This window comes from Triturus cristatus, chromosome 6, assembly GCF_964204655.1.
Source record: "Triturus cristatus chromosome 6, aTriCri1.1, whole genome shotgun sequence".
In the NCBI taxonomy this organism is placed as follows: Eukaryota; Metazoa; Chordata; class Amphibia; order Caudata; family Salamandridae; genus Triturus; species Triturus cristatus.
The window spans coordinates 1,193,549-1,294,724 of NC_140589.1; the positions used below are offsets into that span (position 1 = coordinate 1,193,549).

Here is a 101,176-nt window from a genome sequence, read left to right on the forward strand (position 1 = left end):
TGCCCTGTGCCCCACTGGAAGTACTGGCAGCCTTTAGTGGGGAGTCACCGTGTGCCACCGCCTTGGCACTCATGATGGAAGTGTGGGGCTTGGTCTTTCCTACTGGGCTGGGGACCGTGGTCTAACAGAGTCCCTTTCTGCGGTAATGATGTCACCGCCATGCCATACAAGCCGGACCTGGGAACCAAGACCACTGCTTGGTATTTCTGGAGATAAACTTTATTATCAGAGGGCTAAATGCGAAATGAACACTCTTAAACCGGTTCCTAGAGGACAGTAATGGTGACACAGTGTCTATGCTGGGTGCCCTTTGTGCTTAGTTATGAGTCACATGTCAGCTGATATCTGTACATCCTCTGGCGACTGAGACACCAGCCTTCAACGGACGGCTCTTTCTTTGTCTGGACTTCTGTCCAGTCTGAAAGAAGCTGAGGGATCTGTTGTTGCTTGAGGACGCCTTGACGTCATTGAACCCTTGCACAGCACCTGTGAGGGGTTTGAATGTATGCAGGGGGCGCCTACACAGGTGTGATGCTTCACAGCAGTCTCTGAATGCACAGCCTTGACGCGCCTCCTTCATACACATCAAACATCATGAATTCCCCGTGAGGCTGTATAAAACGCTGGTGCGGTGCCAATGCAAACCAACACTCTGATAACATTCTTGGCATCTGTTCATAGAAATGCACCTGCTCCTATACATGATTCTAAATGCCAAATGCCATCTTCACTTCTCATAGGGTTTGTTTAACTTTCCATTGGCATAAACCTCGCGCACAGTCATGGTCACAGCAGAGCAGATCTTTCGATCACTTCATTTGCATCGGGCCTCCCGGCCTTATATAGGCGCAGCTCAGCTTCTGAGTGAAGCCCCCAGAGCCATGGCTGCCCTCACTCTGCTCTGCTCCCTGGCCCTGGTCAGCGCTGCCCTCGGTAAGTGAGGACAAGACTTCAACACTGCATGACTGTGGCGAGCTTTCCCAACTGCCTGAGATCAGACACAATGATGGGATCCTTTGTGGAGAGATGGGAGGCCCTTCATCCAAAGTCCAGGGCGAAGGGTCCCCGCGCCTTTCTATGATGACAAACTCTATCATCTTTCTCTCTGATCAGGAGACAAGGCATGAACGCTGCCACCTCCACCCCTGGCCCTTCAGGGAATTCGCATCCATGATCTCAACTTGAAGTATGTAGAGTGTTGTCTTAGGCAAATTTCGAATACAATGTACAACATCTGCCATCCACTTGGCAGCCAGAGAGCACCCCAAGGAAGGCGTTTCATTCTGTCTCAGTTTAAAAAAATACTAAATGCACACACTGAGAGGACGTGGACATGGAAGCGAGGCGAAGGGAATAGGATTTGTGTGTTAGCAAAACCCTTGAGAAGCACCCATGTTCCACATTGATGGCATTCACACCCTACACACACCTTGCACATACAAAGCATTCCTCAGTAGAGCCGATGAACATTCACAGACTGCAGAACATCATCAGGGAGGACCCCGTGTGATAGCAGAAGACCACGAGCGACCTATAGGACCGTGAATATCTAGAAGAGCTTCCGCCAGAGACATCTGTGAAGACTGAAGCAGGAAAGTAATTCAAGACTCTCTGGGGGCATAGGGAGGGAACTGGTGGCAGAACACAAAATGATACCCCCCTCCCATGCAGAATGTGATGAGGGGCTCCTAACTCGCCCATATCTCAGATATTTACTGACCCTGGGTGGAATGGGGTCCCCCTGAAGGGTTGGGATCCCACTTGCACCCCAGGGGTTCAGCAGTCTGGATTACCCTCCCATTGCTTACTTATGATACTGAGGAGATGGGTGTTTGTCTGCTTGATTAGTTTGTCTTTCTGTTTACTGCTGCAGTCTCTCTTTTGATATTTATTCATTATCAATACATTATTCTTAATCCAGCTTTGAGAGCTTTAAACCGCTCCTATCCGTCTACCAGCCCTGGACATTGTCTCTTTTACTTGTCGTTTTGTATCTAAAGAACAACAGACGTCTTTATCTGTCACAATAAAGAGCACCGATGACCTCCTCTCCTCCCACAGCTAGAAGACAGCTCAACTGAGAAAGATGAAATATTTCACCAGAACCCCCCTCCAAGACCCCCCTTCAAACTTTTGAGAGTTAAAATCTTTTCCATGTTTCTAATGAATGCACTACTTAAGAGTAACTCTCTGGTTTACTTTTATTGAGGGACCGCTCTTTTTCTTCCCCTTATCTACATAACAGGATGCTCCTCTCTAGCTCCTCTCTAGCTCCCCTCTAGCTCCTCTCTAGCTCCTCTCTAGCTCCTCCCTAGCTCCTCCCTAGCTCCTCTCTAGCTCCTCCCTAGCTCCTCTCTGGCTCCTCTCTAGCTCCCCTCTAGCTTCTCTCTGGCTCTTCTCTGGCTCCTCTCTAGCTCCTCCCTAGCTCCTCTCTGGCTCCACTCTGGCCCCTCTCTGGCTCCTCTCTGGCTCCTCTCTAGCTCCTTTCTGGCTCCTCTCCGGCTCCTCTCTAGCTCCTCTCTAGCTCCCCTCTAGCTCCTCTCTAGCTCCTCTCTAGCTCCCCTCTAGCTCCCCTCTAGCTCCTCTCTAGCTCCCCTCTAGCTCCTCTCTAGTTCCCCTCTAGCCCTCTCTAGCTCCTCTCTAGCTCCCCTCTAGCTCCTCTCTCGCTCCCCTCTAGCTCCTCTCTAGCTCCCCTCTAGCTACTCTCTAGCTCCCCTCTCGCTCCTCTCTAGCTCCTCTCTGGCTCCTCTCTAGCACCTCTCTAGCTCCTCTCTAGCTCCTCTCTAGCTCCTCTCTCGCTCCTCTCTCGCTCCTCTCTAGCTCCTCTCTCGCTCCCCTCTAGCTCCTCTCTAGCTCCTCTCTAGCTCCCCTCTAGCCCCTCTCTAGCTCCTCTCTAGCTCCCCTCTAGCCCCTCACTGGCTCATCTCTCGCTCCTCTCTAGCTCCCCTCTAGCTCCTCTCTAGCTCCTCTCTAGCTCCTCTCTAGCTCCCCTGTAGCTCCTCTCTAGCTCCCCTCTAGCCCCTCTCTAGCTCCTCTCTAGCTCCTCTCTCGCTCCTCTCTAGCTCCCCTCTAGCTCCTCTCTAGCTCCTCTCTAGCCCCTCTCTGGCTCCCCTCTAGCTCCTCTCTAGCTCCCCTCTCTAGCCCCTCTGTGGCTCCTCTCTGGCTCCTCTCTGGCTCCTCTCTGGCTCCTCTCTAGCTCCTCTCTGGCTCCTCTCTGGCTCCTCTCTAGCTCCTCTCTGGCTCCTCTCTGGCTCCTCTCTGGCTCCTCTCTAGCTCCTCTCTAGCCCCTCTCTAACTCCTCTCTCGCTCCTCTCTGGCTCCTCTCTGGCTCCTCTCTAGCTCCCCTCTGGCTCCTCTCTGGCTCCTCTCTGGCTCCTATCTGGCTCCTCTCTAGCTCTTCTCTAGCTCCTCTCTAGCTCCTCTCTAGCTCCTCTCTGGCTCCTCTCTGGCTCCTCTCTAGCTCCTCTCTAGCTCCTCTCTGGCTCCTCTCTAGCTCCTCTCTGGCTCCCCTCTAGCTCCTCTCTGGCTCCTCTCCGGCTCCTCTCTAGCTCCTCTCCGGCTCCTCTCTAGCTCCTCTCTGGCTCCTCTCTCGCTCCTCTCTGGCTCCTCTCTAGCTCCTCTCTAGCTCCTCTCTGGCTCCTCTCTGGCTCCTCTCTGGCTCCTCTCTGGCTCCTCTCTAGTTCCTCTCTCGCTCCTCTCTAGCTCCTCTCTGGCTCCTCTCTGGCTCCCCTCTAGCTCCTCTCTGGCTCCTCTCTAGCTCCTCTCTAGCTCCTCTCCGGCTTCTCTCTAGCTCCTCTCTGGCTCCTCTCTCGCTCCTCTCTGGCTCCTCTCTGGCTCCTCTCTAGCTCCTCTCTGGCTCCCCTCTAGCTCCTCTCTGGCTCCTCTCCGGCTCCTCTCTAGCTCCTCTCCGGCTCCTCTCTAGCTCCTCTCTGGCTCCTCTCTCGCTCCTCTCTGGCTCCTCTCTAGCTCCTCTCTAGCTCCTCTCTAGCTCCTCTCTCGCTCCTCTCTGGCTCCTCTCTGGCTCCTCTCCGGCTCCTCTCTGGCTCCTCTCTAGTTCCTCTCTCGCTCATCTCTGGCTCCTCTCTCGCTCCTCTCTGGCTCCTCTCTAGCTCCTCTCCGGCTCCTCTCTAGCTCCTCTCTGGCTCCTCTCTCGCTCCTCTATGGCTCCTCTCTAGCTCCTCTCTCGCTCCTCTCTGGCTCCTCTCTAGCTCCTCTCTGGCTCCTCTCTAGCTCCCCTCTAGCTCCTCTCTAGCTCCTCTCTGGCTCCTCTCCGGCTCCTCTCCGGCTCCTCTCTCGCTCCTCTCTGGCTTCTCTCTAGCTCCTCTCTAGCTCCTCTCCGGCTCCTCTCTAGCTCCTCTCTGGCTCCTCTCTGGCTCCTCTCTGGCTCCTCTCTGGCTCCTCTCTAGTTCCTCTCTCGCTCCTCTCTGGCTCCTCTCTAGCTCCTCTCTAGCTCCTCTCTGGCTCCTCTCTGGCTCCCCTCTAGCTCCTCTCTGGCTCCTCTCTAGCTCCTCTCTAGCTCCTCTCCGGCTTCTCTCTAGCTCCTCTCTGGCTCCTCTCTCGCTCCTCTCTGGCTCCTCTCTGGCTCCTCTCTAGCTCCTCTCTAGCTCCTCTCCGGCTCCTCTCTAGCTCCTCTCTGGCTCCTCTCTGGCTCCTCTCTGGCTCCTCTCTAGCTCCTCTCTAGCTCCTCTCTGGCTCCTCTCTAGCTCCTCTCTAGCTCCTCTCTGGCTCCTCTCTAGCTCCTCTCTGGCTCCTCTCTGGCTCCTCTCTGGCTCCTCTCTGGCTCCTCTCTAGCTCCTCTCTAGCTCCTCTCTCGCTCCTCTCTGGCTCCTCTCTAGCTCCTCTCTGGCTCCTCTCTAGCTCCTCTCTGGCTCCACTCTCGCTCCTCTCTAGCTCCCCTCTAGCTCCTCTCTAGCTCCTCTCCGGCTCCTCTCTAGCTCCTCTCTGGCTCCTCTCTCGCTCCTCTCTGGCTCCTCTCTGGCTCCTCTCTAGTTCCTCTCTGGCTCCTCTCTGGCTCCTCTCTAGCTCCTCTCTAGCTCCCCTCTAGCTCCTCTCTAGTTCCTCTCTGGCTCCTCTCTGGCTCCTCTCTAGCTCCCCTCTAGTTCCTCTCTAGCTCCCCTCTAGCTCCTCTCTAGCTCCTCTGTTATATGCTGTAATTGTACTTATTATTTACACCTGTTTCTTTAAGGAATAGAATGTATTCGTGCTGTGTAATCTAGAGTTTAGAATGTAATTTGTAAAATGCATTCTTACTGGGATCTTGAGTTGGAGAAGTCGTGGGTTTCTTATCTCTGGATTAAATCATCTTACTTACAAAGAAGAAGAATTTGAATTGCAGTCTTATTTCTGTATTATCCTCGTTCTACATATATTGGCGACGTTTGGGATTATTTTAAAGAATTTTAAGGAACCCACCGACCGTGTTTGAAAAACCTTCAAAAGTTCATCTTCAACTTTTCAACTTTTTCGAGACAGATGGCACCTACATCAGTGTGTTCTCATGTAAAACGTACGAGCTCATCAGTATTTCGCTGCTTTTCCGCTTAAGTTTGAGCACTTCTTACCATTTGTGGAAACATATGGGACTGCGTCAGTGCGAAAACCTTGTGGATCGGAATTTTGTCAAAATTGCGCAGCCGGCGTTACACGGAGATACTCGTGAGTTTTAGATTTGCTGACTGAAAAAATTTTAGGAAGCACTCTACCTTGACGGCAGTTTCCGTTGCAGCTTGCTTATGTTTCAATTCTCGCCATCGTTCGACTGGAGTCGCGGGACCTGACGTGCGTCTCAGCAACTTCAGCACATCGTCTACATCACGTCTCAACGTCGACTTCACTTCACGCATGCTCGTCACTGCGAGATTCTCGCACAAGCCACCATTTTGGATTGGGGAATAGAACGTCATCAACATTACGGATTGGAAATATTCCGTTTTTTTTTTTTTTTTTTTTTGGCTTCTTGCATTCTCCATTTATTACAGACATCGAGCATATGGAACAATTGGCAGTATTGCTCGTTTATGGAGTATTACTTCGGTATTCTAGTGTCATGTACTCTTGTCTCAATCTATTTCGTTTAATTTAATGATATTTACGTTCAAGACTATTTGCAGGGGTGATATTATTAATTAACCTATATATTTTTATTTTTAGGTGTAATTAATAATTCTTTGTCGAAATTCATATTTTGTTTACTGAACATATAATTATATTTTTAGCATGTCATCTTCTTCGGCAAACAATGTGATGCAGCCACCGCCATTTTTAACAAATCCTGGTAAACCACTTATACCATGGCATAGATGGTTTAGCATTTTTGACAATTATTTGGAAGCTATTGATGCAACGAAATACTCTGCAGGAAGGAAAAAAGCTTTATTGTTTAACCATTTAGGTAATGCGGGTCAAGACGTTTTTGATAATTTACCTGTAGTAACAGCTCCCCCCAGGGATGAAGGGTGGAATGTTTACACAGAGGCCTTGGCTAGGTTAGGTAAACAATATGTAGATGAGCCTTCTGTTATGGTTGAACGTCACCTATTTTTTAAACGTAAACAAACACAAGAGGAATCCATTGAGGATTATTTAGCCGTGCTACGTGTTCTAGCTGCTAAGTGTCAATTTGCTTCCCAATTGAACACTTATTTGCGTGACCAGTTAGTGTTTAACTGTCATAATAAGAAAATACAAGAACGTATTTTAACATGTAAGAACCCTTCACTGGATGAGGTTATGGACATTGCAAGGAGTATTGAACGATCTGTGGTGTCGTCAAAAATTTTGACACAGAATTCATCCTGTAATGTAGATTCTAAAGTTTTACAAGTTGATGGGTGTGCTAACAGTAATGATACAAATATTAGTGCTGTGTCTACGAAAATGAAAGTTAGCAGTTCTTCCGTAAAAAAAGGTTCATGTTATAGATGTGGTTCTAAGTATCACATGGGGAATTCACCCAATTGCCCTGCACAAGGGAAAAGATGTAACACATGTAAGAAAATAGGTCACTTTTACACAGTATGCAGATTTTCTAAACATAAAAGTCAGATCAATAGTGTAGACATTGAACAGGAAGATCTTTGCAGTGCCATGAACAACATGTTATCTACAATTGAAGTAAATAGTTTACGGGGTGATGTAAGAAGGTGTAAAGGACCGTTATGTAGTGTATCTATTGGGGTTATTGATGTGAATGTCATGGCGGATTCAGGATCTCCTATAACTATTTTAGATGAGATAACATTTTGTAAGTTTTGGTCTAAGGTTCTTTTGAAACCTACTGATGTAAATCCTAAAGCATTTGGGGGGTTTGATATCACCATGAAAGGATATTTTTCTGATTCCATCAAGTTTATGGGTAGAGAGATTTACACAAAGATTTACGTTGCGGTGAATGGCAGAGACATTCTGGGTTGGCAAGATCAGGCAGATCTGGGAATTATTTTGCGACCTGGACATATAGAACCTGTTACTTTAGGTGATCTGCCTATATCAACAATTGTACATAAACATGATTTTGGAAAGCATGTAGAAGATGTTAACAATATTGTAGCAAAGTATCCTAGCGTGTTTTCAGATAAGATAGGATTGGCTAAAAATTTCCATCATGCTATCAAACTAAAAAAAAATGCGTGTCCTATTGTTCAAAAATGCAGACCTGTGCCTTTGTCTGCGAGGGAAGATTTACGGAAGACTTTGAATGATTTGTGTGCACAAGATATTATAATGCCTGTTGAGTCGTCGGAATGGGTTTCTACTGCTGTAGTAGCTCGCAAGAGCTCTGGCGAGATCCGCTTATGTGCAGATTTGAGAGTATTGAATAGAAATATTGTGGTGGATTGCCACCCACTTCCTAAAATCCAAGAAATGTTGGCAAATTTGGGTGGTAGCAAATTCTTTAGCACAATTGATTTAAAATCAGCTTACCATCAAATTCCATTATCTAAGGAATCTCAATCTTTAACCACTTTTGTTACGCCTTTTGGTGTCTTCATGTATAAACGTATGCCGTTCGGGTTAGCGTCGGCTGCTAGTGTATTCCAACGTCTCATGGACCAGTTGTTTACCGGAATGGAAGGCATACAGGCTTTTCAAGATTACATTTTAATTCATACTCCCACTCTTGAGTCACACTATTCACTACTTGATAAAGTCTTACATGTATTAGAAGAGGCTGGTATGACTGTCAACAAAGGCAAATGTAAATTTATTACTCAGGAGGTGGATTATTTGGGGCATAATATTTCTGTTGATGGTATCAAACCTAAGTTATCTCTTGTCAATGCCATTAAAGAAGCTCCGAGACCATTAGACAAGGATGCATTGAGAGCCTTTTTAGGTTTAAGTGAATATTATGATCGGTTTGTGCAAAGTTATGCTATCATTGTACAACCTCTGAGGGACCTGTTAAAAAAGAATGCAAAATTTATTTGGTCTGAGGAAACTCAAGCGTCTTTTGATAAGGTCAAAAAATTAATTTTGGAAGCACCTGCTATCAGAGCTTTTTCTCATGGCCATAGTTGTGTAGTTACTGTAGATGCTAGTTCAAAGGGTTTAGGCGCAGTTTTAAGTCAAATGGTGGAGGGAAAGGAATTCACTATTGCATTTGCGTCAAGGTCCTTGAGTAGTGCTGAATTAAATTACAGCACTATAGAACGGGAAGCTCTAGCATGCTGTTGGGCTGTAGAGAAGTTTAAAATGTATATCTGGGGTTCAAGATTTCAGTTGTTCACTGATCATAAACCATTGATATATATGTTAGGTGATAGTAATTCCAACAAAGCCTCCACTCGTTTGATCAGACTACTGGCCAGATTACAGGAATTTCATTTTGATATCAAGTACATTCCTGGTGGCAAAAATGTCAGGGCTGACTGCTTGTCTAGGATTCCCTTGGAGTGTGAAGTTTCGGATTGTGATAGCAATACTGATTCTGATGTGGTGTTTAGTATTAGTGATATCACATATATGACTAAGTTATCGGAAGAGGAATGGATGGAAGGTGCACAGAAAGATGCTTGCTTGGAAAGGGTGAAGAAGTTTTTGGTTCAGGGATGGCCGTGTGATAGGAGTTTATCTATGCAGGATAAATGTTTCTCGCAAGTGGCGCACGAGCTTTCAGTTGTCAATGATATTCTTCTTAGAGATGACAAAGTTGTACCACCTGAGTGTTTAAGGAGTAAAATTATAGTGCTTGCGCATGAGGGACATTTGGGAATTTCCAGTACGGTTAGGAAAATCAAAGATGTGTATTGGTGGCCAGGCATAGATAGTCAAGTTAAGTTATTTGTGGATAAATGTCCAGAATGTTTGTGTTCTGACAAACATTGGCGTAATTCTACGTCCCCTTTGTGTCCGGTGGAATGGCCCAGTGGACCATGGCAAAAGCTGGGGTTGGACTTTTCAGGTCCTTTTAACATACTTGGGAATGATAGCAGATTTTTGATTGTGGCTATTGATTATTTTTCTAAATGGTTGTATTTCTCTTTTGTGAGGAGCTCAGATTCCAAGGCAGCTATTTCTTTTTTGCAGCGTTTGTTTTTGATTGAAGGGCTGCCTTCCCAGATTGTTACCGACAATGGTACCCACTTTGTTTCTAATGACTTTGAAAAATTTTTGAAGGAAGTTTCTGTAAAACATATTTTAGTGCCATTGTATAGTCCTGCCTCAAACGGGTTGGTTGAAAGGGCCAACAGAATGTTGAAAGAAGGGGTACAAACTGCCTTGAACAATGGGTTGGATGTGCATAAGTATATCTGTGATAAGATTTGGAGTTATAATGTGACTCCCCATTCTACTACAAACTTGTCCCCATATATGTTATTGAGAGGTAGGAAACCGGTCACAATGTTTAGTCCATCATGGCTGAAGGGTAAAGTAGAACTAGGTAATCACCATGAGATTGACTGGCAAAAAGTTAGGACATTTGTTAGGGAGAAACAGCTTTCTTATAAAGCTAACTATGATGCTAGGAAACATGTTAAGGATATGGATTTGGTTCCTGGAGATTGGGTACTAATTAAAAAACCTATTAGAGTTGGGAAAGGTCAATCTAAATTTTCGGAACCAGCTAGGGTCATAAAGGTGGCTAGAATGTCAATTATGTTGCAAGATCGTGGATGGTGGAATCGGAATGCTTTGATTAAACTTAAAAAGGGTCAAGCAAAAATTATTTGCGATAAGTTGAGATCTCAAGGTAAATTGTTTGATCATTCGGATTGGTTCTATTTAGGTGATCTGAATGGCAAGAATGATAAAAATGAGTTGTCTTCACATTTTTCAAATTCTTTGTTGAGAGAGGGGGATGGTGACAATGGGTCTAGGAATGACAATGGTTCTAGGAATAATGATTTAGTGATCAGTAATGACAGTGGTGAAACTGGAAATGTTAGTGGTTCTGGTGACCACAGGTGTGTGAGGCAAAGTTCTCGAATTAGAATTCCATCTTCTCGAAATGAGGATTTTGTTTATTATTAATGTGATATGTTGAATGCAGTTTATTGTTTTCATTTTCTGTGTAAAAAGGGGGATGTGTTATATGCTGTAATTGTACTTATTATTTACACATGTTTCTTTAAGGAATAGAATGTATTCGTGCTGTGTAATCTAGAGTTTAGAATGTAATTTGTACAATGCATTCTTACTGGGATCTTGAGTTGGAGAAGTCGTGGGTTTCTTATCTCTGGATTAAATCATCTTACTTACAAAGAAGAAGAATTTGAATTGCAGTCTTATTTCTGTATTATCCTCGTTCTACATCCTCTCTAGCTCCTCTCTAGCTCATCTCTAGCTCCTCTCTCGCTACTCTCTAGCTCCCCTCTAGCTCCTCTCTGGCTCCTCTCTGGCTCCTCTCTAGCTCCTCTCTAACAGGCTGCTTTATTGCGTTCCAGGCTGTGGTGACCCAGACATCTATCCAGTCCTCAGCGACTTCGCAAGACTCACAAATGGAGAAGAAGCCGTCCCCGGGTCATGGCCGTGGCAGGTCTCCATACAGGTACCAGCTTCAGCTGACTGCAAACAGTGCCCTGGCCCCACTGGTGCAATGTGCAGACAAGCATCAGAAGGATGGCCTCTCGCGTGACTGTGGGCAGATGATGCTCATGCCGGATTCCCATCTGGAGCCTTTAGAAGGAAATGGAGCTCGCGCGGACGGTGGCTTTAAGGATTCAATAGAAAAACGCAATTGTCAAACTATCATTATTCAAGAGGGTGACGTCACCATCTTCCCTCCCCTGTGTTAACCTCATACATAGCGGTGAATGGATCATTTCAACCCTGTCTGTCTTCCAACCATTCATTAAATCGCGGGGCTTTTGAGAAGTCTGAGGACACGGCAAGGTCTACAAGGCTTAAAGGTCTCAGTTCACTCAATGCCAACATTGCGCAATCTCCTGGCGGATGGCCCACTCCCAGGCCTTGGATCACCGAGGCTCTGCTGGCATTATGGGATAGCGCTGCTCAATCCCATAGGAATCTCCCCCCCCCCCCATAGTATTAGTGACAGACCTTGAGAAAAATAATGGGCCCGATTCAGAGAACTAACTTAAGACAAAATCCTAAACTTACTACCACTTTGGTATTCACAGAAGACACTTACTCATTTTGGTATTCACAGAAGTTAGGAGTCCTAACTTTAGGACTCCTAAATGCATTCTCTGAAAACCGAAAGTCTTAAAATTAGGATTTTTCTCAATATAGGAGTCCTAAAGTTAGGACTCCTAACTTTACTACTACTAAACTGAGAAAAATCCTAATTTTAAGGCTTTCGGTATTCACAGAAGGCATTTAGGAGTCCTAAAGTTAGGAGTCCTAACTTTACTACTACTGAATTGAGAAAAATCCTAATTTAAGACTTTCGGTATTCACAGAAGGCATTTAGGAGTCCTAAAGTTAGGAGTCCTAACTATACTACTACTAAACTGAGAAAAATCCTAATTTTAAGACTTTCGGTATTCACAGAAGGCATTTAGGAGTCCTAAAGTTAAGACTCCTAACTTCTGTGAATACCGAAATGAGTAAGTGCCTTCTGTGAATACCAAAATGAGTAAGTGTCTTCTGTGAATACCAAAATGGTAGTAAGTTTAGGATTTTGTCTTAAGTTAGTTCTGTGAATCGGGCCCCTAGTGTACAATTATACAAATAGGGTTCATATAAGGAAACTCATCATGAAATAATGGGGTAACCCACACTAGTCCAAGGACCTGGGTAGTAACTGATATAGAAAAACGGCGGTCCCAGACTTCTTCTATTGTAAAGTATTCAATTAGATCAAGATATATAGGGTAATATATAGGGTACACATAGAGGTGAGTTTACATCATCAATGTACCTGGTTACTTTTCAATTTGATTAGGTACATCCTCCAATGACACACTCGCACCTTAAATAGCTTAGTGACTGTTTAATTACATAGTTATTATAACAGATCACTGTAAACACTGTTTGAAAACGAGGAAAGGGGTGGCTCCAGGGGGGTGTGATGAGAGGGCGCTCGTGAGAGTAGAACAGATATATAAGGAGGGAAAGCAAAGAATCATTTTGAAAACAGTTTCCTTTAGTCATGCCCTTAGTAGACTGGTTGTGATTTACAGAAGCACCGGTCTTACAACAGAGCCTGTCTCTCGTTGATTTCGTAAATTATTTGCTGTTTCTTGGTGGTGAACAAGGTGTATCCACTTATCAAAAGGCAGGGCGGGGGTGAGGTAGGGTACAGGCCCACTTGGGGAACATGTCGTCTACGTTTCGACCCTGACACATGGAGGGTAGTTTCTATCCTCTGCAGGCGGGTCTTCCTCAGGACGGGGTGAGGTAAGGGGTGGGAGACAACATAAGTTTGGGTGAAGTCAGGAATACAGACCCTCAGGTGGCGGTCCGCATTAATGCGGCGGTGAGTTGAATGAACGTGAAGGCTGCAGCGTAGAATCAATCAACCACTGGTTAAAGATTTGATTAAATGTGAAGGCTGCAGTGTAGAACCAATCAACCACTGGTTAAAGATTTGATTAAATGTGAAGGCTGCAGTGTAGAACCAATCAACCACTGGTAAAAGATTTGATTAAATGTGAAGGCTACAGTGTAGAATCAATCAACCACTGGTAAAAGTTTTGATTAAATGTGAAGGCTGCAGTGTAGAATCAATCAACCACTGGTAAAAGATTTGATTAAATGTGAAGGCTGCAGTTCTTTTTGCTGCGGTTTTCGCCAAAATTTAACGTCTGCTAAAATCCTGACTTAGCCATCCCTAACATAGGGGGTGGATTATGCTGATACGACCACAGGGTCGTATCAGCAAGGTTATCACCGTTTTGCAGGGAACATCTCTGGAAAACCAGCGATGTTCCCTGCAAAACAGTGATTTCCCCGCTATCGCAGGAATTTTTACTCGCCTTGGAGATACGCGTTGCTAATAACGTGATATCGCCGCGATAAAAACCTGCGATAGCCGGCGTTAAAAAAATGAGCGCTAAGCACGCTTTGCGATAGTTATCTCAAAGTGTCTCTGATATGCCCCGTAGTTCCTCGTGTTAAAATGCGGTTTCGCTTGCCTCACACCAGATTTTCCCATGGTGATAACACCATGCCAACTCACTCGCAGGCAACCTTTGCAACGCTTGTAGTGGGGAGTTATGGAACTTAGTGAATGTCTATTGGCGTCCCTAACAATTCCTGCTGAAAGCAGCAATGGCTGGCCTCAGGGGAGGCTCCCACCGTGCTCTGTTTGTCGCACTTTGTCTCCCTGGAAGCACCAGCGGGCCTTTACTGGTCATTCACGCCACAGTCTCTTGCCCTAAGTGCCGACACTGCTTCCCGTCAGCGTTGCTGTGGTATTGAGTCCACTGTTCCTCTAGTCTTAAAGGGTGGCCCCTTTGTTCATGCCCTCCAGGCCCCATCCATGGCCCTGGCCGCAGTAGCCCTATTTTTGGCCCACAGGCTCCAATCCAAATAGCTGGGTCCGGCATGGCTGCTGCATACGCGGGCCTCTTCCTGACACATTGACTGTGCAGCCTCACCTGCCTCCCCGGCTGTCCCACTGACATTGTAGACTTCTTGGCAGGCACACACCAAGCCCCGATTAGGTGGGTCTGGCTTTGGTCAGGTTGGGCCAACGCAGGCACAAGACTGGGATGACCTCCTCTGGTGGGTTTACAGGCACTGCAGCCTCTGGTCTTGTACCCATGAGGATCTGGGCAGGTTCCAGACACTTTCCCCATCCATGGGGTCACATATGTGGTTTTTAAAATGTTTGAAATGTTCCGGCTGCAGAGCGATCTCCTCTTGCTCTCTCCCTCTAGCAGCAGTAAGGCTACGTCACCACAGTAGGTACATGACTTGTGAAACTCTGCTGGGTGCAGCAGTAAGGCTACGTCACCACAGTAGGTACATGACTCGTGGAAACTCTGCTGCATGCAGCAGTAAGGCTACGTTACCACAGAAGGTACATGACTAGTGGAAACTCTGCTGCATGCAGCAGTAAGGCTACATTACCACAGTAGGTATATGACTCATGGAAACTCTGCTGCGTGCAGCAGTAAGGCTACGTCACCACAGTAGGTATATGACTCGTGGAAACTCTGCTGCATGCAGCAGTAAGGCTACGTCACCACAGTAGGTACATGACTCGTGGAAACTCTGCTGCATGCAGCAGTAAGGCTACATCACCACAGTAGGTACATGACTCGTGGAAACTATGCTGCATGCAGCAGTAAGGCTACATCACCACAGTAGGTACATGACTCGTGGAAACACTGCTGGGTGCAGCAGTAAGGCTACGTCACCACAGTAGGTACATGACTCGTGGAAACTCTGCTGCATGCAGCAGTAAGGCTACGTCACCACAGTAGTTACATGACTTGTGAAACTCTGCTGCATGCAGCAGTAAGGCTACGTCACCACAGTAGGTACATGACTTGTGGAAACACTGCTGCTTGCAGCAGTAAGGCTACATCACCACAGTAGGTACATGACTTGTGAAACTCTGCTGAGTGCAGCAGTAAGGCTACGTCACCACAGTAGGTACATGACTTGTGAAACTCTGCTGCAAGCAGCAGTAAGGCTACCTCACCACAGTAGGTACATGACTCGTGGAAACTCTGCTGCATGCAGCAGTAAGGCTACGTCACCACAGTAGGTACATGACTCGTGGAAACTCTGCTGCATGCAGCAGTAAGGCTGCGTCACCACAGTAGGTACATGACTTGTGAAACTCTGCTGCATGCAGCAGTAAGGCTACGTCACCACAGTAGGTACATGACTTGTGAAACTCTGCTGCATGCAGCAGTAAGGCTACGTCACCACAGTAGGTACATGACTTGTGGAAACTCTGCTGGGTGCCTCACAGACTTCATTAAGGAAAGGTTGATAAATCAATGGACAACGCTAACGCTTTTGGGTCTGTTATTATTATGATAACACCTATATTTCACAAAGACCAGTGAAATAGCTTCGATATCTTCGTTGTCAGGGCTACAGTGCAACAAAACAGGACCACATTGTACAGCAGGTTTATTTAGAATTTGTGGCAAGAAATGCAAATTATATGGCATATTGTGTGGCACTATTCTTTTCATCGATATGTGAGGGAAACAACATTTTTAGTGAAATGTACAAATTATGAGAATTGCTTGACAAATGATGTGGCAAATGTGGTAAATGCATAATTATACTGTAAATACTGCAGTCATAGATCCTCATAAATACTCCAGCTCTCATCATTGTGCGTTGTTTTATTAATAATTCATTTATGAAACATAAACAGAACCTTAAGCTTATCCTTCCAGTCAGTGCGCATTGATAGCTGCGCCTTGAAGAAACCATCTTATATATAGCTGCCTCGATGAAGGAATGTTGTTCCACCAAACCTGTCTTGTGACCAAGAGATCATGGAGGGGGCGATGAGCAGGTATTGTCTAGTTCACCCGGATTGCCTTTAGATGTGGTGTTGAAGCTCCCTGTATTCTGTTTGTATTTGCAGGAGATGGATGGATGGCATATCTGTGGTGGGACTCTCATCAGCGCCAAGTGGGTCATCACCTCTATTACGTGTTCAGTGACGTAAGTGGCCACCAACCGCAGTAATAAACATTATACCAAAACAAAAATGTTCTTGAAGTTGCTCATATTTTGTGTCTGCCCTATCTTTGTAGTCCATACATATGCTATACGCCAGCTTTGAGGTCCTTTCTTATCAGATTGAGATCAGTCACTATAGCTTTCACTTCTGGACTCCAGGAATGCTCTGCATTCTCAAAGGCTTCAAGAACGTGATCTAATGTGTCGGGGTCCGCCATTGTAGGGCCCTTGGGTCTGGTGTCTGACTTCTCCTGAGTACAGCGGAGCCGCCATTGTAGGGCCCTTGGGTGTGGTGTCTGACTTCTCCTGAGTGCCGCGGAGCCGCCATTGTAGGGCCCTTGGGTCTGGTGTCTGACTTCTCCTGAGTGCCGCGGAGCCGCCATTGTAGGGCCCTTGGGTCTGGTGTCTGACTTCTCCTGAGTGCCGCGGAGCCGCCATTGTAGGGTCCTTGGGTCTGGAGTCTGACTTCTCCTGAGTGCCGCAGAGCCGCCATTGTAGGGCCCTTGGGTCTGGTGTCTGACATCTCCTGAGTGCCGCAGAGCCGCCATTGTAGGGCCCTTGGGTCTGGTGTCTGACTTCTCCTGAGTGCCGCGGAGCCGCCATTGTAGGGCCCTTGGGTCTGGTGTCTGACTTCTCCGGAGGGCTGCGGAGCCGCCATTGTAGGGCCCATGGGTCTGGTGTCTGATTTCTCCTGAGTGCCGCGGAGCCGCCATTGTAGGGCCCTTGGGTCTGGTGTCTGACTTCTCCTGAGTGCTGCGGAGCCGCCATTGTAGGGACCTTGGGTCTGTGTCTGACTTCTATTGAGTGCCGCGGAGCCGCCATTGTAGGGCCCTTGGGTCTGGTGTCTGACTTCTCCTGAGTGCCGCGGAGCCGCCATTGTAAGGCCCTTGGGTCTGGTGTCTGACTTCTCCGGAGTGCTGCGGAGCCGCCATTGTAGGGCCCATGGGTCTGGTGTCTGACTTCTCCTGAGTGCCGCGGAGCCGCCATTCTAGGGCCCTTGGGTCTGGTGTCTGACTTCTATTGAGTGCCGCGGAGCCGCCATTGTAGGGCCATGGGTCTGGTGTCTGACTTCTCCTGAGTGCCACGGAGCCGCCATTGTAGGGCCCTTGGGTCTGGTGTCTGACTTCTATTGAGTGCCGCGGAGCTGCTATTGTAGGGCCCTTGGGTCTGGTGTCTGACTTCTCCTGAGTGCCGCGGAGCCGCCATTGTAGGGCCCTTGGGTCTGGTGTCTGACTTCTCCTGAGTGCCGCGGAGCCGCTTTTGTAGGGCCCTTGGGTCTGGTGTCTGACTTCTCCTGAGTGCCGCAAGCCACCATTGTAGGGACCTTGGGTCTGGTGTCTGACTTCTCCGGAGTGCCGCGGAGCCGCCATTGTAGGGTCCTTGGGTCTGGTGTCTGACTTCTCCTGAGTACAGTGGACCCGCCATTGTAGGGCCCTTGGGTCTGGTGTCTGACTTCTCCTGAGTGCCACGGAGCCGCCATTGTAGGGGCCTTGGGTCTGGTGTCTGACTTCTCCTGAGTGCAGCGGAGCAGCCATTGTAGGGCCCTTGGGTCTGGTGTCTGACTTCTATTGAGTGCCGTGGAGCCGCCATTGTAGGGCCCTTGGGTCTGGTGTCTGACTTCTCCGGAGTGCCGTGGAGCTGCCATTGTAGGGCCCTTGGGTTTGGTGTCTGACTTCTATTGAGTGCCGCGGAGCTGTCATTGTAGGGGCCTTGGGTCTGGTGTCTGAATTCTCCTGAGTGCCACGGAGCCGCCATTGTAGGGCCCTTGGGTCTGGTGTCTGACTTCTATTGAGTGCCATGGAGCCGCCATTGTAGGGCCCTTGGGTCTGGTGTCTGACTTCTATTGAGTGCCTCGGAGCCGTCATTGTAGGGGCCTTGGGTCTGGTGTCTGACTTCTCCTGAGTGCAGCGGAGCAGCCATTGTAGGGCCCTTGGGTCTGGTGTCTGACTTCTATTGAGTGCCGTGGAGCCGCCATTGTAGGGTCCTTGGGTCTGGTGTCTGACTTCTCGTGAGTGCCTGGGAGCCGCCATTGTAGGGCCCTTGGGTCTGGTTGTACCTGTCTTGTTCTCCCATTGGTGCTGTTTTCCGTCAGGTGCACGCGCCTTGATGAATTAGAAGGGATCAGAGATGCTCGACACGGCTTCAAGTTCAGTAAAGTGTGTGATGGTCCTCTTGGTCACAGTGCCCTTGTGTAATGATGACATGATAGGCCAAATATCTCTGAGGAGATGAGGCGGAGCAGTTCCCGCCCCTGTACTGGTGGTGCCTGGCCTGCACTGGGACTCCCCGGCCGCGGGCAGCGCAGGGTCGCACAAGCCATCCTAGGTCCGAATCGCTAGCTCTCAGTGAGGGTCTGTGTTGATGCAGCCAGGGACATTCATTTACGGCTACAGTAACAGTGTGGCATGTACCCGTTGATCGGGCTGAGCAGTCAAATAAAAATCAGGCTTACTACCCACCTGCAGACAAGTGGGGTATCCCCGGTGAACCAGAATGGACGACACAAGAGCTTGAGAGGGGACAATCAATCAATCAATCATAGGCATTTATAAAGCGCACTACTCACCCGGAGGGTCTCAAGGCGCTAGGGGGGGGGGGTTCGCTACTGCTCGAACAACCAGGTCTTGAGCTTCTTCCTGAAGGAGAGGTGGTCTTGGGTCAGACGTAGGTCGGGAGGGAGGGCGTTCCAAGTCTTGGCGGCCAGGTGGGAGAAGGATCTTCCTCCTGTTGTCGCTCTGTGGATGCGGGGGACGGCTGCGAGGGCGTGACTGGTCGAGCGGAGGTGGCGTTTGGGAGCGTAGAAGTTGAGGCGGCTGTTGAGGTAGGTCGGGCCTTGGTTGTGTAGGGCTTTGTGTGCGTGGGTGAGGAGCCGGAAGGTGATTCTTTTGTTGATCGGGAGCCAGTGCAGGTCTCTAAGGTGTCTGGAGATGTGAGTTCGTCTGGGGACGTCGAGGATGAGTCTCGCCGAGGCGTTCTGGATCCGCTGGAGTCTCTTCTGGAGCTTGGCGGTGGTACCAGCGTAGAGGGCGTTGCCGTAGTCCAATCGACTGGTGACGAGGGCCTGGGTGACCGTCTTCCTGGTCTCGGTGGGGATCCACTGGAAGATCTTACGTAGCATGCGCAGGATGTTGAAACAGGACGAGGAGACGGCGTTGACTTGTCTGGTCATGGAGAGGGAGGAGTCCAGGATGAAGCCCAGGTTGCGTGCGTGGTCTGTCGGTTTGGGTGCGTTGCCCAGGGCGGGGGGCCACCAGGAGTCATCCCAGGCGGAGGGTGAGGAGCCCAGGATGAGGACTTCGGTCTTGTCTGTGTTCAGTTTCAGGCGGCTGGTCGTCATCCACTCGGCCACGTTTTTCATCCCTTCGTGTAAGTTGGCTCTGGCGGTGGCGGGGTCGTTGGTCAGGGAGAGGATCAGCTGGGTGTCATCGGCGTAGGAGATGATGTTCAGGTTGTGTTGGCGTGCGATGGCCGCGAGGGGGCTCATGTAGACATTGAAGAGGGTGGGGCTGAGCGAGGAGCCCTGAGGGACGCCGCAGATGACTTCCGTGGCTTCTGATCTGAATGGGGGCAGGCGGACTCTCTGTGTCCTTCCGGTGAGGAAGGAGATGATCCAATCCAGTGCCTTCTCCTGGATTCCGACGTTGTTGAGGCGCTGCACTAGGGTGCGGTGGCAGACAGTGTCGAATGCCGCGGAGAGGTCTAGGAGGATGAGGGCCGCTGTTTCTCCGTTGTCCAGCAGGGTTCGGATGTCGTCGGTGGCAGCGATGAGGGCGGTCTCGGTGCTGTGGTTGGCCCGGAAGCCTGACTGGGAAGGGTCGAGGGAACCCGTCGTCTCGAGGAAGGCTGCCAGTTGCTTGTTGATGGTCTTCTCGATGACTTTGGCCGGAAACGGGAGGAGCGAGATGGGGCGGTAGTTCTTGAGTTCGGTGGGGTCCGCCGTTGGTTTCTTCAGTAGAGCGCTGAGTTCGGCGTGCTTCCAGCTCTCAGGGAAGGTGGCGGTGTCGAAGGAGGTGTTGATGATGTCACGCAGGTCGGCCTTGTTGAATACGTGGTGAGGTCAGGGGTCGGTCGGAGATCTCTAATGAGATGCAAAGTGGGCGTCACTGGGCAGTACTGCTTTTAAATTATCGCTGATATGCACATCCCGATATTTTCAAGGAGGCCCACGCATTTTAGCAGACGTTAGTTTTGGGCGAAAACCACGGTTTTCACCAAAAACTAACGTCTGCTAAAATGCTGACTTGCCTATACTTTGCATTGGGGTGGATTCTGCTGATACGACCTCAGGGTCGTATCAGCAAGGTTATCGCCATTTTCCATGGAACATCGCTGGAAAACCAACAATGTTCCATGGAAAACACAGCTGTCGCTGGAAATTATCGCCATTGCGCTATGCATTGTTAATACAGCGCTAGCATGGCGATAATTTCCGTCGATAACATATCTCACGCTAAGCGCGGCCAGTGATAAATATCACTGCCGCTTGATAATATGCCCCTACATTTCTAGGAGGAGGTCCTTTCTCTCAAAATCCAAGCAAAATGCGTAAACTGCAGAACAAACATAGATTCTATATGGAAAGAGACAGAACACATATTTCAAAAGTACGGCTTTAGACTGTTAGCAATGTCCAAAGCTGAATGTAATTCTAGATCAATTTCCGAGGTAAGGAAGCAGATATAAGAAACCATACCGACGTAATTGAGAGACCTAAAGACATGTATAGAATATAAGACAGAACAAAAGAAAAGGAGGAAAGGAGAAGAAATGGGGACGGGAATAGATCACCATAAATAAAGAAACATATAAAATTGGCTAACATAAGAGCATTTTAGTGATTTTTTTCAAGATTCAAACAGAAAAAACTTTCACACAATTCCTCGGAGACATTGCAGAGGACCTTGAATTTGCTTAAATATCCTGTACAGTGACATACACCTGACTAAGTTACTACTACCTAATTTATATGTTGGTGGAGAGGAAACTCCATAATAAACATTCCCTCCCACCCATATAATGATTCGCCCTCCAGGTTTAGGGTTGGGTGGACATCATTTGACAACGGTCAAACTCCATTAAGGGCCTGGCAGAGTAAGGGCTGTCTTGGTCAAACCCCTCTGACGGCCCGACAGAGTAAGGGCCATCAGTGGTTTGGCTATATGTCAGACCACTTGGTTTTGATGAACAGACATAGTCAATTTTCATTGAGCGTCACTAACAGGAGAAACCTGGCAGTGAGGGGTATTGAAAAGTTCTCAATGCCGCCCTCACCATGAAAGGAAACTTCCCATGGTGAAGGGGGGCATTGTTTATTTTTATTTCAATACTCAAATCCCGCTTTGAGATTTTTTTTTATAGCTTTATTTATTGACACATTAATACAATACCAAATATCAACGGCTGTAACAATCACAAAAACAACAGTTGATGGACAGAATGCAGAACAATGTCATACATTCACCCCAGTACAGAGATCTGGGCCTAAATCCATCGTTTTTTGCTCACCGTGCCGCTCCGGTTTGAACCCAGCCATATGCATATCAGTCTTGACCCTGTACCTCATGGGAACAGTCCAGCCCGAACTGCCAAGCCAAGTCCTCCCTGGACTGGAAACAAGCATCCTAGGACCGGTTTCGGGCTTTCAGCCCTCGTCAGCCAGGATAGCTTGATTCCAGTGGCATGGAGAGCACGGGACTCACGTCTGAGCATACCCTTCTCACTCAGGGTGACAAATGCAAAAACAACAATTGATGGACAGAATGCAGAACAATGTCATACATTCACCCCAGTACAGAGATCTGGGCCTAAATCCATCGTTTTTTTGCTCACCATGCCATTCCAGTTTGAACCCAGCCATATGCAAATCAGTCTTGACCCTGTGCCCCATGGGAACAGCCCAGCCCGAACTGCCAAGCCAGGTCCTCCCTGGACTGGAAACAAGCATCCTAGGACCGGTTTCGGGGTTTCACCCCTCTTCAGCCAGGATAGCTTGACTCCAGTGCCATGGAGAGCATGGGACTCACGTCTGAGCATACCCATCCCACTCGGGGTAACAAATGCAAACACAACAGTTGATGGACAGAATGCAGAACAATGTCATACGTTCACCCCAGTACAGAGATCTGGGCCTAATTCCATCGTTTTTTGCTCATCATGCCATTCCAGTTTGGACCCAGCCATATGCAAATCAGTCTTGACCCTGCATTCCGTCCATCATTTGTTTGCTGTAACAATCACAGCATGCAAGGAAATAGCCACAGTTATCTGTATGTACATCATTGGTTTCACCCTCCATCACCGACTAGCCAACTAGATTGTAAGTTTACCCCTCTTGTGAACTGACCCCAGCTCTCCTGTGGCATCCTAGGTCCCTCCTTCATCCTCATTGTCATTTCTCACCCTTCCAGCGAGATAGGTTTGCAGCTGGTCCCAAATGTTTTTAGGGCAGAACCCCGCAGGTGTACCGTATATATCTTTGTTTGTGCTCAGGTCGCTAGGTCTGTAGCCAATTGTCTAATGTGGCTCGTGCACCCCTTCCCCACATGACAGCCACTCAATGCTTACCCAAGATCAGGGCGAGTCCAACAAATTAACTACTGCATTTGAGTACACGTTTGACATAACCCAGTAATGCCCTCAGGGCCTCAGGCTGCAGTCTCAGGCCCACAATGTTGGTTATGGGGTGGAACAGCCCGCTCAAGTATTCAGCAATCGCCTTGCATTCCCATGACATATGTAAAAAACCATCCTCAAGAGGTGCATCTTTCACATGTACTGCTGTCCCTCCCCTCGTATCTATACAGTCTGGCTGGAGTTTAGTAGACCTGGTGGAGAAACTTTTAATGCATCAGTCTATGTCTTCAGTTCATGGAAACTTCTTTTGTATACCGACAGCAGCATTCCTGTTGCGTGTCTGTAAGGTGTGTACCCAGCACCATCATCCATCTAGCTCTGTAATGATGCCCCCCCTTGGGCATGTCTCCTAGGGTTGTAGTGTACTTTGTGGTGATTCTTTTTGTACTTAATGCACCAGTTGCACCAAGGCCCAACAACCTACGACCCACTGGCTCCAGAGGATGAGTAGGAAATGCCTTTCTTACCGCCACACAGAGCCTGGCATAGAGTTACATCACTAGTGGTGTGGAGCGGCCTTTTGATAGATATCCCTCAAGGGTCAGGAGTCTCCTCCCACATACAAATCTCCCAGTGTCCAGATTTGGCTGTCCTGTAGGTGCTGTCCCCTCAATGGCTCATTAGTAATTGTCAGTTTAGGGTTGTGGGACAGTGTAATACGCGGGAATCACAGCACAGAAATCATCCTCTGTGGTAATTGGGGAGCATAACAATTCCCACTCTGCCACCTCCACCCATGTCAGTGTGACCTGTTCTGAATGTTCTGTGAGCCCCTCATCATCTGCTCAGTGTGTAGTGGTTTATAAAGTATGGTAGTACGACATACATTCGGCAAGAATATCTAACAAATAGGCTTTCTTCTGGCCCTGTTAGTCATTATTAGGGCAATATAATTTGCAGCCCATTTGGGTTTCAGTAGTCTGGCTAATGTGTGCCCCAGTCACTCTCCTTCCCCGTATTTCCCTAAGTATTTTAATCCTCCTCGCCATGGAACTTGCGTATTGTCAGCTGGATCGGTCTGTACATCACAGGTTCATGATCTGAGCTGTATCAAGTATCAAGTAATTTTAATTTGTCTTCCAGTTGAGTAAGAGTGCCTCTAATCGGTTTGAGGTGCTGTTCCTCCACAATATGCATTCTCCTTGTATTACAGCTTTAAAGGTCTCCCTCACTTTTCCATGTCCCTGCACTGAGTCCTTATTCATATCAAAATATGTCACTACGGCCTGTCTCATTTCTTCCCTAAAAAAGAAGTGACGGTGCATGGTCGGTTGCAGGTGCCACATTCGATGCATCTCGCCCGCCTCCAGCAGGTGTAGTGTAATGGTTACCAGGGATTGGTCCAACACTATGTGGGGCATATGTGTGATGTCATTTGTCTGCTCCTGGACATCCCTGGCCCCTAGTCAAAAATCCAGCCCAGAAGCTGATCTGTGGACCACAGAGCAACACATGTATTCCCACTTGGTACCAGAGCGTGTTGTCCGGATGTTAATCTAAGTCTGCATTATATCTAGTAGCACAGTTCAAGCAGCACCATGTTGTTGTAATCTAATATTCGAGCTAGAAGAGCCAAGAGAGTGGGACTTGAATGTACCAAATGGAATTTGACGTCTCACACAGGGATCTAGGAGTCCCTCGCCCACTAGTGTATTCTGGTGGCATATTTCTTCACCACTGGTGTGCTCTAGTGCCATTTTTCACCATATGGTACAAACCCGAACACCTGGTGTTGGAATCGGTGATTAGGCCTTATAAGTATGGCAAGCTCCCTGGAGTAGTTTGAGTATGTAACTGTCATGCCCCCACAGACCGGACGAGGCAAAGGAGCTTGGTGTATAAACTTTATTGGCGTATACAGATGAGGGAGTGTGGAATTTGTCCGTGCTGAGGTCGGCTCTCCTCCGTGGTCCAAATCCCCTGGGCTCTGTCGGTTCCGTGCACTGATATTGGTCTCCGCTGCATTCCTGCTTCCGTGGGCTGTCCTGCCGGGCGTCCCCCTCGGTAAAGAAAAGAGGAGACGGTCAGGGTCAATTCTCTCCCTGTTAATATCCTTACGCGCGTAGTCTTTGCGCTGTTTATAGCCTTTCTCTCCCCAGTCACCCAGTGGAAACTGTGTTGCCTTTCGGGTTTAGCACCTCTCTCCTGTACCCGGACCCTTTCTTCAGGTGGAGTCCCGTTGGAGGTGAGTGTGGTTGTTTCCTGGCCCCGTTTGTGCCAGCCCTTGAAAAGTAAAGAAAGCCTCCCGTCCCTTACTCTATTCCCTGCTGTCCTCGCATCCTCCCTGCTCCCTTTACAATCCAAAGAAGCCGGACTGCGCTTGCCACCACCCTACCAGCGTGCGCCCTGTCTTTCCTATCACTTGCCTGAAACCGGGACCCGATGATAGGGTCCCGGCCGTCTCATCCGTGGCACCTTCCTCTGGGTACGTCCCGGTTTTCTTCTGGGTCCTCCCGTCGTCGCTTCGAGCCCCGTCAGACCGGAATCCTTCGTCTCCTCCTCCGGTATCCTCTCAGCTTCCTCCTCGCCTCGCGGGTCTCCGTGTGGCTCCTCGTTTTCTTGGCGTTCCACGTCGGCTGCTTCTTCTTTCAGGTTTATATGTTCCCTCAAGCTCTGCCCCCTGGCCGTCGCCAGAGTCAGCACCAGTCGTGTCGGCTCAGTGCCCCCAGGGTACTCCTGTCGGTCTTCGCAGCTCGTCCCGTCACAGGAACAAACATTGTATGTGAGCTCCATTGTTTAGCCACATGCTGGCTTCTGTTGGGCAAGAGATGGTTTCCCTACGATTGGAGAGCATCCATTCAATGTTGCAGGGCATAAGCTAATACCTGGTGTATTTTTTTAGGATTGTTTAGTCCTTGTGCATTCCACATCATGAATTTCACCAGAGGTGGCTTATAGTCAGTGTAGGAGAGTAGGATCTGCACTTATGTTGCCCCCACTTTTTTTCTGATGTTTACACTGGTTTCTGGCTATAGTCTGGCTGGGACCCTGCTAATCAGGGCCCCAGCCTCTCTGTTCTCTCTAAACAACTTGGAGTGCATATTAGATGCACTAGTGATTGGATACTGTGGTACCTTATGAGCCCCTATTATATGGTACCTTAGGTATCAAGGGCATAGGTACTTCACAGGCCTGCCAGGGGCTGAAGCATGTATTATGCTACTGCAGCCTGGGTGAGGTAGTGTTAGCACTCCTCACTGAGATATAGGTTCCCTATATCTCTACCTGCACACACATATAAACCTATCAGTCACCCCTAAGGCAGGCCCTATCAATTCTGAGGGCAGGATGCTTGGTTTCCATGTGAGGGGTTGCCTCTGCCTGAGCAGGGCCCCTCTGCAGCTGTCAGAGTCTATTCTCTGTGGCTGTTTGTGGATGCGGTTAAACCATATACTCTTAAGTGCATTATAACCTTGTGGTTAATGCTAACTCTGGGATGGCTGCATCAAAACATGTCGTGTTTGGTGTCAAACGCTTTGGAATAATACCCCCACACCAGTAACTGGTGTAGGAGTATGATCCTACCCTTCTAGAGGGATAGACATGTACCTACTGTGGAAACACGGTAGAATCCTGAAGAGCCCTGGCATCACAAAATGGAAGCCACCAGCACAGACACTGGGCTGCCCTCCTGCTGCTGAATGAAACTCGCAGTGGAGGAGGCCCAACAAAAGGTACCCTGTCACAGGGAGGTGTGACCATCTCCCAGACAGGATTTAGTGTATTGGGGCTGGGTGGGTGCACTCCTAGATGTGCTTTAAAGTCCTGCACTGGGGGAGCAGTAGGCTCCTCTGTGCATACACCAGTTCAAACCGGCTCAGGGGCTACCTGCCCCTGCTCTGGGACAAAGGGAAGTGGATGTAACCACCCACTCCCATGACCCTCCCATAGGAGGGGTTATAGAGCTAGTCCCTCTCTTTTTTTTAGTATAAGTTAGGGAACCCTTGCCATTGCAAACTAGATATCCCTGGATGACGCTCTGAAGAAGAGTGTGGCCCTTCGACGTTCCACTACCACTGGATGACTGAAGAATCTCCCTTGGAGTCAAGGAGAGACTTCCCTGCTTGGCAGGCACCAAAACTTTGCATCAACGCTCGCAAACTTTCCCGCTCCCGCCAGAGTCCGAAGTCCCTGCAGCCCTGGAAGTGGATTTCCTTACTTCTCCAAGGCCATTGTGAGTCCCCAGTGAAGCTGAGGCAAGTGCCCCACGAGTGACAAGGAACCACAATACCTGGGTACCGTGCACTATTTTCAAGTGCAACCCCTTCATGACGTTCTACGTACTTGTGCATTGGACCTCGTGTGGTCCAAGCCTCCAGCAGGATTTCCACTGAAGATCAGAGGCCTACCTTGTGCCGAGTGACCGTGGGCTCCTGTTGAGTGAATCCTCCCGAGGTGTCTTTGCCATCCCTTGCCGGTTGGCTTGTGGGTCACCTTAAGACTTTTCTACAGAACCAAAGGGCTCCCCATGTTGCTCCAGGCCTGCCCTGACTTACCCTTCCTGGGTAAGTCCCTCAGACCTTGCTGGTCTGCACCGCTGACTTTTTACATTTTCCACAAGACTTGCTGTTGCCAAGGCTTGTTAGCTCCAATCTGGTCGCCGACACTGCAGTAAGCTGCAGACTTGTGGGACACGCTGAATCCAGCTCCTGGTTGTCGACGCCTACTGGACCACGTGACTGAAGAGTTAAAACACCCGTGATCACCTGAAATCATCCGACGACTGTGGGCATCCAGCTTCCTTGCCCCGGGTCACTGCCAAGTGATTTTGAACACTGTCTCCTCTGCTTTCAGGTCTTCTTACTTCTGAATCCAGCATTGGATTCTACCGGACACTTCTCCTGTCTTCACAAGCAGCAAGTCTTCTTTGGCTCCCATTGAAAACGACGCTGCGACCCGACACCAAAAGACACCTATGCACCCGGCTTCCCTGGGTGAGGTAACTCCAGCACTACGGTGCTCCTGTGTGTGTTGGCTCTAGAACTACTTACCCTGTAAGAGACTTGCTTGTAGACTCTCCTGAAGTATCCAAAAACTTTAAAATTCCAACCGCGAGTTGCTCCATTGAAGTCTATTGGGATCCGCTGCTATGTTCTCACACTGCATGCGTCTCCGGTGGGTCCTTTACTTACCTGCCTTGGGTGGATTAGTGAGACCCCAGCGCTTCTGAAGGCCCTAGGCCTTGTCCCCACACAAGTCGATATTCCTAAGTCCCTTTTTTAGTATATGGTCTCGTACGCCCCAAGGGCCCCAGCCATATTTGTGCTTAACTTGTTGTGAAACATTGATTTGTGCATATGTTCCTGACTTTTAGTAGAGTGTGTCTAGTAATAAATACATACATATTTTATATATATACTTGTGTGGTGTCCTTTCATTTAGTAATTCAAGAGATTATAAGGTAAAACAAGCTGCTTTACATTCCTCTAAAGACTTAGCCTGAAGGCTGCTCTCCACAGCTACCACTAGGATAGCTTTCTTTAAAAGGTTGTCTTAAACCTATCTACCATAAGAGTCGAATTGTACTGGTGCAAGGTGGCCACTTTAACTAGTGACCAGCATATACCAGGCCAACTTCTCACAATGGAGGGCAGCGTGTGGGATTCCAGCTTGCCATTGTTTTACCAGAAAATCTCTATTTGAATTACTAACTGAAAACCACTATAGGTACTCAAGGTACATATAAAGTCAAGCTTAGTATCAATAAGTTCTACTGAACTTAGAGCTGTGTGTCAAGGGATAGCACACCCTTTCTACAGCTCAAGCTAGGATCAGTAGGCCACAAACTAGTGTAGGTAGTACAACACTGCACAACACTAGAATGCCCTTAAGGGTTGGAACCAGTGGGTCCACCCAGCCTCAGTATAAGGACATGACTTTCTTTGACTTGAAAGTCGTGTGTGCTGCAAGGCCCCTGAAACTAGGACAGAGTCCCTCCATACTACACCTGATAGACCTGCTGACAGCAGATAATCTTAGATTAGCTCTAGGAGCTAATAGGTCTGAATCAGGGGGTGGGTCAATTACAGTGTCTGGGTCAGATGATGAAAATCAAGATTAATGTTATATCCTACTTAATTGAATAACATTGTAGTCCAGCACTGCTGCCACTAGCTGCTCAGCCAGAGTGTGAGATGGTCATAGAATGTTGGTGTGCCTGTGATGCATGGAATGCCTGGGTGTCTGAGTGGATGAGTGTTGGCAGTTGAAGATGGGCTGAGCAGCTAGGGAGGCTGCTCCTGGTGGGGCTGGTACCACACTAGGCTGGCTGGAGTAGAGACAGATGTAACCTGAACTGGAGACTGAATAAAGATGGCTTAAGAATAACTACTGGCTCCAGGTGTCTTTCTACAGAGATCACAACATTTATTTTGGCGACAAGGTGGCCACTTTAACTAGTGACCAGCATATACCAGGCCAACTTCTCACAATGGAGGGCAGCGTGTGGGATTCCAGCTTGCCATTGTTTTACCAGAAAATCTCTATTTGAATTACTAACTGAAAACCACTATAGGTACTCAAGGTACATATAAAGTCAAGCTTAGTATCAATAAGTTCTACTGAACTTAGAGCTGTGTGTCAAGAGATCACAACAATGACCATGACTCTGTAGTTGAAGGGCCAGATCCACAAGGATCTGAAAAGGACAGAGGAATTCTGCCTAAGAGTAGTGGAAGAGAGGCCTAGGTCCCCTTCTAGGAATCTGACCACTCCTATCACTCTGGCAGAGAATCTGTCCAGCAGAGGAACTCATACTTTAATAGAAGAGAGACCTCCTCTGAAAGAATGTACAAACTGCTGCAGTATGAGGAAGCAAGATTTGCCCTCAAAGCCACACAGTTGGCATTAGACAAAGAAGCCTTTGAGCTCCAGAGAGCTTCTAAAAGAGAGGGTTTTGAACCCCCAGGTGGCAGCAACAGTGTCCCTAGAGTCAGAGATTACATTCCAGACCAAAGGAACCTGTCCAAGGTTGTTCCTCCCTACCAGAGTGGGGATGATATCCACAAATGGATAACTGCTATGGAGAGGGCCTGTAGAGTACAACAGGTCCCCCAAAAGCAGTGGGCAGCAATCTTGTGTCTCTCCTTTTCTGATAAAGGTAGAGACAAGCTCCTCACTGTTAGAGAAGAGGATGCTGATGATTATGAAGCCCTGAAGAGTGCTTTGATAGATGGGTTTGGGTTAACCACTGAACAGTACAAGTTCAGAGACACACAGCAAGCACAGAATCAGGACTGGACTGATTCTGATGGATGTCAGGCCTGTCAACATATGGTTTCAATCTGTTGACATGGAGCACCCTAAGGGGGCTCCTGGGAGTTCCAAGATTCACCAGGTAGGTGACTTCTCCCTTTTGGTCAATAATTGTATGGGGGCCACTCCATTTGTCTTGGAGGGCTGCTGGGGCCACAGGCTCCAACATTCACACTTTCTGTCCTGGCTGGTACACAGTCAGCACAGCCTTTTGGTCATGCCAAGTTTTTTGTAGTTCTTGGCTGGCCTCCAGGTTTTTGGTTGCCTTCTTCATGTATTCGGCCATCCTGGAGCGGAGACCAAGTACATAGTCCATCACATCCTGTTTGGGAGGTTTGAGAGGTAACTCCCAGCCCTCCTTCACCAAACATAATGGGCCTCTTACCGGGTGCCCAAACAGAAGTTCAAATGGGCTGTAACCAACCCCTTTCTGTGGAACCTATCTGTAAGCAAACAAAAGTCAGGGAAGAAGAAGGTCCCATTTTCGCCTAAGCTTTTCTGGGAGGCCTTTAATCATTCCCTTAAGGGTTTTGTTGAAACGTTCAACTAACCCATTGCATTGTGGGTGATAGGGAGTAGTGAATTTATAAGTTACACCACACTCCTTCCACATTGCTTTTAAATACCCTGACATGAAGTTGGTAACTCTGTCAGATATGACCTCCTTTGGGAAACCCACTCTGGAGAAAACTCCAATGAGGGCTCTTGCCACCACAGGAGCTGTGGTGGTCCTCAGGGGAATTGCTTCTGGGTACCTGGTGGCATGATCCACTACCACCAGGATAAACCTGTCTCAGATGCTGTCAGAGGGTCAAGGGGACCAACAATGTCAATCCCTACCCTTTCAAAGGGCACCCCCACTACAGGTAGTGGTATCAGGGGGGGCTTTGTTGTGCCACCTAAATTGCCACTGGCTTGGCAACTGACACAGGAGCGACAAAACTCCTTGGTGTCCTCTGACATATGTGGAACATGAAAATGTGGAACAAGCCTGTCCCATGTCTTGTTTTGGCCCAAGTGTCCTGCTAAAGGGATGTCATGTGCTAGGGTCAAGAGGAACCGCCTAAACCTCTGTGGTATTGCCAACATCCTGGTGGCTCCAGGGGTTGGATCTCTAGCCTCAGAATATAGGAGTCCTTCATCCCAATACACTTTATGGGACCCACTAGCACTCCCAGCAGCCTCAGCAGCAGCCTGCTGTCTAAGGGATTCAAGAGAGGGGCAGCACTGGTGTTCCTTACTCAGATATTCCCTAGAAGGTCCCCCTGCCCCCAATAACTCAACCTAATTCAGGCTCAAGTCCCTCTGGGGCAGTTCCTTCTTCAGGATCTGCTTCTCCTCCCTCAAGAGGTGAATCTGTGATCTGAGACAGAGGGGAAGGCACTGCCTTAACCCTACTGCTCCTCTTCTTGTGAAGCATCTGGTCCATAGATTCAGGATCCAGAGCTGGTTCAGTTTGATGCATTTTGGCCTGTGACCTGGTCACAGCAAATACCTCTGCAGGGATGCCCAACATCTCATCATGAGTCCATAACTCTACTTCAGACCAAGCTGAAGTCTCTAGATCATTGCCCAATAGACATTCGACAGGGAGGTCTGCACTGACTACTACTTTCTTGAGGCCAGTTACCCCTCCCCAGGAGAAATTCACAACTGCCAGACTTTGGTTGGTCCTGACATTGCTTGCATTGGTATCCTGGTACATTTCGCCCAGGATGATCTGCCCAGGGTCCACAAGATCCTCTGCCACCATGGTGACACTCGCACCTGTGTCCCAGAATGCCAAAGCCTGTTTGCCATTTATTACAGGCTGCTGTTTGTATTTGCCCAGATTACTGGGGCTCACTAGGAAGGACATATACTACACCCTTATTCTGAGTACCACCTCCACCAGTAGCTGAACTAGGGGGAACAGTTGCCTTAGGGGCAGGAGTGATGGTGGTTTGGTCTTTGGACTTGTTACAGTAAGCAGTCCAGTAACCTTTCTGTTTACAGAATTTGCACCAGGGCTTCTTTTGGCCTTTTCCCTTGTTAGATTGTGACTCCCCACCAGATGCAGATTTTTGGGGCCCTTGTGAAGACTTCTGGTCTTTTGACTTATCCCCACCTTTCTCAGAGCCCTTAGAATCCTGCTTCTTAGTGTCACCCCCTTGGTTATGGGTTTTCTGCCTCACCCTGGTTCTGACCCACCCATTTATCTGCCTTCTTTCCCAATTCATGGGGAGAGGTCAGATCAGAGTCCACCAGGTACTGATGCAACAACTGGTTCTGGCAATTATTAAGCATCTGTTCTCTCATCATAAGATTATACAATCCCTTAAAATCAGTAACTCTATAACCAACCAGCCAACCCTCCAGAGCCTTGGTTGCACAATCAACAAAGTCAGTCCAATCCTGAGTCTGTGCTTTCTGTGTGTCTCTGAACTTCAACATGTACTGCTCAGTGGTTAAGCCAAACCCATCTATCAAAGCACTCTTCAGGGCTTCATAATCATTAGCATCCTCTTCTCTAACAGTGAGGAGCTTGTCTCTACCTTTATCTGAAAAGGAGAGCCACAAGATTGCTGTCCACTGCTTTTGGGGAGCCTGCTATACTCTACAGGGCCTTTCCATAGCTGTTATCCATTTATGGATATCATCCCCACTCTGGTAGGGAGGAACAACCTTGGACAGGTTCCTATGGTCTGGAATATATTCTGTACCTCTAGGGACACTGTTGCTGCCACAAGGGGTTTCTAATCCCTCTCTTCTAGAAGCTCTCTGGAGCTCAAAGGCTTCTCTATCTAATGCCAACTGCTTGGTTTTTAGGGCAAATCTTGCTTCCTCATACTGCAGCAGTTTGTACATTCTTTCAGAGGAGGTCTCCCTTCTAGGAAGTTATGAGTTCCTCTGCTGGACATATTCTCTGCCAGAGTGATAGGAGTGGTCAGACTCCCTAGAAGGGGACTTATGCATCTCCTCCACTCTGTCAGCTCTCTTAGGGAGTATTCCTCTGTCCTTTTCAGACCCTTGTGGATTGGCCCTTCAACCACAGAGTCCTGGTCATCTTGATTTTCATCATCTGACCCAGACACTGAAATTGACCCACCCCCTGATTCAGACCTATTAGCTCCTAGAGCTAATCTAAGATTATCTGCTGTCAGCAGGTCTATCAGGTGTAGTATGGAGGGACTCTGTCCTAGTTTCAGGGGCCTTGCAGCACACACGACTTTCAAGTCAAAGAAAGTCATGTCCTTATACTGAGGCTGGGTGGACCCACTGGTTCCAACCCTTAAGGGCATTCTAGTGTTGTGCAGTGTTGTACTACCTACACTAGTTTGTGGCCTACTGATCCTAGCTTGAGCTGTAGAAAGGGTGTGCTATCCCTTGACACACAGCTCTAAGTTCAGTAGAACTTATTGATACTAAGCTTGACTTTATATGTACCTTGAGTACCTTTAGTGGTTTTCAGTTAGTAATTCAAATAGAGATTTTCTGGTAAAACAATGGCAAGCTGGAATCCCAGACGCTGCCCACCAATGTAAGAAGTTGGCCTGGTATATGCTGGTCACTAGTTAAAGTGGCCACCTTGCACCAGTACAATTCGATTCTTATGGTAGATAGGTTTAAGACAACCTTTTAAAGAAAGCTTTCCTAGTGGTTGCCGTGGAGAGCAGCCTTCATGCTAAGTCTTTAGAGGAATGTAAAGCAGCTTGTTTTACCTTATAATCTCTTGAATTACGAAATGAAAGGACACCACACAGGGATATATATAAAATATATATATATTTATTACTAACAACTCTCTGCTAATGTCGGTAAACAGATTGGAGCCAACAAGCCTTGGTAACAGCAAGTCTTGTGGAAAGTGTAAAAAGTCAGCGGTGCAGACCAGCAAGGTCTGAGGGGCTCACCCAGCAAGGGTAAGTCTGGGCACGCCTGGAGCAACCAGGGGAGCCCTTTGGAATTATAGAACAGTCTCCTGGGGACCCACAAGCCAGCCGGCAGGGGATCACAAAGACACCTCAGGAGGATTCACTCACCAGAAGCCCACGGTCACTCGGGAAGAGGTAGGCCTCTGATCTTTGGAGGAAATCCTGCTGGACGCTTGGACCACACATGGTCCAATGCACATGTTCGTAGAATGTCGTGAAGGGGTTGCACTTGAAAATAGTGCCCGGTACCCAGGTATTGCGGTTCCTCGTCACTCGGGGGTCCACTTGCTTCAGTGTCGCTGGAGACTCACAATGGGCTTGGAGAAGTCAGGAAATCTACCTCCACGGCTGCAGGGACTTCGGACTCCAGCGGGTGCGGGAAAGTTTGCGACCGTTGATTCAAAGTTTTGGTGCCTGCCAAGCAGGGGAGTCACTCCTTGACTCCAAGGGAGATTCTACAGTCTTCCAGAGGAAGTGGAACGTCGAAGGTCCAGGATTCTTCTTCAGAGTGTCGTCCAGGGATATCTAGTTTGCAATGGCAAGGGTTCCCTAACTTATACTACAAAGAAGGGAGGGACTATCTCTATGACCCCTCCTATTGGAGGGTCAGGGGAGTGGGTGGCTACGCCCTCTTCCCTTTGTCCAATTTCGGGCCAGAGCAGGGGCAGGTAGTTTCTGAACCGGTTTGAGCTGGGATATGCACAGAGGAGCCTACTGCTCCCCCAGTGCAGGATTTCAAAGCACTCTAGGAGTGCACCCACCCAGCCACAATACACTAAATCCTGTCTGGAAGGTGGTTACACCTCCCTGTGAAAGGATGCCTATTGCTGGGCCTCCTCCACTGCGAGTTCCTGTCAGCAGCAGGAGGGCAGCCCAGTGTCTGTGACTGGTGGCATCCATTTCGTGATGCCAGGGCTCTTCAGGATTCTATTGTGTTTCCACAGTAGGTACATGTCTATCCCTCTAGAAGGGTGGGATCATACTCCCACACCAGTTACTGGTGTGGGAGGTATGATTCCAAAGCGTTTGACACCAAACTCGACATGTTTTGATGCAGCCATTCCAAAGTTAGCATTAACAGCGATTTTATAATGCACTTAAGAGTATATGGTTTGACCGCATTCACAAACAGCCCCAGAGAATGGACTCTGAGAGCTGCAGAGGGGCCCTGCTCAGGCAGAGGCATCCCCTCACATGGAAACCAAGCACCCTGCCCTCAGGATTGATAGGGCCTGCCTTAGGGGTGACTGATTAGTTTATATGTGTATGCAGGTAGAGATATAGTGTACCTATATCTCAGTTAGGAGTGCTAACACTACCTCACCCAGGCTGCAGTAACAGACCTGTGGTGTCAGATTTAGTCTGCTTCCCAGGGGTTGCATAATACATGCTTCAGCCCCTGGTAGGCCTGTGAAATACCTATGCCCTTGGTACCTATGGTACCATATACTAGGGGCTCATAAGGTACCACAGTATCCAATCACTAGTGCACCTAATATGCACTCCAAGTTGTTTAGAGAGAACAGAGAGGCTGGGGCCCTGATTAGCAGGGTGCCAGCCAGACTATAGCCAGAAACCAGTGTAAACATCCGGAAAAAAAGTGGGGGCTACTCTCCTACACAGTCTCTCTGTCAGTCAGTCAGACCCTCTCTCTTTCAGTCTCTCTCTTAGTCAGTCAGTCTCTCTCTTAGTCTGTCAGTCTCTCTCTTAGTCAGACAGTCTCTCTTTTAATCAGTCAATCTCTCTCTCTTTGTCAGTCAATCTCTCTCTCTCTGTCTGTCAGTCAGTCAGTCTCTCTCTGTCAGTCAGTCGGTCACTCAGTCTCTCTATCTCTGGCAATCTCTCTCTCTGTCAGTCTCTCTGTCAGTCAGTCAGTCTCTCTCTCTGTCAGTCTCTCTCTTAGTCAGTCAGTCGCTCTCTTAGTCAGTCAGTCCTTCTCTCTTTGTCAGTCAGTCTCTCTCTGTCTGTCAGTCTCTCTCTGTCTGTCAGTCAGTCACTCTCTCTGTCAGTCTCTCTCTCTCTCTGTCAGTCAGTCACTCTCTCTCTTAGTCAGTCTCTGTCTGTCAGTCAGTCTCTCTGTCAGTTAGTCTCTCTCTGTGTCAGTCTCTCCCCCTCTCTCTCTGTCTCTCTCTCAGGCTCTCTCCCTTAGTCAGTCAGTCTCTCTCTCCCTTAGTCAGTCAGTCTCTCTCTCTTTCTCTCTCTCTCAGTCAGTTTCTCTCTCTCTCCCTTAGTCAGTCAGTCTCTCTCTCCCTTAGTCAGTCAGTCTCTCTCTCCCTTAGTCAGTCAGTCTCTCTCTCCCTCAGTCAGTAAGTCTCTCTCTCTCCCTCTCTCTCTCTCTTTCTCTCTCTCTGTCTCTCTCTCTCTCTCTCTGTCAGTCTCTCTCTCTGTCAGTCAGTCAGTCTCAGTCAGTCTCTATCTCTGTCAGTCAGTCTCTCTCTCTGTCAGTCTCTCTCTGTGAGTCAGTCTCTCTCTCTTTGTCAGTCAGTCAGTCAGTCTCTATCTCTGTCAGTCAGTCTCTCTATCTGTCAGTCTCTCTCTGTCTGTCAGTCTCTCTCTGTCAGACTCTCTCTGTCAGTATTTAGTACAGTCTCTTAGTCAGTCTCTCTCTCTCCACTCTCTCTCCACTGTCTCTCTCTCCATTGTCTCTCTCCACTGTCTCTCTCACTCCACTGTCTCTCTCTCTCCACTTTCTCTCTTTCCACCCTATCTCTCCACTCTCTCCCTCTCCACTCTCTCTTTCCACTGTCTCTCTCTCTCCACTCTCTTACTCTCCCTCCCTCTGTCTTTCTGGGGGGACATGGTTACATAACCTGCAAGGTCCGCCGGCAGACATGAAAGGCCTGCCGGGCCGCTGGCGGCCCGCGGGCCGTACTATGAGTGCCACGGTGTTAGGTCGAATTCAACGATGTCTGAAGTAGATAATACTGGAACCCTCAACCGCCTGGACACATTGAGTCATTGGTGGGTCATGTTGGTCTTTAGTTATTGGCTGTATGTGTAGTTTGTTTCTGTAGGTCAGGTTGCTGGCACTATATTCTGCCTGTCAAACCCAGTGAGACTGGCGAGCGTGAACTTGGTAGCCATGTCTTTATTGCTTCATTTTATCCAGCACTGCACGTCGACTTCAGAGCACAATGATTAGAAAAAGATAACAATAAAGAAAAAGGGTAAGTTAAATTCCAGTTGGTAAATGCGGGCCCCAGCCCAATATTCTCAGTCACAACCCTATATGGTATGAGATCCGTTCTGCTCATTTCGAGCCAGTTCATTTATGAAACAAGTTTGTTCCTTCCCAAGAGATTGGTTTAAGGGTTCCATGTTTCATCCGTCCGAAACGCCGTGATAGCCAAATGTGCAGTTGTAGAGCCGTGCAGGCCGGGTCGGGCCACAGCGAGGGGCTAGTTTCTGCAGATGACCCGGTCATTTCCTCCAAAGGGCCTTGGGGTGGTGAAACCAGCCTTGAATGTGGTGCTTTTGTCCACTGGGAGCCAATGGAGTGCTTTCAGGGCATGTTTTATCTGCCATCTTCCCCTATTCTACAGGAGCAAAAAGATGTGTCTCTTCAGTGCAATGAAATAAATCTATGCTTAATTAATATCATTTCTGAAAATTACGTTTTATTTTTTTGTAGTGCATTATTGAAGTGTTTTTAATACATTTTTAAACTAGGTTCACCCATTTGTAAGGCTGGCGATGTAAATATATTTTTCATATTAGAACGGCTTTGCCTAAATTGCTTGTGACCAGGTCACATCATCGTCCAAGCTTTGTGTGTACACAATGGGTGCTCACTCGGTGAAATTTCCTCTCACGCGAGGAACACGTAACCTGCCAAGAGCTCTGTAATAATATTCCCAACAATACTTTTTCTCCTCTCTCAGAACATCCCATGTTGTGGTTCTTGGAGAACATGACCTGGAAAATAGCAAAGAACTCACTAAAGCTGTATCTATCGCTGAGGTAAGAGCCATTACTATTCTTTCTTAACATTTGCTGTCCTACTGTTGTTTTTAGGTCTCGCCTACTCAGTGCGCATGCGTTGCGTAGGAGGAGACCTTTAGAAATCGATTCAGTTTTTCAGGCAAAAACGTGCGCGCATTGCAGCTTTGGATAGCAACGCGTGCACGTTTGGCGATTCCCTTGCAGGAACGAGCTTTGAAACCATCCGTTTGTAATTAACTTGCAAACAGATGGTTTCAGAGCTCACTCCCGCATGGGAGACGTGCCACTGAATCCCCTTTGAGCCTCTTGCATCCAATCTTTAACCTCGCACATGACAGTCGAGCCCCGCTCTTATCCTGCACAACGTAGCCTTTTTACTACCACATTGGAGTTTGCAGACCTGGTAATTCTGGGCGGTGTTCTACCCAGAGGTATTACTGAGGTTAAAATGCTTTTAGAGCCTAAGTATATAAAAGCAGATTGTGCATATATTTTCACGTTCGTCTGTACCCTTTTAAATCCTGAAGATTTTTTGATCAAAAGAAACAATCTAACAGTGGGGCTGCCCCCGAGAAATTGCACCTCGCATGACGAGGGCTCAGCTCCTTTTTGGTTGTGTACAGGAAAAGGCTTCTAGGAACATGCTGGCGTTGTCCCAATGTTGTATAAAAAGACACCTGCTAAGCTGTGCATTTATCATGGAGGACTAGATGTGATTATGCCGCGCTGTCAGCCTTTCACTCCAGCCGGCAAACTCTCTCCTTTGTTGACATCGGAAAAGGAAGAATGTGTTTTATTATAGCTTAATTTACTTTTAATGAGCTCTCTCTGATAAGCCACAGTGAGAGTCGCTTCCTCACATGCAGAGCACTGCAGGTCTGTTTTCCACATTCAGGCGGACTGTGTGGCTTTTGACCCAGAGGCCATAAAGACATATCCACCCCGTGCCCTGTATAAGTATGCCTTGATGACTGTAGGTCCACGCACACTGTGCAGGTATCTCCGGCAGTGGCTACGAGGCAATCCTTTCCAAACTCTGCCCAGCCTCCGCAGAGGAGCGGACATTCACATGATGACTGGCTCCAGCCACTGTTCCCTCAGATTCAGAAGGCAGTCAGTGAGATGTGTGGGAGGCCGACTGGCTGCATGTCTTCAGTCAGGGCCGGACTGGCCGCACCGGGTACCGGGCAATCCCCCGGTGCGCCGCACGAGTGGGGGCCGGTTTTGGTTCCCAGTCCGGCCCTGTCTTCAGTCGGCCAGAATGCATTGAAGGAGGTGAAATGAAATGTGGAATTTTGCAGTATTGCACTATTTTGTCTTGAAAATGTTTTTGTTTGGCCTTCTGCAGGTGTTCACACATCCCGACTGGGATCCGGCGACCAAAGAGTTTGACATGGCTCTTGTGAAGCTCGCCAGGCCTGCTGGCTTCTCTCAGACTGTCAAGCCTGCCTGCCTGCCCGCTGATGGCGAAGTGTACACAGGCCAGGAGCTGTGCGTCACCACCGGATGGGGCATGACGAGAGCCAACTGTAAGTTCTTTCTTTGATTGGGGGCAAATGACGTAGGATACAAGTGTAAGGCGTGCACACACACCACCGCCACGGCCTCCATGTCACGCAGAGAGGCGCTGCTCCGTTTCTAGTCCATGTGGGCAGTGCCAGGCGGCTTTGGAATAAGGCCCCCAGTGCTTCTAGTGTTGCCATCGACGCTGATTGTATCATAACTGTCTCCAGTCTCTGGAGATTTCAGAGGCCGCAGCTGCTCTTATGTCGATATAGTTTAGTGACATTACAAGGAAACGATTGTTGCTTTCATCAGTTTGAGTCGTTGGAGCAAAGATTGTTGAATGAAGACGTTAAATCGAAGTCATATTATAAGAGCTGTTGGTCTAAGCAGGCCTTACATAAAATGACATCATTTTAACCTATTTCCCACCTCAGGATGTCAACATCTTGAGACAAACTTGGAGGTCGGGCCATGGGGCATCATTGCAGCAGCTGTGTCGCTTCTTTCTTCGGCTCTAATTTTTTAGCTCAAATGACAAGCAGACAGAGCAGGCCTATGTGTTTGCACCCCTCAAAAGCTAGAACCTCTCTGCGTGTTTCACACACTCTGAGCCACTGCAGCTTTTTACAAATACCTGACTTGTATTGAACTGTTTCTGATATCTGTCAGCAACAAGTATCCGACAGGTTTTTGATCTGCTTACTCTTGCACGAGAGGTTTTATATTTATTCTTTATTTCTTCACACATGATTGCTCGTTCATACGCAAGAGCCACGCACCAAGGTTTGAAGTGTTTTGTGGGACAGGTGATGGTGTGGCATGTATTATATGGCACAGAGCACCTCACTTTGGTGTTCCATGACCTTATAAAAGAGCTTTGGTCTCGTTCCTCTGTGTGATTACAGAACTCCTCAGTGACTTGCGACATCCTTATAATGTGCGGCATGGGGTGCTTTATCACATCTTGTTTCCCCCATTCTCTCCTCATAAAAGCCCCATCGCACCCATTAGATGCATCAATGCCACGGTTGATAGTTCAGGAGCTTGTGTCGCTGAGGTTCACGAAATTTAAGGAATGAAGTTGGGATGAAAGTGAGAGTGGAGATCCTGGTGCACCAGCGAGCAGAGGGCGCTGAGAGCACGGGTTGAGGTGGTGAGAGACGTCAGACATTGGAGGGGTTTAGAAGAGCGTAGGAGCGCGGCGGGAGGATATCGGTCCCTGTACTACAGAGATTGCACTGTTGGCCCTTGAAGATTGCACCAGAATCTGCAGATTCCAAAGTTTTAGGGCCATATCTTTATTTCCTTCAAACTAGAGGGCAGAGGCTCGAGTGTGGAATGATCTGCCTGGAAGCACCACTATCTTGTCTGCTCTGTAGAGACAGGTTTAGGGGCTGAATCCTGGGATCTGCTGGTTCGTTTGGACAGCAGCCGTCGGATGAATCAGGAAAGGTCTTTGACCATGAAGGACCCCGGGCATAAGGCAGAGGGTCTTCACCTTCAGCATTGGTCGATAGACAGTGACGCGTCTTGTGGGTGGTGTTCCTCAGTCCAGCAATGAGGCGAGCAGTGCAAATGTGACTTTTGGGTGCTTCGCCGTGTTCTTGGCATAGAGGCCAATTTATAGTCCACTTTAGGAGTCAATTCTGCACATCCTGTCTGGCAGCACCAGGGCATAGATTGAGGCAGAGAATCAAGAAGGCCATGATAGACTGAAGAAGGCATCACTGGGAGAAAGCACATTTTGGGGCCTTGTTTCGCTCGGGTTCATTGACATGACTCATACAGTGTTGCCTTTAACACAATGTTGCCTTTCAGTTGTTGCAGATTAACATCTCGCATTTGTCCATCAGAGCAGATGCTGCTTCAGGGCTTGTTGGCAGCTGCACAAAGTCTCTGGGCCTCATTAAGAGATTAGTGGCCAGGGATCTCCGTCACAAATGTGGAGGATTCCCTACTCCATTTAGAGACTGGGGGAGAGCAAAGTCTCCGACGGTGGAAGCGACTCCGGCTCTGCCAGTGGAAAACTTTGACCGAATACCCCCCTGGTGATGCGACATCATTCGAGTCCCCTCACGCCGCCCGTCCTATTTAGGGTGGGTGTTCTGTCATACTTTTTTTTGTTCCATACCACCAGGTAAAGTTTGGTGGTCTTTGAACAGAAACCAAAGTTATGACCTCCATACACTGGGAGAAAATGGAAGGCCAGGGCAAGAAAAATCTGAAGAACAAATGTATCACTCATGGATGTTTAATGGATGTATTTATGTGACAAACCGTTCAAAATGTGTTCCAATTGTGGTTTGTTCTTTTTGATGACAGGACTTAAATGCATCTAAAATATTTTCTCTAAAAGTTAAAAAGATAAGTGTGATAAATCCCACGAGCCTGCGGATTAGCAACATTGGCTCGTCATTTGTTTAACTGTTGAATGGATGTATGCATCCAGACGTGTGTTTCCATAGTTATGCATGCCAACCCTAGTTGTCAGAAATGACCTGCAATAAAGTAAAGAGACGCCTGGAGTTTGTTTTAGTAATCCTGTTTCTGGAGGAGCCTCTGTCTCTTTAACGTCTTTTGTTCTTTTCTGCTTCTCTTCCACAGCATTGTCCTCACCCAACAAACTTCAGCAGGCAGTCGTGCCCCTGGTGCTGCATCTGGACTGTGAGATGCACTATGGCAGTGCCCTCACTGACACCATGGTTTGTGCTGGAGGCGCCGGCTCTTCTGCCTGCATGGTGCGTATCTCTACTCATGCATCCATTTATAAACAGATAGACATGCATCCATCCTGCGGTTCACAGTCTCTTTCTGACTCCTGGTGGTGGTGAGCAGTCCCATCAAAGTTATCTCTCATTAAACATAGTATGGACAACCTGACGCGAGGGAAACTGTGACGTCACCAACAGTCCTACTGATGTTGTGGTTTAAGATCGGTGGAGAGTCTCAGGTGTAACATAGTGGAGAGGACAGACTGGGAGGGAGCGTATGTTCCTGCTTTGGTCCTGAATCTTGGAGCTCTTCACCTTAAGGGCATTACCTTCAGCAGGGGGATGTGGCAAAGATGGCAGCTGTTACATTGAAGAAAGTACTCTGGCAGGTAATGTAATCCAGGAGCCATAGGTGTAGTTAAGTAGATTTATTCATAGAAAGTAGGATGGTAAAGAAGGCCCCACCGGGAGCAGCATCCAGCTGCTCAGCCCATCTCACTCAAACTGACCACACTTCAAACCATGCATCACGAACATTCTGATGACATCACACAGGCTGAGCAGCAGGGAGAAGGAGAAGACCAGAATACAACACATCTCCCTCGTTTAAACAATGAAGACAAAAGAATACAGGAGAGAATAACACAGTAAGCCCTGACGATGACATCAGTCAGGATTTCAAACAAGTTATAACTAGAATATCTGAATAATTATACCATCACCATCATCATCAGTTCAGCTTTATTTCGGCATATACTGCCATAAAAGCAATCATACATAAAACATTTCCAGTAACGTGTAAATATACACAGTCCAAATGTTCAAGATAATACATACGAAGGTCAAACCACAATTAATCAACCACATCACAGTTATGCTTTTTGATTTTAAAAACAGAAATATACATTATAAATTAATTTAAAAAGCCAGATTTTGTTTTAAAACTATTCCTAAATACATAATAAAAGGGGGGGAATCAGTACAATTCATAATAGCTAACCAGAACAGGAAATGATGCACCCAGCATATATACATTACAACTTGCAACCTGTCTGTTTCCTTATCAGATACACATTAAATAAAAATCTACTTATACTAAACACTACTGGTTGCAAGGTGTTTGACTTAAGTATGCGTTCTGCCTCTTTAAAGGACCCAGTCCCCATATTTTTGCATAAGGGTTTAAACCTGCGATCCCTTGGTTTTTTATAAACTGGACAGAAAAACAATAAATGGGCATCATCTTCTTTTGCTTTTTGGGAACAAAAGGTACACAAGCCACTGGTCTCCTTACCCCCCCAGCAACTGGTATTTACGGAAGTCTGTAAGACCCCATATCTAAATTGTAAGTATAATGTTTTTGCTAGGGGTGGTCTTATCTCGTCCATAAATTGTTCGAGTACAGGGGTATCCTTTATAATCATAAATCTCTGGGTCAGTGTACCTAATAGGGAGCTAGAAAGTAATTTGCCCTTAATATATGTCCAGAATGCGGACTTCACAAGTCTTTTGGAAGATGATGACATATTCTGGGGTTCTTCCCAATAGTGGGAGAACCCTAACCGGGTAAGCCACAGAGAGATATGTTTTAGCCATGCAATCTTTTTAAACCCATCGATTCGAATTATTTCTATCAGTCCGCTCTTATAGTCACTCAACTCAGGGGTTGTCCATAATCTAACCCAGTACAATAGTGGCCTTAATATGGCTTGATGGTCTGTCCTTTTGAGATCAATATCCATAAACACTGGGATTATCGGGGTTCTTGTGGGTATTTTGAGCAACCTGCGTATGAAGTGATTTTCTTCCTTCTTAAAGTTACATTTACAAGAATGACCCCATAGTTCAGCGCCATATAATGCCGCTGATTGAGCCTTTACTTTAAATAGTTCAAGTGCCGGCGTAATCGCTTTAGATTGGCCACTGCCATGCACCTTTAGGATAGGAATTGAATTTTGTTTTAGGATTAATTTGCTTTTTTCCAATTGCCCCTTCCAAAGAGGCGTACTATCCAGCGTAATTCCCAGATAATTAAAGCTCTCCACATACTCCAATTTCTGGTTATTTAAGGCCAGATTCTTTCTAAAGGACTTCTGGGGATTTATGGACATATATTTTGTTTTGGATGAGTTTATTTCTAACCCCTTCTCCACACAGTAGTTGTTAAAGGTATTTACTAGGTTTTGTAGGCCCCGTGGGGTTTGTGAGATGAGAATAGTATCATCGGCAAAAAGTAATGCCGTGATCACCTCATCTCCTAGTTTCGGGGAGTCATGTTTACAATCTCTTAAATAGGTAGGTATATCATTAACATATAATGAAAAGAGTGTAGGCGCCAGCACACAGCCTTGGCGTACACCCCGACCTACTGGAATAGCTTTTGAAATTTCTCCTCCCTTGCCCCATCTAACTTTAGCAAAATTCCCTGTGTGAAGTCTAATGAGTTCCTTGAGTAACTCACTAGGGACCGCCATATTCTGAAGAGTGGACCACAGCAGTTTATGTGGTACAAGGTCAAAAGCGGCCCTCAAGTCAATAAATGCTACGTACAAACTGCCCTTCCTTATGTTAATATATTTCCAGCAGATGCACATAAATCTGAATACTTGATCGACCGTGCTGGTTTTTAATCTAAATCCTGCCTGGTATTTAGATAAAATCTGGGTCCCCTCTATCCATATTAAAAGTCTATTTAAAATATGTCTGGCAAAGACTTTTTGTAAAAGATCTATTAAACTTATAGGGCGGTAATTGGCCGGATCATAACGGTCCCCCTTTTTAAAAATGGTTACAATTTCAGCCCCTTTCCAGGATTCGGGAATAGATGTTCCGGCCACTATAGAATTACAAAGGAAATTAATATAGGGCCCCCAAACTTCCACATCGTGCTTTAGTAGATCACCAGGGATTTTATCAGGACCAGGGGCTTTACCCGTTTTAATAGCCTGTAACGCCTCAATAGTTTCTTCAACACTGAAGCGCAAAAGGGGATTGTCTGATATTATATTAATCTCCTGGTCCCCCGTGGGCAACCCCTCATTGGTGTTACAATATAATTTAGAAAAATGGTCACACCAAGTTTTTTCATCGAGGTAAGTATCCTGGACGATCTACCTTTTTTGTTTCCTTTGGCTATTAAATTCCAGAATGTGCCCTGGTCTTTCCGATTGGCCGCATTTAAAAGATCATCCCAGAGGGCATCATCCCATGCTTTTTTCGCTTGGGTCAGTATTTTGTTGTATGCCTGTCTACTATCTTTAATACCCTGGGGGTTCTTTAATTTAACAGCCTGGATCAGATTAGTCTTGGCTACACGACAATCCTTGTTATACCATTGGTTTACTACCTCTAAGTGGTTATCTTTTTGGCTCAAATCCTTTTTATAGATTTTACTTAAATGAGGAGTAAGTGCATTTACTAGTTTGTGATGTAAATCTAAAACATCCTCAGTGCCTAAAAGGGGCATCTGGCATGCTTCAAGGGTATCAGCAAAGGTATTATAAATATTTCCCAACGTCTCTTCCTTAGCCAGAATATAGAGCCATTTTATAGCACGCCTATTATTTGTTATCTGGAGTTCCCCAATGGGGCTACTCGGCATAACTTCTGTGCTTATATTAGATATAAAAGGCTCTGACTGTAACCATAGTTGGAGAGGAAAATGATCACTCTCTATCCTATGGTCTATTTTAAAATCAATTATTAAATACCATAGGCTCATGGAAACCAATACAAAACCTATATGTGACCTATAGTTTCCTTTACAGAATGTTGGAGCCGCTGGTCTATCGGACTGAAAACGGCCATTACACGCCCTTAATTCATGAGTCACTGACATTTGTAAAATCTGCATAGCTGCTATGGAATTTTTAGCTGAGCCAGTGGACTCCAAAGGTAGGACATTGTTAGCTGCATCCTGTTCATCAAATAGAGTGTCCAGGCCCAACACTGGTTCGTATTTGCAATTGAAATCTCCTCCGATAATTATCTGTACATTTGGGCTTAAAGTATCTAAAAAAGAATCCAAAAGGCCCACCACCTTCGATTCTTTATTAAGAGGGTGTGGTCTGTTATATATATTTAACAGATATATTGTTTCTTTTCCCCTTGTCATTATTTTTAGGCCCAATAAATCAGGGGAAGAAGTCATCAATAGGGTAATATCTAGTTCCAAAGTAACCCTTACCCATATCACCAAACCCCCAGACGCTCTTCCTCTTACTGACGGAATTGCGCTGCAACAAAATGTTTTATATCCCAATCTATGCGGTATCTCTATAGCCCAGGTCTCCTGAAGGAGAACAATATCGTACTCCTCAATATAGGAGCACCAGGCTTCCTCCCGTAGGTTCCTAGCTAGCCCTGCTATGATCCAAGATATTAGTCTAACAGGCAAAAATCCTACTACACTATCCACAGGGCTGCATGGAATGTTAGTTCCATCAGCTGGTGGTTTTACAATATTTATCCCCACATTCTCAGTATTCCTGGTGTCACACTGTCCAACCTCACCCAAACTAACATTAGTAGCTCCTATATTATTTTGGAGCGCAACAATTATCTCAGCATTAGAAGTCGGGGTACCATGGAGCAATATAGAAGTTTCCATCTTTCTTTGTTCGTGCTCTGCGGTAGATTCTACGGTGGCCAAAATCACGTCCCCAGCCTGGATGGCCACCATAGCCTCTACATCTAAGATGTCAATCGGCGGTAGTCAATCATTCTGATCCAGGGTACTTAATGCCAGATACCTATTATTTGTTATAATATAATTATACATAAAATTTGAAATAGCAATGCAGCACAAAATAAGAACTAAAACCGCGGTTAATAATTTAAAACGGTATGATTAATTGTATCACACCACCTAACGAAACAATGAAACCCATACATGACATACAATCCAACACATCGATGCAAAAACCTCACATGACAACTCATCCGACAATAACCAAAAGTAAAAACAACACACGACACTACCATTCAACAGTTCAAGCTGACACACAAGACATCACCTAACCACCATCCTTCATCCAAACCAAAAATACCCAAAATATCACAAGTCATGCCAGTTGGCCAGACCAGCACAAAACGATAAACAGGTAACCGAAACTAAAAGGAATGGCACCCCTCCGATTAACAAAGACAGAAATGTATCATTTCTTAAACTAAACACCACAGCATGGGGAATAAGACTCCCCAAAACACTCAAAGACTATTTAAACATATGCCAAAGCATAACACAACTTTAAAAGGGTATTTTAACCCTTGAAACCAATGCCTAGGCCACACACTCTTTAAGGGGCACATGCCTCCCCAGCGCTTTCAGGATTACTAACTCCCAGAAACGCACGCCTAGACAACACTTAACACACTTTAAAAGGGTATTTTAACCCTTGAAACCAATGCCTAGGCCACACACACTTTAAGGGGCACATGACTCCCCAGCGCTCTCAGGATTCTTAACTCCCAGAAACGCACGCCTAGACAACACTTAAAACACTTTAAAAGGGTATTTTAACCCTTGAAACCAATGCCTAGGCCACACACTCTTTAAGGGGTACTCTTTAAGGGGTACATGACTCCCCAACGCTCTCAGGATTCCTAACTCCCAGAACGCACGCCTAGACAACACTTAAAACACTTTAAAAGGGTATTTAACCCACGAACCCAACGCCTAGGTAAAATCACTTTTAAAAGGGGTACATGACTCCCCAACGCTCACGGGATACATAACACCCAGAACGCACACCTAGACAACACTTAATACACTTTAAAGGGTTTTAGACCCTTGAAATACACACCTAGGCAAACCACTTTAAGGGGTACATGACTCCCCAGCGCTCACAGGATACATGACTCCCTGAACGCACGCCTAGACCAACCACTTTAAGGATTCAAAATGCATGCAAGAAAAATGAATAAAACCTATGAGTTCACACACTTAGTAGATGTGAAAAGATAATAACATTGAAATTCCCAAAGAGAATAAGTAAATAAGATGACATGCAATACATCTTACAACAACTCATCAAGTATGGCAAACAAATGACCATAAAATTTGTATGCATAAGCAGACATACTAGCTCATTCACAGTAACCGTACAAAAAGCACATATCCGATGGATTGAAATAAATAGAATGGATACAGTTGTGACGATAATACTGTAAGACTTAAACATGGCAACATAATAAATTAAAATAATAAATGTAGTCACCGTTGTCATCACTGAGAAAGAGGCACAGAGAAAATCCCAACAGTACACAAGTTGAAATCAACTCATTAGGATTGATCCAAATCCACAAGATGGCAGTTTTGCTAAAAATTAGATAATGAAACGCCCAATAATACATCGATTTCCTTGCAGGGTGAGAAATAAAGGATCGGTGCAGTGCTCATTACAGTACCAATACAGTGCCATACATCGCAGCTGACACGGTTTAGCACGCTCAGGTGTGTTGATCACATCAACTTTTCTCGGATGAAGTTCAAGATATTAGTCTTCATGCGATGAAGTTTTTCTTTTTTTTTTTTTTTAACTAAAGATGAATTACCTGACACAAGTATGCAGCGCTCCTTTCAAATTAAATATGTACTGACCTCGCAGTGACAAATCCGCAGCGGTTTGGCACACAACTCTGTGCTTCACAGATGGAAAACACAAGATGGCAGCACGTTGAATTGACGCCCGCTGGGTGGCTCCAGGCGCGTCCGTGAGTGACAACGTGAATCGGCAGTGTAATTGCCGGTGCGATCGCAGGTGGAATAGCTGCAACGTCAAAGAAGATGCCAGTGTCATGATGCTGCCAGCTCGAGCGTATAATCGTTATAGAGCAGGTAAGGGCGCGTTGACTGTGCATAGCACGTGCCTCCGCCTTCAAAAATTGCTTTGTTTTAAAAAAAATTCCAACTGAGCACTAACGTTTTTTTTTACCAAAGGACGGCCTCAAAAACAGAGTCGCAAGGTGTCAACCGGCACTCGTTACCATAAGTGCAAGGTGTCTCCAATCACAGTTCACCAGTAAAAATCGAACAAAACCAACTGTGCCTCCCCACATGTATGTGGATCGTTAGTACAAGGAAATTCAGGCACATTGATGCTCCGGAACGATCTCCGCTGTAAAAACCGAAACAATCCCGAGGCTCTTTGACAACAAGGCAGGCAAATCAAGGTTCTCAAGTTTAACATGTGCCCGTTACAAAGACAACATCTTCACAGCGTATTTTGGCATCTAGTATCGCTACAGCAGTAGGCAGCAAAAGTTCGATGTTGGAGGGTTTTAGGTTTAGGTTCCCACTCAGTCCAACACTTATAAGATTCTTTTTAAGTTGAAGATGTCAATAGGCAAAATAAGTTACCATTAATTGAGCCACAAGTTCCAACGCCTAAAACATACCTCTGTAGGCTGTCTGTTATAAAAGACACCGGTGGGGCATCCAAGGCATGGATTAGCTTTGTTTTTCAGGCTCAGCTTGCTTCACTTAGGCGCAGTTTCATCAGTTCCTTAGGTTTTCGCGTGGTTCTTTACTTCCAATCGTCGCCACTGTTACATTGAAGAAAGTACTCTGGCAGGTAATGTAATCCAGGAGCCATAGGTGTAGTTAAGTAGATTTATTCACAGTAAGTAGGATGGTAAAGAAGGCCCCACCGGGAGCAGCATCCAGCTGCTCAGCCCATCTCACTCAAACTGACCACACTTCAAACCATGCATCACAAACATTCCGATGACATCACACACACAGGCTGAGCAGCAGGGAAAAGGAGAATACAAGAATACAACAGCAGCCATATTGAATGGCCTTTAATTGAGCTCCGTGCTCGGGACGAACAACATCCTGTTGAACCCATGTGAACCGACCTGCTGCAGCCGTAATTCGCCCTGGCTGACCTCCCAGAGGGCGGGCACAACCAAGGTGAGCCACGGCCGCGGTGAGATCCCCACACCGTGATTACAACAGTACTGTGGCGAGCCCATCCACGAGGAGGCCCTAGGACCGCACAGCAGATGCAATGTGAAGACAGCACCCGCTGCATAGCTTGGGGCCACAGTGGCTCTGGACACCACGAATGGCAGCTACTAAATGGTCTAGAGTTACCTGCGGGGGGAGAGCAACTGGAACCCCTCCCCCCAAACATGCACAAGTGATCGTAGAATATAGGAGGCCCTGGAGAATGCTGCTTCTGTGATAGTGCAGATGTGCTCTGGAAACCAGTTGCCCTGCCTGCCAGTGTCCATGCTCCCCTAAGGCCTGGACATGCCACACACATCAGAGCCAGCGCACATTGCCCTGAAGCGCTTATTGTGACACGTCATGCATGGGGATTGAGAGTAGGCCCTGCATGATCATCGGGGGCCCAACCACCTTAATACCATGAGGCACACATGAGGCCCTGGTTGTCCGAGACTTTTCAGCAAAAGGTGGGATCCCAACTGTGACCCTATGTGGATTGGTCTGCTCAAGAGCCTCCAAGACGGGGGCCCACGTCAGCGGAACTCATGTGAAGCCATCCAGCCAGTGACTACTTGAGCCTGCCCTGTAACAGCCAGATCAGGCCGGTGAGCACCATATTACTGAGCGGACACCAGCATCCAGGATGTGAGCGTCGGGGTAGCTCTGACAGCAAGTGTATTGCGCATTCATACAGTGAGGCAAAGCCTCGGACATAAGCCGCCCTCAGACACAGTGCCGGAGCTACAGTCACAACTGAGTGCCATGAAAGACGAGTTGGCTTTACTGCACCGGAGAGCAGACAACGCTGAGGGACGATCATGACACAACAACATCCACTTCCAGGGATTCCAGGAACTATCGAAAGGCCTAAGCACTGAACTCTTTATTAAGATCTGTCTGATGAACACCATGCTGGAAATCAAGGTCCCACAGCTGTTCTCCCTGGAGCAGACACACCATTACCCTGGCAGGCCACCACCACCTGGGGCGCCACCACAACCACTTATTGCCTGATTCCACAATTACTGGAACCATGTTCTGCAGCGTTTCAGCACAAAGTGCCTCTGACGGTACGAGGACACAGACATAGCACCATATCCTGACTTCACCGCCAAGGTAAGCCACTTCGAGCTTCCTACACAAAAGTTAAACAGCGTCTCCAGGAGTTGCCGCTGTGGTACGCACTATTCTTCCCTGTGACGTTGAAGGTCATGGATGGTAAGGGCTCCCACATCTTCTCAGTGCCCGAAGATGGACTTGCATCATGGCTCATGCCGCTGCGGAAAATCTAACAGAGAGCAAGTGGGTGGCCCCCCACCCTAACTGCAAGAAATGCAGGAACGCTTGAGCAAGACCTACCCAAGACCAGGCTGCTGCAGAATAAAGCACGAGCAGTGGCGATGGCTTCACAACATAGCACAAATCCTTTCAACCTTCTAAGGACCAACCACATGCTGGGCTCCAGTTTGGAAATAGGAGATTCAGAAGCTTCCAATACAAGCACCACTCATGGTCTGAAATGTGCACTATGGTTCGCTGAAAGTCCCCCTACTGCTGAGAACTGCACCTTAACGAGTGGAGGGGAAGTGGCCAGGCCTGCTTCTGTACAGATGAATGTGTACGCTGCAGCAGGTCAGATGACATGTGCAGCAGACGCCCACACAGACTCCAAGGAGGACTCATTTCAATGTTTACTTAATGTTTTCATTTATCATTTACGAGTTGGGATCTTATGGTTGGGGACACAGGAGTCCCCTGACCTGGGGGAAGCTTCCGTCCAGACTCGTTGACATGATTGTTCTTCTTTCTGCTCTCAAGGAGTTACACTGGATTAGGCGTTTGACGGTACAGTTGTTCTTGCTTTACATGGAGTCACTTTCTGGAGCCGCTAGATGCCGTTACGTCATCACTGGAGTGGATGGCCATAAGGTCAGTGCTCACCTGGCGCAGGGAATGTATGCATGGAACCCCAACACACGTGGGCACGGCACACGAGACACACGACTACCTTGTAACATGGGGACAAACACACAGTCACACCCCACAATAGAATGTACTAACGTGGAATGTGTGGGGAATGGCCATCCCTGCCAAGGGCAACTGCTTTCATGCCTATCTCAAAAACTGTCACATGCCAAGCAGCAAGAAACACACCTTACACGAGCATAACTGCAAAGGCTGTGCACGAAATGGAGGAGGCAAGTGTTACGGCGCATCTGCACCAGCTTATACCTGTGGAATACACATTCGGATTGCCCGGGGGTCCCGTATGTAGTGGATCCCCAAAGGGAGGACATCGGGGGTATTCTGTTATAACAGAAGGTAACCTTAAAGGTGCTCCCCGCACACTGGCGGTGGTGTATGCCGCCAACACTAACCAGTCGTGCCTGCTGGACACGCTTTTCAGATCCTTACTCCCCAGAGTTATGGAGGGGTGACTTCAACTGCGTGCCGGACATAGCCCGCAAATGCTCTGCCCCCCCCTCATAATGCTGCATGCGGACGCACAACCCAACACTTCAACTAATGGCTCACATAGCGAGGCATTTGTGATGGTGGCAGCTCTGGCACCTGCTAGATACTGAATTCTCATTTTTCTCCCCGGTCCATGATATTCACACTCGTCCAGACCTCTTTCTGTGCACTGAACAATTGGGCGCACTAATGCAGTGATCGGAGTACTTGGCACGCACCCTCTCGGATCACTGCCCGCTACAGGTGACCGCATACTAGGGTACCCCCCTGGAGGATGCCGACAAAAGCATTACCAGCCCCCTATTTAGGGACGACCTGGTGAAGTACGTCGCCCAATATTTTAACTTGAACAAAGGTTCTACACACTCCTGACCCCTGGAGTGGGACGCACATAAAGTGTTCATTTGGGGCCAATGCGAGGCAGCTGCATGGGGGATATGCTGTATCCTACAAGGGAAATTGTTGACTAGATATGGAATTGTGGCCTCTGGAAACGGGTGACAAACCGGCTCATGACAGCCGATAGGGCTTCAACAGATGTGTAAAAAACGCAACAAAGTGGAGGCCTGACTGGTAAAAGTTGATTACTAGCACCGCATATCCACGTAACATGCTGAGGGAGACCTCTCCGGGAGGCTACTAGTATGGCTGGAAAAGGAGGACCAACAGAGGTACCCGGTTGGTACGACTAGGACATACAAGGGATCTCTGATCACAATGCATTGGCCACCAGTGTTGCGTTTCGAGACTAGCACCAATCGCTATCCAGGACGGTGGACACTCCTTCTCTGGGTTTTTCGGAAACTTTCCACTGTCCAAATTGTCCCCCTCTGCAAATGACCGACCTAGATGAACCTCTTCAATCGTGGGAAATATGGCCTGCTAGACGCAGATGGGCTGCCATTCAAGTATTATGCCACCTTCTCCGGCCTCATTACTTAACATTTATGGGAGAAGTTCAACGAGGCTAGAATGACAGGACACCTCCTGGACTCATTGAGGGAAGCCTTGATCATGGTCCTGCCCGAACCAGGCCGGGACCCATCATACGTCCACTCCTTCGGGCCATTATCGCTGCTGAATTTGGATTATAAAATTTTAGGCAGGGTATGAACGACCAGATTGCTCTCTCTACTTGGTACACTTGCACACGAGGATCAGTCGGGTTCATACCTGGCAGCAGGACCTTCCTCATCAGACGGTTGATACGACTAATCCAGGACACCCTCCAAGGACCACAGCCGGGTGGCAGTGTCCCTGAACATTAAAAAAGCATTCAACACCCTGCGATGGGACTTCTATTGCTTACCCTTGAATACATGAGAATCGGACCTGGATATCTAGGGTGGAAACGCATACTGTACAAGAGCCAGACAGCGCAAGTTTGGACAGGACAGGCAATATCGGGCAGTTTCACAAGGGGCACTAGGCAAGGGTGTCCTCTATCACCGTTGATGTTTGCCCTGGCTGACCTGCCACTTGAGACAACACGCCCACCAATGGGGGACAGAGGAATTGGACACACACCACATCATCTTGATATATGCGGATGGCGCTCTGGTTTACCTACGGGTGGTGGAAGCTTCCTTGCTGGGGCTGATGCTCCTGTGTGATGAGTTTAGGGGCATTTGAGGACTGTGAACTGATACAGGAAATAGAGGAAGAGAAAAAAATACCGTGGCATGTCATCCATACACCCTTGTCTCCCTCACCTGAACAAAGTGCTATCTCCCCAAGCCACAACCCTACCCCAGCTTGGTTTCACAGGAAACTGTCAGACAGAATCTAACAGGAAGCGAACCTGATGACCTCGATCACACGGTAACTCCAAAGCCAATAGCAATACGGACGACCTCCTTAAAAGGTGGGACACAGAAGCAGAAAGAAAGATCCCAACAACCCACAACCCGGAAGCGGAGAAGGACGAGAAACCAAGACCCACCTGATTCGTCTCTCGGGAGTGGAGAAGAGGAGGTACACAAGGGTTCCCCACTTCGAACCCCAGCCGAAAGGACACTCTGCACCTCACTAAAAGAGGAGAAGAAAAGGCCGACACCCTCTACGGATCACCGTCATTGTGGCTAGATGGAAGAGAAAGCTCCTGGCAGAACCCATGGTACAGGGCCGGATCTGGGGCAACCGGGAGGGAAGGAAGACCTAAGTGACCTACACTGGGTTGAGGGGGATTTTCAGTGGTGAAAACTCTCACCATAATTTTCCTCTTCTCTAGAGAACACCCGTGAGGTTGTGTCAAACGCAACCTCAGAAAATACTGCACATATCTTGATTGAGAGATTCTAATTTGTTACTTCCTTGGATGACTTAGTGACGGTTAACGAAGTCTATGTTTCCTTGACGTACTCCTTTATTTCTTTTCTCGTTTTGGAATCTTCATTCTGGCAGCTATAACCTTCTCATCACATGTATCGGTTTAACAGAAAGATGAGCGGCAATATAGTCTTAAGAGACGTCCAAATTGCAATGATATTCAATTCACTGTTTTAAGTGTGAGCAGAAAGTTCTTTATTTTATTTTCTTCACCATCAAGTGGGCACAGCCAACGTGTTTCACCCTAAAAGGGCTTCTTCAGGTCACTGTAGTGTGCTGACACTTTTTGTGGATCTCAATAGGAAATGCCAGATCACTGCTGCAATTCTTTGATTCCTCTCAGTATTCCTATTCTTTTTTGTCCTTTGATTGTAGAATTCCTATTCAATCAGTTATCAGCACTTTTTCAGTAGAGACAGGCCCGCGTATGTGGGAAAAAAAGGCATAATTTCAAATGTCATGTTTCTGTGTCAAAGGTTTCTGTAACCGGTTTCTCCAGATCGTAAGTGTCGTCTGACTCTCACCGCTTCCCTTCCTTCCTTAAGGCGTTCCGTGTATCGGTATCTTTGGGGAAGAGAATTCTCCCCATTTATCTTTATTTAAGAAAAGTGACTTACCCCTGGCATCTCTATATCCTTTGAGGCTGTCCAATGTCCAGGGTGTGAAGCACGTTATGCCTGTTCCCTCTGCTGCGGACCCCTAAACGGATCAGGTTTGCCCCAACGGAATTCCATCTTCAGTGGCACTACGACTCCTTTAAAAACCTAGGCATCCAGACATACCATTCAGAGAAAGACATAAAATAGGTTAATGTGGATATGGTGCAAGATCTCTTCGCCAGTTGCTACCCTTTTGGTAATCGCTGCCACTCTCTCTACTGGGCTGGGTGGCGATCTCAAAGATGGCGATGCTAGCCCAGCCGCTTTACTTCTTCGCAGCACTCCCGATCGTACTTCCCTGGTGCTTCTTCCATGAACTTCACAACCTCCTACTGGAACTGATGTGGGGTGAATGCCGCTGGCTGGTGGCTCTCACGACCCTACAATGCCCCCTACTCGAGGGCGGCCTAGGTGCACCCAGCTTTGAGTTGTACTATGCAGCGGCGCAGCTGCAGTGGCCGATGGGCTGGCTTCAGGCATCTATGGGCCCTGAAAAGCAGTTATTTGTGGCATACTAGGGAGGAGGAGTATTTGCACATGGTTTCAGACCCAGACAAGTGCCCACAGTAGGAAACGCGCCAGCTGACAGTGGCACAACTATGCTGGCGCAGATTTGTGCATGGCAAGAAACCCCAATTTCCATACTCCCTTCAAATAGAGGTAAGGCGCCTGCCGAGACATCACAGGGAGGCGCAGATATTGGAAAGTGACCCATGGAGGGGGACGGGGATCACCCAACTAGGAGCCCACTACCAAGGTGGCACCCTTATGTCACTTTATGACATTATGGAAATTTATATAAGAGGTACCAGTCACTTTCTGACATTCCATGTTATACAGCGCGTGTTACATGTCACATGGAATAAGGTAGACGAAGAACCACCTCCATCCCCAAACGTTACATGCACTATTAACATATGGTTCCACACAACATGCCATTACTACACTCAACACATCCCTCAAATCCAGCCCCATATGCGGATGGGGTGCGGGCCAAGTGGAACAGTGTCCTGACGCAACCACTCTCGGACAAGGCCTCGTCCAAGGCACTTCAGCAGGTGGAAGAGGGATCCCGCAACCAGTGTTCCCTGTGCCACTCTCGGACAAGGCGTGGTCCAAGGCACTTCAGCAGGTGGAAGAGGGATCTCGCAACCAGTGTTCCCTGTGCCACTCTCGGACAAGGCCTGGTCCAAGGCACTTCAGCAGGTGGAAGAGGGATCCAGCAACCAGTGTTCCCTGTGCCACTCTCGGACAAGGCGTGGTCCAAGGCACTTCAGCAGGTGGAAGAGGGATCTCGCATCCAGTGTTCCCTGTGCCACTCTCGGACAAGGCCTGGTCCAAGGCACTTCAGCAGGTGGAAGAGGGATCTCGCAACCAGTGTTCCCTGTGCCACTCTCGGACAAGGCCTGGTCCAAGGCACTTCAGCAGGTGGAAGAGGGATCTCGCAACCATTGTTCCCTGTGCCACTCTCGGACAAGGCCTGGTCCAAGGCACTTCAGCAGGTGGAAGAGGGATCTCGCAACCAGTGTTCCCTGCGCCACTCTCGGACAAGGCGTGGTCCAAGGCACTTCAGCAGGTGGAAGAGGGATCTCGCAACCAGTGTTCCCTGAGCTACACTCAGATAAGGCCTGGTCCAAGGCACTTCAGCAGGTGGAAGAGGGATCTCGCAACCATTGTTCCCTGTGCCACTCTCGGACAAGGCCTGGTCCAAGGCACTTCAGCAGGTGGAAGAGGGATCTCGCAACCATTGTTCCCTGTGCCACTCTCGGACAAGGCCTGGTCCAAGGCACTTCAGCAGGTGGAAGAGGGATCTCGCAACCAGTGTTCCCTGTGCCACTCTCGGACAAGGCCTGGTCCAAGGCACTTCAGCAGGTGGAAGAGGGATCTCGCAACCAGTGTTCCCTGTGCCACTCTCGGACAAGGCCTGGTCCAAGGCACTTCAGCAGGTGGAAGCGAGATCTCACAAGCAGTGTTCCCTGTGCCACTCTCGGACAAGGCCTTGTCCAAGGCACTTCAGCAGGTGGAAGAGGGATCTCGCAACCAGTGTTCCCTGTGCCACTCTCGGACAAGGCCTGGTCCAAGGCACTTCAGCAGGGGGAAGAGGGATCTCCCAACCAGTGTTCCCTGTGCCACTCTCGGACAAGGCCTGGTCCAAGGCACTTCAGCACGTGGAAGAGGGATCTCGCAACCAGTGTTCCCTGTGCCACTCTCGGACAAGGCCTGGTCCAAGGCACTTCAGCAGGTGGAAGAGGGATCTCGCAACCAGTGTTCCCTGTGCCACTCTCGGACAAGGCCTGGTCCAAGGCACTTCAGCAGGTGGAAGAGGGATCTCCCAACCAGTGTTCCCTGTGCCACTCTCGGACAAGGCCTGGTCCAAGGCACTTCAGCAGGTGGAAGCGGGATCTCACAAGCAGTGTTCCCTGTGCCACTCTCGGACAAGGCCTGGTCCAAGGCACTTCAGCAGGTGGAAGCGGGATCTCACAAGCAGTGTTCCCTGTGCCACTCTCGGACAAGGCCTGGTCCAAGGCACTTCAGCAGGTGGAAGAGGGATCTCGCAAGTCGCAACCCTAGATTTTGCTTCATGCAATTTAACTATGTACATCATGCCTTCTCTCCCCGCAACGTATTAGGCGTATGTTTTCAACCCTGGAACGCTGGATTCTACCACTTGGTATGGGAGTGCAGTATGATGCAAGTGGTCTGGCATGAGAACACCACTATCGTTGCCAAACTTGCAGACTGCACCCTCACACCTGCCTGTTGGGTCTTTGCCCCAAAGCCAAGAGAGACAAACATCTTCACAGGTTCAATGACCTTGCATTCGTCCTGCTTTAACGACAAATAGCAATGTCGTGGAAGGCCCTCACGGCCCCAGACCCCCAGTGCTGGTCAACCACATTACTTACATGGGCATGCGCACAAGCAAGTACCCTTAAGCTCCTCCGGATGGGGGGAAACACTAGAACAGGCAGTGAATGCTGGGAAACCTCTCACTAACATTGAGGTGAAAAACTGCACGCGCCCATCCTGAAGCACTTTCTACTTTACGTAGCCAGGGAACCTTTATAAACCAGGATGTGGGCTTTCTAGCCCTGGGAATACCAGCGGGCGCGGATCCACTCGCTGATGGATGCCAGCCCATCCACTTCTGCTCCTGGGGCGCCCCAATCACAGCGAACATGAGAGGCCCAAGGGGCAGAGCACAGCAAACATAATGGAAGCAAGCACCAACCTGGTCACCGACACACAAGGAGGCCCCCCATGCCGACTCCCCGAATCAGCCCACAAGTGGAGGCGCCCCACCACTCGAGGTGGCGCCCATAATATTCCATTGGATACAAATCCTGAAGAAGAGAAGGTTACCAGTGGGCCTCAGTAATTACACAATATGTGCACCACCCACTTCATGAACACACTTCATGGTCGCAAGGGTTACGGTCAAGTTTCCTTTGTATTGTTGAATCATCGTGATATGCTCTCTGTTCTGGGCAACCACGAACGAACATATTGCTATGTCCATGCTAAAGCATTGTTTTTTCTTTCATGTGAAAAATCTATAAAAATATATAAAAGTCATTCCCTCCAGCAAGCGTGATGTCATGAATTTCGTATGAATGTATATGTAAAAGAAACCTCCAGAGAGCGCCTGGTCTCCAGGATTCAAGGAGCTCGCTTGTGACCTTTCTCCTGTTCTCTTGCTTGCAGGGTGACATTGGTGGCCCTCTGGTCTGTGAAAGATACGGCGCCTGGTACCTGATTGGTGTGTCTTCCTTCACCAGTCCCGCCTGCTCGTCCTCGGTGCCAGCTGTCTACTCTGCAGTGACAGCCTTTCGACAGTGGATTGACGAGATCGTGATTGGCCACTAAGTGGACCCCGACACTCAACTGTTTACTGTTTCTTAATTCAGAAGTATTCGATGCTGGGCATGTTGTGTGATCTGCCTCTGTACAGCCCTTCGACTTAAATATACAAACCTACAAGATCCCAATTTTGAGTTTGTGTTGTGGCTTCTTTGAATTGGTATCATGGCTCTATTTATAGCTACTTCACTGAAAAGAAGACCCCTTTTGGGTGGAAGTGTTTTAGAGCGGTTGTAATACTATGAAGCCGCATTGTACCCACACATCCCTCATACATACAGCGCCCAAAGTTAGCAGTGACTGTACCAATTTATGAAGGGCTCTCGGCCCCAAGAACCAACAGTCAGTGGTGCTGGGACAGGTTTTAGAGTGGGGGGGCTGGCCAGTAACGTCACATCCCTAAAGGCATAAGGAATATGTGGCAGTCTGTCTTTGGAAGGACAACGAATGCTGGTAGGCAAAACTCATCAGAATGGCCCCCTATTGCTCCTTCTCCATTTACAACCCTTCCAGGTTTTTTATGGGCGCTGCGGCACCTCCCGCACCCATAGTTCCAGAACCGCTGCAATGGGGAAAAGGGCAAGTAAGTTCAATTCCAATTCAAAGAGACTTTATTTGATTGCTTTTTAAGACAATCATAAAAGCACATAAAGACAGATTCAATCATTACAACTATAAAATAATATAAACAATACATTATAACGTTAAAAATTTGTCATACAAACAATCATATTAGTCTCCATGAATACAAAATAAAAGTTTTCCTGTGGCTATGTATTTTTTTTAAAACATGCCTATCCTCCAGGCTCTTTGTACATCGTCCAGGAGCCGCAGCGCAAGCAATGCAGGGCGGCGTTGTCTCAGACCCTTCTCCTTTAAAATCGGGACAATCCAAACTTTCCTCAGGTTACTGCCAAATCTACAGAATAAAAAGACATGTATTGTCGATTGTTCCAAACAATTGTCACACGGACACAGTCCTAATGATCGCGACCAATCGTTCATACCTGGGAAGCTTACTCGCCTGTGGAAAATATTACATCTGAAACTGGTTAGTAAAAACCTGTCATAGCCACCAGGTACAAACAATAAATAAGACTGAATACAAAAAGAGGATAACATCAATTGATTGTACTGGACAGGCGGTTTTGAACTCTGGCTGCCAGTCTTATAGAATCCAGAAGAAGGAGTCCCTGTTTTTTTTAATTCCTTTCTACTGATCGACTGAATAGTGCTCGGGGTATTGCATACTCCAGGTGGCCGAGATCAGACATGACATTTCTAATAAACCTCAGCCACGGGGTCAGTAGCGCTCCTTCCAGTTTTAAACTATCTGCTAAGATGTCCTGATTTAGCTTGGTCTCGGATTTAGACTATACTCTGTGCCATAGGAGAACTGGCTCCATTTTTATCAGGTCTGAGAGAAACGACCGACCCAACTCCGTGTGACAGACATACGCAGACGTACTACTAGGAACAGCTAAAATGTATCTCAGAAAGATGTTCTCCAACATCTGAAGCGACTGAGGGTCCGCAAAACCCCAAACTGCCGCTCCACACATGGCCGCAGAGACACATTTCGCTTTATAAATCTGTATACGTTCTCGGGGTGGGCTTCTCCCAAGTTTCCTCTCAAAATTTGCGAGGGCCGTTGTTGATCTAGCCATTATAAGTTGTTTTGTCATGATGGCTCGTGTCCAAAAGTTACTACGATCAAGCAATATTCCTAGGTATGAAAAGCTAGTAGTGTAGTCTATTTTCTGGCCCTCCAGGAACATATCCCTACATATGTGACTCTCAGGCCCACATCTCATAAGATAAGTCTTAGAGATTTTCACCGTAAGATCCAAAAGGCCCATAAACTTGGTAAAACTATTTAAAAACCTGTTGTGGACCTACTTGAGTGCGGGACATTAAAGCTGCAACGTCTGCATAAAGGAGTGCAGGAATGGGGCGTGCGGATTTTGTGGGAAGTCATGATTGTCCTTAATCAGCTCCTCACATAGACCATTAATATAAAGATTAAAAAGGAAAGGGGCCAGGACACATCCTGGCCTGACCCCCTTTCTCATGGGAAATGGGGCTGTGCGCTCTCCACCTATGCCAAAACGTACTCGCGCCTTGGCATCACAGTATATGCGTCTGAGGAAGTGGATAATTTGTATATCTACCCCTAGCTCTTCTAGGATAGCCCACAATTCCTCATGTCTCACAGAATCAAAAGCGGCGGTGAGATCAACAAAGGCTAAGCACAGTCTACCTTTTTTCACTCGCGTGTACTTCCCCACTAAAATAGATAAAATAAACTCTGCTCCACTGTCCCCAGTCCAGCACGAAAACCATATTGTATATCGGACAAAATATTGTTTTCCTCAGCCCCTTCATTTAGACATTCCAGTATTATACGTCAAGCCACTTTTGTCAAAGCATCTAATAAAGAAATAGGTCGATAACACTTCGGATCCTGACGATCCCTCTTTTTAAAAATTGGAACAATGGTAGATTCCACCCATGTAGTAGGAAAGGGGACAAAGCAGCTAGCGGTTAGAACCTGGGTAATAATTGGTCCCCATAGTTCCATGCCTGGGGCCTTCCCCCCCTGACCTCGCAGAGAGCGCACAAGTCACCTCCTCCAAAGTAAGCCAAAGGTCAGACTACAGGGTCTCAGGATTGGTAATAGTTTCCCTATGAGTACTCTCAAAATTGGTGACAGAGTTTCCATCAGTATTGTACACCCTCGAGAAGTAGTCAATCCACTGATTTTCGGCTATAGCGACCTCTACGGACGGGCCCTCCCCTGAATGCAGAAAGGGTGTTTTTACCACCCTGCAAAAGGCCGAGATATCACCCCTTAGAGAGGCTTCATGGAGGGATTCCCAAGCCTCATTTCTCACTGTGGCTTTTCGTTCCCTGAGGGCCATTCTATATTCCCCTCTTACCCTCCTTATATTTTCGGCATTTTTGGGAACCTTGTGTAATTCCCTTTTTAGTTTGGAATAAGCCCTAGAACACTTTGAATCAAACCAACCACGAGGGTTTTTTTTGTTTTTCAATGAGACAAATAATGATTCTCTTACGGCCTCAGAAATTAACTCAAAGGAGGGGAGAATATCAGCTGCCTCATCCAAACATGCACCAATGGCTGAGCCACACTTGCCTATCACTTTTCTATTCATGGCTACGGGGTCCACTTTCGACCATCGCAGGTTATAGGCATTTGTTTTATTAATAGAGATGTCTGATAATACTTGGTCTGTTACATCTTGCCTGTGTAGTTTGTTAGATGGTGTTAAAACTGAGAGACACAATGGGAAATGGTTGCTCAGAGAGTTATCATCCACATGAAATGAATTCAATCTATGAGCGTAACTATTTGATATAAGAATATAGTCTACGGCAGTTTGAAAACCCCTACCGTTAAAAGTATGGGGCATAGGTGCGGGTTTGTTGGTTAATTCATTTGCAAAACCCAGATTCTTACCAAAAATCAAGTCATTATACAAATCCCCCAGTGGGGAATGACGGGAATGGGTGTTGCTAATACCTTCCTCTGACACAACAGCACAGGTTTCACCTCCTTCACTCAGACAAAGTGCACAATTAAAGGCACCGCCCGTGACCAACATCCTGCCTCTGTAATCTCTCCTATGCAAGGACGGCAGGTTGTTGTATAGCTGCATTAAGACCTCTCTCACTAAGGCCAGAGGTATGTTACAGAAATGTATCAATAGTATGCAATAATTACCATCAACGTGGATTAATATTAGCTGGTAATAAGGTTCCTCGGCGTAAAGCTCTATCTTTTTCGTTTCCAGCCTCTTTGATATGTACGTTCCAAGTCCCCCTTTTGCTCCACCGCTGAGCCCTTCTATGGCTGGGGTATGGAATGTCTTAAAACCATTAATATGGCCTGGGTCCCTTGCCCCCGTTTCTTGTAAGCATAGGATATTAAAAGTCATTATGAATTCCCCAAAAAGAGGATTCGACTGTTTAGACAGCAGGCCAGCAACGTTCTAAGATACTATTTCGCAACATACCTTCTCTACAATAGCGTGTTGGACTGGTGTGTCTAATAAGCGCACTGATCCACTATCACTACCGATTGGGAACCGTTCTGGCATGGCTATACCTCTAGGTTCATAAGTAGTCTTAATACTTGAATTCATAGAGACCGTATCCTGAACCTTCATAGTATAAGGGGTCTCTTGGTCGTGGGCTGCAGAATTGTTGTCTCTATGAATCTTATCACCACAGCGATTATTTTCTAGGGAGAGACTTAAAGGAGAAGTAAGTCACTCGTGTTCGTTTAACATCCGAAAGATGCCAAAGCGATTACTCACTGGAATAGAATGTCTAGGCCAATGGTTCCTTAGGGGTAGTTCCCCCACAGGGCTATTTCTCGGAAATCCACGAGGAAATCCGCGCGGTTGATAAAAATACCCTAAAGGCAGTATACTTATGTTATGGGGGGAGATAAACTGAGTCCCTGCTACATCAAATAGACTGTACTAATCTAGGTGACCTGAAAGTTAAGACCACACAGTCTCCTTCCAGGGACTTCATTGATTTGCCAACCCAAGGTATTCGCCGAACCATTTTGAATTCTGAAAAGAGAGCATCGGTCAACCTGTTCTAGCTGACAATAAATGCAATGAATTATTCCTTAGAGTAGACCAGTGCTCGCCATCATTATAAGAAAGAGGCGGAACATTAGCCAATACTATCGTACATGGGGTGGCTTCAGGTGGGAGAGCTAAATTCAAATTTATATTAATTTGGTCACCCTGGTTATGGCCGGAAGTATTCTTAGGTGCAGACGCTCCCACCTCATATGTCAATGCAGTTCCTCCTGTAGTTGTAGGAACCATAGTGGCAGGTTTAGGGCCCTGAATGCTTCCAGGATTAAGTCCACCAGACTGTGGCAGTGACCTCGGCTGATCAGGTAAAGGGGGTACTGGATGCAAGGATCTTTGAATGAGGGGCTGACTCTGGGGCTGATCTCTATTCATGTCCATATTCAAATTGGGGCATAGAGTTAGCTGCTGGTCACTAGCCGGGCCCACCGCGTGAATATTTGCCACTAAACCATTTCCTGAATGTCCCCTAGTTGTCCTAGCGCCCCCCCCCCCCCTTTAACTATCTTATGGACATCATCCACGATACTCATAACGGGCCCCTCCAATTTCATAAGCCTATCTTCAATTAGGGTCAGTGTTTGGGCCAATGGGTCCAGCAAAACAGATATAATCATCTCCATCCTCTTCCAGGAATCATCCTCCTGTGACAGGGATTCAGAGCTGTTTGTTATCATTGACTGCAGTGGGATAGTAGCTCCCTGACTGATATCTCTGACACTATTTCTTGTTTTCCGTCTCGTAATCCTTGGGCTATCTGCTTTAAAGTTTAGTCTCTGTGGGCCCCTTCCCTTCCTCTTCTTTGTGGGGGGCTCATGGGTGGTATTATGATTTATAGCAACTTTCTGCCCTTTAGCTGTGACAGGAGGGCTGTTGCTTAATGGTTCTGGGGAAGAAGTGAATTCTATTTCAATATTCGGCACAGGGTTTAACCGAGGGAGAATTTCGTTGTTAAACTGCAGAAAAAGAGAAACAGGGACATCCCGAGTTGTCTGAATTTGGGACGACTGTGGCTCTAACGATAGCCTACGTTCCGTTAACTCAATCTCATGTATCAATGCTGGTTTGGCTCTCAGTATGAATGCGTCCAGAGTCCCCTCCACCCCCCGCCCTGCAATGTATTTGCGTTTACTCATTTTCAAATAGCTGCACAAATAAAGATACAAAACATAAAATGGATCTAAAATAGCTCAAGTCCCAGTTCTTAGAGATGTGGACCAGCCCAGCCTCTGTGAGTCTCTGACGGGCTCGGACGGGCCCGCCCTTGGCCCGGGCTTTGAACATTCAGAGGTTGGCGGTCTTCCACATGCACCCTTTGACTGGGTAACAGCTGTGGTTCTGTGATCCAGGAAGGCCCGGATTCTCACCTTGACGAGTATCAATCTGAGGTGTGCCAGTCGCCCCCCCCCGCGCACTGCATGCCGGTGCAGGCCCCAGCACTCAATACAACGGCTCCACCAAGCCTGAAATGTTAAACAGCAGCCCGTATCCATCAGCCCAAATGGAACCATCCTTGTCCAAGAAGGCTCTGACATCGTGTCCAGTGTCCCAAAAGAATACCCCAACATTCCTACAATGTGGCTCAAATACCGGGAACAAATTGGCCATGTAACGTTTCCAGCTCTATTTATAATTTCAGTTTTAAATTACAGCCTTCAGAGGCCTGATGTAACCGGATTTCCGGTGTCCCTTCAGCATAATGCCCCACTGCCCCACTCCTGTGTCAAGACGGCCATCTGACCATCATAGCCTTCATGCTGCTGCTTACCTGGTAAATGGTCACTAGTCGTCTTCTTTCTTCTTCCTCTTATGGTCACTAGTCGTCTTCTTTCTTCTTCTTCTTACTTCTTCTTTCTTCTTCATTTTCTTCTTCTTTTTCTTTTTCTTCTTCTTCTTCTTCTTCCTCTTCTTCTTCTTCTTTTTCTTTTTCTTCTTCTTCTTCTTTTTCTTTCCATTACCTTACCCAGATCACCATCATCCACTTCACTAGAAAATCTACAGCAATTCATTCTTACGCCTGATTTTGGCTAAAAAGAAATTCAGTGCTGCTAGTCCGGTGGCCACCCATGTTTTAGCGTGCCTGTCTTGTAAAGTCCACCTTATGAAAGCTGTAACTGTCTCCTCAGACGATCAATGGCTCCTAGCTCCCAATCTCCTATGCCAGTTCATGTCCGTCTCTACTGATGCTTCATAAGGATGAATCAACGTTGGATACTCCAGCAACCACTGAAATGACAACCCTGACCCTCCAGCGATCATGGAAACAGTACAGAGCCTTTCCGCTCAGTCACTCGTGGTTACTTACTCACGGAGAAGTATACAGAGAATATACAGTGGGACATTTTCAATAAGTTTATTGAACTAACGTTATTTTTGTATAAAATACTTGTGCTGCGATGATTAACAGTCAGAAGCAGATAAACATGATTACAAGCACCACAAGCGTAAATATTAGATATATTTCTACCATGGTGCTAAAACAGTGTATAAATGTAGGGACATAAAACAAGGAAGTAATTGAGCATACTCTTACAGTGTAAACCCTACTCTAAGAGTACCCAGAGTGTGTGTAGGTGTGAAGCAAAGAATCTCCCCAAGGGACGATCCAACCCCATTACCTGATGGGATAGATTGAAGGACCCCGTTTTGTTCTCAAACTGTACACCCCTCACAAGATGCCAGACCGCATGGTGGTGAAGTCTCAGCATGTAGGGACCCTCGGTGTCAGCGGAAGTGCCTCCTCTCCCAGTCTATCGGGATGCTCATCTTTCATAATAGAAAGCACCCTTGGGTTGTGCGTATAGATTGGTGATGTTATGGATATGTAAGTAGCCGTCACCCCGTGGATAAAGATAGAGATGACATTTGTATATAGTGCGAAAAGATATCTTGTACATGATGTTCAGGGCATTGTGATAATGTTGTGTGACGATAGATGTGTAACTAATCCAACATTGTCGTTCATGCAAATATATGCAAATGTTCACAGCTGTAACGTTATTGTGAGGACAAAGTAAGAAATTAGCTGCTATGCTGCATGGGCCTAACCAGGGAATAGAACAAGATTCCTAGGGAGCAGAAACATCCAGAGCATCCCACAGAAAGACCTCAGCGCACCCCAAAGCACACCAACAACTCCTTTCTGTGTGAAAGTAAGCAGGCATTCACTTTGTGTGGACAAAGCACCTTGAAACAAGACAAGCCAAATCCACTGCCGTCCTCTGATATCACTCAGTCCTCACAAATAGAAACCTGCCAAAATCTTGGATCATGGCGCTTAACAGAAAAAGAAAGTACAAGTTTATGGATCCTGAGCTGAATGCCCTGGCCAAGGAGGTGGTAAGACATCATTACCGTATCATATGCCAGCTCATGCTGAAGATACCACCAAAACCAAACAAGAACATGCCTTTGGAAGGACTATTGTATCAAGGGTTTCAACCCTTGAAATGCAGAAGCACTAAAGCTACTGGTGGCAGTCTTCAATCTCAGCTCTAGCTCTAGCCGTGGAAAGAAAAAAGAATATGACCACCCTCACCATGTCTAGTGTGGAGGATGTAAAACAATGTCTCAAGGTTGGAGGAAACCAAAGTAGGAGACATAAGAATTGTAATGGAAGGACATGTGGTTATTAAAAAGATGACAAAGAATCATCTTTGTTGTAAAGAGTGATCAATGACATTTGTATACTTGGGACACCATGGCCGAACGTCTTAGATTGACTTTTACAAATGCAGACATGGACTCCATACTCTCAGGTCCCCCGCTTCTGAGCGACATCAACATTACCTAGACTGTTGCATGGGTGGATGACTGGGATTCACCCATTGACATAAAATGGAAATAGATTAGAACAGTGATACATGGGGTGAGCATGACTGAATATCTGCGAGTGAATAACTGAATGACGCACCTAGGGGATTATGAGTAAGCAACACACCACACATTTTTCTAGAAGGTCAAGCTTGCAGGAGAGACTGGTCCGTGATATCTTGGTGCTGCACACAAGACTGGCTGGCACTGATTATTAAAACAGCCAAAAGACTATTTGGCTTCACAATTAAGATCCAGATCACTGAGAACAAATTAAAATCTATGGTCCAGATGTAAGGGTTCAAAAAGAAATTGGAGGAGATCTTAGATTGAACCTCTATGATACAAGAGCAGTGGGATAATATGTCCCATGAGTGACTTGGCACTGTTTTATCCCTTGTCATCGGAACAGTTTATATTGACAGTTTTATTTTTAATACTTCATGTATGCCCATTCCACGGATGTGATTGTCACTGATCCAATTCCCTCCTTATCACAGTCGACACTGATTCACACCTGTTAGCATCCTCACGATGGACATTTCACCCGTTTTACTCAGTTTACTGACATTTCGCCATGACTAGTGAGCCCTTGTTTGTTTTATGGCTATGCATAATGTAGACTGCACTGAGTCCCGCCCACACATCACACAGAAGGGGCACGTCCACCCTCACCAGAGCACTCCACCCTAGTATCTTTAAATACCGTTATGGCGATCCCGAACGCTAACATATAGGGCGCGAGCATTGAATAGATAACTGTCCCGGCTGGTCTCCTTGATGATGTGAGTACGGGTGCTGAGGGTGGTGATGAATGGCTTTTTTCCTCTCTCTCACTTTACAAATTGTTTGTAATCCTATTTTTGGCACTACTTGTATGCGGTGTCTGACCACAGGAATCTCCTGCGTCCATTGTACCTAATGGGGCTGTAGAGAGCCTACCCTAAAGGTATTGATGATTCAATTTTCTTTTTCTTTTCCCTTTCACAATTTGCCTGTGAACCTGATGATTGTATACACTTAGGGGCATATTATCAAGGCCAGGCGATAAACTTATCGCCGCTTTACCGTCCTTTAGCTCCCGTTTCCAGCACGCCTAACTTTGCATCGCTAATGAGATGCAAAGTAGGCGTGGCTGTGAAACCAACCATGGAAAATATCACGAAGGCAGCTTCGCGATATTATCAAGGAAGGGTAGCGATTTTTTTACTCGCGTTAAGTATGCCTTAATGCAGGAATTTAACGTCTGTTAAATTCCTGACTAAGGCATACCTAACATGGGGGGTGGATTATGTGGCTAAGCTTTGTTAATACAGCGCTAGCATGGCGATAATTATCTGCGATAGCCGGCGTTAAACATTTTAACGCTAACAGCGGCCATCGATAATTATCGCTGGTCGTTGATAATATGCCCCTTATTTCTTAATGTATTCACCGATTCTGAGTATTAATCGAGGAGCATCCTCTTGCTTTTGACCTCTATTTCAATGAGACTTGTGAAGAAGTGTCCTTGCACATAACCATCTTTTAACATTAATGCTGTCCACTGGTGGTGATAACAATTACAATAAATGACCTTAAGGGAGGAACTTAAGATGTCGCAACACACAAGAGGTTCTAGAATGTATGACCCTCAAGTAGGCGTTGTCCAGATTTCTGTTTATTCCTTATCATATTTTCTCAGGTAAGGGTTACTGTACCCTTGAAGATTTGGCAAGGGCTACTATTCCCTCCAAGATCAGAAAGTGATTTACATCTATGATACATCACTGCAGCTTTGATAGTAAGACGCTGTTCTGATATCTACACTGGAGATCTGTTCGATATAGGTTCTGATGAAAGCCACAAGAATCCTGTGGGCGCTCTTGGCTGAAATGTGTCAACTATTTACCTTGACAGACGTAAGGAATCATTGATTAATTCCTACTGCATTGCAATCTTGATGATGAAATGTTGATTTGTCTCCTCAGTACGGTGAGGGTGATGTGTCAACACAGTAAGACTAATGTTGCTTCTCCTCTGGATCATGGCATTGTGGTATGATCCCGAAAACCTAACACAGCAATCCAGCATATACAAGTCCATATCACAGAGTATTTGCACATTATTTGTATGCTTAATTTTTAGCAATTGTATATGCAGCCAACTCACTCTCTGCAAAACATCCATAACTTAGCAGAGTATTTTGCTGAAGGTTGTCTAAAAAATGGCACGCACCAACACTACTGCCTTTTGTGTGCATGTTGCAAATAATTCTAGCACTGCTAGCATTTTCTGAAAAGGGAGATGTAGATGAGCCCTACATTGGGTTCAAGGGTATAAAAATGATGAAAATATGTTTTGTAGGGTATCGAGCCTCTATATCCTCGGGAACTCACACTGACTTATGTTTATGGGTTTTAGCCTTAGTGTGCAAATCCTGGCTCTGCTGAGTTGCTGTGCTACTTGAGGTCACTGACTGGCGGCCTGGTTTCCATGGTTTTTATGGTTTATGGTAGGAGAGCATAGATTTGGCATAGCAAAATCTAGTGGCCCAGCAGTGCTGAATTTATGGTGGTGTACTTTGGAATGGAAGCGCAAGCTGTTGCAATCAACCTGTGAGACTTTCTCCTGTCCATGGATGTTTATATTGATGCAGCCCTATGTGCAGGGTCTCTAGTTGGTTGATATAGGTACCTTAGTTCCAAATAGGGACCCTTGCTTCTAGTCAGGGAAAGGAGGGACACACTCTTAGATAACCCCTGCTCACCCTCTGGTAGCTTGGCACGAGCAGCCAGGCTTATCTCCAAGGCAACGTGTAAAGTATTTGCAACCACATTCCCAGGAACACAGTGATGACACCACAAATGGACACCACACTGATTTAGGAAAATAGTGGTATCTTTATCAAGAAGAAATACGATGAGACCAAATGATAAAAATATGCAGAAGTCCTTAATGCAAGTACTAATACGGATCGTAGAAGCACATAATAATGCAGTTTGTATTGCAAGTACTAATGCGGATAGTAGAGGCACGTAATAATGCAATTCATAATGCAAGTACTAATGCAGTTCCTAAAACAAGTAATAATGCAGTTCGGCACTGATCGCGGTGCTAGAGAAGGTCTCTATGCCACTCTTGGCTGACTCGTGGTCAGCGACTGCCAAAATATCCCCCAATACAGTTACGAAGGAAACAAAGTGCAGCTCCACAATCCGACCCCGGTACTGCCACTCCTCGGTGAGTACGGGCTGCGATACTGACTTGAGCGGAGGCTCGCTCTGCAAAGTTGGGAAAGGCCGAGAGCGGTCTCTTGTAGCACGCACTCCGCCCCAGGCGGCAACACACGCACGCTTGCTGAGCATTACCTGGGTGGAATGCATTCTCTCTATCTCCTCTCCTCGCGGCTTGGGCGTCACGCTGTGCGGCTTCAGGTTGGCGGCGGTTTCTCCTCGCAGTCAGAGTCTGGCTACCAGACAATTGCCTCGCAGCTGCTCGGCTCCCAGCGTGACTCCGTTGATCTTGGGAAAACGACCCGGACCCACGATGGTGAAGGTTCACAGGTCTCTCCATGGCAAAGGCAGGCTCGGGCCGGCAGCAGTGATTTCTCACAGCTGCTCCTTTGGACGACGGTCCAGGGCGATGGCGATAACGATCACAGCACTTCTGGTCACGCTGTCGATCAAAGCAGAGAGCAAGACTGCTCCGGGGCATATGGTCATGGGGCAATTCTCACGAAGGTCTCAGGCTGCAAAAAGCACACGCACATAGTGCAACTGAGACACACTTGGAAACTTTTATGTTCCAGAGTTTCCATAAGAGGGAGCCAGCTCCTCTCGGGCCCTTGGAGACAAGTTACTTCAGGACACAGCACACAGCAAAGTCCTTTATAGCAGGGGGACACAGCACACAGCAAAGTCCCTTGTCCTCTCCTTAGTCAAATCAGCAAACTGCAGGCCAGCCCCAGAACACACAGCAAGGGCAGTCCTTCTCTTCAGTCTCTTCAGCGGTTCTTCCTTGGCAGAGGTTCCTCTTGATCACAAAGTAGTTTCAATTCTTCTTCAGGCTTGTGTTAAGTCTTGACTTCAGGGGTTTCAGCTCTCACATTTATACCCCTAAATGCCTTTGAAGTCTTTGTGTTCAGGGGGCCTTGAGCCGGGTCCAAATCAGTTCTGGGTGTCTTCCACCAGTGCCCACCTTCTTTCTTTGATAGTGAGGGTCTGGGCCTCAGACACTCTGCAGGAGGTGGAGCCATTCCTTTGTGGCAGCAGCACAGACCTCTTTGCATCACAGGGGCTACTCCTCCCACTATACCAAATGCAGGCCAGGCTGTGCTGTCTCACCTACTCCTCTCGGGTGTCAGGACACTCCCCAGACCCTGTCACATACAAACCCAGACAGTCAATACACAACCAGGCAGAGACACACAGGATGGTTAGGACAAGAAACCAGCCACTTCTAAAAGTGTGGTTTCTAAACACACAATTTAAAAACCATCTTAATAGAAAGATGTGTTATTAAATTCTGAATTCAGGCACACTAAACTTCATCTCTCCATTATAAGCCTATGGGAAGATATGCTGGAAACATGTGACACAGCATTCCCCATTCTGTCCTATGGGCACGATGGCCATGAAACAGTGAAAAAGGAATTTGGCAGTATTTCACTGTCAGGACATGGTACACACCTCAGTACATGTCCCACCTTTCACATACAATGCACCCTGCCCAGGGGGGTACCTTGGGCCCACTATAGGGGTGTCTGATGTGCATAAAAAGGAAAGAGTAAGGCCTGACAAGTGGGTGCACTTGTTAGGACAACAAGACAGTTAAACTGCACGCAGGAAGTAGCAGGCCTGAGATCTCTTTTTAGGGCTACTTATGTGGGTGGCACAACTAGTGCTGCAGGCCCACTAGTAGCATTTGTATTACCAGCCCTGGCACACAAAGTGCACTTTACTAGGGACTTTTCTAAGAAGACAAACATACCAATTATGGACAACCATTTACCATAACACTTTATACAGGGAGCACTTGCACTTTTTTTTTAAGTTCAAAAAATATTATTGAATTTTTGTTTATAAACAACTTATAAAGACAATACATAAAACATTATTATTTAGCATAAAATACCCAAATCATAAATTAACCATCAAGATTACAAAACTACAATAGGTATTGAGATAATACATATTGAAAAGATACTTAAAGGGGGAAGGAAAGGAAGGGGAGGGAGGGAACAAATATAACAACTAATGCATAAGATGTACACAGAGCTACTATATTTTATTATAATAATAGCCTATTTGAGTTAAAATCAAAATTAAAGTTATAAATACAACATTAAGAGGATAAATATATATCAACAGGTGTCCAAAAAGACTTAAAAGAGATTGAATTGTGAGTAATGCCATTCATGGATAATTGAGCCCCTCTTCTAGTAAAGATAACCCATGACCACCACGCATTAACTGATAATATAGAAACATCTTTCCAACAAAAAGTGATGGATTTTAACGCTGCTGAGATTAGAAAATTGAAAACCTTACTTTCTAAATCAAGTAAATTTTGTGATACAATAGCAGATTTACATAATATTAATTGATAAGAAACATCTATATGAAGTTTGAAAATCTTTGTTATGATATCCCAAACTTCAGACCAAAATTTAAAAACCATAGGACAATCAAAAAGCATATGTTGTAGTGTACCCAGATGTAATTTACAATGCCAACAGTCTGCAGAGGGAAGAAGTCTAGCCTTAAATAAACATGATTGAGTCCATAAACGATTGTATAGGATATAGGAATTAGTTTGGTAGATTGAAACATGTAGCCAACCAGATATACTACTAAGCCAAATATCCTTCCAAGTGTCAATAGATAAAAAAAGTGAAAGTTCATTGTTCCAAAAATTGGAGATCATCTCTAAATTGCTACCTAGAGTATCTGATAATTTTTTATATAGAATGGAAACCCCATGAGATGAACTAGTGACTGTTTGAATGTACAGTGATGAATCAGCAGTGACATTAGAAGGAATAGCTTTATGGAAGGAATCTAAGATTGATTTGCACAAATATTGATACTTCATAAGGTCAGATTTACGTAAACCAAATCTTGCTTGCAACTTTTCAAAAGAAATAAAGGTGTTATTGGAATAAACATCTTTGAGATAAAAAATACCAGCTTTAATCCATGAAAACCAAAAACTAATATTTTTCTTCAATTTAATAACATCACTATACCATAGAGGTAATTCAACAGTATTATTCATGGGAACGAGAAAAATTAAGTCAAGATCGTTAAATAAAATTTTAGTAGATGTAATAATAACTGATTTTTGAAAAAATGTAGCCTTGTTATGCATAGACTCCAAAGTAGGTAAAGGAAATGGACTTACTATTGATTTCTCAACACATAGCCATGCAGGAGGATTATTTAAAAAGGAGGGATTAAACCATAATGAACTTTGTTTTAAAATAAAAGCTTTATGGTAAAGAAAAAGGCCTGGGATACCGAATCCAGCATTACATTTAGGTACTTTTAACTTTTTATAACTAATACGAGGAGATTTGTTGTACGATAAAAATGTTGACAAAAATGTATCAACATCTTTTAAAACTTTAATGGAAATTGTATAGGGATCATGGCAAGGGTATAAAAGATTTTGGGAAGAATAGTCATTTTAATGGAATCCATTCTGCCCCACCATGAAAGATGTAATGATGCCCATTTAGCTGTTTTGTTTTTAATATAATTTAGGATGAAATCGCAATTTAAATTTATTGTTGATTTTATAGATGAGGAAAATAAAATTCCTAGATATTTTAACTTATTCTTTTGCCAAATAATTTCACGCATGGGAAGCATATCAGGAGTGCAATTAACATTTAAGGGAAAAAGTTCAGTTTTGTTGGTATTTAAAGTATATCCCGAAACTGTAGAATAATTTGTTATAATATCCATTAATGAGGATAAGGTCACTAATAAATAAAAGCACATCATCCGCATAAGCAAGGGTTTTAACAATAACATCCTTAATATGGATTCCTTTAATATTATCACGTTTTCTTATAGAGGTAAGAAAAGGTTCAATGCCAATTAAAATAAGAGAGGAGAAAGAGGACAACCTTGTCTCGTACCTCTAAAAAGTGAAAATTGATTTGATATTTGGCCATTAATAAATAAACGAGCAGTAGGGGCAAAATATAGAGCTGAAATCATGCGTATAAAAGTATCTCCAAAATTAAATGAAGATAGCGTATAAAATAAAAATTGCCAATGGATTTTATCAAATGCTTTCTCAGCATCTAAGGCTAAAATTCCAGATGGTAACGTTAAAGTAGGACTTTGTTCAATGATATGTAGCAAAGTTCTTGTATTATTAGCAGAATATCTATTCTTTAAAAAACCAGATTGGTCAGGGTGTATAATAGAATCTAATATGGGGGACAATCTAGTAGCAACTACTTTGGCATATAATTTACAAACTCGATTAATTAAGGATATAGGACGATAATTAGATAAAAGAGTGGGATCTTTTTCGGAAGTACTATAATTAAAGCTTCTGTAAAAGAACCAGAGGTGGTTCCTGTAGATCCAAAAAATGTAAATAGTTGGTGTAAAAAAGGTAAAAGGTGTGACTGAAAATCTTTGTAAAATTCTGCTGGAATCCCATCAGGACCTGGAGACTGGATTTTATAGCTGATAACATTTCATCTTTAGTAATAGGTGCATCAAGTCCAATTTTAACTGATTGTGAAATCTTGGGAAATTTACAGGAATTTAAAAAGGAATCGATTAAGAAAACATCCTGAAAATCGGGTTTATTATATAATACAGAATAGAAATTTAAAAAATCATTAACAATTTCATTGTGAGAAAGAGCAATGTTACCATGAGGACCATGAATTGAAGTGATTTGAGTTTTATCTTTTTTTATACGTAAATAATTAGCTAATAGTCTTCCGGATCTATTTGCATTAAAACTGAATCTTACTTTAGCATTAGCGATCTGGATACCTGCTCTTTTACTAAGGATTGAATTAAATTTATACCTCAATTTTTGTAGCTTAAATTTATATTGAGGATTGTTGGATGTAATAAAAAGACGTTCAAATTTCGCAATCTATGTTTGAAGGATTTTAGCATTGGCATGAAAGGTTTTATTTTCGTGGGCCATAATAGATATAGTTACACCCCTAATATAAGCTTTGAAAGCATCCCATCTATTAATCATAGAACTAGAACCTTCAAGGTTGAGTAAAAAATATTCTTGAATGGCGGATAAAAGTTTAGGCTTGTTATACTCATTTAAAATTATACCAGTGTTCATACGCCATCTAGATTGTTTAGTAAAATTTGATTCCAAATTCTAAATAAAAAAAAACATAGCATGATCTGAAATGTCAATGTTACCAATATTAGGAGTAGCTATTGAACTAAATAGTTGCCTAGAAACCAAGAAACAATCAGTTCTAGAATGGGAATTGTGAGGATTTGAGAAGAAAGTAAAACTTTTTTCTGTAGGAAAATGTTATCTCCAAACATCAGCTAACTTAGTGGCTTGGATAAATGATTTGAAGGCAAAATAACCTTTAGAAGGATGAAACTTAGTATGAGATAATCTATCTAATAAAGGGTCAGAGATAACATTAAATTCGCCTCCATCAATTAAAGGGGCATTACCGACCTTTAGAACCTCTGTTGTAAGATTAGTCCAAAAAACTGGGTCATCTGCTGTAGGGCCATAGACATTTAATAAAAATAGAAATGCGTCATGGACTTTAATTTTAACGAGTATATATCTACCATCCTTGTCAGAAGTTTTACTCAAAATTTGACAGTGTAATTTTTTTGCAAATAAAATAGCTACACCATTTTTTTTTACCATTAGCAGGAGAAGAGACAATAACATCTACCCATTTCTTCTTCATATAATCTAAAATGTTGTCATCTATATGAGTCTCTTGTATAAAACAAACATCAGCTTTGCAACTACTTAGATAATCTAGAATTTTTGTACGTTTAACTGGATGACGCAAACCTTTAACATTTAATGAAACTACTTGAATATTATGTGTATTTGCCATAATAGAAGAAAGGAGAAAAGAGATCAAGAAGAGGAAGATAAAAGAAGATCAAGAGAATACGAAAAAGGTAGCTCCAAGTAAGGAAGAAGGAAAGGAAAAATGAAAAAACATGGCAAAAACGACAAACAGGAGACATAAATGTGAAATGTGAAATGCGCACACGCTTTACAAGCATGACCAGAACCGCTGGAGCCCTTTATAAATAAATTTCTATACGGTGTCAGAAAATACATGACTGGTAAAAATCATGTAGCAGAGTCATTGGTATCCATAGAGTGCCGTGACTGATGATCCAAAACATTTCTCAAATCTTCCGGACGTTGAAAAGATTTTGAGAAGTTGTCCTTCCAAATGCGCATCGTCGATGGATCAAAGAGACCATGGGGGCATATCAACAACAACCGGCGATAATTATCGCTGAGCGCACTTAGCACTCGGATAATTATCGCCGGCTAGGTCCAATTTTTATCGCTGAGATAGCGTGCTATTAGCAACGCTTATCTCATCAGCGATAAAAATCCTAGCGCTAACCGGCTAACGTGAGATTATCGCTGGAAACCCAGCGATAATCTCGCGTTAGCTAGTTGATAGGGACTCACAAACTTAGCCATGATATCCACCTTCCATAGGATATCATGGCTAAGTCATTCCTGAAGCAGGTGTAAGGAAGGTAGCGATAACAGGGGTTATCTCTACTTTTCCTGACGCTATGCTTCATAGCGTTAGGCTTGCTGATAGGAGAAATGTCGCTTAGCGACATTTCTCCTGTCATGCCAGGTCAGGAACGCCCACTTTGCATCTCATTAGAGATGCAAAGCTGGGCGTTAGGAATCCTGACGCTAAAGCAAGGTTTCGCGCGTTAGCTTGACCTTGCTGATTAGGCGATAAAATTATCGCCGCTTTTTGGCCGAAAACGGCCGCAAAAGCGGCGATAATTTTTTATCACCTGCTTGTTGACATGCCCCCATATTTGTATCCTAGACTCCGTAGTTGAGGACGAAGAGCAGTGAATTCTTTGTGAATTGAGAAAGTTTCTTTGGCGAAGACTTGATGAATAAATATTTTATTCCCATTGACCATCAGTTTAGGTATTTCTCTAGTTGCTTTTCTGATTAAAACCAAATGGCGGTGTCGAAGAACTTTAAAAATCATTTGTCGCTGTTTTGTGTGCAGAGGGTTCCTATGTGATAGAATCCTATGAACCTTATCAATTTCAAACTTTTCTGAGAATTTAATTTGTAAAAGACCAGGCAATAAATTCTCCAAGTATAATCTACAATTATTTCCCTCAACATCTTCAGGTAAATAAATATGCGTAGATTATATTGTCTGTTACAATTTTCCATGTCTAATAATGTTGAGCACATAGGTGAATTTTTTGCTACAAGTGGAGTAAGTGAGTCAAGTTTGACCTTATTATCCTGTATTTTGATTGAATTATCCGATATTTTCATTGACAGGTTGGCCATTTCTTTGTGCACATGTTTAACTTCAGAAGCAATAGTATCAGTACTGACACAAAGAGCCTGAATTTCCTTCAATATTAAAGATAGTGAGGGTTCAGATGACTCCACTACTTTAGATTTAGCAGGAGGAGGCGAGACTTGCTGCCTCCTTTTATTATTAATAGAACTTTTATTTTCCATTTTGAAGAAAAAAGAGGCAGAATAATAATTGCAGAAGCAAAATAATGAAATAAAAAGCAAAAGCTGTGGAAATAACAAGAAATGACTGGTGCAGCTAAAATGGGCTGGGGGAGTGGCTCGGCCCAAGCCAGGCCCTTTCCTGAATGTTCACTCCGCCCCCTTGACTGAAAGCCTGGCTGTACCTGAGTGCTGTGTAGGGAGCAGGAACCAGGCGGTGGGAAAACCCACTTCTGCTGTGCAGAAACTTCTCAAAGCACTCCACAATGAAGATTAGTCCCTTAAAAATGCAGCGACCTCCTTTATGCTGCTTTTCTGACTGAATTTTGTCATTTAAAGATGTAAAACGGGCCGAAAATGCGCGAAGACCCTCAAGCGGCGGCCATCTTGGATCGCCGCTCGCGCGCATCCGGAGCACTTGCACTTTGACACTGATCAGCAGTGGCAAAGTGCCCAAAGCATTTAAGTCGGCAAGACAATGTCGGGAAGAGGTCTAGGAGGAAGGAAAAAAGTTTAAGGAACTTTAGCCAAGAAGGGCCAAGTCCAACACAACCCCCTGCCAGCCTAAAGCTAGGGTAGGCCAATTAACTACATTGATGGAATCCCCTGCTTGGGGCAATAGAACCCGGGCACGGACCCACCACCGCAGGTACACCCTCCTGTTCTATGCATTCCTGACCCCAGGGGGTTCCCTCGGTTGCAACTCCCTAGGCCAACTAGGCCACTGACACTTCCTGGCAGTCTGGGGCCCTCTAGGGGTGCTTGTCCCTTTCCAGCTCCCACCTGGAGCCGTACCCCTAGAAGACCCAGTGGCCAGGGCACTGTTTACAGTTATCCTTCCCTTTCGGTTAGAGGCGGGGTTACCCTGGTGATTTCTAGGGGACCCAGCCCTTCTGGCTGGGCCCTGACCCAAGGGTTCTCCTAATGGGGAACACATCCCCCTCTCTCAACCTTCCATCTAGACTTCTGGCCCTGCCACTTAGGGATGGCACCAACAAACATCAGGACTACGGGAGCTCTGGTTACAGACGCCCCATGACCTCCTGACGCTAGGTGTACTTCCTCGCACAGCTGGCCAGCAGGCTCTAGACCTTCAACATGGTGCTCTCCTAAGGAACCCTCCAGTCTCTGGGGTGGGGCTGTGGACACTCCCTCCCTCTCCTTTGAAACAGGGTGCTAGCCTGTATGCCCCCCACTACTCTAGAACCTGACTGCACCACTCTGCCCTATTTCCCTCCCATGGGACCGGAAGATCTGAGTAGCTGCTTGAATTCCCCCTTAGTGTCTCTTCAGACCTTCTGTCCCTTGACCAGAGGTCTGTCTCTTGTGCAAGCTCCTGGGAATCAAAGAGCTCGCACTCTAACAGGTGTTGGCGCAACTCTGAAAAATGATTACCAAGCCGGGGCTCCCTGGGGCCCAAATTGAGCAATCCCTTGAAATCATTTGCCATGCTAACCATCACCCAATCATTCACACCCCCACCCAAAGGAACTGGATTTCAGTTTCTTGAAGTTCATGAATTTCTGCCTGTACTGTTCAGGTGTAAGCCCATACCTGAGGCATAAAGCCTCCTTCATGTTGGCGTAGGTCAGGGTTCCCGCCCTCTCTAAGGGCCATATGTAGGTAAATAATTTTTACCGATTCTTAAATACCGAATTTTACCGAATCGGTATTTAAGAATCGGTAAGTTATATGTAGGTCAAGATTCGGTAAACATTACCGATTCGGTAAAATTCGGTAAACATGAATCGGAATTTACCGAATCGGTAAATACCGAAGTGGTATTTTCCGATTCGGTAAATACCGAAGTGGTATTTTCCGAATCGGTAAATACCGAATCGGTAAATACCGAATCGGTAGTTCAAAAACACATGACTTGAATCAGCCAATCCTGTGCTACCTAAACCCCACCCAACCAGGGAGTGGCCACACCCAGGTAGGTGCACACAATCAGCAGACTCTGGAGAGGCTGGGAGTGCTGAGGAGAGGAAGAGAGCAACTGCCTGATTCAGCCCTGGAGACTGCAAGAATGGCCAGCCAGGACACAGAGAGGGAAGGAGGGGAGAGGAAGCGAAAGCTGAAATTCAGCCAAAAGGAGTTGCAAGTACTGGTGGAGGAGGTCGTGAAGCAGCACCAGAAACTTTTTGGGAAACTGTCACAGCAAGTGCCTGAGTCAGAAAAACGAAAGATCTGGCTTGGAATCCAGGCACAGGTGAATGCCATGGGAGTGACCCCCCGGGACATCGATGTCCTGAAGAAGCGGTGGTACGACATCCGTATCATCACAAAGAGGAAGGTGGCAGAATTAAAAAAAGAGGCCAGCCAGACAGGAGGTGGACGCAACAGGGCACCAGCCCTGACAGAACTGGAGGAGCTAGTGGAGACAACGATCGAGCCAGAAAGCATCGTGGGGATTGGGGACGCTGACAGCTCCGCCAGAGGCACCTCCAAACAAGGTAAGACGCTTGCACAGCAATGTGCCCCCCCCTACCCCTATCCCAACTTCCCAAATGTGCTATGAGAATCCCACTCCAGTACAGGTATTAGTGCATGCCTGCAATGCATCATGGGAGATGTAGTCCCTGAAAGCCCAAACATGATACGATTAGCACAGAATAACAGGGCATGTGACACACAGTAGCGAGAAACAGGCAGAGGACATTGAGATACTGTACAGAAAATGTATTGTCATGTCATCAAGACAATGCTTCAGGTACACTTAGCTGCTGTCGCTTTTCTGTCCACAGGCACTACTGCGCACAGAACTGGCCATGACAAGGGAGAGAGGGCACACCACAAACCCAGCACAGAGAAGGCCACCACCAGTACCGCCCAGGGAACGGCACCACAGGCAGTTACACCACCCCAGCCAGCATCGCCGCTCCTGCCAGCATCCCCAGTCCTGCAGGTGTCACCACCATCTTCACCACCTGCATTGCACAGGTTGAGGAGGCGTCCTGCAGCCAGGTTGGATGTGACCGACTCATCGTCCGAAGACTCGAGGGCCCCGGAAACGTCCACTGTACCCCAGGATGTAACCCATGCCAGTGTGCCTTCCGACTCTGAGGGAGAACACACAGTTGGCAGACGGCGCCGCAGGGCTCGGCCGCAGAGTCCACCTCCCCTTGGGCAGGGCCATGGAGTGTTCTCAGGTCTTGAGGGCACCATGGTTAAAATACAACGCATCCAGGCAAGGGCAATGGTGTCGGTACAGCGACAAATGCGTGGCCTCAACACTACCTTTGGAAACATTGAAAAGGGCATCAGCACCATGGCAGGGGGCATGGCTGATATGGCAGCGGGCATGCGGGACATGTCCCAATCCATCATGCTGCTGTGCTCAAAGTACGATGAGGACAGGGCAGCACGGCGCAGGGGACATCAGAGAAAGGATCTGACCTCGAGGGCAGTGAACCGGCTGGCGACTGCCACATCGCTGCTCTGCAGGCGCTCTGTGGCGATGCAGGAGGGCCTTGCACACTGCAGCACAGATGTGTCCAGGGGGATGGTTAGGGTCACGAGTGCACTAGAAGTGCTGCTCACCAGCCAGTCTGCAACAACTGGCGCTTTGGATGCTGGCGACACAGAAGACACGACCAGCAGGAGCAGCATAACCCCCCCTGTCCCAGACACTCGTCGGAGCAACAGGCGTCAACGTGGTGCCACTGGTACCCCAGGCAGTGAGGACGCCCCCTCAGTTCCATCCCGCAGTGGTGCGCGTGGGCGCAAACATTAAAGCGTCAGACACAACAATGACACAATTGGGTGAAGTAACCCTTAACTGACAAAATTTTATTTTTCATTGTTGTTGGTATACGTTTTCCTTTGTGTCATGGCGTAGTGCTGCCTGATTAAACTACGTTATGGCATCCAACTACTGGCTGTGTCCCCTTACTCATTCAGAAATAGTTGCATGTGATCTCTGCCCGTCTCACTCTTCCATCTGTTGCTGTTGGCACTCCTGCTGCGTTGGCCTCTGCCTGTGCAGACTCATCATCATTGTCCTCAATATATGTCATTTCGACCTCTGTGCCTCTCTTTGTGGCAAGGTTGTGCAGCATTGCACAAGTGGCAATAATCTTGCAGCAGAGGATAGGTGTGTACTGGCGTGCACCTCCACTCTTATGGAGGCAGCGAAACCTGCTTTTCAGTAGTCCAAACGTGCGCTCCACCACATTGCGTGTAGATTTGTGTGCCACATTATATCGTCTCTCACTCTGGGTTGATGGGTGTAGGTAGGGAGTGAGGATGGATGACCGCACGGCATATGCACTGTCCCCTAGGTGAGTAAAAGGGAGACATCAGTCACATGCCTCAATACACTATGACTTGCACTGAGTACTATGGAGCGTCACTGTTACTTACCTAGCAGGTATCCTTCTCCAAATTCTCCCGCAAGCAGTCGTATGTAGATTCCACTGTTCTGGAAGATGTAGGAGTCATGGGTGCTCCCAGGGAATTTGGCAACGATATCAGTGATGATGTTCCCTGCATCGCAGATTACCTGCACATTGATGGAGTGGGTGGACTTTCTGTTTCTGTAGATGTGCTCAGTGGCAGCTGGTGGGCAGATTGGGATGTGTGTGCCATCTATACAGCCAATGACATGGGGGAACTGTGCCATGTGATAAAAGTCAGTTTTAGTTTTCTGCAGTTCAGCCTGTGTGTTGGGGAAGCTGATGTAGTGGTGCATTCTCTGCATCATGGCATCCAGGAACTTCCTGAAGAAACGGGACAGGCAACTCTGGGATACACCGCCCACCGCAGCTATCACCCCCTGGTAACTGCCAGATGCAAGTAGGTGTAGGCTGCAGAGAACCTGCACATGTGGTGGTATGGCATGCGCCCTTCTTGTTGGCTGGTCCAGGAGTGGGTGCAGGTCCCTTATCAGGTCCATGATGGTTTGGGGGTGTAGCCTGTACCTTTCATGTATCTCTGCGTCAGTCAGTTGGAAGAGTGTGATGCGCTGTCTGTAGATGCGTTCCTTCCATCTCCATATCCTCAGTCCTGCTGCCTGTAGACGTAGCCGCCTTGCAATGACATACAGAGCGGCCATGTTGTCCATGCTGTTGCATTTTGGGATTGCTTATATGCACTGTTGATGATTACCACCTGCTTTCTATCAGTGTTAATTACCGACTCTTATTTACCGATTTTCAAGGATTTCTTAATTACCGAATTTACCTACATATCTTTTTCCATATTACCACTTCATATTTACCACTTCATATTTACCGAATCGGAAAATATGTATTCGGTAAATTGGAAGCGGTATTTTAGAATTCGGTAAATTTGAATCGGTATTTACCGATTCATATTTACCGAATATGGGTTTTTGGCCTCCTACATCTCAACTATCTAAATACCGGTCGGTAACGAGTTTTTTACCGAATTTCGGCCGTTACCGACCGGTATTTAGCTACCTACATGAGGCCCTAATGGTTGTAAAACATCCCTCCCAGAAGCCTCAAAGTGTTTCCATAGGCCCGCCCCCAATACTTCTCAGGCACCTCATTCATCCTCAATCCGATCTCATATTCTGTGAACCACGCATAAATATCATCACCCCTTTGGTAATCTCGCACTAAGTCTTTGGGAATGTACACCTTACCCGCTGGCACTGGCTGTGGGCTGCCACCATTTGAACTGGACTCCACCTATTAAGCCTTAATGTCCAAAGAGAATCTTCTTCTCTTCCAAGGCAAGAGCGTTCTTGCTCTCCTCTGGTCACTTCTCACTTTGAATGAGCAGCTTTTTCGCATCTGCTTGAGCTTTAAGTTTTAAAACCTCCAACTCATGCTCTCTGACCCTTTGGTTTTTCTCCAGCTCCTCTGGGGAAAAGCTCCTCCCTGAATGGTTACTACCAGCCCCTGAGGCTGGTCCTCCCATCGGCACATCCTGTGGACCAAATCCATTCCCTGGGTCCTCCTCATCCACCTCAGCATCACCTGTCTCCTGAGCTTCTTTGGCTTCCCACCGGGCCCTCATGGATGTTGCAGCTCCTCCTTCTTGGCGCTACCTTTCATGGGACATCCCAAAGCTCTGCAGAATTGTCTCAATTGATCAACTTTGTAGGTAAGCAAGGCCTCAGTGTCAAATTCTAATTCTGCAACCTCACTGGCTACTTTACTCCTTTGAGACATGATGTGCGGCTTAAAGGTCGCTCTGAAATAGAACCAAAAATTAAAAAACACAATATGTGGTTAAGTCCTGGTCTGCGCTAAAACTAGTGATGTACACCAATCACTGTGAGTCACTTGCAAATAAAAGTTCAAATCCCCAGCCGCTGACCACCAATGTTAGAACTGGGGGTCTCTAGTTGGCTGAGGTAGGTACCTTCGTCCAAATAGGGACCCTGGCTTATAGTCAGGGAAAGGAGGGACACATGGCCTTACAACAGTGAAAATGAATTTGGCAGTATTTCACTGTCAGGACATGGTACATACCTCAGTACATGTCCTACCTTTCACATACACTGCACCCTGCCCAGGGGGTACCATGAGCCCACTATAGGGGGGTCTGATGTGCATAAAAAGGGAAGGGTAAGGCCTGGCAAATGGGTGCACTTGTCAGGACAACAAGGCAGTTAACAAGCTACGCGCAGCCACTACAGTGGCAGGCCTGAGATCTCTTTTTAGGGCTACTTATGTGGGTGGCACAATAAGTGCTGCAGGCCCACTAGTAGCATTTGTATTACCAGCCCTGGCACACATAGTGCACTTTACTAGGGACTTTATTAGTAAGACAAACATAACAATTTTGGACAACCAATTACCATAACACTTTATACAGGGAGCACTTGCACTTTTTCTTTTAAGTTCAAAACATTCAAAACATTTATAACAACTTAGAAAGACAATACATAAAACATTATTATTTAGCAAAAAATACCTAAATAACACATCATAAATTAACCATCAAGATTACAAAACTACAATAGGTATTTAGATAATACATATTCAAAAGATACTTAAAGGGGGAAGGAAAGGAAGGGGAAGGAGGGAACAAATATAACAACTAATGCATAAGATGTACACAGAGCTACTATATTTTATTATAATAATAGCCTATTTGAGTTAAAATCAAAATTAAAGTTATAAATACAACATTAAGAGGATACATATATATCAACAGGTGTCCAAAAGGACTGATAAGAGATTGAATTGTGAGTAATGCCATTCATGGATAATTGAGCCCCTCTTCTAGTAAAGATAACCCATGACCACCACGCATTAACTGATAATATAGAAACATCTTTCCAACAAAACGTGATGGATTTTAACGCTGCTGAGATTAGAAAATTGAAAAGCTTACTTTCTAAATCAAGTAAACCATAGGACAATCAAAAAGCATATGTTGTAGTGTACCAGGATGTAATTTACAATGCCAACAGTCTGCAGAGGGAAGAAGTCTTGCCTGCAATAAACGTGATGGAGTCCATAAACGATTGTATAGGATATAAGAATTAGTTTGGTAGATTGAAACAGGTAGCCAACCAGATATACTAGTAAGCCAAATATCCTTCCAAGTGTCAATAGATAAAAAAGTGAAAGTTCAGTGTTCCAAAAATTGGAGATCTTCTCTAAATTGCTACCAAGAGGATCTGATAATTTTTTATATAGAATGGACACCCCATGAGATGAACTAGTGACTGTTTGAATGTACAGTGATGAATCAGCAGTGACATTAGAAGGAATAGCATTGGGGAAGGAATCTAAGATTGAATTGCACTTAATAAGGTCAGATTTACGTAAACCAAATTTTACTTGCAACTTTTCAAAAGAAATAAAGGTATTATTGGAATAAACATCTTTGAGATAAAAAATACCAGCTTTAATCCATAAAAATCAAAAAATAATACTTTTGTTCAATTTAATAACATCACTGATCAGCATCGGCAAAATGCCCAAAGCATCTAAGTCGGCAACACAATGTCAGAAAAGGTCTAGGAGGAAGGCAAAAAACTGAAGGAACTTTAGCCAAAAAGGGCCAAGTCCAACAATGCGCACATTTTTACCACCTGCGTTTGGTAGGAGGTATTTTTCACCGGTCTTCAATGACCTCTCTGTTAAAAATGACCATCATTTTCGTGATATTCCCTCATATTGTTGCTGAACCCATTTTTGTTGTCCAAAGGACTCCACACACTTTACCCCTACTAACCTATGCCATGCTCTGATGTACCTGTCTGCACAATAAATTTTTGAGAGAAGTCAGGGGCCATGAGTACGGGTGCCATGCACATGACCTTCTTCAGGGTGTCAAAGTGTTCTGGTGTGCCTCAGTCCAGATAACCTGTCTGGGCTGCTTCTTAGATGTCAACTCTGTCAAAGGATCAACAATGGTGCCATCCCCTTGATAAATCTCTTGCGGCACCTGGTGAGGCCCAGGAAGGCCTTCACCTCTGTCTGGGTCTTGGTCGGGTTTACAGGCCAGAATGGTACCTTGCCCCCTCCATCCTGGTGACCCATGTAAACCACAGAACTCTGGCCTATCTGGCACTGACTGCCTTGATAGTCATGCCTATCCTTTCCAGACCCCGAAGCATTTCCCTGAGGTGGCACAGGCTGTCCTTCCACCTGGAGCTGAAGAACGCAAAATCTTCTACGTAGGCAGCACTGAAGTTCTCCAACCCTTCCAGGATGTGATTGAAAGTGGCAGGGTCATTCTTCAACTCGAAGAGCATCACCTGAAACTGGAAATGGCCCTCTGGGGTTAAGAATGCAGACCACTCTTTGCTCCACTCAGTCAAGGTGATCTGCCAGACCCAGGTGTCAGATCAAAAATACTGCCGAACTTGGCAGCCCCCAACTGATCATCAAGATCAATGAGCAGAGGATGTGGTGAGCGCCAGTCTTATTGACTGAGTTGAGCCCCCCCGTAATTCACATAGAATCGGAGTTCAGGTTGGTACCTGGAGTACAAGCCTTGGGGAATAGTACTACTGGGCTGGACCAAGGGCTGCTTCAGGGCTCAATTACCCCCAGTTCAAGTGTTTTAGAGACTTTCTACTTCATGCTGTCTCTCACCTTGTCAGATAGCCAGTAGATCTTATTCTTCACTGGCATGCTGTCCCCGGTGTCAGTATCACCGTGTAGTGAGCCCTGGGGTTAGGGAGAAGAGCGAGGCAAGCTGCCTCAACAAGTGGTGACAGTCTCTCTATTGGTCTAGGGTCAGAGTAGGGTAGAGGATGAAACCCTCCATTGACCCATCCTTCCCTTGGGAAAAAAGGTTGCGGAGAGGTTGTCTCTCCTCCTCCATTCCATCATCCATGACCAGAAGCATGGGTGTCTTATGGTTTACCAGGTAAGTGCACTTGCTCTTGCGCTCCTTCATGTTGAATGGCCCAGACCATCAATCATCACACAAACTTTTTAGTCAGGCTGAAACTCAACCAGAGTGGCTTTCTGGTCATACCAGAGCTTCATAACGTCCTGACTGGTTTCCAGATTCTCTTTTGCCTTCTTCCAGAAGTGCTCCCAATCCTCCTTTGCCAGACTGACAGGGTGACCGTACAGGAGTTGAAAGGTGAGAAACCCAAACCACTTCTGCGGTACATCCCTGAAAGCAAACAACAGGCATGGCAAGAGGATGTACGACGTCCACCTCAAGGGCTCTGATAGGCACATTATCATTGATTTGAGGGTCCTCTGGAACCTTTCAAAAAGCCCATTGGTTTCAGGATGATAGTGTGGAGAACTTGTATGTTACCCCACACTGGTCCCATATAGACTTCATGTATGATGACAAAAAGTTGGCACCTCAGTCAGATACTAACTGCATGGAGAACTGCACACAGGTAAATACCCTGCCAGTGCTCTGGCCACGGCAGGCGCAATCATTAACCCCAGGGATATAGCCTCTGGGTACTGGATGGCACGGTCGACCATACCAAGATGAACTTTCTGCCTAGGACTATCTTAGGTTCCAGGGGCTCAACAATGTTGATGCCCACCCTTTCAAACGGTATACCACCCACAGGAATGGAAACCAGGGAAGCCTTGTGCTTCCCTCTTGTCTTCACACATGCCTCGCAGATGGGACAGGACGTACAGAATGCATCTGAGTTCACCTACATCAGGGGTCAACAAAAATGGGTGACAAACCTGCCAAAGGTCTTGTCTTGTCCTAGATGACAGGTGAACATTGTGAGCAAGTTCTAGTAGTAAGGTCCTGTAGAACTGTGGGACCACCAGCACGCAGGTTGCACCAGACTCATGAACCATAGGCTCACTGTACAGGAGACCATTCTCCCATTAAATTAGGTGATCACCAGCTGTGTAGTCCTGGGCCTACTGCCGTAGGCCCTTTAGAGTGGCGCACTCCTTCTGCACCCTGCAGAACTCCTCCCTGGTGAGTTGTCCTTCTGTATTCCATCTTCCAATACGACAGTTCAGGTAGCTATCCCAGCAATGTCCTCCCCTGTAGGTTTTGGGGCATTGCCCTCAGGCTCAGCCTCCTCCTAATCGTAGTAGTTTCAGGAGTGGGTTTTCCACGCCAATTGCCCTTCCTCTTCTTGGCAGATGCAAATGCCATTCCTTCAGGCTCCAAGGTCCAGGCCCAATGTCCTCTTGACTAATGTGAGAAATTGGGTTGTTGGTTGAAGGTGGTATGAACCCTCTTCAAGCAGCAGCCACAATCCTTGTCAGGGTGAACCACTAAAGTCACTAAATTAACCTGTGCTTGACCCTCTGATAGCTTGGCACAAAACCATTCAAAGTTAACTGAGACAAGAAAATCATTTGACACCAAAATGGCAAAAATCCAATTAGTACAACCGGAGATATTTCATTTTAACCCCTTCGCTGCCAGTAGTAGGACAGGTGTGGATGGTGGATTGATAAATGGGGTTCAGATGTCGGATGCCTTCCATAAGTTGCGCATTTTGTCAGGGAGCTGGGGGTGTTGTGATGTACCTCCATACTTTGTCACTGGTGAACACACAGCTATCATTTCTGTACTGTTTGATTTTGCAAATTTAAATAAAGCTTTAAAAAAAAAAAAAACCCTTCGCTGCCAGGCCTTTTCCCCCTCCTGTGCCAAGCCTTTTTTTTTGGCTATTTGGGGTAGTGCGCGCTTAGGCCCCTGTAACTTTTTGACCACATTGGGTATCCAAGCCAAATTTGCGTCCTTTTCTTCCAACATCATGGGGATTCTAAAGATACTCAGGGTTTGTGGATTCCCCTGGAGGGGTCACAGAAATGAGCCAAAATACAGCAATATTTTGGGGTTTTTCGGAAAAATTGGAAAAACGGGCTGCAAATGAAAGCATCTGGGTCTTTCTCTGCAAATGTTATCAAAAAAGGGTTTGTGGGGTTGAAATCACCATTTTCCCAGCTTTTCGGGGATACCAGACTTTTGTCAGAAACCCAACATTTTTTACACAGTTTTGGCATTTTTCTGGGACATAGCCTATTTTTGCTATTTTTTGTGCTTTTACCTCCTTCCAGTTAATGGCAGAAATGGGTACAAAAGCAATAATGGATCCTGGAAAGCTATACATTTTCGAGAAGAAGACAAAATTCTGAATTCAGCAAGGGGTCATTTGTGTAGATCCATCAAGGTTTTTTTATAGAAACAAACAGTTAAATATAGGATAAATTGAAAATTAGTTGAAAAAAACAGCCTTTTGTGTCAACGTTTTCACCTGTAACTTCTTCTAATTATGACAGATCTTTGAAAGCAATATACCATTGCATCCGCTGGACATTACTGGTTGTGGGGATATATAGGACTTGTAGGTTCACCAAGAACCCGACGAGCCCAGAGCCAAAAACTGAGCAGCAACTTGCAATGGTTTTTTATTATGTACCGGGTATATAGTAATAATTCTGTAAAAATGTGTACATGGAAAAATCGGTATGAAAGACACCTATGTATTTCTGAAATAGGAACAAAATAAAGAGTTTAGAAACAGTAGATATTTGCACATTTCTGAAATTGGGAATATTCATACTAGCATGAGAATTATCAGTCATTTTTTAGAATGACTTATTTTTTACACAATGTCTTTCATTTGGAAGGCAGAAATGTATCGAAAGTCAATAGATAATAACAGTTCCTTTACAAATCTGAATTACCCTAAGTCTCCCGATAAAAATGGTACCTCACTTGTGTGGGTCGGCCTAGTGCCTGCGACAGGAAACGGCGCAAAACGCAACATGGTCACACCTCAATTTCGCAGTGAAAAATGACCCTTTTTTGGCAAAATGTCTAGCTGTAGTTTTTGAACCCTAGCTCTGCGGGCACCTTGGGAAACCTAGCAAACCTATACATTTTTGAAAACTAGACACCCAGGGAAATCCAGGATGGGGTGACTTGACTGCCTCCCACCAGGGTCTGTTACCCAGAATCCCTTGCAAACCTAAAACATTGTCAAAAAAACACATTTCCCCCACATTTCTGTTGTGGAAAGTTCCGGAATCAGCGTGGATCCACAAATTTCCACCCACCCCGCGTTCCCCAAAGTCTTACGAGAAAAACTGTACCTCACTTGGGTGGGTCGGCCTAGTACCCGCTTCAGGAAACGGCGCAAAACGCAACGTCATCACACCTCAATTTCGCAGTGAAAAATGACCCTTTTTTGGCAAAATGACTAGCTGTAGTTTTTGAACCCTAGTTCTGCAGGCACCTTGGGAAACCTAGCAAACCTATACATTTTTTAAAACTAGACACCCAGGGGAATCCAGGATGGGGTGACTTGACTGCCTCCCACCAGGGTCTGTTACCCAGAATCCCTTGCAAACCTAAAACATTGTCAAAAAAACACATTTCCCCCACATTTCTGTTGTGGAAAGTTCCGGAATCAGCGTGGATCCACAAATTTCCACCCACCCCGCGTTCCCCAAAGTCTTACGAGAAAAACTGTACCTCACTTGGGTGGGTCGGCCTAGTACCCGCTTCAGGAAACGGCGCAAAACGCAACGTCATCACACCTCAATTTCGCAGTGAAAAATGACCCTTTTTTGGCAAAAATACTAGCTGTAGTTTTTGAACCCTAGTTCTGCAGGCACCTTGGGAAACCTAGCAAACCTATACATTTTTTAAAACTAGACACCCAGGGGAATCCAGGATGGGGTGACTTGACTGCCTCCCACCAGGGTCTGTTACCCAGAATCCCTTGCAAACCTAAAAAAATTTCAAAAAAACACATTTTCCCCACATTTCTGTGGTGGAAAGTTCCAGACTCTGTGTGGATCCACAAATTTCCACCCATCCCACGTTCCCCAAAGTCTTACGAGAAAAACGGTATCTCACTTGTGTGGTTCGGCCTAGTGCCTGCGACAGGAAACGTCGCAAAACGCATCGTGGTCACACCTCAATTTCGCAGTGAAAAATGACCCTTTTTTGGCAAAATAACTAGCTGTAGTTTTTTAACCCTAGCTCTGCGGGCACCTTGGGAAACCTAGCAAACCTATACATTTTTGAAAACTAGACACCCAGGGGAATCCAGGATGGGGTGACTTGACTGCCTCCCACCAGGGTCTGTTACCCAGAATCCCTTGCAAACCTAAAAAATTGTCAAAAAAAACACATTTTCCCCACATTTCTGTCGTGGAAAGTTCCGGAATCTGCGTGGATCCACAAATTTCCACCCACCCCGCGTTACCCAAAGTCTTACGAGAAAAACGGTACCTCACTTGTGTGGGTCGGCCGAGTGCCCGCGACAGGAAACGACGCAAAACGTAGTGAGGTAACATCAAAATTGCCTATCTCAAAACCACCTGGTTTTGCAAAGAGGGTCACTTGGGTTTTTGGCCCGGTGCTCGGCGGCCATCTAGGGAAACCTACCAAACCCATACATTTCTGAAAACTAGACACCCGGGGGCTTCCAGGGAGGTATGGCTTGCGTGGATCCCCCAACGTTTCCTTACCCAGAATCCCCTGCAAACCTCAATTTTAGCTGAAAATAATCACTTTTTTCACACATTTTTGTGTGGGAAAGTTGTGGCATCACCGGGCTCACTCAAATTTCCCACCTCCCACCGTTCCCCTGGGTCTCCCAGTAAAAATGGTGCCTCACTTGTGTGGGAAGCCCAAGTACCTGCGACAGGCAAGGTCCCAATACGTAGTGAGGTGACATCAAAATTGCCTATCTCAAAACCACCTGGTTTTGCAAGGGGAGTCACTTGGGTTTTTGGTCCGGTGTTCGGCGGCCATCTAGGGAAACCTACCAAACCCATACATTTCTGAAAACTAGACACCCGGGGGCTTCCACGGAGGTATGGCTTGCGTGGATCCCCCAACGTTTCCTTACCCAGAATCCCCTGCAAACCTCAATTTTAGCTGAAAAAATCACTTTTTTCACACATTTTTGTGTGGGAAAGTTATGGCATCACCGGCTCACTCAAATTTCCCACCTCCCAGCGTTCCCCTGGGTCTCCCAGTAAAAATGGTGCCTCACTTGTGTGGGAGGCCCAAGTATCCGCAAGCCATACCTCCCTGGAAGCCCCTGGGTGTCTAGTTTTCAGAAATGTATGGGTTTGGTAGGTTTCCCTAGATGGCCGCAGAGCACCGGGCCAAAAACTCAGGTGACCCCCCTTGCAAAACCAGGTGGTTTTGAGATAGGCAATTTTGAAGTCACCTCACTACGTTTTGGGCCCTTGCCTGTCGCGGGAACCTGGGCCTCCCACACAAGTGAGGCACCATTTTTACCGGGAGACCCAGGGGAACGCTGGGAGGTGGGAAATTTGAGTGAGCCCGGTGATGCCACAACTTTCCCACACAAAAATGTGTGAAAAAAGTGATTTTTTCAGCTAAAATTGAGGTTTGCAGGGGATTCTGGGTAAGGAAACGTTGGGGGATCCACGCAAGCCATACCTCCCTGGAAGCCCCGGGGTGTCTAGTTTTCAGAAATGTATGGGTTTGGTAGGTTTCCCTAGATGGCCGCAGAGCACCGGGCCAAAAACTCAGGTAACCCCCCTTGCAAAACCAGGTGGTTTTGAGATAGGCAAATTTGAAGTCACCTCACTACGTTTTGGGCCCTTGCCTGTCGCGGGAACTTGGGCCTCCCACACAAGTGAGGCGCCATTTTTACCGGGAGACCCAGGCGAACGCTGGGAGGTGGGAAATTTGAGTGAGCCGGGTGATGCCACAACTTTCCCCCACAAAAATGTGTGAAAAAAGTGTTTTTTTCAGCTAAAATTGAGGTTTGCAGGGGATTCTGGGTAAGAAAACGTGTGGGGATCCATGCAAGCCATACCTCCCTGGAAGCCCCCGGGTGTCTAGTTTACAGAAATGTATGGGTTTGGTAGGTTTCCCTAGATGGTCGCAGAGCACCGGGCCAAAAACCCAGGTGACCCCCCTTGCAAAACCAGGTGGTTTTGAGATAGGCAAATTTGAAGTCACCTCACTACATTTTGGGCACTTGCCTGTCGCGGGAACTTGGGCCTCCCACACAAGTGAGGCACCATTTTTACCGGGAGACCCAGGGGAACGATGGGAGGTGGGAAATTTGAGTGAGCCCGGTGATGCCACAACTTTCCCACACAAAAATGTGTGAAAAAAGTGATTTGTTCAGCTAAAACTGAGGTTTGCAGGGGATTCTGGGTAAGGAAACGTTGGGGGATCCACGCAAGCCATACCTCCCTGGAAGCCCCCGGGTGTCTAGTTTTCAGAAATGTATGGGTTTGGTAGGTTTCCCTAGATGGCCGCCGAGCACGGGCCAAAAAGACAGTTGACCCCCTTGCAAAACCAGATCTTTTTGACATTGTTTCTACAGCGTGAGAATTTCGGCACAATATTGCAAGGAAAATGTGACAGACATTTTGAGGTTTGCAGGACATTGTGGATAAAATAACTTTTTGGAATTCACAAGAGAGCCATCACCATGAACTCCCGTGGGTTTACGACAATATCTACAGTTGGTGGGTTATTCTCACATGGAACATACACCTTGGCAGAGAAACTAAAAAGACAAAGATTCCTGCACAGCCATCTATTCCTCAAACGCACACACATACCGGTTGGATTTGGCTCGAGGGCGAGTGATGGTTCAGTATATTAAATTTTATTAACAAGAGATTTCACAAAAATGAAATGCACTGTCAATAAAAAACTGAACCAATGACTCGCAGCTCATGAGCTGTAAAGCCACGGCAAGGCACCAACCGCTTTACAGGCCATTCACACACCTTTCATACGTGATACACACAAGACCATTCGCACCACCAGGCACAAAAACAACACATTACAAAATTCACAAAAGGGACAAGGTACACCCTGCTTCAGAAAGGCAAATATTACTGCACAGCCATCTATTCCTCAAACGCACACACATGCTGGTTGGATTTGGCACGAAGGTGAGTGATGTTTCAGTATATACAATTGTATTAGCAAGTGATTTCACAAAAATGAAATGCACTGTTAATAATTGAAAGGGCGAGAAACTGAACCATTGACTCACAGCTCGTGAGCTGTAAAGCCACGACAAGGCACAAACCTCTTTACAGGCCATTCATACACCTTTCATACGTGTGAGACATACAAAACCATTCACACCGCCAGCCACGGGCCCATCACATAACAAAACTCACACCAGCACACAGCGCCATTCAAGGGCCCATCACTTTCACACGCCCACATTCCTGACACAGCAACTACACAAGCTGATGGATTGCGTGGATTGGCACTCAGCTAGAAGTGTGTGTAGTGACCAGCAGCAAGTCACTACTCACACACCGCCAGCCAAGCACCATTCCACGCACACCGCCAACCAAGTGCCAGTCCACACACACCGCCAACACATTTAGACAAAAATAAAAACACAAACAAATCGCAAATCGATACAAATCTACAAACACAAAATCAGAAACTAAAATAAGTAATAAACAAAAAGCACCTTTATTAAAAACTCATATATACTCCAAAACAATACCACTCACTTGCAAGAGGCAGCTAAACTACTCACCACCACCTACTCTGTACAGACACAGTATGGATCAACAATATCCCACTAAAAAAGAAAGAGAAAAGCATTTACACATAAGACTATGCAAAACACATTGCAAAGAATTTCATGCTCAAACCACTAACTAAATATGCCGCCATTATGACATCACTTACAAAAAAATTCATTCAGACATTACAATATTACTCATTTGGAGTAAACACAACAAAAATTCTTACCAAAACAATGCAACTACACAAAACTGCAGAACAACCACTGTCGAAACTGGAATCAGGAATGTAAAGCTTTAGACTAGAATAAAAAGGAGAAAAACGTTATTGTCACATATGCATATAATGCTCTAGACCATCACGTACTGCGCAAAATTTATTACTTGAACCTCCCACTTTCAAGAAGGAAAGATCGATGGCCCAATCCTTTACAAGCAACGCGGCGAGAATCTGGAACTCAGCCTCAGCTCCGGACCACCCCCTCCCTCTTCCCAGTCCTTCAAAACTGACCTCAAAGTTCTCCTCCTGCAAAGACACTATCAAACTTAATTCACACCCTCTCTATTGTCTGAAGGAAGTCTTTACATTATAGGAAATTCTGTTCTCCATGTCCGTAGAAGTGCCATCCCAGTGTGTTCCTGTGTTTTGAGTGTCTGCCATTTATTGCACTTTTATACCTCTACCTGTACTTTGTACTCTTTTGTAACTTGCACACATGTCACTTTTCCTCTTGTAACGTATTGTTTGCTACCTCTTGTATCTTGTTTGCTTTTAATACATGCACAATTACCGCCATTGCCTCATGTAACATAACTTTTGCTCTTGTTTTCAGAGTGTCTGCCATTTATTGCAGTATTTTACCTCATGTGACATCCATCAGAGAGCTGCGTGAATAATTACCTGGTAATCCCCTCAGCACAATGCAAACACCCACCCGAAATAGGTACCCAGTGAGGTCACACCGTTCGCATCGCCCTAACCTGCTCAAGGTTCATGTGACCTCAGTGACAGTCACAACGACTGGATCACTGTTGCTCTAGGGTGTGCTGCTTCGTAGGCCTGCCCGCAAGACTGGAGATGAACTTCAGTATGGATTGTGGTGGACAGGCCTTCAAGGTTAACCCACAATTGACACCACTAGGGTACACCTGCTTGTGCTAAGACATCAAGCCTTCTAAGGTCTTGTGGGGCCTTCTACGGTCTAGCATGGGAATGTGCTCCCTCAGTACAGTGGTGTGGTGGACTGGTCATGAATGCGGAACCCGGTTCCCCAGTTCCAAATTCCACAGCTCTGGCCATAGTGCCACATCCCCACTGAACACCATACTTGCCCACTGAGAGAAACTCACACTGCCTTCAGCTATAACCTAATTGTGCCCGCTATAAACACTTGGATGTGGCTCAATTCAAATTATGCACTTGATAAGAGTAATAGGCTGCCTAAAAAAAAAAAAAAAGCAACCACTCATAGGGAATGCAAAGCATGTGAAATGTAAGCAGAAACAACATGGTTACCTAAACGATCTCTCACTAACTATTCAGAAATCAGTGAGTGGTTTCACCTGAAAAGTTATGGACATGACTAGAGGGCCCTGAAGGGAACCGTTTCACTGTCCATTGCTTACATCCTTACAAAACGTAACCAGTATGGTATAAAAAGACCACATCTATAAACACAGAGCCATGGTACACATTGTGTTTTCCAATCCACCCATCAACCAGGTATTGCAGTACCTCCAGGAATGGTACACTCTCCCAACCTGGAAACAACAATGCTCTTCAAAGAAAGACGAGAAAATGAAAGTAGCACTTCACTGGCAAACTCTGTAAAGTGATGCCGGTGTATTTGGATGTAAAATAAAACAATCTGGCCACTTTGCAACCCCTCTGTCTTGCTATTAGTTAGGTATTTAATTCTCATATAAGAAATTCTATTTCTCTACATGCTGCTGCACTTTGGATTTGAAAAATTAAAAAGAAGGGCATTTCTCGGCATTTTTGGATCCATTTCACAGGGAAGCAACTAGAAAGACGAGCGTTTTTCAAATTTGGATCCATTTCACAGGGAAGCAACAACAGGCACACACGAACGAAGCCGAGCCTCGTGCCATGCCTGGGCATACCAAAGTGCCCCCACCCTAACCCAAACCCACCGATGCAAAAAAAAACCCTCCCCAGCCCCAAAACTCACCTTTACTCTCTGACGCGCAGGAAGCAAATGGCTTCCTGCACCTCGGAGAGCAAAGGGGAAACCTCCAATGACGTCAGCGCGGCTCGCGCGCTGACGTCATTGATGACGCGGGGGGGCCGGGGGGAGGCAGGGGAAGGTCTTCCCCTGCCTTCCCAGTAAAAAAACAAAAAAAATCGACCACTCACGGGGGGAGCGCCAGCGCTTCCCCCGTGGGTGGGTGCCATGACGAGCTGGACTCGTCATGGGCACAGCGTGACTGTGCTCCATGACGAGTCCAGCTCGTCATGGGCACAGAAGGGGTTAAATGTTTTGCAAAAAGCAAACGCTATTAAGCAAAACGCGTCCATTGCGGTTATCTGGTCAATGTACACCAGATCCAAGTCAAAGGTTCAGGCCAACAGTGATAGAGCGCAGGCTGGATACAGGACTAAGGGGCATATCAACAAAGAATAGCGATATACTTTGCTGAGCGGGTTTAGCATGGATTAGCATAAAGCCAGCTATCGCCGGATTTTTAATCGCCGAGATATCGCGCTATTTACAACGCATATCTCCACGGCGATATTAAATCCGGCGATAGCGGTGAAATCCGCGCACATCACTGGAAATCCGGCGATACAACGGAAGCGATAAGGCAAACCTTGCTAAAAGGGAGATGTGGATTCAGCCATGGAATCCCCCTCCCATAATATGTATAGCTAAGTCTGCTTTTTAGCAGACATTAGCTACCGGCGTTATCCGTGGTTAGCGCGGATTCTAACGTCGGTACTGGTGTCCTGGGCCAGCTTGCTGATAGGGAGTAGTGCTGTAACTCCATAATTCCTGTGTTGTGTTAGTAGGAAACGCCTACTTTGCATCTCATTAGAGATGCAAAGCGAGGTGTCGGTAACAAGGCTGCTAACATGCGCTAATTCATGTTAGCACTGCCTTGTAAATAGGGCAAAAAAATTATCTCCGCTTTTTTGGCTTGTAAAGCCAAAAAAGCGGAGATAAGGCCCTTGATAATATGCCCCTTTGTTCTGTGTGCTGAAAAGTGTTTTGGGCCTGGGCGTCGAGATGCAGAGTCATTGCATCGTGAGGAGTGGGCGCAGCTGTTCTGGTACCCTCCTACCACCACTAGCCTTATACTCACGAAACCCTTGAACGATTTGTTACACAGGGAGCTGAAACCTTTGGCAAAGTGAGAGCGCTTCATTCTCCCCATACTGAGAATATGCATCTTTGGGCCAGTGCTGCGGATAGAGTCCTGTGCACGCAGGAAACACATCATCAAACTCAGAAAAAGAGATGAGCTGGCAGCCCGAGCTGAGTGAGGCATGAGCCGGCTCTGGAGGCAATGTGACAGGCTTTGGAAAAAGCTTTCCTTGTTGATTTACACTTCAACTTTTTGCTCAGAGTTTAAGATGACACCCTGAAATTTCAAATTTGTAGCTGATTGCAATGCAATCTCTGTAGATTCAGCCTCTTTCCCCCAAGCCAGCTCCATGAACACTTGAATCTGTTGACAAATTAGTATATGGGCCTCAGAAAGAGTGATAACAAGAGTTGGATAACATTGGCTCATGTTTAGAAGGGGCGCGGCTCCAGATGCCCAGTTCATGGAGGCAGCATTGCAACTCTGTTGTAATCGATTCATATGTCATTTCCTGCCATTCAAGCAACTGGAAGAGAATAGTCAGTGGCTCGGATTCCTCCCCAAACGCAGCCCTGATGCTCACAGCCATCACAGACTTATCACTTACAGTGGTACACTCCTCTACAAGAGTGCTGGACTTCACATCTTTTTCAATCATGGATCCAATAATCTTCTTCTTCATTTCTTCGCTAATAAAGTCACAAATTTCAGCACTGCTTTTGCACAGTGAAGAACTCTGCCCATGTCGGCACCATTTGCCACTTGTAAGTCCACCAGATGCGGCATATCTGAGAAGGGGCGGTTTAGTTTGCTGATCATTTATGCGGTGCGAAACATTCGACATGTTGTTTCATGCTCCTCATTGCGAGTCTGTGGAGCTGGAATATCAGAGAGGCCTGCCTGTGCTTGGAGAAGACCCTTTCAGCCTGCTGGTGGGCATGGCTTTCTCGCTGCTCCCAGATTTTCTTCCACAGTGCAGATCGTTGGCTTTTTTGGGTTATGGAGGTGCTACCTATCAAGAACTGTAGCCATGCTGGTGTAAACTCAAGGCTCCAACCTCAAGACACACGGCACAGCCCAGTCGCCCGTTCGGATTTGTAGCCAGGGGTCTTGAGTTCGGAAATAGTTGGCTTGATCTTCTGTCGCTTCGAGTCTCGAAGATCTGTTCAAAGGTGACAGTCTCACTGCCTTGGAGGTTATCGTCACCAGTTGGGACATTTCCATTTACCAGGAGATCTTCTGAGTCGGACAATGTGACTGGGATCTCAGTTATATCATCCATGGTAACTTCATCGGTCGAAGATTCCTCAAGGCACAGCCTCTTGCAGCATTCCATTCCAGCAGTGGTATCCTCATCTTCAGACCAGGGGTCCTCATCTTCAGACCAGGGGTCCTCATCTTCAGACCAGGGGTCCTCATCTTCAGGCCAGGGATCCTCATCTTCAGACCAGGGGTCCTCATCTTCAGACCAGGGGTCCTCATCTTCAGACCAGGGGTCCTCATCTTCAGACCAGGGGTCCTCATCTTCAGACCAGGGTTCTTCATCTTCAGACCAGGGGTCCTCATCTTCAGACCAGGGGTCCTCATCTTCAGACCAGGAGTCCTCATCTTCAGACCAGGGGTCTTCGCCAGGCTGTATTTCACTCCTCTAGGTTCTGGCCCAGATCAGGTCTTTCTTCTTTCCGGCACAAAGGATGGTAGGCGGCGTGCATTGTGGTCCTGACTCATCTAGTCTACGTAAGAAAGTACAAAATTGGTGATATCAAGGAGAAAGATACTCGTTAACCTATCAAATACTGTTTACTAGACTTTACTCTTTAGACACCCTCTATCCAGAGTGTCCTCTGGGACATCGCTGGGATTTGGCCCAATCTTAACATCTCAGGGTTAGAGGAAGCTTCTTAGGATCACCCACATTTTCTAAAAATGCATCTGAATAGGCTCGCAATTTTGCACACGGCTCAGATTCCCAGTTCTGCAGACCACTAAGAGGACATTTTGGAATGAACTACCTACGTCTCTCACATGTAGCACTGCAAATTCCAATTTCTGGCTGAGGAGAACATGTGAGCTCAGTAACGCTAAAGGACCTTTCCCTCTCCTTCATGCAACTTGACCTCAAAACAAGACTCCTCACAACACTCCCAAGTAACCCCACCCATTGATGACTCCAGTAACACGTCACACCGGTGTCTTTTAGCACCACCAGATTCACTCAGATTCCAAGCAGGGTGTTTCAGAGATGGAGTGTTCGTAGATTAACCTGTACCATTTATGGAAGTGGAAGGGCATATATGCTTTAACCGTGGCTGGTGGACTTTACCTCCATGGCCAAGTGAGGAATGCAAAGCCATGTCTGAAAGCAGGTTCTGACCCCTGCTACAGTCTCTACACCCAGGCAAATGCTAGTGGGGGAAGGTGATAAGAGGTTTCACTATGGCTAAATGTGTCACATCTATGAGAGCTCCTCAGGATCCGGGTGG

General features: G+C 46.5%; 1 protein-coding gene across 1 annotated transcript; it reads left to right on the forward strand.

The window, feature by feature from the left end:
- Positions 1–780: 780 nt before the first annotated feature.
- Positions 781–59,430, forward strand: LOC146813610 (chymotrypsinogen B-like). Its single transcript, XM_085610091.1, has 7 exons — positions 781–933; positions 10,887–10,990; positions 15,968–16,047; positions 37,748–37,826; positions 39,157–39,337; positions 41,919–42,052; positions 59,147–59,430. The coding sequence occupies exons 1-7, from the start codon at positions 783–785 to the stop codon at positions 59,306–59,308; spliced, it is 891 nt and encodes a 296-aa protein (XP_085466217.1). The 5' UTR covers positions 781–782; the 3' UTR covers positions 59,309–59,430.
- Positions 59,431–101,176: the final 41,746 nt, after the last annotated feature.

Excerpts from the sequence above, each read along its gene's own strand:
- LOC146813610 (XM_085610091.1), top strand. The coding sequence starts at position 783 with ATGGTCACAGCAGAGCAGATCTTTCGATCACTTCATTTGCATCGGGCC. Across the intron at positions 10,991-15,967 it reads CGTGGCAGGTCTCCATACAG|GAGATGGATGGATGGCATAT; the intron begins GTACCAGCTTCA and ends TTGTATTTGCAG. Across the intron at positions 37,827-39,156 it reads AAGCTGTATCTATCGCTGAG|GTGTTCACACATCCCGACTG; the intron begins GTAAGAGCCATT and ends GGCCTTCTGCAG.